The sequence below is a fragment of the Eriocheir sinensis genome, chromosome 23 (assembly GCF_024679095.1).
Source record: "Eriocheir sinensis breed Jianghai 21 chromosome 23, ASM2467909v1, whole genome shotgun sequence".
Taxonomy (NCBI): Eukaryota; Metazoa; Arthropoda; class Malacostraca; order Decapoda; family Varunidae; genus Eriocheir; species Eriocheir sinensis.
In genome coordinates, this window is record NC_066531.1 from 15,057,251 (window position 1) to 15,201,429 (window position 144,179).

General features: G+C 44.6%; 1 protein-coding gene across 4 annotated transcripts; it reads left to right on the forward strand.

The window, feature by feature from the left end:
• Positions 1 to 18,843: 18,843 nt before the first annotated feature.
• LOC127002501 (demethylmenaquinone methyltransferase-like) lies at positions 18,844 to 120,820 on the forward strand. 4 transcript variants are annotated; one of them, XM_050868520.1, is made up of 6 exons: positions 18,844 to 19,076; positions 112,391 to 112,542; positions 114,387 to 114,499; positions 115,118 to 115,210; positions 119,212 to 119,324; positions 119,683 to 120,820. In XM_050868520.1, the coding sequence occupies exons 1-6, from the start codon at positions 18,876 to 18,878 to the stop codon at positions 119,761 to 119,763; spliced, it is 753 nt and encodes a 250-aa protein (XP_050724477.1). In that variant the 5' UTR covers positions 18,844 to 18,875; the 3' UTR covers positions 119,764 to 120,820. The 4 variants fall into 4 exon arrangements, with proteins under 4 accessions (XP_050724477.1, XP_050724479.1, XP_050724476.1 ...); XM_050868522.1 differs by lacking the exons at positions 112,391 to 112,542; positions 114,387 to 114,499; positions 115,118 to 115,210; positions 119,212 to 119,324; positions 119,683 to 120,820 and adding exons at positions 19,311 to 19,462; positions 21,420 to 21,532; positions 59,225 to 59,317; positions 61,771 to 61,883; positions 62,242 to 63,162 and having other exon boundaries at positions 18,857 to 19,076; XM_050868519.1 differs by lacking the exons at positions 112,391 to 112,542; positions 114,387 to 114,499; positions 115,118 to 115,210; positions 119,212 to 119,324 and adding exons at positions 19,311 to 19,462; positions 21,420 to 21,532; positions 59,225 to 59,317; positions 61,771 to 61,883 and having other exon boundaries at positions 18,941 to 19,076; positions 119,683 to 120,816.
• Positions 120,821 to 144,179: the final 23,359 nt, after the last annotated feature.

The following is a 144,179-nucleotide window of genomic DNA, read 5'->3' on the forward strand; positions in this document are numbered from 1 at the left end:
AAGTTCCTTCTGCCCCAATCGGAAATGATAGCAAGGTCTGAGGTTAAGCGTTCTGCAGCCTCCAGTCTGGAGTTGTGTACTTCCTGTTTTGATGGTCTTCTATTGAAAGAAGTTGAATAATGCAGAGTGGAGTCGTCGGCATACGAGTGGACAGGACAGTTTGTTATGGAAAGAAGATCATTGGTGAATAACAGGAAGAGAGTGGGTGATAGGACAGAGCCCTGTGGAACGCCACTGTTGATAGGTTTAGGGGAAGAGCAGTGACCGTCTACCACCGCAGAGATAGAACGGCCGGAAAGGAAACTGGAGATAAAGGAACAGAGAGAGGGATAGAATCCGAAAGAGGGCAGTTTAGAAAGTAAAGACTGGTGCCAGACTCTATCGAAGGCTTTCGATATGTCTAGCGCAACAGAGAAAGTTTCACCGAAACTGCTAAGAGAGGATGACCAAGAGTCAGTTAAGAGAGTGTGAGGGACAGGGCCCAGGCATAGTTAGGTGAAGGGGGCGCCAGATCAAGTCCCTCGTTAGGCCCGGTATCCCTCAGCTTCCCTGGGTGCGTGGCGAGATAAACACTAGAGTGGCTTTTACATTTAATTGCCTCCTCAACACCCACACACCCGGGAGAAGTATAGTATTCCCGGGGTAGCGTCGCACAGCGTCAAGAGTCCCGGTTGGAGAGGGCCAGGGGCCACTGGCAGGGTGGTGACGCGGCGGCGAGACGGTGTCGGGACGTCGGAGTTGGAAGGGCCCAGGGGCCACAAGTAGGATGGAGATAAGGCAGCGATATGAAGCCACAACGTCCGATGAGGAGGAGAGCAATAACGGGGGCAGCAGACTGGCAGGGCTCGTGTCAGCCACAACCCCGCTCGGCGGTGAGCAGAATGGGAGGCCGGTAAAGGTGTTAACGTCGGCTGAGTCCCAGGGTAGTCTGTCTCACACCTCCACGCCGGTCCTCCACATCACGTTCCTTCGAACCCTTGGAGGTATGGAGCAGGGTTCGAAGCGCATTACCGCGGCCTTTGAGAGGATTAGCAGGGCTTGAAGTGCACCTTGCTGAGGTAAAACAAGGGTAAATAAGTAGTCTTCAGTCACAGAGAGCAAGAAGATCGCCAGTAGAACGCCCCTTGCGGAACCCATACTGGCGATCAGATAGAAGATTAGAAGTGGAAAGGTGCTTTTGAATCTTTCGGTTAAGGATTGATTCAAAAGCTTTAGATAGACATGAAAGTAAAGCTATAGGGCGGTAGTTTGAGGGATTGGAGCGGTCACCCTTCTTAGGCACAGGCTGTACAAAGGCATACTTCCAGCAGGAAGGAAAGATAGATGTTGATAGGCAGAGACGAAAGAGTTTGACCAGGCAGGGTGTCAGCACAGAAGCACAGTTTTTAAGGACAATAGGAGGCACTCCATCAGGTCCATAAGCCTTCTGAGAGTTGAGGCCATAGAGGGCATAGAAAACATCATTAGGAAGAATCTTAATAACAGGCATAAAGGAATCAGAGGGGGGATGAGTAGGAGGAATATGCCCAGAATCGTCCAAGGTGGAGTTCTTACAGAAAGTTTGAGCGAAGAGTTCAGCCTTAGGGACAGATGAGACGGCAGTGCTGCCGTCAGGGTTAAGAAGAGGAGGGAAAGAGGAAGAAGTGAAATTGGAAGAGATATTTTTGGCTAGATGCCAGAAGTCACGGGAAGAATTAGAAGAAGCAAGGTGTTGACATTTTCTATTTATAAAAGAAGTTTTGGTAAGTCGGGGAATAGATTTGGCACGATTCCGGGCTGAAATGTATAGATCAAAGTTAGTGGGAGTTCGAAGGCTCTGGAATCTTTTGTGAGCTGCCTCTCTATCTTTAATAGCACGAGAACAAGCGTGATTAAACCAAGGCTTTTTAGCATGAGGAGTAGAGAAAGTACGTGGAATGTATGCCTCCATTCCAGAGACAATCACCTCTGTAATGCGCAGAGCACACACAGAGGGGTCTCTCTCCTGGAAGCAGTACTCATTCCACGGGAAATCGGAAAAGTACATCCTCAGGTCGTCCCACCGAGCTGAAGCAAAATGCCAGAAGCATCGCCTCCTCGGTGGGTCCAGAGGATGTACAGGAGCGATAGGACAGGATACAGAAATAAGGTTATGATCGGAGGAGCCCAATGGAGAGAAGAGTTTGACAGAGTAAGCAGAAGGACTAGAGGTAAGGAAGAGGTCTAGAATGTTGGGCCTGTCTCCAAGACGGTCGGGAATACGAGTAGGGTGCTGAACCAACTGTTTTAGGTCGTTGAGGAGAGCAAAGTTGTAGGCTTGTTCACCAGGATGGTCAGTGAAAGAGGATGAAAGCCAAAGCTGGTGGTGAACATTGAAATCTCCCAAGATGGAGATTTCAGCGAAGGGAGAGTGGGTCATGATGCGCTCCACTTTAGAGTTCAAATAGTCGAAGAGTTTTACATAGTTAGTAGAGTTAGGTGAGAGATAAACAGCGCAGATGTATTTAGTAAAAGAATGCCAATGAAGTCTTAACCAGATGGTGGAAAATTCAGAAGAGTCAAGATCGAGGGCACGAGAGCAAGTGATGTCGTTGCGCACGTAGGCGCAACATTCAGCTTTGGATTGAAATTTAGGATAGAGATAGTAGGAGGGAACAGAGTAGAGACTGCTGTCAGTTGCCTCAGAAACCTGTGTTTCGGTGAGGAAGAGAAGTTGAGGTTTAGCGGAGGAGAGACGGTGTTCCACAGAAGGGAAATTGGAACGGAGACAGCGAATGTTGCAGATATTGATAAGGAGGAGGTTCGAGGAGTTATCAGGACACCTCTCAAATCGGCAGCCAGAAGGGAGTCCTCCTGGGGAATTTATGGTCCCCAGGGACTTCGAGGCAGTTATTATTTTCGCCATGTTGAATTTTGAATTTTGGGAAAACTTGTGTGTTTGTGAATGTAGTGTGGTGAAGAAAGAGAGAGGATCTGTCTTTAGAGAGCATGCTGAACTACTCTCTGGTGTTGATGAGATAAAAGGGAAGCGGTTAGTGAGGACATGGGAAGGGTCTCCTAGCTTCCCATATATCCTCACCGGGAGTAGCTCACGCCCGTTCGGTAGGTGTCTTCCTACCTACTCCTCTTTTTTAAAGGCTTTAAAAAGGTGAAAGCCTTATCAGGAGAATCCCGGGACACAGGCCCATTGAAAGCAAACAGGCCTTCATAATCGACCACAATGATGAAGCATCATTCGATAAAAAAGATATTTCGGTGACACTACTAGCTCCGAAAAACTTGTCTGGTTGTCTGCGAAAGTCGAACCAGTTTGTGTTCCCATGTGACTTGGGAAGATTCAATTTCTCGTAGGCCTGTTGATGGACACAAGTGCATTTTGATAAATTTTCAAAAGGATTTTTTATTCTTTTAAAAGGATGTATATGTACTATTGATACATAAAAAAAATGTGTACTATCCTCTTTTTTAAAGTCTTTAAAAAGGTGAAAGCCTTATCAGGAAAATATCAATTTTGTTTATGGTTAAAGGTAAATGACAGCTGCTCAAATGAACACTGACAGAGACAGGGTCACGTTACCAGGGAAGACCCCAGGTCGAAAAATCTAAAAAGTGGTTCATCTTACCCCACTTCCCCCTAACTAGGAGCTCCGAGCCCAAAAATATATTCAGTCCTCAGTCACACACACACACACACACACACACACACACACACACGTACAGTGTAATTCAAGCAAACATATCTAAATTGAAAATGCTCGTATCTCGCTTATTTCCAAAGTCAAGTTTTTTATTAACAATCAGCAGCGGACGGGAAAAAAATTGATAACCCGACGGGCCTGACGTGTGGGGTGGGCAGTGGAGAGAGAGAGAGAGAGAGAGAGAGAGAGAGAGAGAGAGAGAGAGAGAGAGAGAGAGAGAGAGAGCAAATCATCCGTCTACTGACCTGTATGTCCTCACTAAACTGAGGGAAATCACGAACGGTAGGTATAATAATTTATGAAGAGTAACGAGCCTCCATTATGGGAGGTAAGGGTTGCATACGACTTGCGCTACACTGTCGTGTCATCCTGACAAGATGTTGCATCACTTCCACTGTACCCCTCCACTAGTGGTGGCAGCGCTCCACACGTAGGCACGAAGCAAGCACTTAACGGGCATGAGTGATTCTTGTCTTTACACTTGTAATATTTGCTTTGTTTTGTGTATGCAGCTTAGCGTTTAAGGAAGTAATTGTTTTGAATCTTCGTAATCTTCATTTTCAAGAAAATAAAAATGTATAAGAAATGCATTGTAATTCTCAGACAACGACGTTGTTTGTTAACGCGCATCGGATCCGGGGACGAGTAGGTTTCATTGCTTGTTTCTCCAACAGAAGTTCAGTCATCTATAGGCGATGGAAAGTTTTCAGATTCCGCAATAATCAACTTTACTTTTTAACTCTTAGCGGGTGATATTTTCTCAAATAGTCTCCAGAGCAAATACCCTTCACTCATCGTTAATCAAGTCATACTGAGTATACTATTCTGAGGAGACCTCGGGTAACCTTGTCCCAGGGAGTCTACCCCAACGGCCGGTGGCAACACTGCAGGGTGGCGCACGGCTGCCTGAGGTGACGGAGCTCACGTATGAGGAGTCTGGCGGTAGTGGCGTGTGCCCTGTCATAAGTGTAACCATCACGTACCCTTTGAGGCTCCTAAATACTCTTCCGAACGCATGTGACCAGTTATTGTGTCGCGTGTAACCTAGATTGACGCAGCGACGGAGGGGCAGCCTGAGGGACCGAACACCTATTCCTGGCAAGTACTTCCGTGGGTTTCCTCGTAGCAGCACAAGAGGTTTGTACTGATGTTTCTGGAATAAGAAAGTGAAAGGATTGTATCATCTACAAGAGTACTTCCTTCCGTGTATAGTTATGTGAGCTCGTAAATTCCACCGTCGGTTACAACAGAAACGGCAAATCGTGTATACTGCCCTTTTCACCCCCCCTTTTCGTTGCTTTTTTACATAGCTCAAATGGCAATTAGCACTACCCCAGCTACCATCCCCTCCCTGTCTTTGGCTTTACAGTGCCTAAAGTCAGGGATCTCCATGACCAATAACCCAGGAAAACTACTGTTGTACAATCGTGGTACACAAGTGTTGACACACTGTCCACTGAGTTTCGTTCACCGGCCCTGACTTTAAAATATATACACCGCATGGAAAGAGGCTAATGTTCAGATATGTCACTACATATACACTCTCCATAATTTATTATATATGAATTTGTCAGTTGTGCACACTGATAACAAGTTTGTAATTTGTGGAGGAAAATGTCTCTTTTTACATTTCGTTCAAATTTAGTCAAGGACAGCTAAAGTTGTTTACAAGGCTATTATGCATTTGAATAAATGTTGTATTCATTCCTGCAACGTCCTCCCTAAGAAAATACGAAGAAAACATTGATAACTTGCACAAATATTCTGATATGATCTAAAAATATATAATGATGAAACCATTTAACTCTCGCTTGACAATGTTATGTAATGACGTCATCGACCATGCCAGCCGGCGCATTTAGGAAACTAGTAGGCTATTGTGAATTGAGTTGAATTACAAAGCTATTATTTTGCATTTAAGAATACTAAGCGATTCGTTTGCATTTATGAAACTAAGCCATTACTTTGCATTTACGAATACTAAGTTATTATTATGCATTTAAGAAAACTGCTATTATTTTGCAGTAACTTTTTTTGGTCAATTTACGGTTTCACCCAACCAACGATTTTCTCACGTGGTTCATGTTTTTCTGCTGATAGATGTAGAGAATTCCGTGATTTTGTTCCTCATTTCCGTCGCAAATGTCTACTTTTCGAGTTATGCCTCTTTTCGTTATGCCTATCCCCTTCCCTAAACGATCTTGGGGGACCTGTGGGAACACGGGGTTTTTGGGTGGGGGAGCATGAAATCGACTAATATGCATTTCAAATGAGGTCGAGAAATCAACAGAATCGCATTAGATCACCAGTGAAAAGGCATAGCCTACATTTGTTTTGGTTGGAGCGGGGAAGCGACCATTGTGATGTAAGCAGTGTTGCCAACGATCCGCTATGGGTGAACATCCCATCCTGATCTGCGCATGCGCGGACTTTGTTTACATACACAGGGCGGATTATTTTTGGCACGGTACCATGTCTTTTCTCGCTTACTTATTGTGATCTGTCCCACCCGAGTTTATATTTGTTTTTTTATGAAAGTAAATGATGACGTATGTTTTGAATTTGGAAAATGCGTGAAATATGAAAGTTGATTCCTGCACCTCTTGTATGTCAGCAAATGTGATAAATGAGATAACCTGCACCTCTTGTATGTCAGCAAATGTGATAAATGAGATAACCTGCACCCCTTGTATGTCGGTAAATGTGATAAATAAGATAACCTGCACCACTTGTAGGGGGAGGTGGGGCAAAATGGCATAGGTGGGTAATATGGACCACCCCGTTTTCTGTGTTTTTAGCTTCTGCCAGCTATTGATAATGATATGGACTTAGTCCTCGGCTCATTAGTCAGCTGCAACATCGGGGCAAGTTTGGACGCCGTCGTTTGTTTGTGTGTGAAAAATCCCAGAATATTTTATCACCAGCTGATCTATTGGTAAGGGTCTGATAAAATCGTGTTTATAGGAGTACTGTGACTCATAATTTCATGTGTTATTGCATGATTCTTTGGTATTACTCTGTGCATGAGTCTGACTACTGAAACATTTTTCTGCACCGCCATTGTTCCGCTGAGATTGTTGTTAACATTTTCATTACCCTTGGGGCAAAACGGCCCACTTAACAATAATAATTATTTTTTGCTGCTAACTAACTCACAACTTCAGTGAACAAAGATAAGGACAAAGTGTTCTCTGTTTCTTTTATATGAATATTAATTTTATGTTCAGTTCGTTTGTGAGTTCATGTTGTTCATGCTATTGAGCAAAATAACAATTATTTTTGTAATGCATTAAGAACTTTTATGTTGAGAAAGGTAATTTCACTTTCACTTGTGAGTAGTTTCATGAGAGTTCATTGGTGTTCATGCTATTGAGCCACAGATCATTTATTTTTGTAATGGAATAAGAACTTGATGTTCAGGAAGGTAATATCACTTTTCATTTGGAATTCATTGTTGTTCATGCTACTGAGCCTAAGAGCAATTGGTTTCTAATGGAATAAGAACTAGATTATTTTAGTTTTGTTAAGTAATCTTTCTAATGTGATTATCTGTCAAAACGTATGTTTGGCATGTTACCAAGCATTTCCATATGAGGGCCATTTTGCCCCATACGTGAGGTCCGTTTTGCCCCGACCGTAGTACAAAATGGTCCACTTGTGGCTATTTTATTTTTTTAATTCATGAGTAAAGGATCCAAAGTAGTTCTTCCAAAGAGAGTTTATTTTGTTTAATGATGAATAAAGATTGCAAAAACACCAGCTATCTCTGAATATACTACAAAATTAATGCAAAATCTGGAGTGAAACCTTAAGGGTGCCGTTTTGCCCCACTTTCCCCTGTGTCGGTAAATGTGATAAGTGAGATAACCTGCACCCCTTGTACGTCGGTAAATGTGATTGGTGAGATAAATAACCTGCACCCCTGTACGTCGGTAAATGTGATAAATGTGATAACCTATACCCCTTGTATGTCGGTAAATGTAATAAATGTAATAACCTATACCCCTTGTATGTCGGTAAATGTAATAAATGTGATAAACTATACCCCTTGTATGTCGGTAAATGTGATAAATGTGATAACCCTTGAATGTCATCCTGGAATTTGGCCATTCTCTCATAAAAACTAGCATGCTGTATTGCCGCCATCTTGCCTGGACAAACTAATATCAACACTCTGTGATAGTAAACATTGGGTTCTGCGCATGCGCAGATCAGGATCGGATAGACTAAAATACATTGATGAGATTTATCGCCACCCCGGGCTGCCCACAACATTTCCTCCCGTCACTCCAGAAACACAGGCCGAGGACCGCGAACTTGTTTTCCACTGGAATGCCTCAGATTTGCTACACTTTTTTGTGCTGTCTGTAGCGCCGGTAGGGTTTTTTGAGGGGCGTTGTAGACGGCCCCAGCCTGCTAGTGGCGCAAGCTAATTTTATTTATGGTGGCTGGCGTGATGTATGACTTGCTTGGCCCATGCTGCCTCCCGGTGCTCCTCTTGACCGAAGTTGCTAAAGTTAAGGTTGATTGAAGATCCGGACAGCATGCCAAGTGCCTTCCCACCCCTCAACTTAGCCACAGCCTCTTTGACCTCAACCAGAGAGGATGAACTTTCGTCAATGGGTGGGTCAGCATCCACCACTTGTAACCCAGCAACTGGAAGCTGCCGACGTGGAGAGTCCACCATGTACAGCTGCTTAAAGTTCTCAGCCCAACGTGCCCTCTGCCCATTCATGTAAGACACGAGGCAGCCGTCAGCTGTTCGGATAGTGCTCACCTAATAAGAGTGAGACTTGGAGCGGAGCATCTTCACGGCTCGATAAGCAGGTCGGGGGTCATTCGCATTTAAATGGCCCTCGACTTCCTCAGCGAGACTCCTGACATACCTCTCCTTGTCTCTCCTCAGGAGAGCTCTAGTCCTACGCGACAGAGCCCTGTATTGGTCCCGCTTCCCAGCAAGTCTGGCAGCGCGACTCTCCTCAATATTATCCAACGTCTCCACCGAGGCAAAGGCACTCCTAGATCTCGGGCGCTCTCCAGTGCACTCCTCGGCATCTTGCAGAGTCTTACGTTTGAAGGTATTCCACAGTTCTACAGGGTCTTCCAGGGTGCTGAGCACATCGAACCGATTTGAGACCGTCACTGCATACTCCTGAGCACATGCCAGGTCCTTCAGCCTCTCGAGATGGAACACAGTAGTGTTCCATCTCGAGATTCTTTTTGACCTAACATGAAGCTTGATTGTTGCAACAACAAGCCTATGGTCAGTTGCAAAGAACGCAGCACTCCGGTAAACCCTGCAGTTCTGAAGGATCCTCCAACGAGTATTTACGAGAATGTGGTCGATCTCCTTAGCTACACCTCCGGCATCGCTATATCAAGTCCAGCGGTGGCTGAGTCGTCAGAGTAACGGCTCCGTGTTCAGGAGGACGCGAGTTCAATCGCCGCCCGGTGCCACCAAGCTGGGATTTTTCAGCCGCCGCCGAGTGGCTTAAAACTACCCACATGCTGTCCAGAAGACCACCTATCAACCCGGACTCTAGATTCTAGGATCAAAGATGAGCTCTGGGAGGGCAGCATGAGCCAATGCAAGATGGCGCCACTATAAACACTCGCCTGCGCCAGAACGGGCTGGGCCGACCATCAGGACCCACCGGAAAGAAGCCTTGGACCGACCATCAGGATCCACCGGGAAGAAGCCTACCGGCGCAATAGGCCGCAATGTAAAAAAAAAAAAAAAAAAAAAGCTCTGGTCTCTGGTACCAGGAACCCGCAATTATCAACTTTCTGGATTTAGCAAAATTCAGGAGGAGAGAGCTGTTGATGTTCCTGGTACATTTGCGGAAATGAGTTCCTGTACCCACTATGGTAAGCCTTCCCTCCAACCGGCAACGTCGCAGTAGTGCTACTCAAGTGTTGTTGTGAATAAACGATGTTCGTCGTGTTCGGCTGTGAGTGGCGGAGAGGTTCACTGCTATTCAGGAAGTGTAAGGGAGGCTTTATCCATAATTAAGAGGTGAAAATAAATGGAGCCTTTATCCATAATTAAGAGGTGAAAATAAATGTAGCATGTGTATGTAACACATGTTAAACCAATATATCACTACAAAATAATAACACCAGAGAAGACGAGGCGTATTATCTAGAGTCGAGACTTTGATGTTCCGCTCCTTCATCAGCATTCACGTGTGAACGTGTGCACTCTCTCTCTCTCTCTCTCTCTCTCTCTCTCTCTCTCTCTCTCTCTCTCTCTCTCTCTCTCTCTCTCTCTCTCTCTCTCTCTCTCTATGGAAATCCGATATAATTTTCTCACTTTCTAAGAAATCCGGCCACCTGTTTTTAACCAGTCTCTCACATACCTTCGCAACCACACTAGTGAGTGATACCGGTCTGTAATTTAATGGGTCCGCTCTCTTGCCTCCCTTAAACATCGGTACCGTACTATGTTTGCTCTCTTCCAATCTTGTGGTACCTTTTCTTCACTCAGAGAGGCACTCATTATGGAGTGCAGTTTCTCTGCAAGTTGATCACTACATTCTTTCAAGATCCACCCTGATACTCCATCCGGCCCCGTCGCCTTTCTTACATCCAATTTGTTCAAACTTTCTTTGACCTCCTGCACCGTTAACTGAATCTCTTGCATAACCCTTCCTTTTTCTTGGCCCGGGGGTTGTACAAATTCTTCTTTTGTAAAATTCTATGGAAACTGTTATTCATCACCTCTGCCATCTTTGCTGGGTCCTCATATGTAGTTTCATCCATTTTCAGTTTATCGATTTTTTCTCTGTTCTTTAATTTGCCGTTCACACGTCAATCAAATAGTTTGGGTAGGTCTTTTCACTTGTCGATTATATCTTTTTCATATTTCCTTTTTTCTTATCTTCTAATCTTTGTATATTCATTCCTTGCTTGTTTGAAATCGTTCCACGAGTTAATTCTTCTTCGTCTCCTCCATCCCTTCCAAGCTTCCTCTTTTCTCTTTCTAATTATCTCGGATCTCTTGTTAAACCACTCCTTTTTACCAACATCCTTTTTGGTTACCTTGGGGACATATCTATTTTCGGCTTCCTTGTATAGCTTTAAAAACTCCTCCCACTTATCCTGTGTACTCTTGGCTTTGTACAGCCCACTCCAATTTGCATTTTCAAAAAAGGTTCTCATGCTAACAAAGTCACAGTAGTTGCTTCTCCCAATTTTGTGATTTTCTTTTCGGTCAATCGTTTTCTTTTCTGATACTTCAAATTCCACAACCTCATGGTCACTCTTCGCTATTGGACAATCTACGTTAAGATTTTCTATTATTTCCGGCGCCTTACTAAATATATACCAGGTCTAGTCTTGATGCCTCGCCTTCTTTCCCGAATCTGGTATGTTCCTTGATCCACTGAGTCAGCACATGTTCCACTGCCAGTTGCAGGAGTCTTCCTCCCCACGACTCGTCTGCTCCCTGCGTCTCCCAATCCTCCCATTCCACCTCCATGCAGTTGAAATCACCCATTATAAGTATTCTCTCACACGCCCTCAATATTTCATCCTTGCAACTCACCGTCTCTTGTATCATTTGTTTATATTCTCGCAACCCCATACGCTTGTTCATGGGGGCACATACCCTACTACATAATGCCTCCTTCTTCCTTCAGCACCCACAATTTTCACTCTCAACACCTCTATCAAGCCTTCACCCTCAAGTACCACCTCCACCCTAATGCCTTTTTTAACCATTAACATCACACCTCCTCCCTGTTTAATCTTTCTGTTTCTCCTCCATATGTTGTTTGCACCTTCTCCAATCCCCACCACCTCAATTGAGTCACAACTTAGTTTCCGTCAGCCTCACAATATCAGGTTCTTTGTCTCTCAAATAGTCGTTAATTCTATCTACGATGAAACTATTCCATTAATATTCGTATATGTCACTTTCCACCCTTCCTTCTTTTCTGTTAGTTTTATTCCCTTCTTCCTCTCGACCCTATGAACTATTTTCTCACTTTCATATCCATTACTCTCCAAAAAAAACTCCCTCTTCTCTTCTTGCGATCTCTTCTCATGTAAATCACGAACCTCACCTCTAAAGGCGGCTTTACACTTGGCAATTCGCGGCTGGCAATACAGGCGCGGCAGCATTTTTGGTATGGGTCTGGGTCTGGGGGCTCTTCTCGCGGCAAGTTCTCTGCAGCTGAGCGTGTCCGTCTTGTATTGCCGACTGGCGTCCGGGTAAACAACATGTCGGCGCCAATAAAACAAGAAATGACAGATGCAGATAACAAGATTTGGAGCCGGGAGGCCGAGGTGGCATTGCTGGAGGAAAGTGAGACAGCATCGACACTTGTGGGACCAACAAGATAAGCTCTACAAGAAGCAGAGGCTGCGCAAAACAACTTTTGAGAGAGTGGCAGCAACATTGCGGGAAATGTTTATCTCTTAGCGATATATCGAAGGAGGTATAAGGAACGGTTATTTCCGTGTATTATATAATCACACTATGTAATGCCTGGGGGTTGGGATGGCATGTTCCTCCCTTCTCCTTTGTTGTTAAATGCAACAATAAACAATCAATCAATCAATCAATACTACTTATGATAAAACTCGTTTACTTAAAGTATTTCTACAATATTAGGCTGATGGACCAAACTCATTGTGGTTTTAAGATATGGTAGTAGCCTTTTGGGGTGTCTGGGGTGAATTCATGCCCTTGCATTTACTAGCAGTTTACGTCTTGATGCTCCCGGCGGCTCCTCCCACGTGTGAAGGTACTTTCTCCCGAGAGCACCCAGCCGGTCTAGCCGGGAATTGCCACGTGTAAAGTGTGTGTGTGTGTGTGTGTGTGTGTGTGTGTGTGTGTAATTCACCACGACCTGATCACGCGTTGGTCTCGTAATCGCCAGCAGCAGGTACCCTCCCGACATGAGCAAGTGTTCTTTATCGTCGATCTATGGGTACTGCCAGGACCTCACACACCACACTCCCCATCCCCTTTGCTCAATAGTCCGTGGGCCACCCTCACAAAATAGCTCTAGAAAACAAGTTTCGTCGGGCATATGTCCGCATTGAAATTTTTCACTTGTAATAGGTTGCAGCAATGTTCTCAACACTTTATCCGTAGAGCTTAACCAAAAATACTTGCACATTAACATACAGTGAAAATTCATACATCGGCTTCTTGGTATGTATAAAATAGTATTCCCCACACGTTAAGTGATAGGAAAAGCAACTCTAAACACTTTTTCATCTATGGCAATTTGTGTTTAACGCCTTCGTTTTAAAGTTACAGGATGTTTAAATACGAAAATTGATCAATTTCCAGCCTTTGGTCCTGATCTGAAAATAACGGTAGAGACATCAGGATGGTTGCAAATTACTCTAAAATACAAGACAAACAATTTATATTCAGACAACATTGGGCTAATGTTAACTATTTGACCTATAAAAACAGTCATAGTTATGCATGCTGTCATGAAAATACCATTTGCATCGTATTTTTGCTTAAACAAGTTGTACAGCCTAAACAGTTGCCATTAGACAAAGACTGTCTTAATGTAATTTGTTTGTCTTGTAAAGTAGAGTAATTTGCAACCATCCTGAAGTCTCTACCATGATATTCAGATCAGGAACAAAGGTTGGATTCCAGTTAATTACAGGATGTTTAAATAAGAAAAATTCATTGGAATCCAGTCATTGTTCCTAATCTGAATATCATGGTAGGGACTTCAGGATGGTTGCAAATTACTCTACTTTACAAGACAAACAAATTACATTAAGACAGTCTTTGTCTAATGGCAACTGTTTAGGCTGTACAACTTGTTTAAGCAAAAATACGATGCAAATGGTATTTTCATGACAGCATGCATAACTGACTGTTTTTATAGGTCAAATAGTTAACATTAGCCCAATGTTGTCTGAATATAAATTGTTTGTCTTGTATTTTAGAGTAATTTGCAACCATCCTGATGTCTCTACCTTTATTTTCAGATCAGGACCAAAGGCTGGATCAATTTTCGTATTTAAGCATCCTGTAACTTTAAAACGAAGGCGTTAAACACAAATTGCCATAGATGAAAAAGTGCTTAGAGTTGCTTTTCCTATCACTTAACGTGTAGGAATACTATTTTATACATACCAAAGTTTTATATATTATTATTTCGTAAACGTGCACATATAACTGGTTAAGCTCCTTGAGACTAGCTTCTATGCAATATTACGAAAGTGTACGATATCTGATGGTGGCCCACGGACTAATAGGTAACATTACGTCAATGTGATCCTAAGAAAAGATTTACTACAAAAATTTATCCTGTATTATCTCCTTTTGACATTACAGTTGACAGTACAGAAACCCTGCCAATGTATTGCACATAATAATAAAGTCAACATACCTTGATAAACATGCCCATTTGGCAACATACCATTCCAAATTATCTCACTCTTCACTGGTTTTCCAACTGGTCTTCTTACAACAGCCTCCAGTTTCCATGCTCTTGTAAGTCCATGTCCCTCCTCCCTTGTCACATGTAAATACCTAGGCCTATACTAAATAGCAGAGTCGGTCCACTTTCTGGATGGTACACTACTGTTATTGTCATTATTTCTTCCATCTGTTCGAGAAATTATCTTGCATATATTCGAAAATGGACATCTGCATACTGTATTTCTTATATATGCTTCATAAATGTATTCAAACTTAAGCTACTGCTGTGGCACCACTTCCAACTTCCCATGCACAGGATAATCAGCACCCAAACCTCCACTGCAGCAGCTATATAGCTACTGTAGGTGTATTCCAGTATCTCACCTCACTTTAGGGACCGTTTCTATTCAATTCATTTCGATACCTGCTCCTTGAAGCTCCCACCAGGGGATGGCCACGGCAGAGGAGCTTCCATCTCTCACTATCTTGACACTCCCTTCTTGCCTGCTCAAGGTTTCTCACGGATCCTTCACCTCTATCTCTGACATACTCCGGCCCCCTATCCCTCCATTTCACTGGCGGTTTTCCTCTAAAATTCTCTCCTCTATCTCACCATATAACCCTCCTGGTCATTTAACCCTCTTCCATTCACTCCATGTGGCCAAACCACTTCAAAGTCTGTCATTTCACTTCTTCTACCACTCCACACTTCTTCCCACACCCTCACGACACATTCCAAAACGCTCATACACACTCTCATTATACACTTCATCCATTCTACTTACACCACATGCACTCATCAAATAATCCATTTCCACTGCCTGCACTCTGGACCTCTGACTTTCATTCCAGGCCCATGTTTCGCTTGCATATGTGAGGGTTGGTACTTTTACTGTATTTCTCAAGTCCCTCTTTACCGCCATGCTCACACTTCTACCCTTCATGATACGTTCCAAAGACCCTACCACCTTCCTTCCTTGCAGTGCCCTTTCTCTTGTCTCTCCTTCTGTACCACCATGCTTACACATAACTGATCCCAGGTACTTAAATTCATTAACCTCCTCCATTTCCTCATCATTCAAAGTTATTTTACATTCTTTTTCACATTCAATACCCACTCTATATGGGCATACAAAATCCACACCCTCACTTCTACTCCACTCACAAACCATCACTTTACTTTTGTTGACATTTACTTTCAATTTTCTCTTTTTACATACACTATCAAAGACACTAACCAATTTTTGTAAGTCACTCGTTTTCTGCAATGAGCACTGTGTCATCAGCAAATAAAATAGAATTCAGCACCCACTTCCTTCCCTCATTGTACATTTTTACTCCAACTTCCCCAACTTTGCCCTTCACTTCTCTCATAACACCATCCATATAAATATTGAACAACCATGGAGACATTGCACAAACCTAACTAAAAAACAATTTTATATCAAAATGTTCACTTGTTTCTTCATTAATTCTGACACATGCAGATGCCGCCTCATAGAATGACTATTGCACTAAACAGTTTCCTCCCACATCATATACCTTAAGACTTCCCAACCGACTGTGTCATAAGCTTTATCCAAATCCATGAAGGCAGCGTATATTTTTTTCTTTTAATTTTTTTCTATTACCATCCTGAAGGAAAATATTTTTCCAAACATCCTTTTCCCTTTCTGAAGCCACCTTGTTCTTCACTGATTTTCTCCTCTGTAAGTCGTTGAACCCTCTGTTATGACTTTTCCGTTTACCTTTCCGGGTACACTCAACAGACTTATACCTCTATAGATCCCACAGTCCCCTCTCCTGTCCTTCCCTTTGTGAACTGGAACAATGATGGCTTTTGTCCAGTCTGCTGGCCGTTCCTCTTAGTATCATATTGGTCTTCTCCATATTTAAGCAATCTTCTGTGCTCTACATTCCATCCCCATCATCTAGCTGTTGAATTTCTTCCTCCGCTCTCTGATGTTATTTCTTTGAACATGTTCAGGCAGTTACAGCAACCACAGAGACTAGTACAGTGGAGAGAGTTCTTTTTACAAGTACATCTCTGTACAGTGCAGCCAGTTTTACACTTGCACTGTACAAATTCAGTTACCTCTCTTGGCATAGCTGTCAAAGTCATCCACTTGATCTTAAGCTTGCCGTTCTCTAATAGCCAGCCATGATGTTCAGGTGTTGGAGCATTTATGCATTTCTGAAGACAACGTCGATATAGTGCTGCTTGATAACATGCTCGCAAACAGTGACAATGAAGACTGTCTTGAGTAGGAGGGAGATAAACTGTACCACATATTTTCTTCTGATAGACTTGTAGCCTGACCTTATCAATGTTTTTTTCTGAGTGAAATCCATATAGATGGCATGTGAAGTGTTCAAAGTCATTTTGTAGCTCTTCCGATGGTAACCAATCCAAACCAAGTTTTGAGAAGGATGACCTGAATGCTGGATTTTTTCTGAACACAGTCAAGGCTGATGCTTTTCCCTTTCCTTTAAAAGAGCTGACACTATCACACCCAGTGAAGCAGTGGAATCCAAGAAGGGCATCACATATATCTCTACTGTAAACTGCTTTTACTTTATCAATATTGTACATAAAACCACTTTGACTGGAAGTTTGAATAAAACACTGGCAGCAATGTTATAAGCACAGGCAATGGCAAGCACAAAACATCTGTATCTGGGCTAAGGATAACTACTGGTGTGTTATGACAGGACTCGGTGGCATGTTTTGCATGTAGCAGCAGTCTGGTATCTGCCTCCTGGTGGTCACACTGAAGATCTGTTAGTGGATGTGTACTAAGTTTTCCACTGTCTTCCTTGATTATATGACAATCAGTACCATGTGCAAAAATAAGTGTTAAATTTCCTAACTGAAATTCCATGTCTTGCCACTGCTGAAGCAGATATTTAATGAATGCCTCTTTGTTCTTTCCTGAGGCTAGATACTGATTCCAGTTCTTGGGGACTTTCTGCTTGGCGCTTCTAAGATGGAATGTCTGCACTCCAACACTCTTCATACGGCGGACCTGTTCAAGACTTTTTATTGAGATCTCTGGATATGAATCCCAAACAACATCTACTCTGTTGACATTTACATGCTTAGCTTGTATGTTTATTTTTACATTTGTTGTACTTGACATGAGACCGAATGTGCATCAGGCACCTGCCCACCTTGCTGGCGGCGGCGGGAGTCAACCAAGACACTCACCTGTGCCTTCCTGAGGAAGACGGGCCAGCTACAACGTAAGTCCAGCTGCACTGCTGCAGCTTGCCTCTTCTTCTTCAGTGTCTAGGAACTAGTCAGGCCATGAAACCATGGCCTCTGGAGCCCAAGAAGTACAGTTTGCTGAAGATCTGGTCTGGTGAGCGCTGAGGTGACCCATGGGTGGGAGCTTGCACCTTGACAAGTCGTCTTCTTCTTGGTGGTTGTGAGGGCTGTAAAGGTCTGTTAGACCTTATTCACCCTGGTGAAGTCCTGTGAGGTGCTCACAGACGTTGTAGCTGGCCCGTCTTCCTCAGGAAGGCACAGGTGAGTGTCTTGGTTGACTCCCGCCGCCGCCAGCAAGGTGGGCAGGTGCCTGATGCACATTCGGTCTCATGTCAAGTACAACAAATGTAAAAATAAACATACAAGTAATTTGTTCTAACAAATTCCCAAAGTCGCAAGGCCATTTCAAAATTATATGGATTATATTTACTAACATTACGGTCTTCTGTCTTCTTAAAAAACGAGAATAGTCCCGTGAGTCGAAATATTCATCAGAACGAACAGGCAAGGCGTTTGTTTACAGTTAATATTAAAACCTTATTAGAATAGGTACGTAAATATTTTTTTGTATAAATAAAACTACATATATTTGACATACTTTATTTGTGCTTTTTTATTCAATTCAATATTCATTAAAGCATTAAAAAAAAAAAAATATTGAATTTAAGTTAGTCAGCCATAAAAGTACATTTTCTTTGGCGCTTTTAAGCATTAGAGAATACCACAAGTTTTTGTGGAATACTATCCTATTCATATAAAAAAATAGATTTTAATATGCTATTATTTCGTAAACGTGCAAGTAAAACTAGTTAAGCTCCTCGAAACTAGCTTCTATGTAATAAAACCTATTATATCCTGAAGAAAACGAGCGCTGCGGAATGATGCCCGACGAAAGTGTATGATATTCCAGGGTGGCCCATGGACTACAAGGGGGGATAGTAACCACTCCTAGTCAACGGAAAGAATCCGGCCTGAGCGGGCTCAAACTGCCGCCCTGTCAGACCGTGAAGCCTGTGTGTGTGTGTGTGTGTGTGTGTGTGTGTGTGTGTGTGTAGTTCATTCATAACACCCTGATCACGAGTCTCTCTCTCTCTCTCTCTCTCTCTCTCTCACACACACACACAGAGAGAGAGAGAGAGAGAGAGAGAGAGAGAGAGAGAGAGAGAGAGAGAGAGAGAGAGAGAGAGAGAGAGAGAGAGAGAGTGAGCAACTTCAGCTGGCCGTGCAATAAGCCGGAGAGCCTTACTGCACCCACACCTCACTATCACCTGTCATCCTCGTCCATGTAGCTGTCCAGTCTACTCAAACCAAGCTACCGTCGCTGCACTAACTATGTGATTGCTTAGTCTATTCCATTCCAGAGAGAGAGAGAGAGAGAGAGAGAGAGAGAGAGAGAGAGAGAGAGAGAGAGAGGCGGGCCACACTTGCCATGGAGGTGGGCGGAGCTTGAGAGCCAGCCGGCAAATCAGCGAGGAGTGCGGCGCGGGGCTAGAAAACCGTACCTACCTTCGTAAATATATAAAGGATGTATAAAGGAATTGTACTGTACTGTAGTCATGCCCTGCCTGTGATTCTTCTGTCTCTTCCCTGCTGCAGGATAATGTCTGAGGGCGGCAGTCGGGGCGACATGGCAATGAGGGTGATCGCGAAAGTCCACAGGCCGGGGGTCACGCCGGAGGAGATGGCGGCCGGCTACGACGAGTGGTCCGAGAACTACGAGGAGATGGTGAGAGAGAGAGAGAGAGAGAGAGAGAGAGAGAGAGAGAGAGAGAGAGAGAGAGAGAGAGAGAGAGAGAGAGAGAGAGAGAGATGCCTTCGGTACCAAGTGCCTACGCAGAATCATGGGGTATCGCTGGAATGATTTTGCGTTAAACCGGCGACTACTCCTTGAGGTCCGGGAGTGAAGTGATGCGGCCCCTGGGGTACCCACCTGTAATCACCCGCTTCCCCGTCCCCTTAGATGATCTGGAAAGGCGGGTACCGTGGCCCCGCCATCACGCTGGAGGAGGCGCTGCGTTGGGTACCCCCGGAGCGGCGAGCTAAGGCCAGGGTGCTGGACGTGGCCGCTGGGACGGGCTGCGTGGGCCGCGAACTCCACCGGGAAGGCTTCAGGTGGGTGCCGCAGACAGGGGGTTGTCCGGTCACCATACTTAAATATCCTCCAGTCCACTCCCTCATGCCTGCTAGTGCCTCAGCCTCAACACGAGTCCAACGCCAAGAGATGAAGATGATGTGTTGGAAATTACAGCTGCTTGTGTAAAGGCAGGGCCGCTGGGTGGGAACTGGGAGCGGGCAGGAGCGGCATTACTATAGTCCATCAACTCTAACTTAAAATTGAGCCCTGTGACTTGGCCCGGCGAAACCCCCATTGTTTACAGATCTAGCGATGACCTGCGCATGACGTTTTGTCTCACTGTTAGTCTGTACGTTATCTATTTATGGAATTTACATACATTCATAATACGACTGCGTGGTGTTATGAATGGCTTGGGATTAGAGGGACTGATTGATTGATTGATATAGAGTTTCTTTCATGGCGCCGCAACATCTTGGTCATATGGCACCGGAGTAATAAAATGGAAGGCAAATAATTAGAATAATTTAAGGGTGATAAAAGTTATTAGGAAGATAGTTTTGAAATGGTCCATTCAGATATAGCACTAGTTTAAAATATAATAAAATGTTTATTAAAAATGCATTAGTGAAATACAAAGAACTTTCCATAAAGAGACCCTACAAGAGATGGAGGATGCCCATCTCCTGCAGATATCCCATGACGTCATGTCCAGGGGTGAACGCCTTTTCACCCAGCATTAGGGAAAGGGAAAAATTCCCATGTATATCACGACACCGGGAGAGGTACTGCTCTCGCAGATCCCGCAGACTGGGGCACTCGACCTGGGATTAGAGGGAAAGACAACGACTCAGTAAACCTTCCATATCACTTGGCAACGTGGCTCATGCAACTTTGCCGCCTGACGGACCTTGGCAACAGGCGCCAGGCCGCACCATTCAACGTTACGCCACAATGGACAAATGAAGTAGATCTCACTCTTGCGCCCTGCGCAGCCATGCAGAGAGAGAGAGAGAGAGAGAGAGAGAGAGAGAGAGAGAGAGAGAGAGAGAGAGAGAGAGAGAGATAGCCACCCTCTCTGAGGAGGGTAATGGAGTGATGTGGCACCAGCGCGGTCTCGTGGGTAATCCTTGTGTCGCGCCCAAGGGCTCAAGTTAAAATCGATAGGCTATACTATGTTAGGAATTAGGCCAGTTAACCGGGGGACTAGACAAATTAACTATTTCCCTTATGGAACTAGTCTCGGGCCGAGAGTTCAAGCCAACTATGAGTATCGTCCGAGCTCAAATAAGCCTTCGATGGTACTTGAATACTTCGGTGATCGGCTCCCAAACCGAGACAGAATTAACTTATTCACTGCCTGAAGACTAACCACATTTACAATGAAAGGAATAACAATAGTGAAGTGTTTCCTTTCATGAAATAATAACTAATTGTTCTTGCTGAATTAAAATTAAAGAGCAAGGATAATTTAACCTATGGAAACAGAGAGGAAAGCCACGCCACCTGGCGAGAGAAATAAAAAAATATCGCTTCAGACCCACGTGGTTGGTTTTCTCTCACTCCACCACCGGCCTTCACAAAGTAAAGACCAAGGCACTGCAGCCCACCCATTAACTCGGACGCAGTGTGCCTTCTATTAACTGACTGAGGGATACTACACCCGGCAACGAGACTTCAGAGACAACAATATCTTTTGAAACCCGCTTCTCAGCTAAGTGCCCCCAGCAGTTATTTGAGACAGATAGATTTTACTACACGGATCCGGTAGGATTATTATTTGTTCGGCTGTCTGGAGTTGCTTGTTGGATACCTTCACCACCTAATAGCTGGTAAGCACTTGTTTGTTTGGGATTGTCTGACGGGTGTGTTATTCACTTTGCGAGTGACCTAACTGTTGGGTAGGGTAAATTTACTGATTCCCAACAACTACTACTACTGCTATAACTTCTACTACTACTACTACTACTACAACTACTACAGCCACTCCCACAGGCACATAGACGCTGTGGACCCGTCGGAGGGCATGATGAAGCAGCGGGAGACTGGCATCTATACCAACGACTTCCTGGAGTTTTTCGGCAGCGGACACTCCACCGTGCCCAAAGGTATTAGTAGTTTTTTTTTTTTTTTACATCAAAGGACACGGTTCAAGGGCAACAAGAAGAGTACAAAAAAAAAAGCCTGCTACTCGCCGCTCCCATAAAAGATAAAAGTAAAGAGTAGCCAAAATAGAGGTCAATTTCGAGAGGAGAGGTGTCTTGATACACTTCTTGAAATATGTCAAGTCATAGACAGGGGGAAATACAGACGAAGGAAGGTTGTTCCAGAGTTTACCTCTTGCATAAGGGGTTTGGATAGTATAGGGATGAGCATGAGTAGAAAGTCGTGTGCAGCGGGACCGCGGGAGGGAGGGAGGCATGCAGTTAGCAAGTTCAGAAGAGCAGTCATCATGAAGATATCGATAGAAGATAGAAAAAGAGGCAACATAGCGGCGGAATTTAATTAAGAGGTAGAAGGTTGTCAGTAAGAGGAGGAGAACTGATGAGACGAAGAGCCTTAGACTCCACTCTGTCCAGGAGAGTTGTGTGAGTGGAATTATTGTTATTGTTGTTGTTTCATATGTAAAGATTAATATACGTATTTTTCTTTTACATATCTCTCTCTCTCTCTCTCTCTCTCTCTCTCTCTCTCTCTCTCTCTCTCAGACACATACGACCGGGTGGTCACCGCGTGGGGGCTGGGCGAAGGTCACATCTCACAGCGTGGCCTCGACGACAGGGTGCGCGTCGCAAAGAACGGTGAGTGAGTATGTGAGCTTGCGTGCGTGCGTGCGTGAGTGAGTGAGTGTGAGTGTGAAAGTGTTTTTACAAAAAAGGAGACAGCTCAATGGCACAAAAAAAAAAAAACAATAATATAAAAAAAAAGCCCGCTACTCGCTGCTCCTGAGAAAAAGAAAATCAAAAGAGGTGGCCGAAAGAGAGGTCAATTTCGGGAGGAGAGGTGTCCTGATACCCTCCTCTTGAATGAGTTCAAGTCGTAGGCAGGAGGAAATACAGATGAAGGAAGATTGTTCCAGAGTTTACCAGCGTGAGGGATGAAAGAGTGAAGATGCTGGTTAAATCTTGCACAAGGGGTTTGGACAGTATAGGGATGAGCATAAGTAGAAAGTCGTGTGCAGCAGGGCCGCGGAGGCATTCAGTTAGCAAGTTCAGAAGAGCAGTCAGCGTGAAAATAGCGATAGAAGATAAAAAGAGAGGCAACATCGCGACGGAATTTAAGAGGTAGAAAACTATCAGTTGGAAGAGGAGAGCTGATGAGACGAAGAGCCTTAGACTTCACGCTGTCCAGAAAAGCTGTGTGAGTGGAGCACCCTCCCCCCCACACGTGAAATGCATACTCCATACGAGGGCGGACAAGGCCCCTGTATATGGAGGACACGATACAGAACGCCCAACCTCGAGGAAGCTGATTTAGCGAGAGTGGAAATATGAAGTTTCCAGTTGAGATTTTGAGTTAAGAATAGACCGAGGATATTTAGTGTTGAAGAAGGTGACAGCTGAGTGTTGTTGAAGAATAGCGGATAGGTGTTTGGAAGATTGTGTCGAGTTGATAGGTGGGGAAATTGAGTTTTTGAGGCATTGAAGGACACAAGGTTTCTTCTACCCCAATCGGAAATGATTGCAAGGTGTGAGGTTAAGGGTTCTGCAGCCTCCAGTCTGGAGTCGTGTACTTCCTATTGGGATGGGCTTCTATTGAAAGAAGTTGAATAATGCAGAGTGGAGTCGTCGGCGTATGAGTGGACAGGACAGTTTGTTATTGAAAGAAGATCATTGATGAATAACAAGAAGAGAGTGGCTGATAGGACAGAGCCCTGTGGAACACAACTGTTGATAGGTTTAGGGGAAGAACAGTGACCGTCTACCACCGCAGAGATACAACGGCCGGAAAGGAAACTGGAGATAAAGGAACAGAGAGAGGGATATAATCTGAAAGAGGGCAGTTTAGAAAGCAAAGACTTGTGCCAGACTCTATCGAAGGCTTTCGATATGTCTAGCGCAACTGGGAAAGTTTCACCGAAATGGCTAAAAGAGGATGACCAAGAGTCAGTTAAGAGAGCAAGAAGATCGCCAGTAGAACGTCCATTGCGGAACCCATACTGGCGATCAGATAGAAGGTTGGAAGTGGAAAGGTGCTTTTGAATCTTCCGGTTAAGGATTGATTCAAAACCTTTACATATACATGAAAGTAAAGCTATAGGGCGGTAGTTTGTGTGATTGGAACGGTCACCCTTCTTAGGCACAGGCTGTACAAAGGCATACTTCCAGCAGGAAGGATAGGTAGATATTGATAGGCAGAGACGAAAGAGTTTGACCAGGCAGGGTGTCAGCACGGAAGCATAGTTTTTAAGGACAATAGGAGACTCCATCAGGTCCATAAGCCTTCTGAGAGTTGAGGCCAGAGAGGGCATAGAAAACATCATTTGGAAGAATCTTAATAACGGGCATAAAGAAGTCAGAGGAATATGCCCAGAATTCCTATTAGCTCTCTCCGCCAACCCATTAGCAGCTGGGTGGTAAACTGTGATGAAGGATTGCGTGATGTTAAACTGAGCGCATATTTCGCTCAATACTGAGTTCCTAAACTCGGTGCCATTGTCACTCAAAAGAATTAGAGGAGACGAATGTGGACACAACACGTGAGTCACGAGGGCATGGGCCACGCGTGTGGCTGTCTTGTCCTTGAGAGGCGCTAGAACTAGAAACCTAGAGAACTGGTCGACGCATACCAATAAGTAGCGCGAACCATGTTGGCTCTGGGGGAGCTGTAATAAGTCTATATTAACAACATCCCATGGCGCCTCTGGTACTGGGTATTGCAACATAGGTGCTGGCCCTTTGACGGACCCCTTGTGCTTAGCACAAACGACGCAATGTGCGACATGTTTTTCTACATCAACCCGTAATGTGGGCCAGTAGAATTTTCGTCTGGTGACAGATAGCGTCTTGTCTCTTCCTGGGTGACCCGCAATGGGTGTGTTATGGACCAGCTTAAGCGTCACGGGGACGTATATGTCTGGGATGACCAGTTGGTCTATAGGTACCGGTTTGGTTGGCCATGACCTACAAAGGAGGTTGTCCTCTGATAGGAAGAATTGTGAAAAGTTACTGGCAATTCAGGAAGATTTGATTCGTCTCCCGACTCGAGGGCGTAAATTAACCTCTTCCACACAGGGTGGTCTCGCTGAGCAGTGTAGCTCAGATGAAGTGAAGTTGTGGATGACCTCTGGGGTGGTAATCGCGCCTATCGGAATATTCCGAGATAAGGCATCTGCGACCACATTTGTTTTCCCGGTGATGTATTTTATCTCCGGATTGTATGCTTGGATTGTTAAGAACCATCTTGCCAGACGACCGTGTAGGTTTATTCCCTTGAAAAGATCAGTTATGGTCGCGTGGTCCGTATACACCACAATTTTGTACCCCATCACTATGTCACGAAAATGCTTCAGAGCCCACACAATGGCAAGAGCCTCTAGGTGGGTAACAGAATAGTTCTTTTCCGGAGCTGTAAGTACTCGACTGGCGAACGCTATCACATGCTTTTTGCCGGACTTATCTGTTTGCATCAGAGCGGCTCCTAGTCCACTAGCCGAAGCGTCGGTACAAAGCTGAAAGGGGTCCTTGAAATCCGGAAAGACAAGGACCGGAGCCTGTGTAAGCGCTTTCTTTAAATCCTCAAAACTCGTTTGTTGAGCTGGGAGGCACTGAAATGGTACGTCTTTCGCGCGTGCTGCGAAGTCCATTATGAAAGGCCGGTAATAACCTGCGACGCCCAAGAAAGACCGTACCTTGTCCGCAGACGTTGGCTGAGGGAACTCGGCAATAGCCTTTATTTTGTCGTCCACTGTGTGGATGCCGAATTCGTCTACGACATGCCCCAAGAACTTGATCCGAGGCTTTAAGAATTCACATTAGGTGAGTTTGAGCTTTAATCCGACCTCTTGAAGTCTGTGTAGGACTGCTTTTAGTGTTGCCATGTGTGCATGCACGTCTTTACTTGCTATAATGATGTCGTCTAAATACACATAAATAGTTGCCCAGCAAGTCACCAAAAATACTGTTCATTGTCCTTTGGAAGGTCAAGGGAGCTCCTTTGAGCCCGAACGGAATCATCGTCCACTCATAGTGTCCATGAGGTGTGCTGAAAGTCGTTATTTCACGGGACTCAAATCCATAGGCAGTTGCCAGTAGCCACTGACCAGATCTAGACTCGTAAAGACTTTATTTCCTCTACCGAGACACATCAGAAGATCTCTAAGAACGGGAAACGGAAAATGATCATCCACGGTCGCGTTGTTCACACGCCGGAAATCAATCACAGGACGATAAGAACCGTCTTTCTTTGGAACCAGAAACAAGGGTGAATTCCACGGGGAGTTCGATTCTTTGATGACACCTTGTTCTAACATATCAGATATAAGTTGCTGCACTACTTCCCTCTGACTGTGGGGGAGCTTGTATGCATTGATATATACAGGATTGGTATTGGATTTTAACTTAATGTGATTGTGTTCAGCACACTGCGTAACTCCAAGCGGCTCGTCTGGTAGAGCAAGCGCCCCCCTATAATGTTCCAGCAGCCGGACTAAGGTTGGCTTAATTTCGGAATTGTGTGCAACTTTTAGGAATGCACCTAAATTAGCTGTGTCTTGTTCGGGAGAAGCCTGAGACGCCGAGGTTATGCCTGAAACTTGGGCTGAAGGGTATGCAGCTGGTTCCGGGGCTACATTTTTCCCATACACTAGACACTGGCATAATCTAACCCCGTGTTTTAAGGATACAGGGGATCCTGACGTGTTTATTACCAATGCCTCTGCAATACCTCCCTCTTTGACTATCGCGAGAGTTACCTCCACCGTCACCCGGTGTATGTGTGGTGCTCCGTCGATGCACACATCACTGCCCGTTGGAGGGGCGTTAGGTAACCGGATTTTAACAAGTTTTGCAGCACGATCCGGAACTACTTGAGGACCTTCTACGACTGCCGTTACTGCCCGCCACAAGTCTGTAATGTTTTCGTGTGGTTTGACCGTAAGAGGTGACACTTGGGCGGTGGGAGACCCTGAGTCTGTGGTGGGTTGGTCATTTTCCCCCTCTGAGGGCGGGATTACAGGTGACATAGGCGATGGATTTACCATCCCCTGTATGCGTCGTCCTTGATACACGATCGCGTTGCTTTCAGGGTTTATGGTTATGTGCAGGTCTTTCATGGCGTTTAATCCTAAGATCCCATCCACAGGTAAGGCAAACCTGCTAGATACATAAAAGAAATCTCGAAAGGAACATACCTTTTCATGTAAGCTGACTGTTAGTGGTACTCGCCCAAGGATTCCCAAAGTGGTGCCTGTCACGCCTACCACATTCAGGTCGTTCTCTTGGAGCGGCCAATTTCCCCCTCTCGCCTGTCGTGTCAGTGACCTGTAAGCGGAGTCTGAGATTACATCGACTGTTGTACCTGTGTCTACCGCTAAGGTGAGTGAAATTATGCCCACCTTGCAAGGGAGGGCAATTATGCTTGTCCGTCCCAAGGCGGCAGTGACTGAGTCAAGTTGCTCCCAATTAGTATCGTCCTTATGGGATACTTGGATGTACGCCTTGGGGCTGTCACAAAGTCATGCCTTTTTATTCGAGAAGAGGAGGAGGTGGTTTACTGTCCGCCGAGGACTTGTTCTTCTGTTCCTCCTTGGCCTTTTGTATTGCATAACAACTGTCTGAATCATGAAAACAATTCCCGTGGACATGGCAAAAGGCAGCCTTCCGCTGATGGTTTGGCCTAGGGTTCCTGTGTGATGAGTGATGGCCACCCCTGTAACCTCCTGATCTCCTATCAGATCCCTGTCTTGAGTGTGTTGAGTCCCTACGTTTCGCGAAGCAAGAATTCTCGGAGTGTCCTGAACGTTTGCAAAAACTACAGGTGAGAGATGCCTTACTTTGTGCCTGCAATGCTGCTGCCGTTGCGAGGGGTTGATGGTGAGTGTGTTCTTGAACCTTGACTTCTAACTCTGAGACGAAGTCAACCAACTTCCCGCCCGGTTTGAAGGTCAAGGGAAGGGCAGAACGGCGGTTCTTCTCTGAAATATGAAATAAGTAAAAAAGCAACTCGAAGACTGTCTTCACCTAGTGTTTTTGCATACTGCCCCCTGAGAGCCATTGCGCGTCTTCTAGACTTTTGACACAATTAACCGCCAGCTGATTTGCCTCAGTCATGGCGTCCCAAATCGGCTTTGTTGAGGTTTTTTTTTGGAGGGGCTCAACCGTGTGTGTGATCTGTCTAACGAAGCTTGCTTTACTCCCGCCTCCGAAGATTTTTATGAAATTCCTTTTAAAAATCTCATAGTTTACTCCAATGTCCACCGAAGCAAACGCTGAGGACTGCATCAAATTTAGTGCCCGAGAGCCTGGTAATAACTCGGACCGAATGAATGCAATTTTATCATGATCTTCCGTAATGGAGGAATTTACGATGGCAGACTCACATAGATCTAGGAACTGTCGCCGAATAATCTGACTCGCTGCCGGAGAACTGTCGAAAACTGGCGTGAGTTGGAATGACCCGAATCGGTGGAGGGGGGGGTGGGGGTGGGGGGGAGGTGGATTGGTAGGCATTGTGACCGGTTGAGTGGGGGTTAAGTATCCCGAAGAACCCGGAGGTGAAGGGTCCCTGTTTGGAATTGAGGAATACTGAGTACCTGAACGTAAATTTACAACATTAAGATCATTGGTGCCTGAACCGTGTTCCACTTCCTCCTTACCTGAGGGACTCGTTAACTGTTTAAAGGTGTCACCGAGTTTAGCGAGAGTGTCTTTGTTCATATTATGGCTTAAATCAGTTACAATATATGAGCATATTTTAATTGCTGTAAATATTAACGTAACGCGTCTGAGTTAAAAGTTTGCGCCGTACCCCTAAAAACAAGAAGGGATGGTAAGCAAGGTGGCCGTTAGACGTAATAGAAAGTTAAGGTTATAATGTCAGGTTATAATGTAATGTTATAATGTTATAGTTATATGAAATAATGACCCAATAACGCAGCCGTTATTTGGTTAGGAGAAATAGGTGAGCATGCCCTTAAAGTGCGGGTTTCTCCCGAACGGCGAAGAGAAAACGGAGCAAGGGCACACTGAGGAAGTTTGAATTAGAGTAGGGAAATCACAGTTTTACCGCTAACAGACAACAAGAAGGATCAATACCGTATGCAAATGATCGTTACTCTCACAATTACGACTGATTAACAGTGTTAGATACACATAAATAAAAGAGTCGTGCCTCTGATGCAGTTTTGCTGAGTTTGCACTTGTGAAAATATTTGGAACAGGTACAATACCGAGAATATTCAGCTGACGTAGAGCTGGTGACGAAGGATGTCGTCGCTCATGGGGTACCTGGAGCCTTTGGAGTTGCGTTGGAAGACCTTGGCCGCGGCAGGAGCGCGTGGAAGGTTGACTGATGGCATGGAGACTGACCCCCGTAATGGCTGCTGGAAACTGCTGACGATATAGTCGGGCAGGTGCGTGGCAGGGCGGGCGCCGGAACACTGCTGCCAGACGTAGGACGGCTGCGATGCTCTTGTTATTTTGAGAGTTGTGGGGGCAGCGGTTGTAGATATGGCAACCTGGGTGTGTAACCTCTTGAGAAGGCGCCTTGTAGTAACGGTGGTGGGTACTGCTTGCAGTCACCGGGAGATGTCCGCGTTTGCCCTGGTTGACTGCTTGCCGGAAGAGGTTTGGGCCGATGCTCCCGGCAGCGGCGGTGTTGTTCAAAATGACGTCAGCGAAATAGCGGCCGCTCGGCACGGATGATCCACTCCGTCAGTCCATCGCTTATCATTTGTTGACAAACATATGGACAGCATTAACCACAACGACCTCCTTGTATATGTTATTTCAGGCTAAGTACTTATATTTCATATTCATGATATGGTGGATATGGCTTTAATTTTCATTCTGTGGAACACCATCTCTCCTCTCCTCTAAACCTCACCTTCTCTTCTCCTCACCGGGAAACACAGGTCTCTGAGGCTACTGACAGCAATCTCTACCTGTCTCCCTACCATCTCTATCCTAAATTTCCTTTCAACTAAAGCTGAATGTTGCGTCTACGTGCGCAACGACATCACTTGGCTCGTGCTCATTGACCTTGACTTCCCTTCTGAATTTTCCACCATCTGGCTAAGATCAATATATACTATTACCAATTACATCTGTGTTGTCATTCCCCACCCAATCCCATATCTAAGGTAAAGTTCTTTGACTACTTGAACTCTAAAGTGGGAGCACAACATCTTGACCCACTCTCCCTTCACTGATTCAATGTTCACCACCAGCTTTGGCTTTCATCCTCTTTCACTAGGACGGCCTGGTGAATAAGTCTACAATTTTGCCCTCCTCTAACGACTCTAGAGCAGTTGGTTCAGCACCCTACGTATTTCTGACCGCGTCTTGGAGACACGCCCAACATACTAAACCTCTCCTTTATACCTCTAACCCTTCTGCTTACTCTGTCAAACTGTTCTCTCCTGATTTGGGCTCCCTCTGATCAGTCGACCTTATTTATGTATCCTGTCCTGTCGCTCCAGTTCATCCTCTGGACCCACCAAAGCAGGGCGATGCCTTCTGGCATTTTGCCTCAAGTCGGTGGGACGTCCTGAGGATGTACTTCTTCTGATTCCGATGGAATTATTATCAAGCTTCAGGAGAGAGACCCTCTGTGTGTTCCCAGCGCATCACAGAGGTGATTGTCTCTGGAATTTGAGGGAGACATACATCCTACGTTATTTCTCTACTCCTCATGCTAAAAGTCTTGGTTTAACCATGCTTGTTCTCAAATATATGCCATTAAAGATAGACAGGCAGCTAAAAAGGTTCCAGAGCCTTCACACTCCTACTAATCACAAACTTTACATTTCAGTACGGAATCAAAGCCAAATCTATTCTCCAACTTACCAAACCTCTTTCATCAACAAAAAGAAATGTCAACACCTGTGATTTATCTATTTCTTCCCTTGCTTCACAGCACCTAATAGCCAAAAATATATCCACCAATTTACTCTCTTCCTCTTTCCCTCTTCTCAAATTCTTAACATACACGAAATGAGCACTGTCTCATTTCTATCTCTCTAGGCCTGAACTCCACTTCGTTTCCAAACATTCTGCGAAAACAACTCCACCCTGGACGATTCTGGGCATATTCCTCCTCCCTGCCCATACCCCCTCTGACTCTTTTTTTATGCCTGTTGTTAAGTTTCTTCATAATGATGTTTATATGCCCTGTCTAGCCTCAACTCTCAGAAGACTTATGGACCTGATGGAGTGCCTCTATTGTCCTTAAAAACTGTGCTTCCTGTGCTGTCACCCTTCCTGGTCAAAGTCTTTCGTCTCTGCCTATCAACATCTACCTTCCCTTCCTGCTGGAAGTATACCTTTGTACAAAGCCTCAGCCTAAGAAGGCAACACCGCTCCAATCCCTAAAACTACCGCCCTATAGCTTTACTTTCATGTCTATCTAAAGCTTTCGAAGCAACCCTTAACCGGAATATTCAAAAGCACCTTTACACTTCCAACCTTCTATCTGATCGCCGAGTATGGGTTTCCGCAAGGAGTATTCTACTGCCGATCTTCTTGCTCTCTTAACTGCTCTTGGTCATCCTCTCTTAGCCGTTTCGGTGAAACTTTCTCGGTTGCGCTAGACATATCAGAAATCCTTCGATGGAGAGTCTGGCACAGGTCTTCTTTCTAAACTACCCTCTTTCCCGGATTCTATCATGCTCTGTTCCCTTTATCTCCAGTTTTCCTTTCCGCTTCCGTTCTATCTCTGCTGTGGTAGACGGTCACTGTTCTTCCCTAAACCTATCAACAGTGGTGTTCCCTACAAGTCTCTGTCCTATCACTCACTCTTCCTGTTATTCATCAATGATCTTCTTTCCATAACAAACTGTCCTGTCCACTCATACGCCGACGACTCCCACTTTGCATTATTGGCCCAACTTCTTTCATTGAAGGAAGGCCATCCCAATAGGAAGTACACGACTCAGACTGGAGGCTGCAGAACGTAACTTAACCTCGAACTTTACTATCATTTTCGATTGGGTAGAAAGGAACCTTGTGTGTCCTTCAATGCCTCAAAAAACTCAATTTTCCACCTATCAGCTCGACACAATCTTTCAGACACCAATCCCTATTCATCAACAAGACTCAGCCGTCACTTTCTTCAACACTAGATATTCTCGGTCTATCCTTAACTCTAAATCTCAACTGGAAACTTCATTATCTCCTCTCTCGCTAAATCAAGCTTCCTCGAGGTTGGGCGTTCTGTTTCTTCTCCCCACACAGTTGCCATCCAACTATACAGGGGCCTTGGTCCGCCCTCATTATGGAGTGTGCATCTCACGTGTGTGTGGCAGGGGGCTCCACTCACAGCTCTTCTGGACTGAGTGGAGTCTAAAGCTCTTCGTCTCAGCTGCTCCTCCTCCTCCTACTGATAGTTTTTCTAACTTCATAAATTCCGTCGTGATGTTGCCTCTCTTTCTATCTTCTATCAATATTTTCACGCTGAATGCTCTTCTGAACTTGCTAACTGCATGCCTCCCCCCCTTCCGCGGCCCCGCTGCACACGACGTTCTACTCATGCTTTCCCTATGCAAGAGTTACCCCACCTCTAGACTCGTTCATCCCTCACGCTGGTCAACTTTGGTACAGCCTTCCTTCACCTGTATTTTCTCCTGCCTGGCGATTTGAACTCTTTCAGAGGAGGGTATCAGACACCCTCTTCTCCCGAAATTGACCACTCTTTCGGCCACCCTCTTTTTGATTCTTTTTAGGAGCAGCGAAAGTAGCGTTTTTTTTTTTATTATTGTTTCCTTTTTGTGTCTTTGAGCTGTCTCCTTTGTTGTAAAAAAGTGTTTTACGTTGTTCTGAAGGATGTTGTGCTTACCAACTTACAGGTAAGGAGAATCCTATTGGCTGTTGTGGAGCCATCTGGAGTAGTTTAAATTTCCTGGATTTCTCCTTGGCAGTGTGTCAGGAACAGTCCCATTAGAGATTGCTTTTCCCAATTGGTCCTGCTGCGAAGCCATGTGGCCCACTTGTTTTACCATCGAGTTTTTTCAAAAAGGTGACGTGAAAGTGACGGCTCATTGCCATGGACCTGACAGATGAAACCTGAATGAACTGGGTGGGCAAGAGGCTTTTCTCGACGACAAATCACCCCCAGATTTATTCCCAATATTTACAGTAGTCCATCACATCCAATGCCAAAGTACATTTCCGTCAGGAAATTATTTTCTATTACTCTTTTGCAGAACCAGTGGCAGGTTAATAATGCCTAGATATTCTGAACCTGGTTCAGCCTACTATAGCAATATGCTCTTCAATTACCTTTCTCCTATAGTCTCTATTTCCAATCTTCTCCGTAGTAAGAGTTTCTTTCCTTCCATCAAAGTAGATGCCTTACACAACTTATACTTTCCATGTGCATCCTTTGTCAAATGTTGTCCGTTTGATTGCCTCGATCTCCCGTACTTTGTTCCTATCTATGACTTTGGAAGGATCCTCTTTTGTAATAACCCTAAATCTTCAAGGATTGCACTAGATAGTAATGCAGCACCACGGTCAGACAGTCCAACCCAGTCACAAACCTCATGTGGTGGAAAGAAGAGAACAGACGTTTTGTTCTCTATTTTTTTCTTTTCATCTCTTCATTGTTGTCCCACAGCTCCACCTTCTTTGGTTTCTATGATGGAGCTGGTACTTGAAGGGTGTATTCATCTTCCGAGTCAGTCAAATTTGAGGACGAGGGTATCACTTTGAACAAGACATCCTGATGCTTGTAACTGGCTGATGGTCTTGCAGCATATTGATTTCTTCTTTCTTCTCTTTTCCTAATGGCTTCAGTTGTTCGTTTGTTCACTCCTCCAATGAACATTTTACGTTCATTATTTGGTCCTCTACAAATTCTTGTTCTATTTTGGGGACTTTCTTCTGTCGAGGACAGGCACAGTACTGGAATTCAGGCACCTGCAAGCTGTTACTTCAAATAATCTAGCAGCATGACTACTGTGATAGTTGTGATGACTACCCTCAGCTGTGATGACTGCTGTAATAGCTGCGAGCACTACATCAAGTCCTAGCCATCCTAGCTCCCAAAAACGTGGAATTGGGCAATATAAAGTAGACTCACGTCCGTCTGTATGTCCTTTATAGACTACCAAACAGTGATAGCTACAGACATAGGCTTTATATGTTTTTGAAGCGTACTATGCTCCCGAGTAATCATGGCACATAATATGAGGACATTAATATACAATTTTTTGAAGTTATTTAATAAAACTATCAAAAATGGTCCAAACGTTGGGTCCATCGGCGTTTTCTGCTGATGCCGGAGCGGCGGAGGTTGCGGACAAAGAGGGACTCAGCCGAGTTATGTTCAGTGCAAAAGAAAAACAATCCCCAAAACGACGTTTTCCAAAATTTCCGTTTCAAAAGGCTTTAATTTTCTTCCTTTTCACGTTGATTTCTTTGTTTTAAGAGTTATTTTCCGTTTCATTTTAACCCTTCATTTTCACATCGAATATTTAAATCCCTTTTCACAGTCATTTACGAATCCTCAGCTTCATCAAACCTCCAGCTACACCTAATGGTAAGGTCACATTTTATTTTGTTATTTTGGTTTAAATTACTACTTTAAGTATTTTATGTCAATTTAGTAATTTGCCAAAAGTTTTTTTTTTTTTTTGCCACACAATAGTATCAAATTTTGTTTAATTTCATTTTTTTTATATTTTCACCTATTTTATTATTAAAAATGGCAAAAGTAGTACCTATTATTTTTTTTTTTAAGTAAAATCATCAAAATTACTTTTTTTTTTTTTCCCTTTTGCATGTAGATTCATCCTTACCTCCACAATGCCTCCAGAACGTCCCTCCATTGGCAAATTAACTTCTCAGGCTCGCAGTAAGCGGCAAAGACGGGATGGAGAAACTGAGGCAGACCGTGCTCATCGTTTGGAGGCTCTCAGACTCTACAATTCTGAAGCAAGGGCATCACTGTCTGACCAGCAGAGACAAAACCGCCAAGAAGCGGATAGGTTGCACCACCAAAGAACCAGAGCAAGGGCAACAGATGAACAACGTGCAGACACAAGGCTGGAGAATGCAGATGCACATCGTCAAAGGAGAGCAGAAGAAACCTTGGAACAGCAAAGGTTACGCCTGGAAGCTGAACGTCAAAAGAGAGCAAATACAAAGGGCATCACCTGGTTCAAATGGGCCTTCTCCTATGCCATCAAGAAGGACTACAACAGCAGCCCAAAGGTCTGCATTGGCACGATGGCCACAGTTTGCTCCCCAGGCAGAGTCAAGAAGTGGCCAAGAGAAGCTCCAGGCATGTGCTGCACTGGAGGAAAGTCAAGTTGAGGCCCTTCAGGCACCGCCAGTGATCCTGCAGAAGCTGCTGACAGAGAACAGCCCACAAGCCAAAAACTTCAGAAGAAAGATCTGGAAGTACAATGCTGCCTTAATGATGACTTCCTTTGGTGCCACCAAGAAGCCCACTGCAAGGGTTCGTTACTACCTACAAGATCCAAGGCCAGTGCTACCACCGCATGGGCAGTCTACTCCCCCTAGAATATGAAGAGCCCAAGTTTGTCCATGTCTTCTTCATGGATGGTGATGACGAAACCAACAGACGCTGTACACTTAACCAGTCGGTCCAACACGACATCATCGAGGCTTGAGTGTCAACATTGCCTCCAGGGGGAAAGCGTCCAGAATATAGCCGCCGCACTACAGTGGAACAGACAGCGGAAGTGCCATGGGAAGACTTGGGAAAACTGCAGCAGGAGGACCGAGATCTGAGACCAATTATGGATTGGCTGGAGTCAATCGTCAACGCGACCTGGGTGGGGAAGTAATCTCGAGAAAGCCCTACCACCAAGAATTAATGGACTCAGTGGGACACTCTTCGGATGGGCAACGGGGTGTTGCAGCGACGCTGGGTCTCTCATGATGGTCTTGACCACTACTGGTCCACGGTGCTACCTATGAAGTCCCGGAAAGGAGTCTTGAAAGAAATGTACGACAGCATCACCAGCGGACACCTTGGGGTAAAGAAGACACTGAGTCGCCTGCGCCAAAGATTCTACTGGGTTGGCATGAGGAAGGACGTGGAAGAATGGTGTCACGCGTGTAAGGTGTGCTGTGCAAAGAAGGGCCCCAAGAAGCGTCACCGTGCCCCATTGCAACTATACCAGGTTGGAGCCCCAATGAACGGGTGGCAGTGGATATAGCAGGACCCTTGCCTCTGACGACGAACGGAAATAGGTACATCTGCGTCACAATGGATTACTTCACCAGTGGCCGGAAGCCCACGCCATCCCCTGACCAGGAAGCCACTACCATCGCTAAGATATTGGTGGAGGAGTTCTTCCGTCGCTTCGGTGTGCCTAACGAGCTCCATTCCGACCAGGGAAGGAATTTTGAGTCAACAGTCCTTGCTGGGTGTTGCAAGCCCTGGGTATCAAGAAGACCGGACCACCTCTGCACTCCCAGTCAGATGGAATGGTGGAGAGGTTTAATTGGACGTTGGGCCAGGAGTTGGCCAAGCAGTGCAACAATGATCAGTTTTCATGGGATCAGAAGCTGCCTGCGCTCCTCATGACCTACAGGTCTGCCGTCCACGAGACTACGGGTATTCACCGGCAAAGCTGATGTTTGGACGTGAGCTGCGATTGCCGGTGAACCTACTGACAGAAAGCCTCCTGGGAAAGCCTTCAAGGACGCCTCCAGATTTGCCCGTCAACTAGAGGAACGGCTGGAAGAGGTGCACCATCAAGTCCGTGGTGCCTTGAAGTTCTCCGGGAGGCCATGAAGTGCGGTTACAATATGAGGTGCCACGTTGACTTCAAGGAAGGAGACCAAGTCTGGTTTACAACCCGCAGAGGAAGAAAGGACAGTTTCGAAGTTACAGAACCCCTGGGAAGGCCCTTATACTGTGCTAGAACGCCTCTCCGACGTGACTTACCGAATCCGGAGAACGGAAAGGACCAAGCCGAACGTTGTCCACGTCAGCCGCCTGGCGGAGGTACCGCGGTCCGGGAAACTACACCTGGAACAACTACAGACACCCAGCAGCCGACGAAAACGGGACGTCCAGGACCAAGAGGAGGTCGACGACGACATAAGCCTTCTGGACCTTTTCAGCCGAGGGAGATAACCTCCCGGCTTCGGCAGATGTTCCAGGGACACCCCAAGAAGCGGACGACGACGAGGCGCACTAGGAGACAGACGCGCAGGAGGCAGCGAACAGAAGACAGAGACAACATGAGCGTCCACAGCGATACGACGATTATTATGTTTTTGATTAATTCTCTTATGTTTGAATATAGTTAAGTGCGTGATCGGGACGATCACAATTAGAAGGGGGATAGTGTTGTGCTGGAAGCTTTCCCGGCGTCCATGGGCCTCTAGAAGGCTCCGGGAGGAGCGAGCAGGGGCGGGGAGCAAGGCAAGCCGTCCGCCACAGGGCACTGACCAGACGCCAGGTGGGAAGTGTTGCCAACTCGCATATATTTTGCTACATGTTCTTGTATGATCTAAAATATACTGTAACATTCTAGGACTGTACTGTTCTGGATATATATAGGAGAAGAGGCGAGAGAGTCCAGTCCAGTCATAGTAAGCTAGTGGCCAGTGAAGAGTCGAGTGAAGTGTACTACTAAGGAAGAATATTAAACTACAGAAGTTGTGCGAAGTGTTTACATCTCCTCCCACGAGTCTTGTGACGGCGACACGGAACCCAAGTAATACGTCCGGCTTAACATCATCATCATGTAGAAGACATTCATTATCGCATTTGTAAATTGATTTCATGTAATCTGGTATATTTCTAACTACATTTATATTATAATATAATATAATATTATACAATATTATAATTTCACGGTCACACTACACACTAATGCGCGTCACTAACATCACCAGTGAATGCGCCACCGTGGTATAGTTGCCAGATATCGCCACCACGCTAAACATTCTGAAAACCGTGACACTACTCTCTATCGTCGACTGTACGTGGATGTTGTTTGTGTGCACGGTGTTCCTCAGACAGTTGTTACAGATCAAGGTTCAGAGTACGTTAATTCCGTGATGCAGGAGATAAATTAGAAGTTACCTGTGCGACACGCGAAAATAACGGCTTACCATACAAGTGAAATGGAATAATAAAGCGCGCAAATTATACCGTTGTTAACATTTTTGAGGACAATGGTTCTAGGAAATGTGTCCGTTTGGGAGATAATGTTACTTACTGCAGTCACCCTGGCCTATAATGCGCGTATCATCGCACCATAAAGGAGTCCCCTTTTATCGAGAGAGACAGAGAGGATTTTAGAGATCCTCGTATGCCCTACACTATGTTAGAGAAAAATATAAACCTCAACAGCCCTGGTATGATATTGACTCTATAAAGAGTGAAATGGCTGCAATTGCAAGGAGGGTTTATGATATTGACTCTATAAAGAGGAAATGGCTGCACTTGCAAGGAGGTTTATGATATTTACTCCTATAAAGAGGAAATAGTTGTAATTGCAAGGAGGTTTATGATATTGACCCTATAAAGAGGAAATGGCTGCAATTGCAAGGATTTATGATAGATGCCAGGTTTACACTGAAGAAGGTAGAGAAGAAATGGAAAAGTACTACAAAGCTACAAAATCAAAACTATCAGCGTTGGCGACAGAGTGTTTCAAACATACACCAAAAATAAAATAAAATAAAAGTTGCAACTTATTTTGATGGACCCTACAGGTAATAGAGAAGATCAGTGATATAGTGGTAAAAATAAGGAACCTCAGGACTAGTAACGTTTTAACGGTCCACACAGATAGAATAAGTCCTTCATGAAGACTGTATCGACGTGCAGCAGAGTCCAGCGGTTAGGCGAACATATACCTTTAAATCCAGAGACAGACACTGAAATATTTTCTGCATTGCTCAACTCTGAAATCACTGAAAAATTCTACCGAAAATGAAAACTCGTAGCGGAGGTGACTACTACTGATGACACATTAAATAATGTTCGTTCTACAACAGCAATAAACAGCTGATGCAGGCCCTACCTTATCAGGTTACTCCCAAACTTTCAAACCACCTCAGCATAGATAAAGCCTTTGCTCTTCCTCTACGGTACAAGAGTTGCCTAATGTAATGTCAAAACCAATACGATATAAAACAGGAATAATGTATAAAGATGAAAATGCAATGATTAAGCGGAAATATGACGAAATAGACCACAGATTGATTTGACTCTTTCGGTGTACAACTCAATAACACAACAGGAGTCCCCAACACGTGCTGGCCAAAGTTTCACACCAACATACTATCTATATTATAGTCCTCACAGACAGAGACTATAGTACCTTAGCCTCTGAAGATGTTTAGCTGCATTATATAAAGCACAGAATTTAACTGCTACTTTAGCTTGGAATGTTCTTCAAATGTCACCTGATTATTCAGCTGTAAAAGCAATAAAATACACACTCCTTAATTTTGAACATGAATTAAGTTCATTGTTGCATAATCTAATAAACGTTTTTGGCTATGTGATTAATATTAATACAAACAAGCTGCATGGTTATATGAATTATAAAAAAAAAAAAAAAAAAAAAACGTGAAATAATTATTTTTTTAAGGATCCTTGTCTAATATCTTATTTGGTACCGCGACCCAGGCTCAAGTTGATGATATTCATGGAAAAAATAGAGTACTAGAGTCATTAACTTAAAGAGAAAAATGTATATAGTTAAATGTTTATTATGGAAAACTCAACATCGTTAAGTAATATGCATGCCATGCAATCTGCCTTCAATAAACTATATTCAGCTGTAGATGTATTGAACCAGTCGTGCGCCAATTTTCTATAGACTTTGGCTTTAGGAAGAGAAAAAGCTCCTACAAGCATTTTTTGTATTTTGACTTAGCATTATGCTGACCAGGTATACAAGATTTAAAGTTGAGTCTGCAGGCTCCCCTGCAAACATACATAACTCCAACCATTATGTGAGACAAACAGTTGTTCAGTACATTAAAGGAAGCCTAGGTTCGGCCTCCAGGTCTTTTGTGCCTTGCAGTTCTTGATTTTTAGCTTTATAGGGATGTAATAACTGTCCTCCAGGACAACGGCTTTGCACGATTCTCGTAATTTCTGTCTCACCAAACCTTTACTAGGAGATCCGCCTGACACCTTTGATGTCTTTCGAATCTACTCCCTTCCATTTTCTGTGCAGAATAGCACTTACTTTCTTATGTATAGTGTTGATTCACGATATATTGCCTACAGTGAGAATAGGAAATATATTTTTGCTTTCTAGTATAGAACACAGTAACAAGAATAACCATATTTTAGTTTGTCCTCCCACAGGCCCCGTCTATGAGGCTAGTGACGCAGCCTCTTGTAAATCGGCTGCTTTCTTCAATCATGAGTCAGTGATCAACCTCTGCCACACAATAGTCTTGAAAACATTTACCCCTATGTTTATAAAAGGTCCTGGCTACTGGACCTATTCACTTGCCTCCCCCATCACTCTGACACTCACATGCCCCACCAGTCCTGTAAACAAACATACTGTCAGCTTGGCAGGTAATGGAATACTACTGACGCTTAGGCAAGGTTCTCTTCGTAGTGCTGAGTCCATCTCCCTACAGGAGCTAACAGATGGCTTGCAGCCCCTTAATTATGTGGTCGAGCCGGATCAGCCTTTCAACCAGCAATCCTTGGTGGATTGTCTTCGCCATTGTCGTGATCCGGGTTCTTCTGCTGGTGACGTCTGCCGTGGGTATTCCTATGTCCTGCGCTACGCAGAACACCGCCTACTTCCAGAATAGAGCCAATTGCAGACATTGAAAGGCGTATCTTCTCTCTCAACCAACACCTGAGATATCAGGGCGAGATCTTCCTGAAGGAAGTATGTCGGGACCCAGAAAACGAACAAACAACGAGGGTAATGGAAAACAGATACCCAGAGAGGAATGACAGATATACAACTGTGTAAACATCTGACAGGACAAACACTAACAAGAAGGGTGACATATATAATAATGTAAACATCTCATAGTACAAACGATAACAAAAAGGGAAACAACGACGGTCAAGGAAAACAGATACCCAGACTCAGATACAGAAAACAGATACCCAGTAGGCGTGGTCAGAAAGTGTGAACAGCCATTGAAAATACTCTGAACCTGTGACGTCATTCGTGGCGACATGTTATAAACCATTAGCTTAAGAAAAATCACTGTCTTAAGGTGAATCACGAATAAACAGGAGAAATAAAACAATACAACATAATGAGCAGGCCAATGGGTGTGACAGGAAGTATTGGCCACTGGTTATGTAAGAAAATTAAGGCGTGTCAGGATGTAAGTCCGCCTCAAGCAAGAAAAATGTGAACTAGAAATCAGTGGTATGGGCAGACCGAGCTTGGTTCTCGCCTCAAGCAGACTACTCACTCAGCTGAGAATGGCTGTTGTGATCTTAATCGTGAGAAGAAATTCGAGAATCTAAGGAAACCGACTGTATTGTCCTGGAGATTATAATGTAGGAGATGTGTAGTAGGATTGTAGGTGGAACAGGATCGTGATTATTTTATCGCGATATAAAGCAAAGGTAAAACCACTGGGTGTGGTATAATTTGGTGTTTCCGTGACTTGTAGTAGATTATACTATAGGAATGTATTATTAGGATTTTGTGAAGAGAGTACATAATGATTGTGATGTAAGCAGAGAAGCAGATAGATAAGTGGAACGACGAGTGTTATAATTATTGGCAACAATTGAGCACATATTGTAGTATTATGTTTAAGACATGTCGTTTGTCATATATTGCATCCATTGCTGAATATGCCAGTGTTATGATCGTCTGAGCATAGCATATTGCGTAAGGGAATTACTTTCATTTAATTTTAAATAAATTTATATTTTCTTTTTCCCTTGTTTATCCCCGAACACCAGTCTCCAATAACAACTTAAGCCGGATCACGCTACCAGGGATACGAGACGGTCATATATGGAGTAATTAATGAGTGATAAAATAATTGTTTTAACACAAGTTAATACAAATGAAATAAAATATAAAGATTAAATACAAGAAAAGAAGGGTCCAAAAGTGTGGCTGTGTCAGATACCTCTGTAATACAAGTAACTAGGAGCTCCGAGCCAACAAATATATTCAGTCCTCAGTCACACACACACACACACACACACACACACACACACACACACACACACACACACACACACACACACACACACGTACAGTGTAATTCAAGCAAACATTTCAAAATTGAAAATGCTCGTATCTCGCTTATTTCCAGAGTAAAGTTTTTTATTAACAATCAGCAGCGGACGGGAAAAAAAAAATGGATAACCCGACGGGCCTGACGTGTGGGCTGGGCAGTGGAGAGAGAGAGCAAATCATCCGTCTACTGACCTGTATGTCCTCACTAAACTGAGGGAAATCACGAACGGTAGGTATAATAATTTATGAAGAGTAACGAGCCGCCATTATGGGAGGTAAGGGTTGCATATGACTTGCGCTACACTGTCGTGTCATCCTGACAAGATGTTGCATCACTTCCACTGTACCCCTCCACTAGTGGTGGCAGCGCTCCACACGTAGGCACGAAGCAAGCACTTAACGAGCATAAGCAAATCTTGTGTTTACACTTGTAATATTTGCTTTGTTTTGTGTATGCAGCTCAGCGTTTTAAGGAAGTAATTGTTTTGAATCTTCGTAAACTTCAATTTCAAGAAAATAAAAATGTATAAAAAATGCATTGTAATTCTCAGACAACGACGTTGTTTGTTAACGCTCATCGGATCCGGGGACGAGTAGGTTTCATTGTTTGTTTCTCCAACAGAAGTTCAGTCATCTATAGGCGATGGAAAGGTTTCAGATTCCGCCATAATCAACTTTACTTTTTAACTCTTAGCGGGTGATATTTTCTCAAATAGTCTCCAGAGCAAATACCCTTCATTCATCGTTAATCAAGTCATACTGAGTATACTATTCTGAGGAGACCTCGGGTAACCTTGTCCCAGGGAATCTACCCCAACGGCCGGTGGCAATACTGCAGGGTGGCGCACGGCTGCCTGAGGTGACGGAGCTCACATATGAGGAGTCCGGTGGTATAAGGCTGTTCACTTAACTCTGAGCCGTGGAGCCGAGCCTCATTTGTAACGAGGCCGCTGATTGGCTGGCTGGCTCTCTGCTCACCCTGTGTTGAAAGGCTGCATAATGAATGCTCGCGTGGCACATGTCTATGTTTTATTCGTTATATCTTGTCTCATACATAACAGACCATTTTTGTTGGTACCGTTGCACTCAGCAGTGAATGCAGAAGCTTCGATACTCAGGGAAAAACTATTACTAAACAATAATAAAGGTTTTAGCGAGTTGAAGCGGAAATTTTCTTGCGATATCTTTTATAGCACTGTTTATTTATTATCATTTCCTGTGTAAATATTTAAAGGAATGCTGTTATAAACGATTGCGTTTCATAAAAGAATGTCTCCTGAACGGAATGCAATCATCAAATTATAGTTAGATGATAATATAAGCGGATTACTGAATTATTTATGAGCATGTGTCACTCGCCGGGAAGAGGGAGCAGCGAGGCAGCACGACACAAGGCTGTGTAGGGAGGTGAGGACGGGGGTAAGGAGGCGCTGATTATTGGCGGCCTCTCTCACTCACCGTGTTGAGAGGCAGTGTATAATGGTATATGTTTATGTTTTATTCGTTATATCTTGTCTCATGTACGTGACAGATAATTTCTGTTGGTACCTTTAGACTCGGCAATGAATGGGAACTTTCGATACTCAGGAAAAAGATAGCAATAAGCAACTATAAAGAAATTTTGGCGAGTTGAAGTGAAAGCTTTCTTCCGATATCTTTATAACGCTGTTTATTTATCATCATTTCCTGAATAAATATTCAAAGGTATGCTGCTATAAACTATTGCATTTCATTGAGGGATGTCTCCTGAACGCAATACAATTGTCAACTTATAGTTAGAAGGTAATGTAAGAATTACAAAATAATTTATGGGAAGGTATGACTCGCGGGAAAGGGCGAGCGGCGGAGTGCCCGGCCAGGCAACAGACTCATGCTGCAGGTGAGGGGAGGGGAGGCTCAGGCAGTGAAGACAGCACAGCAGTGAGGGGGGAAAGCAGAAAATATATAGGCCGGGTGTCCTGCATGCATTATTTATTATTTTACTTACTTGATTTTACTTATAGATACGATGCATCCTTTGGCACAACATGAAAGTAATGGTGCTAATCTGACGATTATTGACACTGGATTGATAGTTTTTCCTGTGGAACATATAGGTTATATAGCTACATGAAATAAAATCACGCCATGAACACTTTTATTTCTTTTCTTAAATGCCTGGACGGTGTGGTATTGTGAGTAAAACAAAAAAATGTGTAATATAGCCTACCTTTAACAGTGAAATTAGAAAATGCATTAAACATTGTCATGTCCCGCGTTTATGAATTGCTACTTCTCTCTCTCTCTCTCTCTCTCTCTCTCTCTCTCTCTCTCTCTCTCTCTCTCTCTCTCTCTCTCTCTCTCTCAGAAGTAGCATTTCCTAAACGCGGGACATGACATGCTTTGAGGCATTTTCTAATTTCACGGTTCAAGGTAGGCTATATTACATATATTTAATATATGCATGAAATGCAATAGTTTATAGCAGCATACCTTTGAATATTTATTCAGGAAATGATGATAAATAAACAGCGTTATAAAGATATCGAAGAAAGCTTCACTCAACTCGCCAAAATTTCTTTATAGTTGCTTATTGCTATCTTTTTCCTGAGTATCGAAAGTTCCCCATTCATTGCCGAGTCTAAAGGTACCAACAGAAATTATCTGTCACGTACATGAGACAAGATATAACGAATAAAACATAAACATATACCATTATACACTGCTCTCAACACGGTGAGTGAGAGAGGCCGCCAGCCAATCAGCGCTCTCCTTACCCCTGTCCTCACCTCCCTACACAGCCTTGTGTCGTGCTGCCTGCTGCTCCCTCTTCCCGGCGAGTGACACATGCTCATAAATACTTCAGTAATCCGCTTATATTATCATCTAACTATAATTTGATGATTGCATTCCGTTCAGGAGACATTCATTTATGAAACGCAATCGTTTATAACAGCATTCCTTTAAATATTTACACAGGAAATGATAATAAATAAACAGTGTTATAAAGATATCGCAAGAAAATTTCCGCTTCAACTCGCTAAAACTTCTTTATTATTGCTTAGTAATAGTTTTTCACTGAGTATCAAGCTTCTGCATTCACTGCTGAGTGCAACGGTACCAACAAAAATGGTCTGTTATGTATGAGACAAGATATAACGAATAAAACATAGACATGTGCCACGCGAGCATTCATTATGCAGCCTTTCAACACAGGGTGAACGAGAGAGCCAGCCAGCCAATCAGCGGCCTCGTTACAAATGAGGCTCGGCTCCACGGCTCAGAGTTAAGTGAACAGCCTTTTTTTTTTTTTTTTTGGGGCGTGGCCTGCCATAAGTGTAACCATCACGTACCCTTTGAGGCTCCTAAATACTCTTCCGAACGCATGTGACCAGTTGTTGTGTCGCGTGTAACCCAGATTGACGCAGCGACGGAGGGGCAGCCTGAGGGACCGAACACCTATTCCTGGGAAGTACTTCCGTGGGTTGCCTCGTAGCAGCACAAGAGGTTTGTACTGATGTTTCAGGAATAAGAAAGTGAAAGGATTGCATCACCTACAAGAGTACTTCCTTCCGTGTATAGTTATGTGAGCTCGTAAATTCCATCGTCGGTTACAACATAAACGGCAAATCGTGTATACTGCCCCTTTTCTCTCCCCACCCCCTTTTCGCTGCTTTTTTTACGTTGCACAAATGGCAATTAGTACTACCCCAACTACCATCCCCTCCCTGTCTTTGGCTTTACAGTGCCTAAAGTCAGAGAACTCCATGACCAATAACCCAGGAAAACTACTGTTGTACAATCGTGGTACACAAGTGTTGACACACTGTCCACTCGGTTTCGTTCACCGGCCCTGACTTTAAAATATATACATCGCATGGAAAGAGGCTAATGTTCAGATATGTCACTACATATACACTCTCCATAAGTTATTAGATATGAATCTGTCAGTTGTGCACACTGATAACAAGTTTGTAATTTGTGGACGAAAATGTCTCTTTTACATTTCGTTCAAATTTAGTCAAGGACAGCTAAAGTTGTTTACAACGCTATTACGCATCTGAATGTATGTTGTACTCATTTCTGCAACGTCGTCCCTAAGAAAATACGAAGAAAACATTGATAACGTGCACAAATATTATGATATAATATAAAAAATATATAATGATGTCACCATTTAACTCTCGCTAGACAATGTTATGCAATTACGTCGCCATCGACCATGCCAGCCGGCGCATTTAGGAAACTAGTAGGCTATTATGAATTGAATATAATTACAAAGCTATTATTTTGCATTTAAGAATACTAAGCGATTTGTTTGCATTTATGAAACTATACTATTACTTTGCATTTACGAATACTAAGCTATTATTATGCATTTAAGAAAACTAGGCTATTATTTTGCAGTAACTTTTTTTTCTTAACATAAATTAATCTCTCTCTCTCTCTCTCTCTCTCTCTCTCTCTCTCTCTCTCTCTCTCTCTCTCTCTCTCTCTCTCTCTCTCTCTCTCTCTCTCTCTCTCTCTCTCTCTCACACACACACACACACACACACACACCAGAATGAACACTGACGACCAAAGCCAAGCAAGTATTTAGCTTATGGAATGCAGAAAATCTTATTACAGAGCGTGCACTGGTGGAAACAAGAGGATTCATAACATTTCTTTTTAAAAAAACATAATCGTCGTGCAGTTGACGCTCACAGTTTCGTAACAAAAATCCTTAAATAATATCTCTTTCACACCCACACACACTCTTTGACCCTTACACACACACACGCACACACACACACACATACGTCACATATAACTCAAATGTAGCTCTGCTGGATAGTTGCCGTCTTTCGCTGGCGGCGTCCGAAACATTTTGGAAACTGTGTCAACACTTGCGTCCCACGACTGTACCTTCAAAGTATGTATAAAACACTTCGATGACGTGACGAAAGCTATCATAATTATTACCGTGGAGAAAATGTCTCTTTTCGGGTACGGCGGCTGCGCGGGGGTGGTGAAGGTGAGCTCCTAACAAGGCAGATCAATATTGTTTAATTTATTAGACACATAATTATATAACGCAGGGTTGTTTGATTTAAATCAAGTTGATTTAAATCACTGATTTAAATTTAAGGATTTTTTTTAATCATTGATGTAAATCGACTTTAATTATGATACTCTTTTCAAATGTCATTGATTTAAATTTTGACCGTATTACCAGGGCAACAATATACTACGGAAAAACTAATTAAGAAAACACTAACTTTGATATCAATATTTTCTCTATCATTAACTTCACTGATTTCCATGAGCTTGTTAGTTCATTATATATATATATATATATATATATATATATATATATATATATATATATATATATATATATATATATATATATATATATATATATATATATTCAATCAGCTACATATAAGAACATAGGAACACAAGAACGTAGGAGTCTGCAAGAGGCCTGTAGGCCTGTACAAGGCAGCTCTATTGAACCTAAGCTCCTGTGTATCTAACCCCACCTAATTTCGCTGTCCATGAATTTATTTAATCTATTTTTGAATGTGACAGTTGTATTGGCAGTCACCACATGACTGCTAAGCCTATTCCACTCATCCACCACTCTGTTAGTAAACCAATTTTTGCCTATGTCCCTGTTGAATCTCAATGTATCCAGTTTAAGCCCATTACTTCGTGTCCTACCCGGTTCTCTTACCAACAACACCTTATGAATATCCCCCTTATTAAAGCCCTTCATCCATTTATAAACCTCGATCAAGTCTCCACGCACCCTTCGCCTTTCTAGAGAATGCAAGTTTAACTGTTTGAGTCTTTCCTCGTATGGCAAGTTTCTCAACCCCTGAATCATCTTAGTCATCCTCCTCTGCACCGATTCTAACATTTTGATATCCATTCTATAGTAAGGTGACCAGAACTGAACCGCATAGTCAAGATGAGGTCTAACTAATGCTAAATATAGTTTGAGGAAGACGTCGGCGCTTCTGTTGCTTACGCTTCTTGAAATAAATCCCAGTACCCTATTTGCTCGATTTCTAGCTTGAATGCATTGTGTCCTTGGACACTAAGACCCCTAAATCCCTCTCGCACCCAGACCTGCTTGTGGGAGCGTCATTTAAGCAATAGTTATGTGAGGGGTTGTTGAACTCCATTTGCCATTTATCCGCCCTGTCATACAATGTTTAGTTCATCCTGGAGAATACTAGCGTCCTGATCCGACTCAATTACTCTACCGAACTTGGTATCATCATATGGCCGGAGTACGTAGGAAGACACCTACCGAACGGGCGCAAGCCACTCCCGATGAGATATATATGGGAGGTGAGAAGGGAGCTGAAGCCCTACAAAGACCCTTCCATGTCCTCACTAACCGTTTCCCTATTGTCTAAACAACACCGGAGAGTAGTTCAGCTTGCTCTCTAAAGACAGATCCTCTCTCTATCCACACCACACTACATTGACACAACATATACACCTTTTCCCAAAATTCAAATTTCAAAATGGCGCACCTACATCAAGCCTCGGAGTCCCCGCCTTGGGGGGGTGGGTGCTAAATGCCCCCAGGAGGACTCCCCTTCTGGCTGCCGACCCGAGAGGTGTCTTGATGACTCCTCGAACCTCTTTCTTCTCAATTTCTGCAACATTCGCGGTCTCCGTTCTAATTTTTATTCTGTGGAACATCATCTTTCCTCCTCTAAACCTCACCTTCTCTTCCTTACCGAAACACAGGTTTCTGAGGCTACTGACAGCAATCTCTATTCTGTTCCCTCCTACTATCTCTATCCTAAATTTCAATCCCAAGCTGGATGTTGCGCCTACGTGCGCAACGACATCACTTGCTCTCGTGCCCACAACCTTGACTCTTCTGAATTTTCTACCATCTGGCTAAAACTTCATTGTCATTCTATTACTAAATACATATGTGCTGTTTATCTCTCAAGTAACTATACTTAGTGTGAAAAAATCTTTTACTATTTGAATTCTAATGTGGAGGACATCTTGACCCACTTTCCTTCCTGAAATCTCCATCCTAGGAGATTTCAATGTTCACCACCAGCTTTGGCTTTCATCCTCTTTCACTGACCAGCCTGGTGAACAAGCCTACAACTTTGCTATCCTCAACGACCTAGAGCAGCTGGTCCAGCACCCTACACGTATTCCCGACCGTCCCGGAGACCGGCCCAACATTCTAGACCTCTTCCTTACCTCAACCCTTTTGGTTATTCTGACAAACTGTTCTCTCCGTTGGGCTCCTCCGATCACAATCTTATTTCTGCATCCTGTCCTATCGCTCCTGTACACCCTCTGGACCCACCGAAGAGGCGATGCTTCTGGCATTTTGCTTCATCTCGGTGGGACGACCTGAGGATGTACTTTTCCGATTTCCCATGGAATGATTATTGCTTCCAGGATAGAGACCCCTCTGTGTGTGCTCTGCGCATCACAGAAGTGATTGTCTCTGGAATGGAGGCATACATTCCTCGTTCTTTCTCTACTCCTCACGCTAAAAAGCCTTGGTTTATTCACGCTTGTTCTCGTGCGGTCAATGATAGAGAGGCAGCTCACAAAAGGTACCAGAGCCTTCAAACTAATGATAATTATGAACTTCACATTTCATTAATAGAAAATGCCAAAACCTTGCTTTCTCTAACTCTTCCCGTGACCTCTGGCATCTAGCCAAAAACATCCCCTCCAACTTCACTTCTTCATCTTTCCCTCCACTCCTCAGTCCTGACGGCAACACTGCCGTCTCATCTATCTCTAAGGCTGAACTCTTCTCTCAAACTTTTTCTAAAAACTCCACTCTGGACGATTCTGGGCATATTCCTCCTACTCATCCACCCTCTGACACCTCTGTGCCTGTTATAAAGATTCTTCAAAATAATGTTTTCTATGCCCTCTCTGGCCTCAATCCTCAGAAGGCTTATGGAGCTGATGGAGTGCCTCCTATTGTCCTTAAAAACTGTGCCTCTGCGCTGTCACCCTGCCTGGTCAAACTCTTTCGCCTTTGCCTGTCAACATCTACCTTTCCTTCCTGCTGGAAGTATGCCTTCATACAGCCTGTGCCTAAGAAGGGTGACGGTTCCAATCCTTCAAACTACCGTCCTATAGCTTTACTTTCTTGTTTATTTAAAGCTTTGAATCAATCTCAACCGGAAGATTCAAAAGCACCTTTCCACTTCTGACCTTCTATCTGATCTCCAGTATGGGTTCCGCAAGGCATTCTACTGCCGATCTTCTTGCTCTCTTAACTGACTCTTGGTCATCCTCTCTTAGCCGTTTCAGTGAAACTTTCTCGGTTGCGCTAGACATATCGAAACCCTTCGATAGAGTCTGGCACAGGTCTTTGCTTTCTAAACTACCCTCTTTCGGATTCTATCCTCTCTCTGTTCCTTTATCTCCAGTTTCCTTTCCGGCCGTTCTATCTCTGCTGTGGTAGACGGTCACTGTTCTTCCCCTAAATATATTAACAGTGGTGTCCCACGGAGTTCTGTCCTATGTCCCACTCTCTTTCTGTTGTTCATTGATGATCTTCTTTCCAAAACGAACTGTCCTGTCCATTCCTACACCGATGATTCCACTCTGCATTACTCAACTTCTTTAATAGAATACCCACCCTACAAGAACTTAACGACTCAAGGCTGGAGGCTGCAGAACGCTCAGCCTCAGACCTTACTATAATTTCCGATTGGGGGAAGAGGAACCTGTTGTCCTTCAACGTCTCAAAAACACATTTTCTCCACCTATCCACTCGATACAATCTTCCAAACAACTATCCCCTATTCTTTGACAACACCCAGCTATCACCTTCCTCAACACTAAACATCCTCGGTCTATCCTTAACTCAAAATCTCAACTGGAAACTTCATATCTCATCTCTTACTAAATCAGCTTCCTCGAGGCTGGGCGTTCTGTACCGTCTCCGCCAGTTCTTCTCCCCCGCACAGTTGCTGTCCATATACAGGGGCCTTGTCCGCCCTCGTATGGAATATGCATCTCATGTGTGGGGCTCCACCATACAGCTCTTCTGGACAGAGTGGAGGCTAAGGCTCTTCGTCTCATCAGCTCTCCTCCTCATACTTATAGTCTTCTACCTCTTAAATTCCGCCATGATGTTGCCTCTCTTTCTATCTGCTATCGATATTTCCACTCTGACTGCTCTTCTGAAATTGCTAACTGCATGCCTCCTCCTCCCGCGGCCTCCTGCACATGACTTTCTACTAATGCTCATCCATATAATGTCCAATCCACTTATGCAAGACTTAACCACCATCTTAACTCTTTCATCACTCAAGCTGGTAAACTCTGGAACAATCTTCCTTCATATGTCTTTCCTCCTGCTTACGACTTGAACTCTTTCAAGAGGAGGGTATAAGGACATCTCTCCTCCCGAATTTGACCTTGGTTTTGGACACCTCTTTATATATTTCTTAGGAGCAGCGAGTAGCGGACTTTTTTATTATTGTTTTCTTTTTGTGTGCCCTTGAGCTGCCTCCTTTGTTGTAAAAAAAAAAAACTTACTGACATCACTACTAATTCCTGTATCTAAGTCACTGATATAAATAATAAACAAAAGTAGACCTAATACCGAACCTTGTGGGACCCCACCCGTAACACATCCCCAGTGAGATCTTTTTACCATTGATTTGCACTCTTTGCTTCCTATTGCTAAGCCACGCCTTGACCCAGTTCAAACATGGTTCGTCTAGTGTCCTGGAGCAGAACAAGACATTGACCGTCTCTCTCCATATCTTGCTGAGGCATGGTGATGGTTTCAAACGTAGATTAAAACATCAACCCCACTTTCTTTTATGTTACCAATTGTTTGATCATGAACCAGAACATCGAAAGTGTGCAGTGCAACCAAGCGTTAGCAACTTCAGTTTATTTCCTTTTAATTGTTTTCTCATCTTGTTGACAATGGCTGCATTAGATGCTTGAGTCTCTCCACATATAGCAAGTTTCTCACCCCTTGAATCTTTTTTTATGCCTTCATGGTCTAGTGGGTAGCTACGTATCCGTTGGCCCGGGTTCGAATCCCGGCTTGGGCAGTCAGTGTGCTCACCCAGCTATTCATCCTTCTTTCTTTTCGGGCTGGTCGATAAATGGGTAGCCTGCCTGAGGAAGCTCTCTCTCTCTCTCTCTCTCTCTCTCTCTCTCTCTCTCTCTCTCTCTCTCTCTCTCTCTCTCTCCATGACAAATAAGTAGTTAAGGAAAACCTTCATCTGTATTAAGCAACACTAAGATGTGATAGTGGCTGTGAGTGAAAATAGTTATACATCATTCATTATACAAACACCTCCCAAGTCCGGCCTTCAAGAAAAAGACGAAAACAAGTAATCCGGCAAACTGGCTCTTCCTCGCACGCTCTCCTGCTCGGAAACGAACTCCTCCATTAAGGCTGCCGGTATGTGTCTTGAGGCTGAGCCTCTTTCACACTGGATGACTTATTTGTAATGATTGGCGGCCGCCCAAGGCGGTTTGCGAGGTTATTTTGAGTCCGTCGTGATTAATGCGGTAACGTGTGTGTGTTCCCGGGTTAGTGTTAGGTCCCGTATTTTACCTGTCCGCGAAGAAAGTCGAGTGTCCGCCATTATCTGCGATATCCCGAGCCTAATGACGTACGTACATTATTCAGAAGTCTCGACACACCTGAATGACGATTACAGATGTTATCGAGTGCTTGATTAATTACATAGGTATTAGTAATTTTAACGATAGTATTTATAGAAGAGAAGTAAGATTGGTACAAAATGTCATTGAAAGATTACTAGGTAACTACAGATGACTGAATGAATCAGCAAGTTTGAGGGTCGTATTTATTATATCATAATTTCAAGACCCTCCTTTTAAGGGTAACGAACGCGGGCGGCAAAGTTTGTGGATCCTTCTTTCTTGTATTTAATTCTTACATTTTATTTTATTTGCATCAGCTTGTATTAAAATAACTCTTTCATCACTCATTAATTACTCCATAAATGATATCACCGTCTCGTATCCCTGGGAGAGTGATCTGGCTGAAGTTGTTATTAGAGACTGGTGTTCCGAGATAATCAAGGGAAAAAGAAAATATACATTTATTTAAAATTAAATGAAAGTAATTGCCTTACGCAATATTATATGCTCAGACGATCATAACACTGGCATATTCAGCAATGGATACAACATATGACAAACGACATGTCTAAAACATAATACTACAATATGTGCTCAGGTGTTGCCAATCATAATAACACTCGTCATTCCACAAGCAGTGGTTTGTTTCTCTCTGGTTACATCACAATAATTAAGTACTCTCCTCAAATCCTAATAACACATTCTTATAGTATTATCTACTACAATTTCACGGAAGCACCAAATTATACCACACCCAGCGGTTTCTACCTTTGCTTTACATCGCAATAAAATAATCACAATCCTGTCCCACTCACAATCCTACTACACATCTCCTACATTATAATCTCCAGGACAATACAGTCGGTTTTCCTTAGATTCTCGAATTTCTACTCACGATTAAGATCACAACAGCCATTATCAGCTGAGTGAGTAGCAGGTCTGCTTGAGGCGAGAACCAAGCTCGGTCTGGTCTTACTACTGATTTCTAGGTCACATTTTTTCTTTGCTTGAGGCGGAACTACATTCTTGACACGCTTTAATTTTCAACATAACCAGTAGCCAATACTTCCTGTCAACAAACATTGGCTCGCTCATTATATTGTATTGTTTACTTATCCTGCTATTCGTGATTCACTCTTATGACGCTCCCACAGTGACTTATCTGTTTAGTTATTCGCTTATAGCATGTCGTCACGACTGAAGTCACATGTTTAAAGTCTTTTGAATGGTTTTCCACACTTTCTGACCACGCCTACTGGGTACCGTATCTGTTTTCTGTATGTGGGTCTTGGTATTTTCCGTAACCTCCTTGTTATTTTTAGTGCTTATCAGATGTTTACGACTTTGTATATCTGACTAATTGCTTTCCTTCCTGTCTAGGTTTAGATTCGCGACAAGTTATTTTTATAGTATTTGCTATAGGGAAGCTGTTGACGTGTTTTCCTAGTTCGTCACGTGACCTAGGCGCGGGCGGGTCACGATGACTCAGCCTGTTCGTTGCCCAGGCGACGAGCGTAGTGATGCCAAGGCGTGCATTTTCGTGCGGGTCGCCCACTGTGTTTTACCTGCGTTTACGCACTTTCAGGAGTCACCACTCCACTCTCTGCAGGTGCACAGTAGTGTGTGCATTATTGTAGCTTGTACGCCTCTGCTGTGAGGATGTTGGGCTATTGTCTTTGTGCTTCCCGCCATGGGGCTGTTGCCGCCCGCGGCCTGGCTGGGCGGCCTGTGTTGCTAGCTCGCGATTGTTGCTTTCCTCTTCGTGTCTGTACGTAGCTTGCTCCGCTGTTTATATTGCGGTGCCATGCACTTGCAAGTTATAGCTGCGCGTCAGAGAAGTGTAACGATATCTGCCTATGGCAGTATTGCTCAGAGTGCTGTCAGCACCCTCTGTTGTATTTTTCCTCGCCAGCAGCGTTTTGCATCTCGGCCGGGCGAGTTGGGGCCCGTCAGGTCACTCACCGCGGCTCGGGGCTGACTTCTCCCCCTGACCGCCGTCTGGTGAGGTCACTGGGCGACGTTCTCTACTCGCCTACCTCTTGGCACCACGCGGTTTTCCTCCTGCTGGAGTGGGGATCCTGGGCTTCGCCACTTCGGGATACAGCCCACACCGGGTCTCAGTTTGGGTGTGTCGAGTCCGCGGCGGCCTCTTTCTGAAAGCCGCATCTACCGCCGACATCACGCGCCTGATGAGAGGACCCACGGCAGGAAGGACAAGCTGCAGCCACCTCGAGCAAGGCTGTGCAACGAGCCTCTACTCTTCTTCCTCCGCACTAAGTTAAGTAGCTAGTTGTTAGTGTAGCCAGGGCACGTTAGTCTTGTGCGAGCACGAGAAACGCTAGGCTCAGCTGGGTGTGTATGTGAGATTTGTCCGTGTCTTGTTCCTTTATGTAATAAAGTCTGTGCATAGTTGTACACGAGCTTTATCAGTAACCCTTTTGCCTGTGCGTATGTGCCTTCCAGCCCCATAAGGAGAGTAAATAAGAACCCCACGGGAGATTTGAGCAGGTAAGTCGTGTTAGTACTCCCTAGTCAGGGTGTGTACACCGTCGTGTCTCCTGGCGTGCCGCGGGAATCAACCCTTGTCGGCTAGCTACCTCCTTGTGAGCACACTCCTGTTATTAATCTTATTTTACCCCGTGACACTTCCCTCTCCTATCATATTTACAATACTTGTCTCCATATCTCCCTCCGGTATTTGCCTCTGATTGGGGTCACTATTAATTAATTGTGCTGTTATGGTCTTCTGGGTCCCGACAAGTGACTTGAATGGTACGTGTCGGGCCTAATAGGTTGAAGGATTTTAACATATTTCTTTTAAATGGAATTTTCATAAAAGTAAGACATTTTAGAGCTTACAACTATTTTTATGTCGGATTAAAAGAAAAATGGTTAACATGGCGACTATTTTTTTTTTTTACGTCGCGGGCTATTGCGCCGGTAGGCTTCTTCCCGGTGGGGCCTGATGGTCTGCCCAAGGCTTCTTCCCGGTGGGGCCTGATGGTCGGCCCAGCCCGTTCTCGCGCAGGCGAGTGTTTATAGTGGCGCCATCTTGCATTGGCTCATGCTGCCCTCCCGAAGCTCATAATCGCCACCAGCAGGTACCCTCCCGACATGAGCAAGTGCTCTTTATCGTCGATCTCTGGGTACTGCCAGGACTTCACACACCACACACCCCATCCCCTTTGCTCAAGGGGGGATAGTAACCACTCCTAGTCAACGGAAAGAATTCGCCCTGAGCGGGCTCGAACTGCCGCCCTGTCAGACCGTGAAGCCTGGCAGAGTGTGTGTGTGTGTGTGTGTGTGTGTGTGTGTGTGTGTGTAATTCATTCATCACAGCCTGATCACGAGTCTCTCTCTCTCTCACACACACACACACACACACACTGACACAGAGAGAGAGAGAGAGAGAGAGAGAGAGAGAGAGAGAGAGAGAGAGAGAGAGAGAGAGCAACATCAACTGGCCGTGCAATAAGCTGGGGAGCCTTACTGCACCCACACCTCACTATCACCTGTCATCCTCGTCCATGTAGCTATCCAGTCTACTCTTAAACCAAGCTATCGTCCCTGCACTAACTATGTAATTGCTTCGTCTATTTCATTCCAGAGAGAGAGAGAGAGAGAGAGAGAGAGAGAGAGAGAGAGAGAGAGAGAGAGGCGGGCCATGCCTGTCATGGAGGTGGGCGGAGCTTGAGAGCCAGCCGGCGAGTCAGCGAGGAGTGCGGCGCGGGCTAGAAAACCGTACCTACCTTCGTAAATATATAAAGGCTGTATAAAGGAATTATACTGTACTGTAGTCATGCCCTGCCTGTGATTCTCCCGTCTCTTCCCTGCTGCAGGATAATGTCTGAGGGCGGCAGTCAGGGCGACGTGGCAATGAGGGTGGACGCGAACGTCAACAGGGGGGGGGTCACGACGGTTGAGATGGCGGCCGGCTAAGACGAGTGGTGCGAGAACTACGAGGAGATGGTGAGAGAGAGAGAGAGAGAGAGAGAGAGAGAGAGAGAGAGAGAGAGAGAGAGAGAGAGAGAGAGATGCAGTCTGTACCAAGTGCCTATGAAGAATCAAGTGGTATCGCTCGAATGATTTTTCGTTAAAACCGAGACTACACCGAGAGGTGCGGGAGTGAAGTGATGCGGCCCCTGGGGTACGCACCTGTAATCATCTGCTTCCCCGTCCCCTTAGATGATCTGGAAAGGCGGGTACCATGGCCCCGCCATCACGTTGGAGGAGGCGCTGCGTTGGGTACCCCTGGAGCGGCGAGCCAAGGCCAGGGTGCTGGACGTGGCCGCCGGGACGGGGTGTGTGGGCCGCGAACTCCACCGGGAAGGCTTCAGGTGGGTGCCGCAGGGCCGCAGACAGGGGGATGTCCGGTCACCATACTTAAATATCCTCCAGTCCACTGCCTCCTGCCTGCCAGTGCCTCAGCCTCAACACGACTCCAACCCCAAGAGATGAAGATGATGTGTTGGAAATTACAGCAGCTTGTGTAGAGGCAGGGCCGCTGGGTGGGAACTGGGAGCGGGCAGGAGCGGCATTACTATACTCCATCAACTCTAACTTAAAATTGAGCCCTGTGGCTTAGCCCGGGGAAACCCCATTTGTTTACAGATCTAGCGATGACCTGCGCATGGCATTATGTCTCACTGTTAGTCTGTACGTTATCTATTTTTGAATATATATATATATATATATATATATATATATATATATATATATATATATATATATATATATATATATATATATATATATATATATATATATATATATATATATATATATATATATATATATATATATATATATATATATATATATATATATATATATATATATATATATATATATATATATATATATATATATATATATATATATATATATATATATATATATATATATATATATATATATATATATATATATATATATATATATATATATATATATATATATTCATAATACGATTGCGTGGTGTTATGAATGGCTTGGGATTAGAGGGGAAGACAACGACTCAGTAAACCTTCCATATCACTTGGCAACGTGGCTCATGCAACGTTGCATCCTGACGGACCTTGGCAACAGGCGCCAGGCCGCACCATTCAGCGTTACGCCACAATGGACAATCAAGTAGATCTCACTCGCGCCCTGCGCAGCCATGCAAAAGAGAGAGAGAGAGAGAGAGAGAGAGAGAGAGAGAGAGAGAGAGAGAGAGAGAGAGAGAGAGAGAGGTAGCCACCCTCTCTGAGGAGAGTAATGGAGTGATGTGGCACCAGCGCGGTCTCGTGGCGAATCCTTGTGTCACGCCCAAGGGCTCAAGTTAAAATCGATAGACTATACTATGTTAGGAATTAGGCCAGTTAACCGTGGGACTAGACAAATTAACTATTTCCCTTATGTAACTAGTCTCGCCGAGAGCTCGTTAACTATGAGTATCGCCTGAGCTCAACTAAGCCTTGATGGTACTTAAATACTTCGGTCATCGGCTCCCAAACCGAGACAGAATCAACTTATTCACTGCCTGAAGACTAACTACATTTACCATGAAAGGAAAAACAATAGTGAAGTGTTTTCATGAAATAATAACTAATTGTCCTTGCTGAATTATAATTAAAGAGCAAGGATAATTTAACCGATGGAAACAGAGAGGAAAGCCACGCCATCTGGCGAGAGAAATTCAAAACATCGCTTCAGACCCACGTGGTTGGTTTTCGCTCACTCCACCACCGGCCTTCACAAAGTAAAGACCAAGGCACTGCAGCCCACCCATTAAATCGGACGCAGTGTGCCTTCTATTACCTGACTGAGGGATACTAAACCCGGCAACGAGACTTCAGAGACAACAATATCTTTTGAAACCCGCTTCTCAGCTAAGTGCCCCCAGCAGTTATTTGAGACAGATAGATTTTACTACACGGATCCGGTAGGATTATTATTTGTTCGGCTGTCTGGAGTTGCTTGTTGGATACCTTCACCACCTAAAAGCTGGTAAGCACTTGTTTCTTTGGGATTGTCTGACGGGTGTGTTATTCACTTTGCGAGTGACCTAACTGTTGGGTAGGGTAAATTTACTGATTCCCAACAACTACTACTACTGCTATAACTTCTACTACTGCTACTACTACAGCCACTCCCACAGGCACATAGACGCTGTGGACCCGTCGGAGGGCATGATGAAGCAGCGGGAGACTGGCATCTATACCAACGACTTCCTGGAGTTTATCGGCAGCGGACACTCCACCGTGCCCAAGGGTATTTGTAATTTTTTTTTACATCAAAGGACACGGCTCAAGGGCAACTAAAAGAGTACAAAAAAAAAAGCCCGCTACCCGCCGCTCCCATGAAAGATAAAAGTAAAGAGTAGCCAAAATAGAGGTCAATTTCGAGTGGAGAGGTGTCTTCATACACTCTTCTTGAAATAAATCAAGTCATAGGCAGGAGGAAATACAGACGAAGGAAGGTTGTTCCAGAGTTTACCTCTTGCATAAGGGATTTGGATAGTATAGGGATGAGCTTGAGTAGAAAGTCGTGTGCAGCGGGGCCGCGGGAGGGAGGGAGGAATGCAGTTAGGAAGTTCAGAAGAGCAGTCATCATGAACATATCGTTAGAGGACAGAGAGAGTCAACATTGCGGCGGAGTTTAGGAGGTAGAAGATTGTCAGTAAGAGGAGGAGAATTGATGAGACGAAGAAACTTAGACTCCATTCTGTCCAGGAGAGCTGTGTGAGTGGAATTATTGTTGTTGTTTCATATTTAAAGATTAATATACGTATTTTTCTTCTACATCTCTCTCTCTCTCTCTCTCTCTCTCTCTCTCTCTCTCTCAGACACATACGACCTGGTGGTCATCTCGGGCGGTATGGGCGAAGGTCACATCCCAGTCAGTGGCCTCGACGACCTGGTGCGCGTCGCAAAGAATGGTGAGTGAGTGAGTGAGTGTTTTTACAACAAAGGAGACAGCTCAAGGGCACAAAGAAAGAAAACTAATATAAAAAAAAGCCCGCTACTTGCTGCTCCTACAAAAAAAATCAAAAGAGGTGGCCGAAAGAGGGGTCAATTTCGGGAGGAGAGGTGTCTTGATACTCTCCTCTCCTGATACTCTCCTCTTGAAAGAGTTCAAGTCGTAGGCAGGAGGAAATACAGATGAAGGAAAATTTTTGCAGAGTTTACCAGCGTGAGGGATGAAAGAGTGAAGATGTTGGTTAACTCTTGCATACGGGGTTTGGACAGTATAGGGATGAGCATGCGTAGAAAGTCGTGTGCAGCGGGGTCGCGGGAAGGGGGGAGGCATGCAGTTAACAAGTTCAGAAGAGCAGTCAGCGTGAAAATAGCGATATAAAATTGAAAGAGGCAACATCGCGACGGAATTTAAGAGGTAGAAGACTATCAGTTGGAGGAGGAGAGCTGATGTGACGAAGAGCCTTAGACTCCACTCTGTCCAGAAGAGCTGTGTGAGTGGAGCCCCCCCACACGTGAGATGCATATTCCATACGAGGGCGGACAAGGCCCCAGTACATGGATAGCAACAGTGCGGGGGATAAGAATTGGAGGAGACGATACAGAACGCCAAACCTCGATGAAGCTGATTTAGCGAGAGAGGAGATATGAAGTTTCCAGTTTAGATTTTGAGTTAAGAATAGACCGATAATATTTAGTGTTGAAGAAGGTAACAGCTGATTGTTTTATAAGAATAGGGTATAGGAGTTTGGGAGATTGTGTCCAGTTGATAGGTGGATAAATTGAGTTTTTGAGGCATTTAAGGACACCAGGTTCACTTTACCCCAATCAGAAATGATCGCAAGGTCTGAGGTTAAGCGTTCTGCAGACTCCAGTCTGGAGTCGTGTACCTCCTGTTGGGATGGCCTTCTATTGGAAGAAGTTGAATAATGCAGAGTGGAGACGTCGGCGTATGAGTGGACAGGACAGTTTGGTATGGAAAGATCATTGATGAATAGAAAGAAGAGAGTGGGTGATAGGACAGAGCCCTGTGGAACACCACTGTTGTTAGGTTTAGGGGAAGAGCAGTGACCGTCTACCACCGCAGAGAGAGAACGGCCGGAAAGGAAACTGGAGATAAGGGAACAGAGAGAGGGATATAATCCAAAAGAGGGCAGTTTAGAAAGCAAAGACTTGTACCAGAGTCTATCGAAGGTTTTCGATATGTCTAGCGCAACTGAGAAAGTTTCACCGAAACGGCTAACAGAGGATGACCAAGAGTCAGTTACGAGAGCAAGAAGATCGCCAGTGGAACGCCCCTTGCGGAATCCATACTGGCGATCAGATAGAAGGTTATAAGTGGAAAGGTGCTTTTGAATCTTTCGGTTAAGGATTGATTCAAAAGCTTTAGATAGACAGGAAAGTAAAACTACAGGGCTATAGTTTGAGGGATTGGAACGAGCATACTGCCAGTAGATGTAGATGATGATAGGTAGAGACGAAAGAGTTTTACCAGGCAGGGTGTCAGCATGGAAGCACAGTTTTTAAGGACAATAGGAAGCACTCCATCAGGTCCATATGCCTTCTGAGAGTTGAGGCCAGAGAGGGCATAGAAGACATAATTATGTATAATCTTAATAACAGACAAAAAGGAGTCAGAGGGGGTATGAGTAGGAGGAATATGCCCAGAATCGTCCAGGGTGGAGTTCTTACAGAAAGTCTGAGCGAAGAGTTCAGCCTTAGAGATAGATGAGACGGCAGTGCTCCCGTAAGGGTTAAGGAGATAAGGGAAAGAGGAAGAAGTGAAAGTGGTGGAGATCTTATTGGCTAAGTGCCAGAAGACACGGGAAGAATTAGAAAAAAAGCAAGGTGTTGACATTTTCTATTGATGAAAAGAGGTTTTGGTAAGTCGGAGAATAGATTTGGCACGATTCCGGGCTGAAATGTAAAGTTCATGGTTAGTAGGAGTGCGAAGGCTCTGGTGAGTGTGTGTGTGTGTGTGTGTGTGTGTGTTTTGCAAGGTCCGCTGAGTGGGTGAAGGCGCTGGAAGCTGGACCCTCAGTTTAGATAGTCGTGCGAGGACCCGTAGGTTAGCACTGTTCCTGGGCGTGCCGATCTTCCGCCACGACTATTTCCCAAGGCCACTGAGAAGATTCACCGGGTTTTCATGGGTGGTTTTCCCGTTGAAGATCGTGACAGACGTGTAGAACCATCACTATAGGATCGCAAAACAGTTCATGATAATCCCAGCAACTTTTACGAGAGGCTTTTCAAACAGGCGAACTTAGGCGCCGTTTAGGATGGGAAAGAGCCTACATAGAGACTTCAGATTTGCCTGGAGTAAACCTTGAGGTGGTCTTCCTAGGGTAGGCTAGATGACGCGCCCCCTAGCGTATGCCCCAATGATTAACTGATTTCCTCCTCTCCGGCACTCCAGGAGGCTTCGTGATCATCGTGATGCGCCATGAGTACCTACAGACCGTGCCTTCCTACAAGGACAAGCTGGAGCCTTACATGGACCAGCTGGAGGCGGACGGGAAGTGGAAGAAGGTAGGGAGCACCGTTGCCAGATTATCGTACTCAGAGCATAGTATTTACCGTTTTTTGACACCCAACTATTGCCAAGAAACATCAGGAATTCACTATTTTAACGACAGATATAAATGAATCTAGTTATTGAGCCCCAGGAGACAGTTTTGGGGTCGGAAGTTGGTAAATATATAAGAGGCTGAGTACAACTATCTGGCAACATTGGTACAAGAAAACATTTACTCTAATCAAGGTTTCTGTCTGGCGGGGCTGTTCACTGTATGGGCGCCTGTCACGACACTCTGGTATAAGGAGATGGTCAGGAGCTGGCCAGGGGGAGAAAGTCACGTATTTGAAATGATGGTCATAATTCCTTCAGGTGGAGCGGCGCATCGTCCCAAACTATTTCTGTGACAAGGAGGGTCTCGTCTTCGTCTTCCGGATCACTAAGCCTGAGTGAGGAGGAAGAGGAGGGAAAGGAAAGGAGAGAGATGAGGAGGAGGAGTTATAGTGGTGCTGTGCCAAGGCCGTCTCTGTGTAACAGCCTTGGCTCTCGTCGCGGCTCCCGAGACTGAGGTGTGAATTATCGTGGTATCATGGCGTCTACGATGTTATATGATAGTCTACGCATAGGGCACATTTGTCAGTATTAATCATATTATTGAAATTGATGCAAAAATCTGTTTTAGGTTACAAGGCTGAGGCTGCAGAATCCTTAACCTCAGACCTTGCTATCATCTCCGATTGGGATAAAAGGAACCTTCTGTCCTTCAATACCTCAAAACCCTAATTTATCCACCTATCAACTCGACACAGTCTTCGAAACAACTATCCCCTATTCTTCAACTACACTCAGCTGTCACCTTATAATTATTCAAAACTAAATATCCTCGGTCTGTCCTTAACTCGAAATCTTAACTGGAAACTTCTCATCTCTTCTCTCACTAAATCAGCTTCCTCGAGGTTGGGCGTTCTGTATCGTCTCCTCCAGTTCTTCTCCCCCGCACAGCTGCTATCCATATACAGGGGCCTTGTCCGCCCTCGTATGGGATATGCATCGCACGTGTGGGGGGCTCCACCCACACAGCTCTTCTCTATCTTTCGGCCACTCCTCTGTTGTAAAAAAAAAAATAAGATCGCTGATTATGTAGCTGTATGTGTGTGTGCATGTGTAATGGCAAGTTGCCAGAGCACGATAACGAAGACCTCAGACTCATGTGCTGCGACTATAGTATACGTTTAGGAATGCTTGGTCTGGGTCTTGGGGTCTTGATGATGTACAGACATGTATATATATATAATAAACGGGTGCCTACTTCCTCTCAGAATCATGTTAATCTTTGTTTGTTTCTCAAGTTAATTTAAGTGATTACTCTTCCTAATTTTAAATGTGTCTGCTGTTCCTAATTTATAATGCGTCTGCTGTTCCTAATTTATAATGCGTCTGCTGTTCCTAATTTATAATGCGTCTTCTGTTCCTAATTTATAATGTATCTGCTGTTCCTAATTTATAATGTGTCTGCTGTTCCTAATTTATAATGCGTCTGCTGTTCCTAATTTATAATGTATCTGCTGTTCCTAATTTATAATGCGTCTGCTGTTCCTAATGTATAATGCGTCTGCTGTTCCTAATGTATAATGTGTCTGCTGTTCCTAATTTATAATGCGTCTGCTGTTCCTAATGTATAATGCGTCTGCTGTTCCTAATGTATAATGTGTCTGCTGTTCCTAATTTTAAAAGCGTCTGTTGTTCCTAATTTTAAAAGCATCAGCTGTAGCCCTACGTGGCGCAATGCAGAGGAAGTTAACTTAATCTGAAAGTAAAGTGAAATGATCAGAAAGTAAAGTTAAGTAACAGAGCAGTGAAGTATATGTGGCAGTGAGCATGTGGAAGGATGAGATGGAACGAGAGAACAAAGATTAAGGAAAAGAATAAAACTCGCTCCCATCCTCCCTCCTCCATACTTCCTTCCTCGAACAGAGTCGTCCGCCACTGGAACAGCCTCCCCGCAGAAGTAGTCAGTGCGGAAACGATCAACTCCATTTCCACTGACAGTTACTTTACTGCGTCGGGAGTGAACTGAACGTATCCGAGAGTAGCAGAAATGCTTTAATCCTTTCCACAGGTCACTTAAGGTTCTTAGTTCTTTTCTTTTCTTCTTCTATTATGAGATCATAACCATCATCATAATTTCGTTTAACGTCCGTTTTCACTCTTCCTGAGAGGTTGGACGCTTTATGGGTCTCCTCTATTCTGCTCTGTCTTCTGCCTGATGCTCATCCAATCCCATCACTGCCAAGTCTTCCTGTATACACCTTCTCCACGTTTTCCTAGGTCTACCACCTGGTCTCCTTCCTTTACTTTCAATCTCTTCAAAACTCCCAGCACTGTATCCTCCCCTGCTTTTCACATGTCCAAACTATAGGAGTCTCCTTTCTGAGCACTGTTTCCAGGTTCTCTACTCCACATCTGTTAGCAACATTTAGCTGCACTGGGCACCCTGTCTTGCCAATCTCTCCACAACTCCCAGCACTGTATCCTCCCCTGCTCCCTTCACATGTCCAAACCATCGGAGTCTTTCCCATCGGAAGGAGTTTCTTTTCAAACCGAGTCATCCGTCACTGGAACAATCTTCCTTCAGAAGTAAAATCGAATACTATCAACTCCTTCAAATATAGATTCGACCGTCACTTCGCTGCGTCGGGAGTAAGCTGAATATTGAGGTGCTTTCATCTACTCCTCAATATCGAGGTGCTTTCATCTACTCCTTAATATCAAGGTGCTTTCATCTGCTCGTCAGTGTCGAGCTGCTTTCATCTGCTCCCCAGGCCCCAAGTGGCTGTCGACCAGATTAAATCACCAAAGCGGGCAACCTCGTAATGAGCTAATAGGCTTTCTGTTGCCTGCATTTCCATGTAACCATGTTTCTGAGGTGGTGGCGGAGTGGTTAGCGTGCCGGCCCCGCATTCGGAGCATTGATGATGATGAGGGTTCGAATCCGCCGCTAACCACCTGGGATTTTTCAGTCACCGCCGAGGGGCCTAAGACTACCCACATGCTGTCCTGAAGACTACCCACCAACCCGGGCTCTAGAAGAAGCTATGCAAGTGAAATCAAGAATGATCTCCGGGGGGCAGCATGAGCCAATAATAATTGCAGCACTATAAGCAATTGTCTGCGCCATTACGGGCTCGGGCCCACCATCAGGCCCCTAATAAAAAAAGCCTGCCGGCGCTTTAGGTCACATGTAAAAAAGGAAAAAATAAACTGTTTCCAGGTCCTCTACTCCACATCTGTAAGCTACATCTGCACCGGACACCCTATCTTTCCATTCTCTCCACAACTCCCAGCACTGTATCCTCCCCTGCTCTCTTTACATGTCCAAACCATCGGAGTCTTTCCCTTCTGAGCACTGTTTCCATGCAGGTCCTTTACTCCACATCTGTTAGCTACATCTGCACTGGATCGACACCCTTCTATTATGAGATAAATTTCTCTCCCGCCCCCTCCCTCCCTCCCTCCTTCCTTCCTTCCTCGAATTGAGTCGTCCGCAACTGTAACAGCCTTCCTGCAAGAGTGGTTAGCGCATACTGTGTGATTTTCAATTAATACAAGAAACATGTGTGCAATATTCATGCAGTGGAGGAAATGATCAGACTCGTAATATGATAACAGAAAACAGTAAAGGAAGGAATATTAATTTAGTGCATGAAACCAATTATAATAATTTTCCACAGCTATAGGTTGTTTTTTTCTTCTTGTTTTAATAGTTTTCTTCTTCTATATGAGAGAGAGAGAGAATAATGATAATAATAATAATAATAATAATAATAATAATAATAATTACAATAACAAACATGAGAAGTGTGATAAAGGAGAAGAGAGGAAGAAGAGAAAAGAAAAAGAAGGAGAAAGGAGAGAATTGCAGAAGAATAAAGAAGAGGAAAGAAGGAATAGAGGAAACAGAAGGAAGGGAGATATAAATAATGGAGATATATAACAATAGAGCGGGTCAAAGTGGGACGGTGGGGGGGGGGGGCGGTACTCGGCTCACCTCAAAACAAAAAAACGTGAATGAGTAAGATTAAGGGAGGTGAGGGAGAGAATGTAAGGGAGTAGGGAGGTGGGAACTGGGAAGGGAGGAGAGAGGAAAAGAAAGGAGAGGGAGAGAAAGAGTAAGGGAGGAGAGAAGATGGAAGAGAAGAGAAGGGAGGGGAGAGGGAGAGAAAGAAGGGGATGGAGTCAAAGGGAGGAGAGAGAGAATAAGGGAGGAAAGGAGGGGATGGAGGGAGGTAAGGAGTAAGGGAGGTGATAAGAGGGAGAGAGGGTGGCAAAGGAAGGTGAGGGAGAGAAAAATAAGGGAGGAAAGGAGGATGGAGGAAAAGGAAGGAGGTGAGGAAATGAGATAAGGCGAGGTTCCCACTATTCCGTTTTGACCGATCAGTCGACGTTAATAATGACCTCAAAATGACGTCAGCGAAATAGCGGCCGCTCGGCACGGATGATCCACTCCGTCAGTCCATCGCTCATCATTTGTTGACAAACATATGGACAGCATTAACCACAACGACCTCTTGTATATGTTATTTTCTAGCTAAGTACTTATATTTCATATTCATGATATGTAGGATACTAATTTCCATTCTGTGGAGCACCATCTCTCCTCCTCTAAACCTCACCTTCTCTTCCTCACCGAAACATAGGTCTCTCAGGATACTGAGAGCAATCTCTACTCTGTTCCCTTCTACTATCTCTATCCTAAATTTCAATCCAAAGCTGAATGTTGCGTCTACGTGCGCAACGACATCACTTGCTCTCGTGCCTACGACCTTGACTCTTCTGAATTTTCCACCATCTGGCTTAGACTTCATTGTCATACTATTACTAACTACATATGTGCTGTTTATCTCTCATCCAACTCTGCTATCTAAGTAAAATTCTTTGACTACTTGAACTCTAAAGTGGAGCACATCTTGACCCACTCTCCCTTCACTGATTCAATGTTCACCACCAGCTTTGGCTTTCATCCTCTTTCACTGACCAGCCTGGTGAATAAGTCTAAAACTTTGCCCTCCTCAACGACCTAGAGCAGTTGGTTCAGCACCCTACACGTATTTCCGACCGTCTTGGAGACACGCCCAACATACTAAACCTCTTCCTTACCTCTAACCCTTCTGCTTACTCTGTCAAACTGTTCTCTCCGTTGGGCTCCTCCGATCACGACCTTATTTATGTATCCTGTCCTGTCGCTCCTGTTCATCATCTGGACCCACCAAAGAGGCGATGCTTCTGGCATTTTGCCTCAGCTCGGTGGGACGTCCTGAGGATGTACTTTTCCGATTTCCCGTGGAATTATTACTGCTTCCAGGAGAGAGACCCCTCTGTGTGTGCCCAGCGCATCACAGAGGTGATTGTCTCTGGAATTGAGGCATACATCCTACGTTCTTTCTCTACTCCTCATGCTAAAAAGTCTTGGTTTAACCATGCTTGTTCTCGTGCTATTAAAGATAGATAGGCAGCTCACAAAAGGTTCCAGAGCCTTCGCACTCCTACTAATCACAAACTTTACATTGCAGCCCGGAATCGTGCCAAATCTATTCTCCAACTTACCAAAACCTCTTTCATCAACAGAAAATGTCAACACCTTGCTTTATCTATTTCTTCCCTTGCTTGTGGCACCTAGCCAAAAATATCTCCAGTATGGGTTCCGCAAGGGGCATTCTACTTCCGATCTTCTTGCTCTCTTAACTGACTCTTGGTCATCCTCTCTTAGCCGTTTCGATGAAACTTTCTCGGTTGCGCTAGACATATCGAAAGCCTTCGATAGAGTCTGGAACAGGTCTTTGCTTTCTAAACTACCCTCTTTCGGATTCTATCCCTCTCTCTGTTCCTTTATCTCCAGTTTCCTTTCCGCCCGTTTTATCTCTGCTTTGGTAGACGGTCACTGTTCTTCCCCTAAACCTATCAACAGTGGTGTTCCACAAGTCTCTGTCCTATCACTCACTCTCTTCCTGTTATTCATCAATGATCTTCTTTCCACCTTTCCCCCCCCACCCCACCCCCTTTTCGTTGCTTTTTTACGTTGCTCAAATGGCAATTAGCACTACCCCAACTACCATACCCTCCCTGTCTTTGGCTTTACAGTGCCTAATGTCAGAGAACTCCATGACCAATAACCCAGGAAAACTACTGTTGTACAATCGTGGTACACAAGTGTTGACACACTGTCCACTGGGTTTCGTTCACCGGCCCTGACTTTAAAATATATACACCGCATGGAAAGAGGCTAATGTTCAGATATGTCACTACATAATACACTCTCCATAAGTTATTAGATATGAATCTGTCAGTTGTGCACACTGATAACAAGTTTGTAATTTGTGGACGAAAATGTCTCTTTTACATTTCGTTCAAATTTAGTCAAGGACAGCTAAAGTTGTTTACAACGCTATTACGCATTTGAATGTATGTTGCACTCATTTCTGCAACGTCGTCCCTAAGAAAATGCGAAGAAAACATTGATAACGTGCACAAATATTATGATATAATAAAAAAATATCTAATGATGTCACCATTTAACTCTCGCTTGACAATGTTATGCAATTACGTCGTCATCGACCATGCCAGCCGGCGCATTTAGGAAACTAGTAGGCTATTATGAATTGAATTGAATTACAAAGCTATTATTTTGCATTTAAGAATACTAAGCGATTCGTTTGCATTTATTAAACTATACTGTTACTTTGCATTTACGAATACTAAGCTATTATTACGCATTTAAGAAAACTAGGCTATTATTTTGCAATAACTTTTTTTCTTAACATAAATTAATCTCTCTCTCTCTCTCTCTCTCTCTCTCTCTCTCTCTCTCACACACACACACACACCATAATGAACACTGACGACCAAAGCCAAGCAAGTATTTAGCTTATGGAATGCAGAAAATCTTATTACAGAGCGTGCACTGGTGGAAACAAGAGGATTCATAACATATTTTTTTAAAAAACATAATCGTCGTGCAGTTGACGCTCACAGTTTCGTAACAAAAATCCTTAAATAATATATCTTTCACACCCACACACACTCTTTGTCCCTTACACACACACACACACACACACACACACACACACACACACCACATATAACTCAAATGTAGCTCTGCTGGATAGTTGCCGTCTTTCGCTGGCGGCGTCCGAAACATTTTGGAAACTGTGTCAACACTTGCGTCCCACGACTGTACCTTCAAAGTATGTATAAAACACTTCGATGACGTGACGAAAGCTATCATAATTATTACCGTGGAGTAAATGTCTCTTTTCGGGCACGGCGGCTGCGCGGGGGTGGTGAAGGTGAGCTCCTAACAAGGCAGATCAATATTGTTTAATTTATTAGACACATAACTATATAACGCAGGGTTGTTTAATTTAAATCAAGTTGATTTAAATCACTGATTTAAATTTAAGGATTTTTTTTTAATCATTGACGTAAATCGACTTAAATTATGATATTCTTTTCAAATGTCATTGATTTAAATCTTGACCGTATTACCAGGGCAACAATATACTACGGAAAAATTAATTAAGAAAACACTAACATTGATATCAATATTTTCCCTATCATTAACTTCACTGATTTCCATGAGCTTGTTAGTTCATTATATATATATATATATATATATATATATATATATATATATATATATATATATATATATATATATATATATATATATATATATATATATATATAAGAACACAAGAACGTAGGAGTCTGCAAGAGGCCTGTAGGCCTGTACAAGGCAGCTCTATTGAACCTAAGCTCCTGTGTATCTAACCCCACCTAATTTCGCTGTTCATGAATTTATTTAATCTATTTTTTAATGTGACAGTTGTATTGGCACTCACCACATGACTGCTAAGCCTATTCCACTCATCCACCACTCTGTTAGCAAACCAATTTTTGCCTATGTCCCTGTTGAATCTGAATGTATCCAGTTTAAACCCATTACTTCGTGTCCTACCCGGTTCTCTTACCAACAACACCTTATGAATATCCCCCTTATTAAAGCCCTTCATCCATTTATAAACCTCGATCATGTCTCCACGCACCCTTCGCCTTTCTAGAGAATGCAAGTTTAACTGTTTGAGTCTTTCCTCGTATGGCAAGTTTCTCAACCCCTGAATCATCTTAGTCATCCTCCTCTGCACCGATTCTAACATTTTGATATCCATTCTATAGTAAGGTGACCAGAACTGAACCGCAGTCAAGATGAGGTTTAACTAATGCTAAAAATAGTTTGAGGAAGACTTCGGCGCTTCTGTTGCTTACGCTTCTTGAAATAAATCCCAGTACCCTATTTGCTTGATTTCTAGCTTGAATGCATTGTGTCCTTGGACGGAGATCAGAGCTCACTAAGACCCCTAAATCCCTCTCGCACCCAGACCTGCTTGTGGGAGCGTCATTTAAGCAATAGTTATGTGAGGGGTTGTTGAACTCCATTTGCCATTTATCCGCCCTGTCATACAATGTTAAGTTCATCCTGAAGAATACTAGCGTCCTGATCCGACTCAATTATTCTACCGATCTTGGTATCATCATATGGCCGGAGTAGGTAGGAAAACACCTACCGAACGGGCGCAAGCCACTCACGGTGAGGTATATATGGAGGTGAGAAGGAGCTGAAGCCTCCAAAGACCATGTCCTCACTAACCGTTTCCCTATTGTCTCAACAACACCGGAGAGTAGTTCAGCATGCTTTCTAAAGACAGATCCTCTCTCTATCCACACCACACTACATTGACACAACATATACACCTTTTCCCAAAATTCAAATTTCAAAATGGCGCACCTACATCAAACCTCGGAGTCCCCGCCTGGGGGGCACAATGCCCCCAGGAGGACTCCTTCTGGCTGCCGACCCGAGAGGTGTCTTGATGACTCCTCGAACCTCTTTCTTCTCAATTTCTGCAACATTCGCGGTCTCCGTTCTAATTTTTATTCTGTGGAACATCATCTCTCCTCCTCTAAACCTCACCTTCTCTTCCTTACCGAAACACAGGTTTCTGAGGCTACTGACAGCAATCTCTACTCTGTTCCTCCTACTATCTCTATCCTAAATTTCAATCCAGCTGGATGTTGCGCCTACATGCACAACGACATCACTTGCTCTCGTGCCCACAACCTTGACTCTTCTGAATTTTCTACCATATGGCTAAGACTTCATTGTCATTCTATTACTAAATACATATGTGCTGTTTATCTCTCACCTAACTCTACTAACTATGTAAAATTCTTTGACTATTTGAGTTCTAAAGTGGAGGACATCTTGACCCACTCTCCCTTCGCTGAAATCTCCATCCTAGGAGATTTCAATGTTCACCACCAGCTTTGGCTTTCATCCTCTTTCACTGACCAGCCTGGTGAACAAACCTACAACTTTGTTATCCTCAACGACCTAGAGCAGTTGGTCCAGCACCCTACACGTATTCCCGACCGTCTTGGAGATCGGCCCAACATTCTAGACCTCTTCCTTACCTCAAACCCTTCTGCTTATTCTGTCAAACTGTTCTCTCCGTTGGGCTCCTCCGATCACAATCTTATTTCTGCATCCTGTCCTATCGCTCCTGTACACCCTCTGGACCCACCGAAGAGGCGATGCTTCTGGCATTTTGCTTCATCTCGGTGGGACGACCTGAGGATGTACTTTTCCGATTTCCCGTGTAATGAATATTGATTCCAGGATAGTGACAACTCTGTGTGTTCTCAGCGCATCACAAAGTTGATTGTCTATGGAATGGAGGCATACATTCCTCGTTCTTTCTCTACCTCACGCTAAAAGCCTTGGTTTAATCACGCTTGTTCTCGTGTTGTTGCCTTTGCGCCGGTAGGCTTCTTCCAGGAGGGCCTGATGGTCGGCCCAGCCTGTTCTGGCGCAGGCGAGTGTTTATAGTGGCGCCATCTTGCATTGGCTCATGCTGCCCCCCGGAACTCGTTCTTGATTCGCTTGGACGGCTTCCTCTAGAGTCCGGGTTGATGGGTGGTCTTCAGGACAGCATGTGGGTAGTTTTAAGCCATTTGGCGGTGACTGAAAAATCCGAGTGGTAGCGTGGGGATGTACTTTTCCGATTTCCCGTGGATGATTATTGCTTCCAGGATAGAGACCCCTCTGTGTATGTGCAGCGCATCACAGAGGTGATTGTCTCTGGAATGGAGGCATACATTCCTCGTTCTTTCTACTCCTCACGCTAAAAAGCCTTGGTTTAATCACGCTTGTTCTCGTGCTGTCAATGATAGAGAGGCAGCTCACAAAAGGTTTTTCTGGCCGGAATCATGCCAAATCTATTCTCCGACTAACCCAAAACTCTTTCATTAATAGAAAATACCAAAACCTTGCCTTCTCTAACTCTTCCCGTGACTTCTGGCATCTAGCCAAAAACATCTCCTCCAACTTAACTTCTTCATCTTTGCCTTCAAACTAATGCTAATTATGAACTTCACATTTCTGGCCGGAATCATGCCAAATCTATTCTCCGACTAACCAAAAACTCTTTCATTAATAGAAAATGCCAAAACCTTGCTTTCTAACTCTTCCTGTGACTTCTGGCATCTAGCCAAAAACATCTCCTCCAACTTCACTTCTTCATCTTTGCCTCCACTCCTCAGTCCTGACGGCAACACTGCCGTCTCATCTATCTCTAAGGCTGAACTCTTCTCTCAAACTTTTTCTAAAAACTCCACTCTGGACGATTCTGGGCATATTCCTCCTACTCATCCACCCTCTGACTTCTTTGTGCCTGTTATAAAGATTCTTCAAAATGATGTTTTCTATGCCCTCTCTGGCCTCAATCCTCAGAAGGTTATGGACCTGATGGAGTGCCTCCTATTGTCCTTAAAAACTGTGCCTCTGCGCTGTCACCCTGCCTGGTCAAACTATTTCGCCTTTGCCTGTTAACATCTACCTTTCCTTCCTGCTGGAAGTGTGCCTTCATACAGCCTGTGCCTAAGGAGGGTGACGGTTCCAATCCCTCAAACTACCGTCCTATAGCTTTACTTTCTTGTTTATCTAAAGCTTTTGAATCAATCCTTAACCGGAAGATTCAAAACCACCTTTCCACTTCTGACCTTCTATCTGATCTCCAGTATGGGTTCCGCAAGGGGCATTCTACTTCCGATCTTCTTGCTCTCTTAACTGACTCTTGGTCATCCTCTCTTAGCCGTTTCAGTGAAACTTTCTCGGTTGCGCTAGACATATCGAAAGCCTTCGATAGAGTTTGGCACAGGTCTTTGCTTTCTAAACTACCCTCTTTCGGATTCTATCCCTCTCTCTGTTCCTTTATCTCCAGTTTCCTTTCCGGCCGTTCTATCTCTGCTGTGGTAGACGGTCACTGTTCTTCCCCTAAAGCTATTAACAGTGGTGTCCCACAGGGTTCTGTCCTATGTCCCACTCTCTTTCTGTTGTTCATTGGTGATCTTCTTTCCAAAACGAACTGTCCTATCCATTCCTACGCCGATGATTCCACTCTGCATTACTCAACTTCTTTTAATAGAAGACCCACCCTACAGGAACTTAACGACTCAAGGCTGGAGGCTGCAGAACGCTCAGCCTCAGACCTTACTATAATTTCCGATTGGGGCAAGAGGAACCTGGTGGAGAAACACAGTTTCTCCACCTATCCACTCGATACAATCTTCCAAACAACTATCCCCTATTCTTTGACAACACCCAGCTATCACCTTCCTCAACACTAAACAACCTCAGTCTATCCTTAACTCAAAATCTCAACTGGAAACTTCATATCTCATCTCTTACTAAATCAGCTTCCTCGAGGCTGGGCGGTCTGTACCGTCTCCGCCAGTTCTTCTCCCCCGCACAGTTGCTGTCCATATACAGGGGCCTTGTCCGCCCTCGTATGGAATATGCATCTCATGTGTGGGGGGGCTCCACTCATACAGCTCTTCTGGACAGAGTGGAGGCTAAGGCTCTTCGTCTCATCAGCTCTCCTCCTCATACGTCTTATAGTCTTCTACCTCTTAAATTCCGCCGCGATGTTGCCTCTCTTTCTATCTATCGATATTTCCACTCTGACTGCTCTTCTGAACTTGCTAACTGCATGCCTCCCTCCCTCCCGCGGCCCCGCTGCACACGACTTTCTACTCATGCTCATCCATATACTGTCCAAACCCCTTATGCAAGAGTTAACCAGCATCTTCACTCTTTCATCCCTCAAGCTGGTAAACTCTGGAACAATCTTCCTTCATATGTATTTCATCCTGCTTACGACTTGAACTCTTTCAAGAGGAGGGTATCAGGACATCTCTCCGAATTTGACCTTGCTTTTGGACACCTCTTTATTTATTTCTTAGGAGCAGCGAGTAGCGGACTTTTTTATTATTGTTTTTTTGTGTGCCCTTGAGCTGCCTCCTTGTTGTAAAAAACAAAAAAAAACTTACTGACATCACTACTAATTCCTGTATCTAAGTCACTGATATAAATAATAAACAAAAGTAGACCTAATACTGAACCTTGTGGGACCCCACCTGTAACACATCCCCAGTGAGATCTTTACCATTGATTTGCACTCTTTGCTTCCTATTGCTAAGCCACGCCTTGACCCAGTTCAAACATGGTTCGTCTAGTGTCCTGAGCAGAACAAGACATTGACCGTCTCTTCCATATCTTGTTGAGGCAGGGTGATGGTTTCAAACGTATTTTATAACATGAACCACATTTTCTTTTATGTTACCAATTGTCCGATCATAAGCCAGAACATCTAAAGTGTGTGCAGTGCAACCAAGCGTTAGCAACTTCAGTTTATTTCCTTTTAATTGTTTTCTCATCTTGTTGACAATGGCTGCATTAGATGCTTGAGTCTCTCCACATATAGCAAGTTTCTCACCCCTTGAATCTTTTTTTATGCCTCCATAGTCTAGTGGTTAGCTACGAATCCGCGGGCCCGGGTTCGAATCCCGGCTTGGGCAGTCAGTGTGCTCACCCAGCTATTCATCCTTCTTTCTTTTCGGGCTGGTCGATAAATGGGTAGCCTGCATGAGGAAGTTTCTCTCTCTCTCTGACAAATAAGTATATAAGGAAAACCTTCATATGTATTAAGCAACACTAAGATGTGATAGTGGCTGTGAGTGAAAATAGTTATACATCATTCATTATACAAATACCTCCCAAGTCCGGCCTTCAAGAAAAGACGAAAACAAGTAATCCGGCAACTGGCTCTTCCTCGCACGCTCTCCTGCTCGAAAACGAACTCTCCATTAAGGCTGCTGGTATGTGTCTTGGAGGCTGAGCCTCTTTCACACTGGATGACTTATTTGTAATGATTTGGCCGCCCAAGGCGGTTGCGAGGCTATTTTGAGTCCGTCGTGTGATTAATGCGGTAACGTGTGTGTTCCCGGTTAGTGTTAGGTCCCGTATTTTACATGTCCGAGAAGAAAGTCAAGTGTCCGCCATTAGCTGCGTTATCCCGAGCCTAATGACGTACGTACGTTATTCAGAAGTCTCGACACACCTGAATGTCGATTACAGATGTTATCGAGTGCTTGATTGATTATATAGGTATTAGTAATTTTAACGGATATTATTTATAGAAGAGAAGAAAGATTGGTACAAAATGTCATTGAAAGATTACTAGGTAACTACAGATGACTGAATGAATCAGCAAGTTTGGAGGGTCGTATTTATTATATCATAATTTCAAGACACTCCTTTTAAGGGTAACGAACGCGGCAAAGTTTAGGATCCTTCTTTCTTGTATTTAATTTTACTTTTTTTTTTTATTTGCATCAGCTTTTTTTATTTTTTTATTTGCATCAGCTTGTATTAAAACAACTCTTTTATCACTCATTAATAACTCCATAAATGATCTCACCGTCTCGTATCCCTGGGAGAGTGATCTGGTTGAAGTTGTTATTGGAGACTGGTGTGCGGGGCTAAACACTGGAAAAAGAAAATATACATTTATTTAAAATTAAATGAAAGTAATTGCCTTACGCAATATTATATGCTCAGACGTTCATAACACTGGCTTATTCAGCAATGGATGCAACATTTGACAAACGACATGTCTTAAACATAATACTACAATATGTGCTCAGTTGTTGCCAATAATAATAACACTCGTCATTCCACAAGCAGTGGTTTGTTTCTCTGGTTACATCACAGTAATTAAGTACTCTCCTCAAATCCTAATAACACATTCCTATAGTATAATCTACAACAATTTCACGGAAGCACCAAATTATACCACACCCAGCGGTTTCTACCTTTGCTTTATATAGCAATAAATGATCACAATCCTGTCCCACTCACAATCCTACTACACATCTCCTCACATTATAATCTCCAGGACAATACAGTCGGTTTCCTTAGATTCTCGAATTTCTACTCACGATTAAGATCACAACAGCCATTCTCAGCTGAGTGAGTAGCAGGTCTGCTTGAGGCGAGAACCAAGCTCGGTCTGGTCTTACTACTGATTTCTAGGTCACATTTTTTCTTTGCTTAAGGCGGAACTACATTCTTGACACGCTTTAATTTTCACATAACCAGTAGCCAATACTTCCTGTCAACAAACATTGGCTCGCTCATTATGTTGTATTGTTTACTTCTCCTGCTATTCGTGATTCACTCTTATGACGCTCCCACAGTGACTTATCTGTTCAGTTATTCGCTTATAGCATGTCGTCACGACTGAGGTCACATGTTCAAAGTCTTTTGAATGGTTTTCCACATTTTCTGACCACACCTACTGGGTACCGTATCTGTTTTCTGTATGTGGGTCTTGGTATTTTCCGTAACCTCCCTTGTTAGTGTTAGTGCTTATCAGATGTTTACGACTTTGTATATCTGACTAATTGCTTTCCTTCCTGTCGCGGTTTAGATTCGCGACAAGTTATTTTATAGTATTTGCTATAGGGAAGCTGTTGACGCGTTTTCCTAGTTCGTCACGTGACCCAGGCGCGGGGCGGGTCACGATGACTCAACCTGTTCGTTGCCTAGGCGACGAGCGTAGTGATGCCAAGGGGTGCATTTTCGTGCGGGTCGCCCGCTGTGTTTTACCTGCGTTTACGCACTTTCAGGAGTCACCACTCCACTCTCTGCAGGTGCACAGTAGTGTGCATTACTGTAGCTTGTACGCCTCTGCTGTGACGATGTTGGGCTATTGTCTTTGTGCTTCCCGCCATGGGGCTGTTGCCGCCCGCGGCCTGGCTGGGCGGCCTGTGTTGCTAGCTCGCGATTGTTGCTTTCCTCTTCGTGTCTGTACGTAGCTTGCTCCGCTGTTTATATTGCGGTGCCATGCATTTGCAAGTTATAGCTGCGCGTCAGGGAAGTGTAACGATATCTGCCTATGGCAGTATTGCTCAGAGTGCTGTCAGCAACCTCTGTTGTATTTTTCCGCGCCAGCAGCGTTTTGCATCTCGGCCGGGCGAGTTGGGGCCCGTCAGGTCATTCGCCGCGGCTCGGGGCTGACTTCTCCCCCTGACCGCCGTCTGGTGAGGTCACGGGGCGACGTTCCTCTACTCTCGCCTACCTCTTGGCACCACGCGGTTTTCCTCCTGCTGGAGTGAGGGGATCCTGGGCTTCGCCACTTCGGGATACAGCCCACACCGGGTCTCAATTTGGGTGTGTCGAGTCCGCGGCGGCCTCTTCCTGAAAGCCGCACCTACCGCCGACATCACGCGCCAGATGAGAGGACCCACGGAAGGAAGGACAAGCTGCAGCAACCTCGAGCAAGGCTGTGCAACGAGCCTCTTCTCCCTCCACACCAAGTTAAGTAGCTAGTTGTTAGTGTAGCCAGGGCAGGTTAGTCTTGTGCGAGCACGAGAAACGCTAGGCTCAGCTGGGTGTGTATGTGAGATTTGTCCGTGTCTTGTTCCTTTATGTAATAAAGTCTGTGCATAGTTGTACACGAGCTTTATCAGTAACCCTTTTGCCTGTGCGTATGTGCCTTCCAGCCCCATAAGGAGAGTAAATAAGAACCCCACGGGAGATTTGAGCAGGTACGTCGTGTTAGTACTCCCTAGTCAGGGTGTGTACACCGTTGTGTCTCCTGGTGTGTGCGGAATCAACCTTGTCGGCTAGCGACCTCCTGTGAGCACACTCCTGTTATTAATCTTATTTTACCCCGTGACACTTCCCTCTCCTAACATATTTACAATACTTGTCTCCATATCTCCTCCGGTATTTGCCTCTGATTGGGGTCACTATTAATTCATTGTGCTGTTATGGTTTCTGGGTCCTGACAAGTGACTTGAATGGTACGTGTCGGGCCTAATAGGCTGAAGGATTTTAACATATTTTAAATGGAATTTTCATAAAAGTAAGACATTTTAGAGCTTACAACTATTTTTATGTCGGATTAAAAGAAAAATGGTTGTCATGGCGACTATTTTTTTTTTTTTACGTCGCGGCCTATTGTGCCGGTAGGCTTCTTCCCGGTGGGGCCTGATGGTCTGCCCAAGGCTTCTTCCCGGTGGGGCCTGATGGTCTGCCCAAGGCTTCTTCCCGGTGGGGCCTGATGGTCGGCCCAGCCTGTTCTGGCGCAGGCGAGTGTTCATAGAAGCGCCATCTTGCATTGGCTCATGCTGCCCTACCGGAACTCATAATCGCCAGCAGCAGGTACCTCCCGACATGAGCAAGTGCTCTTTATCGTCGATCTATGGGTACTGCCAGGACCTCACACACCACACACCCCATCCCCTTTGCTCAAGGGGGGATAGTAACCACTCCTAGTCAACGGAAAGAATCCGCCCTGAGCGGGCTCGAACTGCCGCCCTGTCAGACCGTGAAGCCTGGCAGTGTGTGTGTGTGTGTGTGTGTGTGTGTGTGTGTGTGTGTGTGTGTGTGTAGTTCATTCATCACAGCCTGATCTCTCTCCCTCACACACACACACACACACACACACACACACACAGAGAGAGAGAGAGAGAGAGAGAGAGAGAGAGAGAGAGAGAGAGAGAGAGAGAGAGAGAGAGAGAGAGAGCAACTTCAGCTGGCCGTGCAATAAGCCGGAGAGCCTTACTGCACCCACACCTCACTATCACCTGTCATCCTCGTCCATGTAGCTATCCAGTCTACTCTTAAACCAAGCTATCGTCCCTGCACTAACTATGTAATTGCTTCGTCTATTTCATTCCAGAGAGAGAGAGAGAGAGAGAGAGAGAGAGAGAGAGAGAGAGAGAGAGAGAGAGAGGCGGGCCATACCTGTCATGGAGGTGGGCGGAGCTTGAGAGCCAGCCGGCGAGTCAGCGAGGAGTGCGGCGCGGGCTAGAAAACCGTACCTACCTTTGTAAATATATAAAGGATGTATAAAGGAATTGTTCAACAGTGGAACGCCAGCACTCCTCGGGCGAGCAGCTGGGGGGTCCTTCTGCGGCGGCGTGGTTGACCCGCCTGGTTATCCTCGCTTAGGGCCCCACCGCGGCAGTCAAGTCGACCGTTCGGCTGCTCGCCCGTGCACCGCTACGGGTGTCTACTGGGCGCCTGCCCGGAGAGCCCGTGCCTCCGTCGCTGCTCGCCGGCTGTTACCCGTGGCTGTGGCGGCGGCGGGGGCGTCCCTACCCCCGCCGGGACTTGACTTTCCCGCTCCCCCTTACAGGGCCGCCTTTTGGCCAAAGGCCCTGTCCCCATTATGGGGTAAATCAGTAGAAGAAGAAGGAATTGTACTGTTCTGTAGTCATGCCCTGCCTGTGATTCTCCCGTCTCTTCCCTGCTGCAGGATAATGTCTGAAGGCGGCAGTCGGGGCGACGTGGCAATGAGGGTGGACGCGAACGTCCACAGGCCGGGGATCACGCCGGAGGAGATGGCGGCCGGCTACGACGAGTGGTCCGAGAACTACGAGGAGATGGAGAGAGAGAGAGAGAGAGAGAGAGAGAGAGAGAGAGAGAGAGAGAGAGAGAGAGAGAGAGAGAGAGAGAGAGATGCCTTCGGTACCAAGTGCCTATGCAGAATCATGGGGTATCGCCGGAATGATTTTGCGTTAAACCGGCGACTACCCGTGAGGTCCGAGTGAAGTGATGCGGCCCCTGGGGTACGCACCTGTAATCATCTGCTTCCTGTCCCCTTAGATGATCTGGAAAGGCGGGTACCGTGGCCCCGCCATCACGTTGGAGGAGGCGCTGCGTTGGGTACTCTGGAGCGGCGAGCCAAGGCCAGGGTGCTGGACGTGGCTGCCGGGACGGGGGTGTGGGCGAACTCCACCGGGAAGGCTTCAGGTGGGTGCCGCAGGCCGCAGACAGGGGATGTCCGGTCACCATACTTAAATATCCTCCAGTCCACTGCCTCCTGCCTGCCAGTGCCTCAGCCTCAACACGAGTCCAACCCCAAGAGATGAAGATGATGTGTTGGAAATTACAGCAGCTTGTGTAGAGGCAGGGCCGCTGGGTGGGAACTGGGAGCGGGCAGGAGCGGCATTACTATAGTCCATCAACTCTAACTTAAAATTGAGCCCCCATTGTTTACAGATCTAGCGATGACCTACGCATGGCATTATGTCTCACTGTTAGTCTGTACGTTATCTATTTTTGGAATATATATATATATATATATATATATATATATATATATATATATATATATATATATATATATATATATATATATATATTCATAATACGACTGCGTGGTGTTATGAATGGCTTGGGATTAGAGGGAAAGAAAACGACCTGTAAACCTTCCATATCACTTGGCAACGTGGCTCATGCAACGGTGCCGCCTGACGGACCTTGGCAACAGGCGCCCGGCCGCACCATTCAGCGTTACGCCACAATGGACAAATCAAGTAGATCTCACTCTCGCGCCCTGCGCAGCCATGCAAAGAGAGAGAGAGAGAGAGAGAGAGAGAGAGAGAGAGAGAGAGAGAGAGAGAGAGAGAGAGGGGTAGCCACCCACTCTGACGAGAGTAATGGAGTGAGGTGGCACCAGCGCGGTCTCGTGGGAATCTTGTGTCGCGCCCACGGGCTCAAGTTAAAATCGATAGACTATACTATGTTAGGAATTAGGCCAGTTAACCTGGGATTAGACAAATTAAATATTTTCCTTATGGAACTAGTCTCGCCGAGAGTTCAAGCCAAATATGAGTATCGCCTGAGCTCAAATAAGCCTTGGATGGTACTTAAATACTTCGGTCATCGGCTCCCAAACCGAGACAGAATCAACTTATTCACTGCCTGAAGACTAACCACATTTACCATGAAAGGAAAAACAATAGTGAAGTGTTTCCTTTCATGAAATAATAACTAATTGTCCTTGCTGAATTATAATTAAAGAGCAAGGATAATTTAACCGATGGAAACAGAGAGGAAAGCCACGCCATCTGGCGAGAGAAATTCAAAACATCGCTTCAGACCCACGTGGTTGGTTTTCTCTCACTCCACCACCGGCCTTCACAAAGTAAAGACCAAGGCACTGCAGCCCACCCATTAACTCGGACGCAGTGTGCCTTCTATTACCTGACTGAGGGATATTACACCCGGCAACGAGACTTCAGAGACAACAATATCTTTTGAAACCCGCTTCTCAGCTAAGTGCCCCCAGCAGTTATTTGAGACAGATAGATTTTACTACACGGATTCGGTAGGATTATTATTTGTTCGGCTGTCTGGAGGTGCTTGTTGGATACCTTCACCACCTAATAGCTGGTAAGCACTTGTTTGTTTGGGATTGTCTGTGCGAGACCTAACTGTTGGGTAGGGTAAATTTACTGATTCCCAACAACTTCTACTACTGCTATAACTTCTACTACTACTACAGCCACTCCCACAGGCACATAGACGCTGTGGACCCGTCGGAGGGCATGATGAAGCAGCGGGAGACTGGCATCTATAACAATGACTTCCTGGAGTTTATCGGCAGCGGACACTCCACCGTGCCCAAAGGTATTAGTAGTTTTTTTTTTTACATCAAAGGACACGGCTCAAGGACAACAAAAAGAGTACACAAAAGAAAGCCTGCTACTCGCCGCTCCCATAAAAGATAAAAATAAAGAGTAGCCAAAAGAGAGGTCAAAGTCAAGAGGAGAGGTGTCTTGATACACTCTTCTTGAAATAAGTCAAGTCATAGGCAGGAGGAAATACAGACGAAGGAAGGCCGTTCCAGAATTTACCTCTTGCATAAGGGTTTTGGATAGTATAGGGATGAGCATGAGTAGAAAGTCGCGTGCAGCGGGTCCGCGGGAGGGAGGGAGGCATGCAGTTAGCAAGTTCAGAAGAGCAGTTATCATGAAGATATCGATAGAAGATAGAAAAAGAGGCAACATAGCGGCGGAATTTAAGAGGTAGAAGGTTATCAGTAAGAGGAGGAGAGCTGATGAGACGAGGAGCCTTAGACTCCACTCTGTCCAGGAGAGCTGTGTGAGTGGAATTATTGTTATTGTTGTTGTTTCATATGTAAAGATTAATATACGTATTTTTCTTCTACATCTCTCTCTCTCTCTCCCTTTTTCTCTCTCTCTGACACATACGACCTGGTGGTCACCTCGGGCCCACTCAGTGGCCTCGACGACCTGGTGCGCGTCGCAAAGAACGGTGAGAGAGAGAGAGAGAGAGAGAGAGAGAGAGAGAGAGAGAGAGAGAGAGAGAGAGAGAGAGAGCCCGTTGGACGCGGAACCAGCAACGGAATAAAGAGGACTGGCGTCTCAAATCCAGAGGCAGGACGCCAGCATCCACGAGGAGGCTGGGTATCGGTGAAGACCGGAATGCACCAGTAGCCAAGCGAACCCCGGCTTGATGTACTGTACACGCATAGGTGAGCCTCCTTGGCGGAGGAGTATACCTCGCAGCCATATTCCAACTTGGAAAGGATGAGTGTTCTGTGGAGGAGGAGTAGCGTGTCCTTGTCTGCACCCCAAGAGTTATGAGGTAAAACACGAAGGAGGGACAGGGCTTTCTGACAAGCCGCCTTAACGTAACGTAAATGAGGCACCCAGGTTAGGCGGCTATCAAATAAAACACCGAGGTAACGAGTCGTCTCTACACAGGACAGTCGCCTATTACCAAGATATAAGTCAGGGTCCGGATGAACGCCTCGAAGACGACAGAAATGCATAGCTACTGTCTTTGAGGACGAAAATCGAAAGCCGCGCGTATTTGCCCAATTGGAGACTCTATTAATAGTCAGTTGCAGTTTTCGTTCAATCAACAACATCCTTGCCGCAGAAAACGAAATGGATAAATCGTCTACATATAAGGAGCTATGAACTCCATCAGGCAGGGCACCAACGACTCCATTAATAGCCACAGCAAATAGCGCAACACTGAGAATACTTCCCTGTGGTACACCATCCTCAAGTGGACAAACCTCGGAAAGAGTACTCCCCACTCTAACCCGTAAAAGACGATGAGATAAAAACTCCTGAATAAAAACAGGGAGACGGCCACGAAGACCAAACTCAAACAGGTTAAGTACTGTCAGCACGAGCATAAAGCTGAATGACAAAAATGATTGCAACCTTGTGGCAGAGCTGGTTGCAAATATAAGATGCACATTAGCAATGCTGGCAAACACGGAGTGGTAGGTAATTTTATGAACTGAAAATTACACTAACTCATATTGGGTCATGACATAGACTCTGTATCCTTGACGGATGTCGGCGGAACCGCTTCTAAATATTAGGCGGCAACTCTCAAAACAAAATTAAGGCGTCCCGACTTTATTTTTTTTACCTAGCCTAACCAAATTTTGCATGTAGCCCCCCCACTGGTAATGCGCATGGACCCATGAAGTCACATTTTCATTTCAGTTCGTTTTAGTATCAATAACAAATATAAAACATTTAAGCACCGCTAAAACACGACACTAACATCCCTTCTGCCCACTCAGTCTCTGCTTTTTAAAGCCACTGTTGCTTGAGAGAGAGAGAGAGAGAGAGAGAGAGAGAGAGAGAGAGAGAGAGAGAGAGAGAGAGAGAGAGAGAGAATTACTTCGCTTAAGAAAAAAGTTACTGCAAAATAAGCCTAGTATTCTTAAATACAAAATAATAACTTAGTATTCGTAAATGCAACATAATAACCTAGTTTTATAAATGCAAAATAATCACGTAGTATTCTTAAATGCAAAAAAATAGCCTAGTTTTCCTAAATGGAAAATAATAATTTAGTATTCCTAAATGCAAAATAATAGCCTTGATTCCTAAATGCAAAATAATAGCTTAGTATTCCTAAATGCAAAACAGCCTAGATTTCTAAGAGCCCAGGAGCATTAGTGTTGAACCGGGAAAAAAATGTAGAAAGCTGATTTTTTCAGGAAATCTATCTAGTAACATGGTACAAAGTCCCCTAAAATCCAGGCTGTGGAAAATTCACAATCCAAGATGACCGCTGATGAGTCGACCAGACACCAGAAAGACACTAAAAATGTAATAACTTTGTTACTATTCATCAGAGAGAGATTATTTTGGGGTCTAACCCCATGTTTTTGTGGGCAAGGAGTGTAAATGTACTGTCTGAAATTCAATCCTAGCATTAATTTCAAAATAACCATTGCTGTCTCAAGAAATTATTTTGCCAAATTGCAGAACTTCCATAAGTAATCTGGTTCACAAAAAGGGCACAAGATTAAATTAACGAAATCCAATTTCAGTAGGATGCTAACCGCTACAAACTGTGAAACATACAATACATAGAAAGGCATATCCATACAGCATATATATCAAGAAGCAAATAATACAACAAAGAAACCATTGGTCCAGTCTGGCAGGTACCAAATGTGAGTACATTTATGTCATAATATTTACAACACAATTCTAGTTTCAACCTCATCTGAATCTATGGATTGGTTGTTGTTACATGTCCTCCCAATACACGAGGAACACATCTCAGTGTAAACAGCCCAGCTCTATAACAACTGCATTTTTCCACATCCTATTATGCACCCACATGAGATCATTCTGCAACACCCGATCAGGTGCCACAGGTTGGTCTGTTGCAACTGGAAGCAACCTTCCATCTTGTACTTTCCATCCCCATTCAGTAGGTTCCAGCTCATTTCCGGACCACTGCTGCACTGCTGGCAGGCCTGATATGAATGATATTTGGTGGCAGCTGATGTTGGTGGCAGGCTCTAAGTTGACTCCACTTGAGTACACAGATTTTCTACCAACCTGCCTCATGTACAGTACATACCGAAGCATATCCAGAGAGGTGGACTGAACTGCCCCATACAGTTTTAGCAAAAATTGTTCTCCAACTCTTGCCACCTCTTCATGACTTGATGAAGGCTGATGAAACACATCCAACATTCCCCATTCGTTCCTGCCTTCAATAATGGACACTGCCTTCATCTTACCTACATCGTATAAGGCTGAAACAGTATCACAGCCTGTTATAGCATGTAGGAACAAGAGATTGGTTTTAAGGTTGGGACTGATGGCCTATTGAATAGCATGTATGCTGTAAACTGATGGATCACGTTCAAACATCATGAAAATGTTCATATCTCTAGTTGCCTGGGCAGTGAGCATCACCAGCAAATCAGTATCCTTCCCAACAACTACAACTGGTCGTTCATGGTCACCAGCTGCTGCAGTCAGTGATGTGGCTACAACGATATGATCTGCATCTGCAGTGCTCTGCTAACAGTTCACACCATTAGACTTAATTTTTTCATGAGTATACCAATCAACCGCTGCTTGTTCTTACTGTTTGCCAGGTATGACGTTTGGGAGGTGGTAGGCACCATGTCCACCTCAAATATAATACCTGCAGATGCATTCTGGACTGCTCTCCTGTGTTGTTCTAATGCTTTTGTTGATATGGTGCAATCGTATCCATCAAATATGATTGCTGAGCCCCTTCCATAATAATTAAGAACATGTGTCACATAGGTGTCACACACCTTTCCATATGTAGCGTCACATGACCAAGTTACACTGTGTAAGAGGTGGCCACCATCAATAATGAATTGTAAGTTCTCGGGAATCTGTAACTGGCCATTCACCTTTGACTTCAGCATAATGGCAAGGACACTTTGATGTTTTGCGCATCATCCCATGATGAAAAAGGGAGGAGGTGGGTCCCAAATTCATAACAAAGGAAATCCCGCATTTCATTATGATGCTTCATAATACATGTCACACGCATGAAAAGAACGGCTGCGTTGACTTCCACACTCTGTCCTCTTATAGAAACTTGAGATCTAGCGCTGCTGATTGACAAAACCCTGTCTTTTCGCTTCATTTTCTGATCAGCATAGTTGTGTCCTGTCATTGCTTCTGCTCCAGCTTTCCCCACTGTGTATGATTCATCAGCATTTGCTGCAGTATTAGCAACTTCACCAGTAGAAATACAGACAAGAGATTCATACCCTTGATATGAGAACGGGGAATGTGTAGAAAGCCAATTAATGAAAGTTTCACAATCCTGACTGTCACGTGCTGTTCTGGATGGACGTAAATCAGCATGCTGGTCTGATGTGCTGTTATGAACACCAATGAAGTTTTCCAGTGCATTGCAGATAGGAACACATTTTGGAGTTACAAAGACCCATTTGGTCACAGTGCTATCAGTTATTCCCCTACCACGAGCCAGTTCACCAGATGTCTTCAATAATCTCATGAGTTCTTGCTCAATTATTTGGTCTGTAAAATTCCCATTCCAAAATGTATCACTTCTCCGTATTGTGAAGTAACCATGCTTGGGGAAATTTAGAAATTCAGTTTCACCCATGATTTCAGGTAGCCTCTTCATTGAGTCAAGATACAAACGTGATGATTTAGCATAAGCAGTATGGCCTGCTGCATGGAATATCGGGATCATTTACTCACATCATGAAGATGCAAATGCCAGTCTTATGTGCGCTCTGCTCTGATAAAGAGCATAATTACTTGCACCTGCTTTAAATACTGGATCCATAACTTGCCTGTACGACTTTGTCTAGCAGCATCTGCCATGAGATCATGTAAAATGTGAGTCAGCTGCTGAACTACCTCTTCATTCATAATGCTACTCATGTCACACTCCCTGGCAAGGAGCATTATTTGAACAGAGAAAAACTGACTGATATCCATTCCACTCAGACAACCTGGTGTCTGTAGTAAGATCCTCACAAGAGCAGCTGCTGTGAGTAAATGGGCACGAAGAGCTCTTGCATATGCATGCCCTGTCACCATATGATCCACTGTGTTTGGCGCATAGACTGTCTGCCACAGACTCTCCAAACCACTACCGCCCATTATGTAGCCAATAGATCCCATGAATGACATCAGAAGGTGAAGCTCACCAAGCCTGACTATTGTGTTCTTGAGCTCAGGGGAGGCCTTAACAGCTTTGATATACAGTGGCTGGTCAAATGTCACAAGACACTTTCCCAAAAATGGTTGATGGCTGAGATGGAGCTTGCATAGACTTCACAATCTCTTGACGGGAAACGGGGCGCGGGGCCGATTCGCAGGGGGCCGATTTTCAAAAATTTAAAATTTAAATATTTTCAAAACCAAAGCAGCTAGCGACCTGAAACTAAAACAGGCACCTCCCTTAGGCATATATGAGTCTCCATGAGCAGCGGTATCAAAAAATTCAAAGTCGTTCACTAATAAAATCCAGATTCATTGTTTTTATATAAGTATAACAAAACTTAAAAAGGCTATAAAATCCTCAGATTTTACGCTAGATGCACAAACATCACCAAATGCAGAGATAATCACTATATTTTCAGAATCAATAGCAATATTTAGCATATCTTATAAGTTTTGCCCGAAATAGCTACTTATTTTTTTTTATTTAGTGCAATTTTTTACGTAAGTTTTTAACATCTAATAAATCACTTAATTTTCACATTAGAAACTTAATACTTGAGGAAAGCATGCAGAAACATCTTAATTTTACTCAACAAAAGCAAAATATTCATTTTTCTATATACAATCACAACTTATTTTGGTTGAATTCCGATGTCACTATTGCCGCAGCACGTCTTGCCGGCTATCTGGCCCTCGTCCCTGAACAATCACTTTAGCCTTTTGGCCTATGACTTGTGGGCCCCGGTCAGTTTCCCTGACTTGTACACGTCCCTGTTCCTCGCCGTCTCCTTCCTGCCCTCCTCGATACTGCTCCTCTTCCTGCCGGTCGGCTGCTTCAAGGCCTTGTTCTTCCTCGCTTCTGAGGTCACGTCCTTGGAGAAATTAGCACTGAAATAGTTGAAGAGGGACCTGCTGATGTGCGGCAAGATGGTGTTGGCCAGGCTGTGCCCTCCTGGCACCTGTACCCTGCAAGGTCGGGTCTGAGGCCGCCAGGAACCCAGGAGGTGCCTGAACCTGTCCCTGTGGCGCATGGCAAGGGAGAGGAACCTCAACCTGCGCTCCTTCTGTCCTCCCTGCACATCAGGGAGTCCCACAGCGACATCCCGAAGGACGCCATGTGGGCCATTGGGAGATGGCCGCTTCCAGGACCGCCCGGCCTGTCTCCAGCTCTCCCCTGTCGACCAGCTCGACCAGGGCGTCGAACATCACAGAGGGCGGGTCGCCCCTCAGCTCCACGGTAATCTTCATCTCCTCCTGCTGGGCAAGCTCCTGCTTGCAGCACTCGGCCACAGAGGAGTTGGCCTGGACCTTCCTGGCCAGGTAGCTGGCGAAGTTGCTGACCGCGGCGAGGAGCAACTCGTCCGTCGGCGGGTCCGGCTGGTCGTCGGCCAGCCCCTGCAAGCTGGGCCAAGATCACCTCGTCGTCCTCCTTCTCCTCTGCCTTCGCCCGGTCCAGGTCGGCCTGCACGTCCCCGGGGAAGAACCCGACGAGCTTCAGCAAATGCAGGCGCTGGGCCAACCTGTTGCTCACCATGAAGTTCTGCACGCTGTGTTCTTCTTGTATCGTCCTCTGGATCCTTGCAGTTGTGGGGAAGGGTACAGAGACGATGAATAACTGTAGGTCCTTTACTTGAGAGTAAACAGAGGCAGGACAGCGATAATCCTTACAGAGGGAAGTGCCCAGGCTGACTGCGTGCCTAAGGCGAGTTAGGCGACGCGGAACTGAGCTGAGTTGCCATGTAGGCACCAACTAAACGTACATTTCTTGTTTCCTAATACGCAAAACTGTGGACTTCACTATCCTACAGTTATCATTCATTTTACGTAAAGATTTCAACCTAAAGTTACGCAAATTTGCCATTTTTACACAACGTTTTCAAAGTGCACGCATGGTGCTATTTTATATAAGTTACCTTGAATCCTCGACCAAATCACTCTAGAGACACTCCTGCCTGCTTGTATGCACTAAAACTTGAAGATTTCGTCCTGTTTCCACTTAAATTCGGAGTAAGAACGCAGAGTGTGTTTGAGTTGTCGCAGTGAAGGTCGCCATAACAATCGGCCCCTTACGCGAAGCCAGCGCCAAGACTGAAGAGATTTCGTCAACTAGTTGTGAAGTCTATGGAGCTTGGTGAATGGAAGAATTTCATCTTGCTTTATGATTATTGTCCCTGTGACTGCCACCTGCATGAATCCACTTTAGGAAGGACACTCTGCTGCAGGAATAGCTTGGGAAAACTAGCAAACTATATACTATCCAGAGATTTAGCCAGGTTCAACAGGGCTGGGAGTGGTTGAGGGGTTCAGGTGGTCAATTATGACTGACTTCAGTCCTGCAGATTTAGGTTTTTGTATGGCTTTTATGGGCACATGACTGAACTGTCCCATCTGCACTACAGATCTGATACTGGTGGATCTTTGTAGCAGAGATGAAACCTGATATGTTGTTGCTGGGTTACACATGCAATGCCACCCATGGTATGCCACGTGGCATGACATGTTAGAGTGCGAACATTTATATCTACATTGTCAAAAATAAAATTGACTAGATCTCCAGAAAGGTAAAAACTGTTCTCCTTTTGGTAAAAGGGCATCATATAGTCTTTGAACCTCCCTGTAGTTATCTGCAAAAGATAAACTACCGAGAAGATCAATGAGTTCACGTGACTCCAGTTTTCATTAATATACACAGATATTCCTAGCAAAATTGGTGATATGAATGAACGAGGTCTGACAGCAGATATTATACTATGGGCAATAGCAGTGCGACGTCTTTTCTGCTACTGCTCTGTCATTTGATTTAGTCTTGATTATCACTTCTAGGAGACGCCTTAAGCCCCAAATACACTGCTGAATATTGGCCACGAACTTGACGCCGAATCAGTTCAGAAAAATTCGGCGACCGGTTCGCCGACATGACCAAGATTCTTATAGTTCGTGACCATTCGGCGACATGTCGGCGAATGCTCAAGACACCTGGGACAGTTCGGAGACATGTCGCCGACTATTCGGCGTCCATGTCGCCGAGCCCAAAATCTGAAATGTTAACGTTTTTTTTTTGTCGCGGAATAACTGGCGACAAGTAACCGAATTTTGTTAGCATTCCCCCGAAGTGTAGGCGAAATGTAGGGGACAATTATCCGACAGTGCCCAGATTTCTGACAGCTGATCATCTGATGACCATGTGGCATACAAGAGCACGGGAATCTGCGCCACTGCATGGACTACTACAACACCTGGGAGCAGTGGCCTGACAGGACAGAATTGTATGAGTAAATACCATGTGTGGTAATATGTGTAGTAATATGTATGATAGTATGTGTAATAAAATGTATAAATGTGACTTGTTTTTGTTTTACTCTCCTACAAATATTTTAGAATGAATGAATGTTTACGTAATATCAGTAAACAAACCAGTAACTGAAACAATAAATAAATCTAAATAACTGAAAATGAAACAAAGGTTAAATAATAGCAGAATAATGATATTAATAAATAAATAAAGTAATAAATAAATATATATATATATATATATATATATATATATATATATATAGAGAGAGAGAGAGAGAGAGAGAGAGAGAGAGAGAGAGAGAGAGAGAGAGAGAGAGAGAGAGAGAGAGAGAGAGAGAGAGAGAGAGAATCAATCGATAGATAGATAGATAGATAGACCCCGTGTACACTCTCCACCGCGACCCGTTTGCCGTGTCGTGATTTATCTGCCGAATATTCGGGGATATGTCCTCGAATAGTCTTGGCCATTCGGCGACATGTCGGAGACATGTCTCGAATAGTCGGCGACATGTCGGCGACAAATTTGCCAATAAAATTTAAAATTCAACGGTCAAAATTCGGCGACAACTCGCCGAACACCGCGAATCGGACGCCGAATTGTCTGCAACATGTCGGCGACAATTCGGCGTCCATTTTGCATTCGTGCACATTCGGCGAACGCGACTTTTCATGCAACATGAAACTTTAGCCCCAAATACACTTCCGAATTTTGGCTCACGAATGTGCGCGAGTATGCAAGTCATCCAGTGTCGCGAACAAGTTCGGCATCTTTCTTGCCTGTTCTCGGCCGTTCGGGGACATGTCTGCGTCCACCACGCGACTTTTGACAGTTGGTCACGACCGCCACGAAAGTTTCATGTTACATGCAAAAATTTTACAGCAAAAGATGTTTCTTCCACTGAAAAGTAAAATATTGGAAGCTGAGAATATCGTCAATTACTCTGGTATGTATTAGTCTTACTTTTGTTGCAAATTGCTGGTGATTAGTTTAGTATTTGATAATTCTTCTGTCCATGTTTTCGATGGTAACGGTTTGTATTAACATATTTACAAACGATTCATTCAAAATGGCCGCTGAGGGGTAAGATGAACCTTTAAGTTTGGGGACAGATGAACCATCAGCTCATCTTACCCATCATGTGTGAATGATTATTTTTAATCCTCATTGTAATCTGTTTGATATCAGATGCCGCGAAATTACATCAGAAAAACGGGCCGGGCCCCTTTACCCCTCGATGTGATGAAAAGGGCCTCCGCTGCATTCGACGATGGAAAAAAGAAGAAAGAAAGAAAAGAAAAGGGCCACAAAAATACTGACTGATACGCCAGTCCGGGATGAAGTAGCAGCAGAGAGAGAAGAAAAATAGGCCGCCATGGCGAATAAAGAAATTGTGAAGAATTTGTTTGGTAAGAGACAGAAGTCAAGACAGACAGCATCTATAATGCCACTTCGGATGATGATAGTGAGGACGATGTATGCGAGACCATAGATTCACTTACACAAGACTCTGATGACGATATATCGGATGACGAGTTAATGGAAGGCGGTTTCGTGGTAGTGAACATTCATAGCATGAAGGGAACCACACAAAGATATATCGCAAGAGTCGACGTAATCGACGGTGATGAAATCGAGGGAGTTTTCATTTGTTTTTGTTTTTTGTTTTTTTTACAACAAAGGAGGCAGCTCAAGGGCACACACAAAAAAAGAAAACAATAATAAAAAAAAAAGCCCGCTAATCGCTGCTCCCATAAAAGAGTCCGAAGAGGTGGCCAAAACCAAGGTCAAATTCGGGAGGAGAGGTGTCCTGATACCCTCCTCTTGAAAGAGTTCATGTCATAGGCAGAATAGTCCGGCAGATATGGCAAATATTTGAGGGATTTGTGCGTTCTATGATACAAGCAAGAAATTTGGCACACAGTTAGGACATGGCATAATTAAAATTTCTGGACAGGGCCATCGTGAAATATCGGTTTTGTCTCAGAATATGATGGCGGCCATTTTGAAAAAGGCCGCCATCGGTTACTATTTTCGCCAATATTTCAGGTTCTAAACAACCTAGGACCTTGGTTTTGTGCAAAAGGCAAATACTATGTTTTCAAGGTCAGGAATCCAATGGAACTATTTACACATGGCAAATTTTACTTCTTATAGCCATACAAGCAAATACAGGCAATTTAGTGAGGTTAGGTGCTGGTTTGGTCAATGTCTTCTACATGTAATACATCCATTGAAGTATTTCAGTGAATCAGAAATGTCAGTTGTGTGAACATAATCCACCACAGTGGCAAAGTGGCAGTGCACTGCAGTGCCGCTGCCTTTCAACACATTTGCACTGTCTTCTGCATCCTTTTTGCATCCACAGCGTAGGAGCTCACAGGTACCTTTTGACTGCTTCTGGCAGAGTGGTCCAGCAACGTCCCATCCACCTGTGTCTTCTTGTTCCACCCCCAGTCACCTGGTGATGGACTTAGGCTGCAACCATCATCTGTGCCTCAGCAGGCCTGGTTTGGTAGGGCAGCTCTCTTGTGTGCTGGATTAGGAGCTGCTTCAGTTGGGGATTCCATCAATGGTTCTACCTTTCTGGGTGAACAACTGCTTATGCATTGGTTGGACTGAGTCCTGGCCATTAGTGCGGTCATAGAGTGAGCACCCAAATCGCCCTTCCAGTGTGTTTAATTTGAGTCATTCATAGAAATTGGGTAAGGCCATGTGCAGAAGGCGTGGTACGCCACTGCTACCACGCGGCCCTAAGTCGTCTTTTTTGCCCTGGCCCACCAAAATGACATACTACCGTTCAGTGGAAGTGAACATTGCAAGGATACCGGCCCTTGAATTGAGTGCCTTCGCTATCCTCGTGAGCTGCCAAATGCCGGAAGCTCTTCCTGTAACAATCAAAGGCAACCCACAGTTCATCGATGTTGAGGCGCCAATGTTGTTACTGCCAGGCATAAGCACATCCAAGTCAACTGCGCGTACTGACACCTTCCCAGCCTTCTTTCACAGCACTTTCATACGCAGTAAGATAGTGGGTCAGCTCTCCTCGTGCGGCATTTCAGCAAGACCCGGATACTTCGGCCGAGTACAGATGACTTGCGCATGATGTGTGCTGATGATTCGGTTTCTGAGTCAGTGTCATTGCCGTCACATTCTTGTCGTGTTGAAGGAGAACAGTTCCACTTTGTTCGCTTCGATGCGGGAGAAATCGTTGCCAGTTTCCGGAACTGCATTGGATGGCCGACGTCTGCGCACCCCTTTCCTCTTCTGTTGGGTGTGTTTCAGCCTTCAGACTTCAGAACATATTTGCCCCATTACAACATCCACTCTGTTTACATGCTGTGCTGACGATGTATGTGGAAAACCCAAGCCGTATAGTCCGCAAATGTCTTTGGTGGCACCCAGGTTGCAGGCTGTTCACAATAGCAGCCCCATCGGGCGATGCTGATCTACATTGCTGTTGGTGTACCTTTCCGATAGGAACCAGGTCTCTTTCCAAGCAGCTTCCACTAAGCCGACTTTGGTGCTGGTGCCCGCCTGTTACGCCGAGTTGCGATGAAAGCTGGTGGACACGCTCTGGTTTATGCTTTAAAAATCTCGTCCAGATCTCCATCACGTATTGTGCTGCGATGTACAGCGCTCTGGAGAAGAGAGAACAATCGTTCTTCATGGATAGAGCTGTTGTTGGGACCTGGCCTTTCACGGATTAAAGGCCGACTGAACACCAGAGGCAAGTTGTTCCTTCGATGGGGATTCGTGATGTCTTGGTCTGGCTGACCAGGCGTTTCACTGACATAGGCTTCCATACGGTCCTGGCCTAGTTTCTCAATCTGGTTCGATAGTGTCGATGACAGCTGCATCTGCGTTCTCGCTGTCCAGCAATTAAAAGATCGCTGCTGTTCTCACAGAAAGGATTGCCTATGTCTTCATGGCACCACAGGAGCTTTGACATCTCAAAAAGTTTACCTGCATGTTCATCTGCCGTGGTGTCGGTGTCTGCTCTTCTCTTCTCAGTAGAGTGCCTGAACCTCCTGAATCAAACGCCATTCAGGACCTGACACCATCCATCGCCGTAGAGCTGATGGATTCTCTGTCGCTTCCACAGCACCACCGCTCACTCTTTCACTGTGGCACACCTGTTCAGGCCTGGTCGATGGCGATAGCAGAGAACTCAGTACGTCTTCACGACAAAGTTTCCTTCAGAAATTGGGCATGGACCGGATGAGCAACCTCAGTGCAATCATGTCGCAGATGGTGGACTGGTATCTGCCTGGCATAGGGTGTCTCCTTAACGCAAAGAACCAAGGCACGATCTTGGCTTGTAGCATCTACGTAGAGTAAGAAGTCAGCCTTCACTGCTCGCACGAAGATCATCACCTCTAGTTTCAGGAAGCAGGATGAGTGACCAAGTGTGTTTGGGGATGCAAGTGCAGCTCTGTCGAGCACCCGTCTTCAAGGGACAGCGGATGGGCTCTTTCATCCAGGTGTCATGGAGTATCTGCATAGAAGCTTTCTGGGCAGAGAAGAGAGGAGTATTGGCGGTCACTTGATGAGAGTACTTACGTGTCACGTAAGCCAGAGGAATTCAGCAGTCCCAGAGCCAAATTCCAGTTTTACTGAGATAATTTAACCACCTGCTTCTCCAGGAGGTCATCAGAGAGTCTTGAGTGCTGCCATCTTCATCGTGAAGCCCACCGAACATCGCTAACGACTGGGGTTATTAAAATAATACGTATTTTTATGAACTTATCCCATCATCATGATAATCAATCATTTCTGCCAAATGCAGTTTAGCATCATTGATTCCTCGTCCTGAAAATGTAGTATTAGCCACCAAAATCAGGTTTGGGTGAAGCTGAACTCAGATATTATGCAAAATAGTAATCGGTGGCGGCCACATGGAAAAAGTTTGGCTGACATTGTTATGGGACAACCACATATTCATATCCCGTATCCTCCATAGGCATAGTCCAACTGTGCTAAATTGGCATGCTTCATCATAAAGGACACACACCTCTCAGCCATCTGCTGGACGAAGGAAATACAGATGAAGAAGATTGTCTCCAGAGTTACCAGCGTGAGGGGATGAAAAAGAGTGAAGATGCTGGTTAACCTCCACAAGGGGTTTGGACAGCATAGGATGAGCATGAGTAGAAAGTCGGGCAGCGGGGCCATGAGGGGGGGGTATGTAGTTAGCAAGTTCGAGAAGAGCAGCCATGTGGAAATATCGATAGAACATAGAAAGAGAGGCAACATCGCGGGCGAAATTTAAGAGGTAGAAGACTATCAGTAGGAGGAGGAGAGCTGATGAGACGAAGAGCTTCCTATTCCACTCTGTCTAGAGGAGCTGTGTGGGTGGAGCCCCCACACATGAGATGCATACCTGATACGAGGGAGTGACAAGGCCGGGAAGAAGAACTGGCGAGACGATACAGAACGCCCAACCTGAGAAGCTGATTAAAGGGGGGAAAGAGAGATATGTGAAGTTTCCAGTTGAGATTTTGAGTTTAGGATAGACTGTATGTTTAGTGCTGAAGAAGGTGACAGCTGAGTGCCAATGAAGAATAGGGATAGGTGTCGAAGACAGTCGAGTTGATAGGTGAGAATTGCTTTTGAGGTTGAAGGACAATAAAGTTCTTCTGCCCCCACCGGAAATGATAGCAAGGTCTGAGAAGAAGCAACTTGGCAGCCTAGTCTGGAGTTGTGGCATTTCCTGTTTTGATGGCCCTATTGAAAGAAGTTGGAATAATGCAGAGTGGAGTCGTCGGCATACGAGTGACAGATAGCTAGCAGGAAAGAAGATCATTGTGAATAACAATAGAAGAGAGTGGAGAGAGGGACAGAGCCCTGCCACTGCTGATAGGTTTAGAAGAGCAGTGACCGTCTACCAATGCAGAGCAGAACGGGCCGGAAAGAAACCGAGATAAAGGAACAGAGAGAGGGACAGAACTGAAAAGAGGTAAGGAAGCCAGAAAGTAAAGACTGTGCCAGACTTATCGAAGGCTTTCATATGTCTATGTAACAGAGAAAGTTTCACTGAAACTGCTAAGAGAGGATGACCAGAGTCAGTTAAGAGAGTGTGAGGGACAGGCCCAGGCGTAGTTAGTGAGACGCTGATCAAGTTCCTGTTAGGCCCATCCCCAGCTCTAAGTGCAAGAGATAAACACTAGAGTGGCTTTTTACATTTGACTGCCTCCTCAACACTTGCTACACCTGGGAGAAGTATAGTATTCCTGGGGTAGCGTCGCATGCTGTCAAGAGTCCCGGGTTGGAGAGGCTAGGCCACTGGCAAGGTGGTGACGCAGGCGAGATGGCAAGCCGAGACGTTTGAGTTGAAGGCCTAGGGCCACAAGTAGATGGAGATAGCGCGGCATGATATGAAGCCAACGTCCGGATGAGGAGGAGAGCAACAATTGGGGGCAGCAGACTGGAAGAAAATGTAAGTCAGCTACAACTCCTTCGCCTTTATGGTGAGCAGAATGGGAGGCCGGTAAGGCAGCATCGCCGGTTGAATCAGGGTAGTTCGTCTCACACCTCCACGCCGGTCTCCATTACGACAGTTCCTTCTGAACCCTGAGGTATGGAGCAGGGTTCGGAAGCGCATTATCAGGCGGTTTTGAGATTAGTAGGGCTTGCACTTGCTGAGGTAAAACAAGGGCAACAAGTAGCCTCTCCTCACAGAGCAAGAAGATCGCTAGTAGAACGCCCCTGGCGGAACCCATACAGGCGATCAGATAGAAGATTAGAAGTGGAAAGGTGCTTTTGAATCTTCCGGTTTAGGATTGATTCAAAAGCTTTAGATAGACAGCTATTGGGCGATAGTTTTAGGGATTGGAGCGGTGTGCCTTCTTAGGCACAGGCTGTACAAAGGCATACTTCCAGCAGGAAGGAAAGATAGATGTTGATAGGCAGAGACGAAAGAGTTTGACCAGGCAGGGTGTCAGCACAAAAGCACAGTTTTTAAGGACAATAGGAGGCACTCCATCAGGTCCATAAGCCTTCTGAGAGTTGAGGCCATAGAGGGCATAGAAAACATCATGAGGAAGAATCTTAATAACAGGCATAAAGGAATCAGAGGGAGGATGAGTAGGAGGAATATGCCCAGAATCGTCCAAGGTGGAGTTCTTACAGAAAGTTTGAGCGAAGAGTTCAGCCTTAGAGACAGATGAGACGGCAGTGCTGCCGTCAGGGTTAAGGAGAGGAGGGAAAGAGGAAGAAGTGAAATTGGAAGAGATATTTTTGGCTAGATGCCAGAAGTCACGGGAAGAATTAGAAGAAGCAAGGTGTTGATATTTTCTATTTATAAAAGAATTTTTGGTAAGTCGGAGAATAGATTTGGCACGATTCCTGGCTGAAATGTATAGATCAACGTTAGTGGGAGTTCAAAGGCTCTGGAATCTTTTGTGAGCTGCCTCTCTATCTTTAATAGCACGAGAACAAGCGTGATTAAACCAAGGCTTTTTAGCATGAGGAGTAGAGAAAGTACGTGGAATGTATGCCTCCATTCCAGAGACAATCACCTCTGTGATGCGCAGAGCACACACAGAGGGGTCGCTCTCCTGGAAACAGTAATCATTCCACGGGAAATCGGAAAAGTACATCCTCAGGTCGTCCCACCGAGCTGAAGCAAAATGCCAGAAGCATCGCCTCCTCGGTGGGTCCAGAGGATGTACAGGAGCGATAGGACAGGATACAGAAATAAGGTTATGATCGGAGGACCCCAATGGAGATAAGAGTTTGACAGAGTAAGCAGAAGGACTAGAGGTAAGGAAGAGGTCTAGAATGTTGGGCCTCTCTCCAAGACGGTCGGGAATACGAGTAGGGTGCTGAACCAACTGCTCTAGGTCGTTGAGGAGAGCAAAGTTGTAGGCTTGTTCACCAGGCTGGTCAGTGAAAGAGGATGAAAGCCAAAGCTGGTGGTGAACATTGAAATCTCCCAAGATGGAGATTTCAGCGAAGGGAGAGTGGGTCATGATGCGCTCCACTTTAGAGTTCAAATAGTCGAAGAGTTTTACATAGTTAGTAGAGTTAGGTGAGAGATAAACAGCACAGATGTATTTAGTAATAGAATGACAATGAAGTCTTAGCCAGATGGTGGAAAATTCAGAAGAGTCAAGGTCGTGGGCACGAGAGCAAGTGATGTCGTTGCGTACGTAGGCGCAACATCCAGCTTTGGCTTGAAATTTAGGATAGAGATACTAGGAGGGAACAGAGTAGAGGTTGCTGTCAGTAGCCTCAGAAACCTGTGTTTCGGTGAGGAAGAGAAGGTGAGGTTTAGAGGAGGAGAGATGGTGTTCCACAGAATGAAAATTAGAACGGAGACCGCGAATGTTGCAGAAATTGATAAGGAGGAGGTTCGAGGAGTTATCAGGACACCTCTCAAATCAGCAGCCAGAAGGGGAGTCCTCCCTTGGGGAATTTATGGTCCCCCCCCCCCCCCCAGGCGGGGACTTCGAGGGAGTTATTATTTTCGCCATGTTGAATTTTGAATTTTGGGAAAACTTATGTGTGTTGTGTGAATGTAGTGTGGTGTAGAAAGAGAGAGGAACTGTCTTTAGAGAGCATGCTGAACTGCTCTCTGGTGTTGATGAGACAAAAGGGAAACGGTTAGTGAGGACATGGGAAGGGTCTTTGAAGGGCTTCAGCACCCTCCTCGCTTCCCATATATCCTCACCGGGAGTAGCTCACGCCCGTTCGGTAGGTGTCTTCCTACCTACTCCTCTTTTTTAAAGGTTTTAAAAAGGTGAAAGCCTTATCAGGAGAATCCCGGGACACAGGCCCATTGAAAGCAAACAAGCCTTCATAATCGACCACAATGATGAAGCGAAAGTCGAACCAGTTTGTGTTCCCATGTGACTTGGGAAAATTCAATTTCTCGTAGGCCTGTTGATGGACATAAGTGCATTTTGCTAAATTTTCAAAAGGATTTTTGATTCTTTTAAAAGGATGTATATGTACTATTGATACATAAAAAATGTGTACTATCCTCTTTTTTAAAGGCTTTAAAAAGGTGAAAGCCTTATCAGGAGAATATCAATATTGTTTATGGTTAAAGGTAAATGACAGCTGCTCAAATGAACACTGACAGAGACAGGGTCACGTTACCAGGGAAGACCCCAGGTCGAAAAATCTAAAAAGTGGTTCATCTTACCCCACTTCCCCCTAACTAGGAGCTCCGAGCCAAAAAATATATTCAGTCCTCAGTCACATACACACACACACACACACACACACGTACAGTGTAATTCAAGCAAACATATCTAAATTGAAAATGACCGTATCTCGCTTATTTCCAAAGTCAAGTTTTTTATTAACAATCAGCAGCGGACGGGAAAAAAAAAAGATAACCCGACGGGCCTGACGTGTGGGGTGGGCAGTGGAGAGAGAGAGAGAGAGAGAGAGAGAGAGAGAGAGAGAGAGCAAATCATCCGTCTACTGACCTGTATGTCCTCACTAAACTGAGGGAAATCACGAACGGTAGGTATAATAATTTATGAAGAGTAACGAGCCTCCATTATGGGAGGTAAGGGTTGCATATGACTTGCGCTACACTGTCATCCAGACAATATGTTGCATCACTTCCACTGTACCCCTCCACTAGTGGTGGCAGCGCTCCACACGTAGGCACGAAGCAAGCACTTAACGAGCATAAGTAAATCTTGTGTTTACACTTGTAATATTTGCTTTGTTTTGTGTATGCAGCTCAGCGTTTTAAGGAAGTAATTGTTTTGAATCTTCGTAATCTTCATTTTCAAGAAAATAAAAATGTAAAAGAAATGCATTGTAATTCTCAGACAACGACGTTGTTTGTTAACGCGCATCGGATCCGGGGACGAGTAGGTTTCGTTGCTTGTTTCTCCAACAGAAGTTCAGTCATCTATAGGCGATGGAAAGTTTTCAGATTCCGCCATAATCAACTTTACTTTTTAACTCTTAGTGGGTGATATTTTCTCAAATAGTCTCCAAAGCAAATACCCTTCACTCATCGTTAATCAAGTCATACTGAGTATACTATTCTGAGGAGACCTCGGGTAACCTTGTCCCAGGGAATCTTCCCCAACGGCCGGTGGCAACACTGTAGGGTGGCGCACGGCTGCCTGAGGTGACGGAGCTCACATATGAGGAGTCCGGCGGTAGTGGCGCGTGGCCTGTCATAAGTGTAACCATCACGTACCCTTTGAGGCTCCTAAATACTCTTCCGAACGCATGTGACCAGTTGTTGTGTCGCGTGTAACCTAGATTGACGCAGCGACGGAGTGGCAGCCTGAGGGACCGAACACCGATTCCTGGCAAGTACTTCCGTGGGTTGCCTCGTAGCAGCACAAGAGGTTTGTACTGATGTTTCTGGAATAAGAAAGTGAAAGGATTGTATCATCTACAAGAGTACTTCCTTCCGTGTATAGTTATGTGAGCTCGTAAATTCCACCGTCGGTTACAACAGAAACGGCAAATCGTGTATACTGCCCCTTTTCACCCCCCTCCCCTTTTCGTTGCTTTTTTACATAGCTCAAATGGCAATTAGCACTACCCCAGCTACCATCCCCTCCCTGTCTTTGGCTTTACAGTGTCTAAAGTCAGGGATCTCCATGACCAGTAACCCAGGAAAACTACTGTTGTACAATCGTGCTACACAAGTGTTGACACACTGTCCACTGAGTTTCGTTCACCGGCCCTGACTTTAAAATATATACACCGCATGGAAAGAGGCTAATGTTCAGATATGTCACTACATAATTTATTATATATGTATTTGTCAGTTGTGCACACTGATAACAAGTTTGTAATTTGTGGAGGAAAATGTCTCTTTTTACATTTCGTTCAAATTTAGTCAAGGACAGCTAAAGTTGTTTACAAGGCTGTTATGCATTTGAATAAATGTTGTATTCATTCCTGCAGCGTCCTCCCTAAGAAAATACGACGAAAACATTGATAACTTGCACAAATATTCTGATATGATCTAAAAATATATAATGATGAAACCATTTAACTCTCGCTTGACAATGTTATGTAATGACGTCATCGACCATGCCAGCCGGCGCATTTAGGAAACTAGTAGGCTATTGTGAATTGAATTGAATTACAAAGCTATCATTTTGCATTTAAGAATACTAAGCGATTCGTTTGCATTTATGAAACTAAGCCATTACATTGCATTTACGAATACTAAGTTATTATTATGCATTTAAGAAAACTGCTATTATTTTGCAGTAACTTTTTTGGGTCAATTTACGGTTTCACCCAACCAACGTTGGAGCGGGGAAGCGGCCATTGTGATGTAAGCAGTGTTGCCAACGATCCGCTATGGGTCAACATCCCATCCTGATCTGCGCATGCTCGGACTTTGTTTACATACACAGGGTGGATTATTTTCGGCACGGTACCATGTCTTTTCTCGCTTACTTATTGTGATCTGTCCCACCCGAGTTTATATATTTTTTTTTTTTTATGAAAGTAAATGATGATGTATGTTTTGAATTTGTAAAATGCGTGAAATATGAAAGTTGATTCCTGCACCTCTTGTATGTCAGCAAATGTGATAAATGAGATAACCTGCACCTCTTGTATGTCGGTAAATGTGATAAATAAGATAACCTGCACCACTTATAGGGGGAGGTGGGGCAAAATGGCATAGGTGGGTAATATGGACCACCCCGTTTTCTGTGTTTTTAGCTTCTGCCTGCTATTAATAATGATATGGACTTACTCCTCGGCTCATTAGTCAGCTGCAACATCGGGGTAAGTTTGGACGCCGTCGTTTGTTTGTGTGTGAAAAATCCAAGAATATCTATTGGTAAGGGTCTGATAAAATCGTGTTTGTAGGAGTACTGTGACTCATAATTTCATGTGTTATTGCATGATTCTTTGGTATTACTCTGTGCATGAGTCTGACTACTGAAACATTTTTCTGCACCGCCATTGTTCCGCTGAGATTGTTGTTAACATTTTCATTGCCCTTGGGGCAAAACGGCCCACTTAACAATAATAATTATTTTTTGCTGCTAACTAACTCACAACTTCACTGAACAAAGATAAGGACAAAGTGTTCTCTGTTTATTTCATATGAATATTAATTTTATGTTCAGGAAGGTAATGTCACTTTTCGTTTGTGAGTTCATGTTGTTCTTGCTATTGAGCAAAATAACAATTATTTTTGTAATGCATTAAGAACTTTTATGTTCAGAAAGGTAATTTCACTTTCACTTGTGAGTAGTTTCATGAGAGTTCATTGGTGTTCATGCTATTGAGCCACAGATCATTTATTTTTGTAATGGAATAAGAACTTGATGCTCAGGAAGGTAATATCACTTTTCATTTCGAATTCATTGTTGTTCATGCTACTGAGCCTAAGAGCAATTGTTTTCTAATGGAATAAGAACTAGATTATTTTAGTTTTGTTAAGTAATCTTTCTAATGTGATTCTCTGTCAAAACGTATGTTTGGCATGTTACCAAGCATTTCCATATGAGGGCCATTTTGCCCCATACGTGAGGTCCGTTTTGCCCCGACCGTTGTACAAAATGGTCCACTTGTGGCTATTTTATTTTTTTAATTCATGAGTAAAGGATCCAAAGTAGTTCTTCCAAAGAGAGTTTATTTTGTTTAATGATGAATAAAGATTGCAAAAACACCAGCTATCTCTGAATATACTACAAAATTGATGCAAAATCTGGAGTGAAACCTTAACCCTAGAACTGTAACGCTCAATTTGACTGACGTTAAAGGAAACGTGGGTCCGCTGGGACCCACTACGAAATAATACAAAATATATACAAATAAGCTTGTTTATTGACCTGCAGATGTCAATGTAAAAAAAATAAGCATTCTTGAGCTTTTTTACATAGGTTTTGTCAGAGTTGATCCATATTTATATTTTTTTTATAAAAAATAAGAAAACTTTTGTGAAAAATCATAGGTTACACTTGAAAATCATATATAAAAAAAACTCTGACAGAAAAAATATAAAAGAACTGTAATTCTTCCTTCTTGAATGTTTGAAGTTCAAGAAAATGGGTGTCAACTTCCTTTAAGTCACCAGAGATGATGTGCCTGGAACAAATGAAAATGACCGATTATCTATACGTTATCTAGGGTATATTATTATGTATAAAGTCACATGTACACATGGTACATGTATATAAGTGTGTATTTTGTCAGGAGAGAGAGAGAGAGAGAGAGATTAGTCAGAAATGCTTTATTACCTGTTACTCCTGGCAGCTTGAGCAATAGATTTTGTAGTGCCTTGGACAGACATTGCTGTTGCATCTTTCACACACAGTCTTGCATTTGCTGGCAGTCTTCCAAGGGCAGAGCTTGCACCTCTTCTTGCCAGGTGCAGGGGGGAGTGGGTGTGTTAGCTCGACCACGTTGAAGCAACTAGTAATTGTGGCCACCAATGACCTGCTGAGTGAAGGGGTTTCCAGTCTTTGCATGGCCCATGGCTTTGCCATGTCATGAGCAAGTTGATGCATGAAGAGCCTTCGGGTTTTGTCTTCACGACTGATTGCCTTCCCTGACAGCTTGTACAAGATGAAGGCGTTTACTACTGCAATATTTAGGATACCAAAGAACATGCACACTGGCCACCTGCGTGTCTTCCTGCTGGTAGAATAGTGGGCACACATTTGGTCCAGGACGTCCACGCCACCCTTTGTTTTGTTGTAGAATTGAATGATTGCTGGTTTCCCCGTGTCATTTATTTCTGGCCTTTCATGTTTAGATGACATGAGCAGTACAACTTTGTTCTTTTTAGGTTTGTAGGAAAGCAGTACGGCATTCTCCTGGAAGAGGAAGGCACTGGTGTTCACTGGACGGTCCTTCCTCTTTTCAAGCATTACATTTGGCACATATCCTTTTTTTCTCATTGTCCCAACCATTGTAGTGTTGCGGGCATAAAGTTCCTTGAGCAAAGGCAATGATGTGAACCAATTATCCATAGTAAGGTTCCGTTCTGCATCCAGGTATGGTTCCATCAATGTCATTGTAACTTTCATTGCAAGGGTACCTGGACGTTCTCGAGTATTCCCACTTTTGCCCTGGTATGTCATGGCATTGCACATGTAGTATGTTTTTGAATCACAAGCCATGATAATTTTGATGCCATACTTTGAGGGTTTATTGGGTATATACATCTTGAAAGGGCAGTTTCCTCTAAATGCCAACAACTGTTCATCGATCGTCATGGTATCTCCTGGTGTGTAGTGTTTTTTGCAGTTTTCTACAAATTTCTGAAACATATCTCCGAATAACAGAGTAAACTTGGTGGCGGGTTCCCTTTCTCTCCGTGTTCTTACGTCATCGAATGTGAGACACCGTAAAAGGTAATTGAATCTTTGCTCATTCATGGTAGCCCTGTACAGTGGTGCTCCATGCTGGTGGCTAAACATTTCTTGAGTAGTGCGATGGTTGTCGTGTTTGGCGCCAGCTTGAATGATGATTCCAATTAGTGCTTTCAATTCACAGATGGATATCTCGCTTGTTGTTTGCGTCTTTTTAGCATGGCGTGGGCCTTTTTCTTTTATGTAAATATTGACACACCGAACAATGTCATTCAACATTTCTTCATCAAGAAACAGGCTGAAGAAATCCATCGGTGTTGATGCTGATCTTGCTAATGGTGTTGCGAGTCCAGGTGTGTACTGTGTTGGCTGCTGTTGTGGTGCTGAACATCGGGTTGACCGTAGTGGTGTTCTTGACCAGTAAGTTTTATCTGGAGCACGACGTTCATTTTCCTTCACTTGAGATATGTATTGTGCAGCTGGGTTGGTCATACAATCATTTTCCTGGGTGACGTTCGCCGTATGGTCCTGGATGGCACTGGTCGTAGCATGATCCTGGGTGGCGCTGACCGTGGGGCCCTGCTGGATGGCACTGGCTGAAGGGTACTGGTTGATGTAGTCTTCTTCAGTGTATGAGTCTTTATCAGTGTCAGACTGTGGTGGTGGCTGAAAGTCAGAATCTGAGTCGATGGTACTAGGCTCAGAATCAAAGTCAAGATCTAAGTCAGAATCAGGATGAAAGTCAGAGTCATCAGACATTTCATGAGCTCTTTTTTTGGGCAGTGGGGTGGACATCCTAGGCATTAGTTTACGTTTAGCATGATGAGATGCTGTGCGGATGCCTGAAGGGCCAGCAACAGGTGACATGTAGCCTATTACAGAGTCTTGCTTTTTTTTCTGTGGGGTCACAGTATACGTCATTGTTTCATCCACGTCAATTACGACGTTTGGTACATCCTCATCCAACTCAGCTGAGAGGGATGGAGGCGGGGCATCAAGAGGGCCTCCACCAGCTGTGTTTGTCTCTTCGGTGGCAAGAACAGGGTCAATGGTGACATCATCAAACAAATCTACTACGGTTTCCTCTGCTTAAATATTGGAGATGGATTCATCGCTCAGTCCAACTTGACGTGGCATCTTTTCTTATTTATGTTTCATACCTGTAAAAAAATAACAATAAAAAGGACTAGTCGCATATAGATGACAAAAAAAAAACTTTTCATAAAAGTTTCATAGCCTACTAATCATTTAAACCTTTATAGTCACTATGGCCTGAATTATCGTAAACAGAGGCACTATAATGATAACTTTTTATGTAAAGAGTGACGTGAATCCCACGAACGGAATTCGTGGGTCCGTGTGGAGTCACTGAACCTACCAATGTGTCTTAACTAGCATGTGGAGGGCGAAGCGCAACCTCACAGCTCCAATACTAAGAGCCAACTGAGTTCACGAGGGCCAACTGAGTTCACGAGGGCCCACTGTTCCAACGATGCCATTGCCACGAAAAAAGAGCGGGAATATTAAAATCAAATCAGTGTGGGTCCGCGCGGACCCAGCGATACAGTTCTAGGGTTAAGGGTTCCGTTTTGCCCCACCTTCCCCTATGTCGGTAAATGTGATAAGTGAGATGACCTGCACCCCTTGTACGTCGGTAAATGTGATTGGTGAGATAACCTGCACCCCCTGTACGTCGGTAAATGTAATAAATGTGATAACCTATACCCCTTGTATGTCGGTAAATGTAATAAATGTGATAACCTATACCCCTTGTATGTCGGTAAATGTAATAACCTATACCCCTTGTATGTCGGTAAATGTAATAAATGTGTTAACCTATACCCCTTGTATGTCGGTAAATGTGATAAATGTGATAACCTATACCCCTTGTATGTCGGTAAATGTGATAAATGTGATAACCTATACCCCTTGTATGTCGGTAAATGTAATAAATGTGATAACCTATACCCCTTGTATGTCGGTAAATGTAATAAATGTAATAACCTATACCCCTTGTATGTCGGTAAATGTGATAAATGTGATAACCTATACCCCTTGTATGTCGGTAAATGTAATAACTGTGATAACCTATACCCCTTGTATGTCGGTAAATGTGATAAATGTGATAACCCTTGAATGTCATCCTGGAATTTGGCCATTCTCTCATAAAAAACTAGCATGCTGTATCGCCGCCATCTTGCCTGGACAAACTAATATCAACACTCTGTGATAGTAAACATTGGGTTCTGCGCATGCGCAGATCAGGATCGGATAGACTAAAATACATTGATGAGATTTATCGCCACGCCGGGCTGCCCACAACATTTCCTCCCGTCACTCCAGAAACACAGGCCGAGGACCGCGAACTTGTTTTCCTCTGGAATGCCTCAGATTTGCTACACTTTTTTGTGCTGTCTGTAGCGCCGGTAGGGTTTTTTGAGGGGCGTTATAGACGGCCCCAGCCTGTTAGTGGCGCAAGCTAATTTTATTTATGGTGGCTGGCGTGATGTATGACTTGCTTGGCCCATGCTGCCTCCCGGTGCTCCTCTTGACCGAAGTTGCTGAAGTTAAGGTTGATTGAAGATCCGGACAGCATGCAAGTGCCTTCCACCCTCAACTTAGCCACAGCCTCTTTGACCTCAACCAGAGAGGATGAACTTTCGTCAATGGGTGGGTCAGCATCCACCACTTGTAACCCAGCAACTGGAAGCTGCCGACGTGGAGAGTCCACCATGTACAGCTGCTCAAAGTTCTCAGCCCAACGTGCCCTCTGCCCATTCATGTTAGACACGAGGCAGCCGTCAGCTGTTCGGATAGTGCTCACCTAATAAGAGGGAGACTTGGAGCGGAGCATCTTCACGGCTCGATAAGCAGGTCGGGGGTCATTCGCATTTAAATGGCCCTCGACTTCCTCAGCGAGACTCCTGACATACCTCTCCTTGTCTCTCCTCAGGAGAGCTCTAGTCCTACGCGACAGAGCCCTGTATTGGTCCCGCTTCCCAGCAAGTCTGGCAGCGCGACTCTCCTCAATATTATCCAACGTCTCCACCGAGGCAAAGGCACTCCTAGATCTCGGGCGCTCTCCAGTGCACTCCTCGGCATCTTGCAGACTCTTACGTTTGAAGGTATTCCACAGTTCTACAGGGTCTTCCAGGGTGCTGAGCACATCGAACCGATTTGAGACCGTCACTGCATACTCCTGAGCACATGCCAGGTCCTTCAGCCTCTCGAGATGGAACACAGTAGTGTTGCATCTCGAGATTCTTTTTGACCTAACATGAAGCTTGAGTGTTGCAACAACAAGCCTATGGTCAGTTGCAAAGAACGCAGCACTCCGGTAAACCCTGCAGTTCTGAAGGATCCCCCAACGATTATTTACGAGAATGTGGTCGATCTCCTTAACTACACCTCCGGCATCGCTATATCAAGTCCAGCGGTGCAGCTCTGGTCTCTGGTACCAGGAACCCGCAATTCTCAACTTTCTGGATTTTGCAAAATTCAGGAGGAGAGAGCTGTTGATGTTCCTGGTACATTTGCGGAAATGAGTTCCTGTACCCACTGTGGTAAGCCTTCCCTCCAACCGGCAACGTCGCAGTAGTGCTACTCAATTGTTGTTGTGAATAAACGATGTTCGTCGTGTTCGGCTGTGAGTGGCGGAGAGGTTCACTGCTATTCAGGAAGTGTAAGGGAGGCTATATCCATAATTAAGAGGTGAAAATAAATGTAGCATGTGTATGTAACACATGTTAAACCAAGATATCACTACAAAATAATAACACCAGAGATAAGACGAGGCGTATTATCTAGAGTCGAGACTTTGATGTTCCGCTCCTTCATCAGCATTCACGTGTGAACGTGTGCACTCTCTCTCTCTCTCTCTCTCTCTCTCTCTCTCTCTCTCTCTCTCTCTCTCTCTCTCTCTCTCTCTCTCTCTCTCTCTCGATGGAAATCCGATATAATTTTCTCACTTTCTAAGAAATCCGGCCACCTGTTTTTAACCAGTCTCTCACATACCTTCGCAACCACACTAGTGAGTGATACCGGTCTGTAATTTAATGGGTCCGCTCTCTTGCCTCCCTTAAAAATCGGTACCGTACTATGTTTGCTCTCTTCCAATCTTGTGGTACCTTTTCTTCACTCAGAGAGGCACTCATTATAGAGTGCAATTTCTCTGCAAGCTGATCACTACATTCTTTCAAGATCCACCCTGATACTCCATCCGGCCCCGTCGCCTTTCTTACATCCAATTTGTTCAAACTTTCTTTGACCTCCTGCACCGTTAACTGAATCTCTTGCATAACCCATATTGCATATCTCCCGGGGGTTGTACAAATTCTTCTTTTGTAAAATTCTATGGAAGCTGTTATTCATCACCTCTGCCATCTTTGCTGGGTACTCATATGTGGTTTCATCCATTTTCAGTTTATCGATTTTTTCTCTGTTCTTTAATTTGCCGTTCACACGTCTATGAAATAGTTTGGGTAGGTCTTTTCACTTGTCGATTATATCTTTTTCATATTTCCTTTTTTCTTCTCTTCTAATCTTTGTATATTCATTCCTTGCTTGTTTGAAATCGTTCCACGAGTTCATTCTTCTTCGTCTCCTCCATCTCTTCCAAGCTTCCTCTTTTCTCTTTCTAACTATCTCGCATCTCTTGTTAAACCACTCCTTTTTACCAACATCCTTTTTGGTTACCTTGGGGACATATCTATTTTCGGTTTCCTTGTATAGCTTTAAAAACGCCTCCCACTTATCCTGTGTACTCTTGGCTTTGAACAGCCCACTCCAATTTGCATTTTCAAAAAAGGTTCTCATGCTAACAAAGTCACAGTAGTTGCTTCTCCCAATTTTGTGATTTTCTTTTCGGTCAATCGTTTTCTTTTCTGATACTTCAAATTCCACAACCTCATGGTCACTCTTCGCTATTGGACAATCTACGTTAAGATTTTCTATTATTTCCGGCGCCTTACTAAATATATACCAGGTCTAGTCTTGATGCCTCGCCTTCTTTCCCGAATCTGGTATGTTCCTTGATCCACTGAGTCAGCACATGTTCCACTGCCAGTTGCAGTAGTCTTCCTCCCCACGACTCGTCTGCTCCCTGCGTCTCCCAATCCTCCCATTCCACCTCCATGCAGTTGAAATCACCCATTATAATTATTCTCTCACACGCCCTCAATATTTCATCCTTGCAACTCACCGTCTCTTGTATCATACCCCATACGCTTGTTCATGGGGGCACATACCTTACTACATAATGCCTCCTTCTTCCTTCAGCACCCACAAATTTCACTCTCAACACCTCTGTCAAGCCTTCACCCTCAATTACCACCTCCACCCTAATGCCTTTTTTAACCATTAACATCACACCTCCTCCCTGTTTTATCTTTCTGTCTCTCCTCCATATGTTGTTTGCACCTTCTCCAATCCCCACCACCTCAATTGAGTTACAACTTAGTTTCCGTCAGCCTCACAATATCAGGTTCTTTGTCTCTCAAATAGTCGTTAATTATATCTACGATGAAACTATTCCACTAATATTCGTATATGTCACTTTCCACCCTTCCTTCTTTTCTGTTAGTTTTATTCCCTTCTTCCTCTCGACCATATGAACTATTTTCTCACTTTCATATCCATTACTCTCCAAAAAAAAACTACCTCTTCTCTTCTTGCGATCTCTTCTCATTTAAATCACGAACCTCACCTCTAAAGGCGGCTTTACACTTGGCAATTCGCGGCTGGCAATACAGGCGCGGCAGCATTTTTGGTATGGGTCTGGGTCTGGGAGCTCTTCTCGCGGCAAGTTCTCTGCAGCTGAGCGTGTCCGTCTTGTATTGCCGACTGGCGGCCGGGTAAACAACATGTCGGCGCCAATAAAACAAGAAATGACAGATGCAGATAACAAGATTTGGAGCCGGGAGGCCGAAGTGGCATTGCTAGAGGAAAGTGAGACAGCATCGACACTTGTGGGACCAACAAGATAAGCTCTACAAGAAGCAGAGTCTGCGCAAAACAACTTTTGAGAGAGTGGCAGCAACATTGCGGGAAATGTTTATCTCTTAGCGAGATATCGAAGGAGGTATAAGGAACGGTTATTTTCGTGTATTATATAATCACACTATGTAATGCCTGGGGGTTGGGATGGCATGTTCCTCCCTTCTCCTTTGTTGTTAAATACAACAATAAACAATCAATCAATCAATCAATACTACTTATGATAAAACTCGTTTACTTAAAGTATTTCTACAATATTAGGCTTATATACCAAACTCATTGTGGTTTTAAGATATGGTAGTAGCCTTTTGGGGTGTCTGGGGTGAATTCATGCCCTTGCATTTACTAGCAGTTTACTTCTTGATGCTCCCGGCGGCTCCTCCCACGTGTGAAGGTACTTTCTCCCGAGAGCACCCAGCCGGTCTAGCCGCTAGATCGTCGCGGCTGTATTGCCGGCCAGGAATTGCCACGTGTAAAGTGTGCGTGTGTGTGTGTGTGTGTGTAATTCACCACGACCTGATCACGCGTTGGTCTAGTAATCGCCAGCAGCAGGTACCCTCCCGACATGAACAAGTGTTCTTTATCGTCGATCTATGGGTACTGCCAGGACCTCACACACCACACACCATCCCCTTTGCTCAAGGGGGGATAGTAACCACTCCTAGTCAACGGAAAGAATCCGGCCTGAGCGGGCTCAAACTGCCGTCCTGTCAGACCGTGAAGCCTGGGAGTGTGTGTGTGTGTGTGTGTGTGTGTGTGTGTGTGTGTGTGTGTGTGTGTGTGTGTGTGTGTGTGTGTGTGTGTAGTTCATTCATAACACCCTGATCACGAGTCTCTCTCTCTCTCTCTCTCTCTCTCTCTCTCTCTCTCTCTCTCTCTCTCTCTCTCTCACACACACACACACACACAGAGAGAGAGAGAGAGAGAGAGAGAGAGAGAGAGAGAGAGAGAGAGAGAGAGAGAGAGAGAGCAACGTCAGCTGGCCGTGCAATAAGCCGGAGAGCCTTACTGCACTCACACCTCACTATCACCTGTCATCCTCGTCCATGTAGCTATCCAGTCTATTCTTAAACCAAGCAATCGTCCCTGCACTAACTATGTGATTGCTTAGTCTATTCCATTCCAGAGAGAGAGAGAGAGAGAGAGAGAGAGAGAGAGAGAGAGAGAGAGAGAGAGAGAGAGAGAGAGAGGCGGGCCACACTTGCCATGGAGGTGGGCGGAGCTTGAGAGCCAGCCGGCAAATCAGCGAGGAGAGCGGCGCGGGGCTAGAAAACTGTACCTACCTTCGTAAATATATAAAGGATGTATAAAGGAATTGTACTGTACTGTATTCATGCCCTGCCTGTAATTCTTCTGTCTCTTCCCTGCTGCAGGATAATGTCTGAGGGCGGCAGTCGGGGCGACGTGGCAATGAGGGTGATCGCGAAAGTCCACAGGCCGGGGGTCACGCCGGAGGAGATGGCGGCCGGCTACGACGAGTGGTCCGAGAACTACGAGGAGATGGTGAGAGAGAGAGAGAGAGAGAGAGAGAGAGAGAGAGAGAGAGAGAGAGAGAGAGAGAGAGAGAGAGAGATGCCTTCGGTACCAAGTGCCTACGCAGAATCATGGGGTATCGCTGGAATGATTTTGCGTTAAACCGGCGACTACTCCTTGAGGTCCGGGAGTGAAGTGATGCGGCCCCTGGGGTACCCACCTGTAATCACCCGCTTCCCCGTCCCCTTAGATGATCTGGAAAGGCGGGTACCGTGGCCCCGCCATCACGCTGGAGGAGGCGCTGCGTTGGGTACCCCCGGAGCGGCGAGCTAAGGCCAGGGTGCTGGACGTGGCCGCTGGGACGGGCTGCGTGGGCCGCGAACTCCACCGGGAAGGCTTCAGGTGGGTGCCGCAGACAGGGGGTTGTCCGGTCACCATACTTAAATATCCTCCAGTCCACTCCCTCATGCCTGCTAGTGCCTCAGCCTCAACACGAGTCCAACGCCAAGAGATGAAGATGATGCCTGTGGCTTGGCCCGGGGAAACCCCCATTGTTTACAGATCTAGCGATGACCTGCGCATGACGTTTTGTCTCACTGTTAGTCTGTACGTTATCTATTTATGGAATTTACATACATTCATAATACGACTGCGTGGTGTTATGAATGGCTTGGGATTAGAGGGATTGATTGATTGATTGATATAGAGTTTCTTTCATGGCGCCGCAACATCTTGGTCATATGGCACCGGAGTAATAAAATGGAAGGCAAATAATTAAAATAATCTAAGGGTGATAAAAGTTATTAGGAAGATAGTTTTGAAATGGTCCTTTCAGATATAGCACTAGTTTAAAATATAATAAAATGTTTATTAAAAATGCATTAGTGAAATACAAAGAACTTTCTATGAAGAGACCCTACAAGAGATGGAGGATGCCCATCTCCTGCAGATACCCCATGACGTCATGTCCAGGGGTGAACGCCTTTTCACCCAGCATTAGGGAAAGGGAAAAATTCCCATCTACATCACGACACCGGGAGAGGTACTGCTCTCGCAGATCCCGCAGACTGGGGCACTCGACCTGGGATTAGAGGGAAAGACAACGACTCAGTAAACCTTCCATATCACTTGGCAACGTGGCTCATGCAACGTTGCCGCCTGACGGACCTTGGCAACAGGCGCCAGGGCGCACCATTCAACGTTACGCCACAATGGACAAATGAAGTAGATCTCACTCTTGCGCCCTGCGCAGCCATGCAGAGAGAGAGAGAGAGAGAGAGAGAGAGAGAGAGAGAGAGAGAGAGAGAGAGAGAGAGATAGCCACCCTCTCTGAGGAGAGTAATGGAGTGATGTGGCACCAGCGCGGTCTCGTGGGTAATCCTTGTGTCGCGCCCAAGGGGTCAAGTTAAAATCGATAGACTATACTATGTTAGGAATTAGGCCAGTTAACCGGGGGACTAGACAAATTAACTATTTCCCTTATGGAACTAGTCTAGGGCCGAGAGTTCAAGCCAACTATGAGTATCGTCTGAGCTCAAATAAGCCTTCGATGGTACTTGAATACTTCGGTGATCGGCTCCCAAACCGAGACAGAATCAACTTATTCACTGCCTGAAGACTAACCACATTTACCATGAAAGGAATAACAATAGTGAAGTGTTTCCTTTCATGAAATAATAACTAATTGTTCTTGCTGAATTAAAATTAAAGAGCAAGGATAATTTAACCTATGGAAACAGAGAGGAAAGCCACGCCACCTGGCGAGAGAAATAAAAAAATATCGCTTCAGACCCAAGTGGTTGGTTTTCTCTCACTCCACCACCGGCCTTCACAAAGTAAAGACCAAGGCACTGCAGCCCACCCATTAACTCGGACGCAGTGTACCTTCTATTAACTGACTGAGGGATACTATACCCGTCAACGAGACTTCAGAGACAACAATATCTTTTGAAACCCGCTTCTCAGCTAAGTGCCCCCAGCAGTTATTGGAGACAGATAGATTTTACTACACGTATCCGGTAGGATTATTATTTGTTCGGCTGTCTGGAGTTGCTTGTTGGATACCTTCACCACCTAATAGCTGGTAAGCACTTGTTTGTTTGGGATTGTCTGACGGGTGTGTTATTCACTTTGCGAGTGACCTAACTGTTGGGTAGGGTAAATTTACTGATTCCCAACAACTACTACTACTGCTATAAATTCTACTACTACTACTACTACTACAACTACTACAGCCACTCCCACAGGCACATAGACGCTGTGGACCCGTCGGAGGGCATGATGAAGCAGCGGGAGACTGGCATCTATACCAACGACTTCCTGGAGTTTTTCGGCAGCGGACACTCCACCGTGCCCAAAGGTATTAGTAGTTTTTTTTTTTTTTTTACATCAAAGGACACGGTTCAAGGGCAAAAAAAGAGTACAAAAAAAAGCCTGCTACTCGCCGTTCCCATAAAAGATAAAAGTAACGAGTAGACAAAATAGAGGTCAATTTCGAGAGGAGAGGTGTCTTGATACACTTCTTGAAATATGTCAAGTCATAGACAGGGGGAAATACAGACGAAGGAAGGTTGTTCCAGAGTTTACCTCTTGCATAAGGGTTTTGGATAGTATAGGGATGAGCATGAGTAGAAAGTCGTGTGCAGCGGGACCGCGGGAGGGAGGGAGGCATGCAGTTAGCAAGTTCAGAAGAGCAGTCATCATGAAGATATCGATAAAAGATAGAAAAAGAGGCAACATAGCGGCGGAATTTAATTAAGAGGTAGAAGGTTGTCAGTAAGAGGATGAAAACTGATGAGACGAAGAGCCTTAGACTCCACTCTGTCCAGGAGAGTTGTGTGAGTGGAATTATTGTTATTGTTGTTGTTTCATATGTAAAGATTAATATACGTATTTTTCTTTTACATCTCTCTCTCTCTCTCTCTCTCTCTCTCTCTCTCTCTCTCTCTCTCTCTCTCTCTCTCTCTCTCTCTCTCAGACACATACGACCTGGTGGTCACCTCGGGCGGTATGGGAGAAGGTCACATCTCACACAGTGGCCTCGACGACGTTGTGCGCGTTGCAAAGAACGGTGAGTGAGTAAGTGAGCCTGCGTGCGTGCGTGCGTGCGTGCGTGCGTGAGTGAGTGTGAGTGTGAAAGTGTTTTTACAAAAAAGGAGACAGCTCAATGGCACAAAAAAAAACAATAATATAAAAAAAAGCCCGCTACTCGCTGCTCCTGAGAAAAAGAAAATCAAAAGAGGTGGCCGAAAGAGAGGTCAATTTCGGGAGGAGAGGTGTCCTGATACCCTCCTCTTGAATGAGTTCAAGTCGTAGGCAGGAGGAAATACAGATGAAGGAAGATTGTTCCAGAGTTTACCAGCGTGAGGGATGAAAGAGTAAAGATGCTGTTTAAATCTTGCGCAAGGGGTTTGGACAGTATAGGGATGAGCATAAGTAGAAAGTCGTGTGCAGCAGGGCCGCGGAAGCATTCAGTTAGCAAGTTCAGAAGAGCAGTCAGCGTGAAAATAGCGATAGAAGATAAAAAGAGAGGCAACATCGCGACGGAATTTAAGAGGTAGAAAACTATCAGTTGGAAGAGGAGAGCTGATGAGACGAAGAGCCTTAGACTTCACTCTGTCCAGAAAAGCTGTGTGAGTGGAGCACCCTCCCCCCCACACGTGATATGCTTACTCCATACGAGGGCGGACAAGGCCCCTGTATATGGAGGAGACGATACAGAACGCCCAACCTCGAGGAAGCTGATTTAGCGAGAGTGGAAATATGAAGTTTCCAGTTGAGATTTTGAGTTAAGAATAGACCGAGGATATTTAGTGTTGAAGAAGGTGACAGCTGAGTGTTCTTGAAGAATAGCGGATAGGTGTTTGTAAGATTGTGTCGAGTTGATAGGTGGGGAAATTGAGTTTTTGAGGCATTGAAGGACACAAGGTTTCTTCTACCCCAATCGGAAATGATTGCAAGGTGTGAGGTTAAGGGTTCTGCAGCCTCCAGTCTGGAGTCGTGTACTTTCTGTTGGGATGGGCTTCTATTGAAAGAAGTTGAATAATGCAGAGTGGAGTCGTAGGCGTATGAGTGGACAGGACAGTTTGTTATTGAAAGAAGATCATTGATGAATAACAAGAAGAGAGTGGCTGATAGGACAGAGCCCTGTGGAACACAACTGTTGATAGGTTTAGGGGAAGAACAGTGACCGTCTACCACCGCAGAGATACAACGGCCGGAAAGGAAACTGGAGATAAAGGAACAGAGAGAGGAATAGAATCTGAAAGAGGGCAGTTTAGAAAGCAAAGACTTGTGCCAGACTCTATCGAAGGCTTTCGATATGTCTAGCGCAACTGAGAAAGTTTCACCGAAATGGCTAAAAAAGGATGACCAAGAGTCAGTTAAGAGAGCAAGAAGATCGCCAGTAGAACGTCCATTGCGGAACCCATACTGGCGATCAGATAGAAGGTTGGAAGTGGAAAGGTGCTTTTGAATCTTCCGGTTAAGGATTGATTCAAAACCTTTACACATACATGAAAGTAAAGCTATAGGGCGGTAGTTTGTGTGATTGGAACGGTCACCCTTCTTAGGCACAGGCTGTACAAAGGCATACTTCCAGCAGGAAGGATAGGTAGATATTGATAGGCAGAGACGAAAGAGTTTGACCAGGCAGGGTGTCAGCACGGAAGCATAGTTTTTAAGGACAATAGGAGACTCCATCAGGTCCATAAGCCTTCTGAGAGTTGAGGCCAGAGAGGGCATAGAAAACATCATTTGGAAGAATCTTAATAACGGGCATAAAGGAGTCAGAGGAGGGCGGGGTGAGTAGGAGGAATATGCCCAGAATCGTCCAGGGTGGAGTTCTTACAGAAAGTTTGAGCCTTAGAGACAGATGAGACGACAGTGCTGCCGTCAGGGTTAAGGAAAGGAGGGAAAGAGTAAGAAGTGAAATTGGAGGAGACATTTTTGGCTAGATGCCAGAAGTCACGAGAAGAATTAGAAGAAGCAAGGTGTTGACATTTTCTGTTGATTAAAGCAGTTTTGGTAAGTCAGAGAATAGATTTGGCCCAATTCCGGGCTGAAATTTAAAAGCCATAGTTAGCGAGAGTTCGAAGGCTCTGGAACTTTTTGTGAGCTGCCTCTCTATCTTTAATAGCACGAGAACAAGCACGATTAAACCAAGGATTTTTAGTATGAGGAGTAAAAAAAGAACATGGAATGTATGCCTCCATTCAAGAGACAATCACCTCTGAGATGCGCTGGGCACATACAGAGGGGTCTCTCTCCTGGAGGCAGTAATCATTCCACGGGAAATCGGAAAAGTACATCCTCAGGTTGTAACGGTGTAACGCTTGGTTGCGGGGACTTGCGGGCGTGAAGGGAAACTCTTGCTGTCTTAGAAGAAATATATTCTTACCCTAAGATACAGCGTAGCGTGGGTGAGAGAGACGAGACGCTAGGTGTGTGTCGTGCGAGCTCTCTCGAAGGAGTGACGAGTTACAGAGTGGAAAATAATGAAGTTACAATTGGTCACGTATGTCAAGGTGACCTCTAAGCTTGATGAAATGCTTTGTATACAAACTGAGATGGTAAACACTGACAGCTGACATTCCTACAAGGTGGCGTGATATATCTGTCGTGTTCTTTTTTCCATTGATATACTGCAATTACTATAACAAGGTCGTCCCACCGAGCTGAAGCAAAATGCCAGAAGCATCGCCTCTTCGGTGGGTCCAGAGGATGTACAGGAGCGATAGGACAGGAAACAGAAATAAGGTTATGGTCGGAGGAACCCAACGGAGATAACAGTTTGACAGAGTAAGCAAAAGGATTAGAGGTAAGGAAGAGGTCTAGAATGTTTGGCCTGTCTCCAAAACGGTCGGGAATACGTGTAGGGTGCTGAACCAACTGCTCTAGGTCGTTGAGGAGAGCAAAGTTGTAGGCTTGTTCACCAGGCTGGTCTGTGAAAGAGGATGAGAGCCAAAGCTGGTGGTGAACATTCAAATAAGAACATAAGAACATAAGAACGCAGGAGTCTGCAAGAGGCCGGTAGGCCTGTACGAGGCAGCTCCTTTGACCCTAAGCTCCCGTGTATCTAACCCCACCTAATCACCCATGATGGAGATTTCAGCGAAGGGGGAGTGAGTAAAGATGTGCTCCACTTTAGAATTCAAATAGTCAAAGAATTTTACATAGTTAGTAGAGTTAGGTGAGAGATAAACAGCACAGATGTATTTAGTAATAGAATGACAATGAAGTCTTAGCCAGATGGTGGAAAATTCAGAAGAGTCTAGGTCGTGGGCACGAGAGCAAGTGATGTTGCGCGCGTAGGCGCAACATCCAGCTTAGGATTAAAATTTAGGATAGAGATAGTAGGAGGGAACAGAGTAGAAGTTTCTGTCAGTAGCCTCAGTAACCTGTGTTTCGGTGAGGAAGAGAAAATAAGGTTTAGAGGAGGAGATATGGTGTTCCACAGTATGAAAATTAGAACGAAGACCACGAATGTTGCAGAAATTGGTAAGGAGGAGGTTCAAGGAGTTATCAGGACACCTCTCAAGTCGGCAGCCAGAAGGGGAATTTATGGTCCCCCCCCAGGCGGGGACTCCGAGACATTGTTATTTTTCGCCATTTTGAATTTTGAATTTTGTGAAAAGGTGTGTGTGTTGTGTGAATGTAGTGTGGTGTAGAAAGAGAGAGGAACTGTCTTTAGAGAGCATGCTGAACTGCTCTCTGGTGTTGATGAGACAAAAGGGAAACGGTTAGTGAGGACATGGTCTTTGGAGGGCTTCAGCACCATCCTCGCTTCCCATATATCCTCACCGAGAGTAGGTCACGCCCGTTCGGTAGGTGTCTTCCTACCTACTCCTACTATAGGATCGCAAAACAGTTCATGGTAATCCCAGCAACTTTTACGAGAGGCTTTTCAAACAGGCGAAGTTAGGCGCCGTTTAGGATGGGAAAGAGCCTACATAGAGACTTCAGATTTGCCTGGAGTAAACCTTGAGGCGGTCTCCCTAGGGTGGGCTAGACGACGCGCCCCCTAGCGTATGCTCCAATGATTAACTGATTTCCTCCTCTCCGGCACTCCAGGAGGCTTCGTGATCATCGTGATGCGCCATGAGTTCCTGCAGACCGTGCCTTCCTACAAGGACAAGCTGGAGCCTTACATGGACCAGCTGGAGGCGGACGGGAAGTGGAAGAAGGTAGGGAGCACCGTTGCCAGATTATCGTACTCAGAGCATAGTATTTACCGTTTTTTGACACCTAACTATTGCCAAGAAACATCAGGAATTCACTATTTTAACGATAGATATAAATGAATCTAGTTATTGAGCCCCATGAGACATATTTGAAGTCGGAAGTTGGTAAATATATAAGAGGCTGAGTACAACTATCTGGCAACGTTGGTACAAGAAAACATTTACTTTAATCAAGGTTTCTGTCTGGCGGGGCTGTTCACTGTATGGGCGCCTGTCACGACACTCTGGTATAAGGAGATGGTCAGGAGCTGGCCAGGGGGAGAAGGTCACGTATTTGAAATGATGGTCATAATTCCTTCAGGTGGAGCGGCGCATCGTCCCAAACTATTTCTGTGACAAGGAGGGTCTCGTCTTCGTCTTCCGCATCACTAAGCCTGAGTGAGGAGGAAAAGGAGGGAAGGGAAAGGAGAGAGATGAAGAGGAGGAGTTATAGTGGTGCTGTGCCAAGGCCGTCTCTATGTAACAGCCTTGGCTTTCGTCGCGGCACCCGAGACTGAGGTGTGAATTATCGTGCTCTGGCAACCTGGCGTCATGGCGTCTACGATGTTATATGATAGTCTACGCATAGGGCACATTTGTCAGTATTAATCATATTATTGAAATTGTCGTAAAAATATGTTTTAGTTTATAAGACTGAGGCTGCAGAATCCTTACCCTCAGACCTTGCTATCATCTCCGATTGTGATAAAAGGAACCTTTGGGTTTTTGTGTCCTTCAATGCCTCAAAAACCCAATTTATCCACCTTTCAACTCGACACAATCTTCCAAACACCTATCCCCTATTCTTCAACTACACTCAGCTGTCACCTTATAATTCTTCAGAACCAAATATCCTCGGTCTATCCTTAACTCAAAATCAAAAACTCAAAAACTGGAAACTTCTCATCTCTTCTCTCACTAAATCAGCTTCCTCGAGGTTGGGCGTTCTGTATCGTCTCCTCCAGTTCTTCTGCCCCGCACCGCTGCTATCCATATACAAGGGCCTTGTCCGCCCTCGTATGGAGTATGCATCGCACGTGTGGGGGGCTCCACCCACACAGCTCTTCTCTATCTTTCGGCCACTCCTCTGTTGTAAAAAAAAAAAATAAGGTCGCTGATTATGTAGCTGTATGTGTGTGTGCATGTGTAATGGCAAGTTGCCAGAACACGATAACGAAGACCTCAGACTCGTGTGCTGCGACTATAGTATACGTTTATGAATGCTTGGTCTGGGTCTTGGGGTCTTGATGATGTACAGACATGTATATATATAATAAACGGGTGCCTACTTCCCCTCAGAATCATGTTAATCTTTGTTTGTTTCTCAAGTTAATTTAAGTGATTACTCATCCTAATTTATAATGTGTCTGCTGTTCCTAATTTATAATGTGTCTGCTGTTCCTAATTTATAATGTGTCTGCTGTTCCTAATGTATAATGTGTCTGCTGTTCCTAATTTATAATGTGTCTGCTGTTCCTAATGTATAATGTGTCTGCTTTTCCTAATTTATAATGCGTCTGCTGTTCCTAATTTATAATGCGTCTGCTGTTCCTAATTCATAATGCGTCTGCTGTTCCTAATTTATAATGTGTCTGCTGTTCCTAATTTATAATGTGTCTGCTGTTCCTAATTTATAATGCGTCTGCTGTTCCTAATTTATAATGCGTCTGCTGTTCCTAATTTATAATGCGTCTGCTGTTCCTAATTTATAATGTGTCTGCTGTTCCTAATTTATAATGCGTCTGCTGTTCCTAATTTTAAAAGCGTCTGCTGTTCCTAATGTATAATGTGTCTGCTGTTCCTAATTTATAATGCGTCTGCTGTTCCTAATGTATAATGTGTCTGCTGTTCCTAATTTATTATGCGTCTGCTGTTCCTAATTTATAATGTGTCTGCTGTTCCTAATTTATAATGCGTCTGCTGTTCTTAATTTTAAAAGCGTCTGCTGTTCCTAATTTTAAAAGCGTCTGCTGTTCCTAATTTATAATGCGTCTGCTGTTCTTAATTTTAAAAGCGTCTGCTGTTCCTAATTTTAAAAGCGTCTGCTGTTCCTAATTTTAAAAGCGTCTGTTGTTCCTAATTTTAAAAGCGTCTGCTGTAGCCCTACGTGGCGCAATGCAGAGGAAACTAACTTATTTAATCTGAAAGTAAAGTGAAATGATCTGAAAGTAAAGTAACAGAGCAGTGAAGTATATGTGGCAGTGAGCATGTGGAAGGATGAGATGGAACGAGAGAACAAAGATTAAGGAAAAGAATAAAAACTCTCGCTCCCATCCCTCCCTCCTCCATACTTCCTTCCTCGAACAGAGTCGTCCGCCACTGGAACAGCCTCCCCGCAGAAGTAGTCAGTGCGGAAACGCGGAAACGATCAACTCCATTTCCACTGACACTAACTTTACTGCGTCGGGAGCGAACTGGACGTATCCGAGAGTAGCAGAAGTGCTTGAATCCTTTCCACAGGTCACTTAATGTTCTTAGTTCTTTTCTTTTCTTCTTCTATTATATATCATCATCATCATCAAAGAAAAAAGGAGAAAGGAGAGAATTACAGAATAATAAAGAAGAGGAAAGAAGGAATTGGGGAGACAGAAGGAATGGAAACGGAAATAATGGAAATATATAACAATAGAGCGGGTCAAGGGTGGACGGGGGGGAAGGATGGGGTTCTCGGCTCACCTCTAAACAAAACAACGTGACTGAGAAAGAGTAAGGGAGGAGAGGGAGAGAATGTAAGGAAAGAGGGAGGTGGGAACAGGGAAGGGAGGAGAGGAGGAAAAGGAAGGAGAGGGAGAGAAATAGTAAGGGAGGAGAGAAGATGGAAGAGAAGAGAGGGGAGAGGGAGAGAAAGGAGGGAATTAAGTGAAAGGGAGGAGAGAGAGAATATGGGAGGAAAGGAGGGGATGGAGGGAGGTAAGGAGTTAGGGAGGTGATAAGAGGGAGAGAGGGGTGTAAGTAAAGGAAGGTGAGGGAGAGAAAAAATAAGGAAGGAAAGGAGGGGATGGAGGGAATGGAAGGAGGTGAGGGAAATGAGTAAGGCGAGGTTCCCACTATTCCGTTTTGACGGATCCGTCGACGTTAATAATGACCTCAAAATGACGTCAGCGAAATAGCGGCCGCTCGGCACGGATGATCAACTCCGTCGGTCCATCGCTCATCATTTGTTGACAAACATATAGACAGCATTAACCACAATGACATCTTGTATATGTTATTTTGTAGCTAAGTACTTATATTTCATATTTTCATGATATGTAGGATACATAATTTTCATTCTGTGGAGCACCATCTCTCCTCCTCTAAACCTCACCTTCTCTTCCTCACCGAAACACAGGTCTCTGAGGCTACTGACAGCAATCTCTACTCTGTTCCCTCATACTATCTCTATCCTAAATTTCAATCCAAAGCTGGATGCTGCGTCTACGTGCGCAACGACATCACTTGCTCACGTGTCCACGACCTTGACTCTTCTGAATTTTCCACCATCTGGCTAAAACTTCATTGTCATACTATTACTAAATACATCTGTGCTGTTTATCTCTCACCCAACTCAATTAAGTATGTAAAATTCTTTGACTACTTGAACTCTAAAGTGGAGCACATCTTGACCCACTCTCCCTTCTCTGAAATCTCCATCTTGGGAGATTTCAATGTTCACCACCAGCTTTGGCTTTCATACTCTTTCACTGACCAGCCTGATGAACAAGCCTACGACTTTGCCCTCTTCAACGACCTAGAGCAGTTGGTTCAGCACCCTACACGTGTAGCCGGTAGCGAGTGTTCTACGTGCTAATTGGTTCGTGGATAGAGAAAGTCAATATCCGTCAGGCTTTTTTAGTGACATAAAAATCGTACAGGTCATAAGAACAAACAAAATACATAGAAAAGGTGTTTGTGTGTGTATGCGTGTGTATGGTGTAGATGACATATAAATGTTAGTGTGTGTAGTAAACAATATGTACGAGTTAACAAAAGGAGGACGAGGATAGACAGTGGAAGATAAACGAGTAACAAGAGAGACAAACTGAGACAGGCTGGGGTAGGTAGGAAGACACCTACCGAACGGGAGCAAGCCACTCCCGGTGAGGTATATGTGGGAAGTGAGAAGGGAGCTGAAGCCCTCCAAAGAACCTTCCCATGTCCTCACTAACTGTTTCCCTATTGTCTCACCAACACCAGAGAGTAGTTCAGCATGCTCTCTAAAGACATCTCCTCTCGCTATCCACACCACACTACATTCACACAATATATTCACCTTTTCCCAAAATTCAAATTTCAAAATGGCGCACCTTCACCTTGCCTCGGAGTCCCCGCTTGGGGGGGGACCACAAATTCCCCCAGGGAGGACTCCCCTTCTGACTGCCGACCCGGGAGGTGTTTTGATAACTCCTCAAACCTCTTTCTTCTCAATTTCTGCAACATTCGCGGTCTTCGTTCTAATTTTCATTCTGTGAAACACCATCTCTCTTCCTCTAAACCTCACCTTCTTTTCTTCACCCAAACACAGGTTTCTGAGGCTACTGACAGCAATCTCTACTCTGTTTCCTCCTACTATCTCTATCCTAAATTTCAATGCAAAGCTGGATGTTGCGCCTACGTGCGCAACGACATCACTTGCTCTCGTGCCCACAACCTTGATTCTTCAGAATTTTCCACCATCTGGTTAAGACTTCATTGTCATTCTATTATTAAACACATCTGTGCTGTTTATCTCTTACCTAACTCAACTAACTATGTAAAATTCTTTGAATACTTAAACCCTAAAGTTAGGGTAGGTGGTGGCTGAACTGGTAGCGTAGTGGGCCCACATTCACCGCGTGATGGACGACGCGGGTTCGAATCCCCACGCTACCTCGGATTTTTCAGTCACCGCCGAGTGGCTTAAAACTACCCACATGCTGTCCTGAAGACCACCCATCAACCCGGACTCTAGAGGAAGCCGTCCAAGCGAATCAAGAACGAGTTCCGGGGGGCAGCATGAGCCAATGCAAGATGGCGCCACTATAAACACTCGCCTGCGCCAGAACGGGCTGAGCTGACCATCAGGCCCCACCTGGAAGAAGCCTTGGGCCGACCATCAGGCCCCACCGGGAGGATGCCTACCGGCGCAATAGGCAGCAACGTAAAAAAAAAAAAAAAAAAAAAAAACATCTTGACCCACTCTCCCTTCGCTGAAATCCTAGGAGATTTCAGTGTTCACCACCAGCTTTGGCTGTCTTGGAGACAGGCCCAACATTCTAGACCTCTTCCTTACCTCTAACCCTTCTGCTTATGCTCGTGGGCTCCCCCGATCACAATCTTATTTCTGTATCCTGTCCTATCGCTCCTGTACACCCTCTGGACCAACCGAAGAGGCGATGTTTCAAGCATTTTTCTTCAACTCGGTGGGACGTCCTGAGGATGTACATTTTCCTATTTCCCGTGGAATGATTATTGCTTCCAGGATAGAAACCCCTCTGTGTGTGCTTAGCGCATCACAGAGGTGATTGTCTCTGGAATGGAGGCATACATTCCACGTACTTTCTCTACACATCACGCTAAAAAGCCTTGGTTTAATCACGCTTGTTCTCGTGGTGTCAATGATAGAGAGCCAGCTCACAAAAGGTACCAGAGCCTTCGAACTAATGCTAACCATGAACTTTACATTTCTGCCCGGAATCGTGCCAAATCTATTCTCCGACTAACCAAAAACTCTTTCCTTAATAGAAAATGCCAAAACCTTGCTTTCTCTAACTCTTCCCGTGACTTCTGGCATCTAGCCAAAAACATTTCCAACTTCACTTCTTCATCTTTCCCTCCACTCTTCAGTCCTGACGACAACACTGCCGTCTCATCTATCTCTAAGGCTGAACTCTTCTCTCAAACTTTTTCTAAAAACGCCACTCTGGACGATTCTGGGCATATTCCTCCTACTCATCACCCCTCTGACTCTTTTATGCCTGTTATAAAGATTCTTCAAAATTATGTTTTCCATGCCCTCTCTGGCCTCAATCCTCAGAAGGCTTATGGACCTGATGGAAAGCCTCCTATTGTCCTTAAAACTGTGCCTCCGTGCTGTCACCCTGCCTGGTCAAACTCTTTCGCCTCTGCCTGTTAACATCTACCTTTTCTTCCTGCTGGAAGTATGCCTTCATACAGCCTGTGCCTAAGAAGGGTGACCGTTCCAATCCTCAAACTACCGTCCTATAGCTTTATTTGTCTATCTAAAGCTTTTGAATCAATCCTTAACCGGAAGATTCAAAAGCACCTTTCAACTTTTGACCTTCTATCTGATCGCCAGTATGGGTTTCACAAGTGGCGTTCTACTGTGTTAGCCTTTTTTGTTACCAACTTTAAGTGGTTTGTGTTATGTGTCAATATTTAATAATTTTAAGGCGCGAACTGTTATCTCTCGTCAGGTCCGGTTTACCGTTGCCTGCGTTCTCCAGTTGATTGAAGTGGTTGAGACAACACAATAGCCTTTTAGTTAAGTGATGTGTGGCCGAGCGGTAGCCGTTATAAGTTCACTCTAGTTCACTTTAGTTCTCTCTCTCAGGTTAATACAAATATCAAATGTATTTTAACTATATTAACAGTTGTACTACATAAGGTTTACAGTTTACGTGAGCGAGACGCACGAAATCAGAGACAGCCACACCGCTGCAGGGCGCGGGGCGGCAGAGCACCGCTCGCCTGCCCGTCACCCGTCTTCTCTCCCTTCTCCGCGTTGTTCGCCCGTTTTATTTGCTTGTTGTTTGTCCGGAAGGGTGTGGGTTCCGGTTGATGACTGTTGATGAAAGTCATCATTTGCTGATCCTAGTGTCAGTTCATCACAGCTTCCCACGGTCAAAAGCACGACGTGTTGTTTGACATCCTGTTGTGCGACACCGACCGGGTGTCGCCACACGTACAGTCATACATACACATGTACATTATAATATACACATTACATCTGGTGATCTCCTTGCCTTCCTAACTGACTCTTGGTCATACTCTCTTAGCCGTTTCGGTGAAACCTTTGCTATTGCGCTGGACATGTCAAAAGCTTTTGATAGGGTCTGGCACAAATCTTTGCTTTCCAAACTACCCTCCTACGGTTTCCATCCTTCTCTCCGTACCTTTATCTCCAGCTTCATTTCTGATCGTTCTATTTCTGCTGTGGTAGACGGTCACTGTTCTTCCCCTAAACCTATTAACAGTGGTGTCCCACAGGGTTCTGTCCTATCTCCCACTCTATTCCTGTTGTTCATTGATGATCTTCTTTCCAAAACGAACTGTCCTATCCATTCTTACGCCGACGACTCCACTGTATTACTCAACTTCTTTTAATAGAAGACCCACCCTGCAGGAACGTAACGATTCAAGGCTGGAGGCAACAGAACGCTTAGCCTCAGACCTTACTATTATTTCCGATTGGGGCAAGAGGAACATGGTGGCCTTTAAAGCCTCAAAAACACAGTTTTTCCACCTATCCACTCGACACAATCTTCCAACCAACTATCCCCTATTCTTTGACAACACTCAGCAATCACCTTTTTTAACACTAAACATCTTCGGTCCATCCTTAACTCAAAATCTCAACTGGAAACATGATATCTCATCTCTTACTAAATCAGGTTCTTCGAGGCTGGGCGTTCTGTATCGTCTCCGCCAATTCTTCTCCCCCGCACAGTTGCTATCCATTTACAGGGGCCTTGTCCGCTCTCGTATGGAATATGCATCTCATGTGTAGGGGGGGAGGGCACTCACACAGCTCTCCTTGACAGAGTGGAGTCAAAGGCTCTTCGTCTCATCAGCTCTCCTCCTTATACCGATTGTCTTCTACCTCTCAAATTCCGCAGCCATGCTGCCTCTCTTTCTATTTTCTATCGATATTTTCATGCTGACTGCTCTTCTGAACTTCCTAACTGCATGCCTCCCCCCCTCCCGCGGCCCCGCTGCACACGACTTTCTACTCATGCTTATCCCTATACTGTCCAAACGCCTTATGCTAGAATCAACCAGCATCTTCACTCTTTCATTCCTCACGCTGGTAAACTCTGGAACCATCTTCCTTCATCTGCATTTCCTCCTGCCTACGACTTGAACTCTTTCAAAAGGAGGGTATCAGGACACCTCTCCTCCCGAAATTGACCTCTCTTTTTGGACACTCCTTTGACCTTTATTCAGGAGCAGTAAGTAGCGTTTTTTTTTTCTTTACGCCCTTGAACTGTCTCCTTAGGTGTAAAAACAAAAAAAACAAAAACATTAAAGACGCAACACGGACAACAAGGAGCGCGACGAGAGACAAGAACATCAATACATTCACTAATTGAGTCTGTGCTGCCACACCATTTTCCTTGTCTCACCGGAGGAGAGTACGCGATCGTTTCAACGGGGGCTTGCCAGAGATAACCCCCCCCAATGACGAGAAAGGAGGAACGAAATATTCCCTGATGCGGTGAGTCGAGCTGGGGTGAGTTTTGCGGTGAGGACAGCTACGGTGAGTCGAGCTGGAGTGAGTAGCGCAGTGAGAACAGCTACGGTGAGTCGAGCTGGAGTGAGTAGCGCAGTGAGAACAGCTACGGTGAGTCGAGCTGGAGTGAGTAGCGTAGTGAGGACAGCTAAGGTGAGTCGAGCTGGAGTGAGTAGCGCAGTGAGAACAGCTACGGAGAGCTGAGCTGGAGCGAGTAGCGCAGTGAGAACAGCTACGGTGAGTCGAGCTGGAGTGAGTAGCGCAGTGAGAACAGCTACGGTGAGTCGAGCTGGAGTGAGTAGCGCAGTGAGAACAGCTACGGTGAGTCGAGCTGAGGTGAGTTGAGTGGTTGGCTGTTTAATAGATCCTGGAAGGCTTGAATCCGCACTCCAAAATCGCGAACCACGTAGACGGGTCCTGAGCAAAAGAGTGGTGCTTTGATGGACACCGCTGTTGCAGAGGAAGTTGTCGTCGACAGGCATGGTGAAGTCGAACGGTGTGGAGATGGGCAAAAGGCACTGGCGTAGACGCGCCGGGGGCCACGGCAGTCCAAGAGAGCGTCGAGGGAACAGCGTGGGAAGGCCCTAGCTGCCAGCATGTGCCAGGGGCCACAGCAGGTTGAGGAGTGAGGGGTGCTAGCATGTGCCAGGGGCCGCGGCAGTCCGTGAGAGTAGAACGAACTGCGTGTACTATAGGCGCTGGCGCTTGCTAGGGGCCGCGGCAGTCCGTGAGTGAATCGAGCAGACTGCGTACTATAGGCGCTGTAACACAACACTGTACGCTTAGTAGGTAACACTGTGACACTAACTGTTGCTGGGGACTTGCTGCACTGAACTGTTGGAGACACAGCACTGTACGTAAGGATCCACAGGAGAGTAAGGTAATCCAAAAGGGCGGTGATAAATCCAGGGGGCAGCCAGTAATCCCAGTGGGGTGTTACACTGTGTATGCGTGTCTCTCTGAGTCTGTGTGGCGTATACACTGAGTATGTGCGGCACTGTGTGTCTCAGTAATGTGTCGAACTGTGTTTGAGTGTTCACTGAGTCTATGTAGTGTCACACGGTGTGTTTGTCTCAGTCGCCGGACCAGCGGGAGGGCAGGGAGAAGGAGGGGTGGGGGTGGGTGGGGGTGTGAGCGGTGGGAGGAGCACCCAGGGGCACAGAAGGTGCCTGAAGGGCGCAGAAGGGGCCTGGAGAGGGGGCATAGAGGATGCCTGGAGGAGGCGCTGAAGGTGCCTGGAGGAGGCGCGGAAGGTGCCTGGAGGAGGTGCTGAAGGCGCCTGGGGACGGGGCACAGAGGGTACCTGGAGGACGCGCAGAAGGCGCCTGGAGGAGGGCACATATGGTGCCTGGGGGAGGGCGGGGGAGAACCCTGAAGGTGGCAACTACGCCCACGGCTCAACCTCACGACCCCCAAGCTGAGGTGAGGTTTATTGCCCCAGGAGAGGATAGACTCATTTCAGACCCAGGTCCACCGCTCTGGGAGAGAGCACCCTTATAAGCGGCACCGGTTTACAAGCCGCCTTGAACCATAGGAACACTCCGGGGTCACCAATTGTAGGTGGTAACGAGTGTTCCGAGAGTTAATTGGTTCACGGATAGAGAAAGTCAATATCCGTCAGGGTTGTTTATTGACATAAAAATCGTACAGGTCATAAGGACAAACAAAACACATAGAAAAGATGTTTGTGTGTGTATGCGTGTGTATGTATGTTGTATGGTGTAGATGACATATAAATGTTAGTGTGTGTAGTAAACAATATGAGTTAACAATAGGAGGACGAAGACAGACAGTGGAAGATAAACGAGTAACAAGAGAGACAAACATTAAAGACGCAACACGGACAACAAGGAGCGCGACGAGAGACAAGAACATCAAAACATTCACTAATTGAGTCTGTGCTGCCACACCATTTTCCTTGTCTCACCGGAGGAGAGTACGCGACCGTTTCAGAGGTGGCTTGCTACACACGTATTCCCGACTGTCTTGGAGACCAGCCAAACATACTAGACATCTTCCTTACCTCTAACCCTTCTGCTTACTCTGTCAAACTGTTCTCTCCGTTGGGCTCCTCCGATCGCAACCTTTTTTCTGTATCCTGTCCTATTGCTCCTGTACATCATCTGGCCCCACCAAAGAGGCGATACTTCTAGCATTTTGCTTCAGTTCGGTGGCACGAGCTGAGGATGTACTTTTCCGATTTCCCGTGGAATGATTACTGCTTCCACGATAGAGACCCCTCTGTGTGTGCCCAGCGCATCAAAGATGTGAGTGTCTCTGGAATGGAGGTATACATTCCACGTACTTTCTCTACTCCCCATGCTAAAAAGCCTTGGTTTAATCACGCTTGTTCTCGTACTGTCAAAGATAGAGAGGCAGGTCACAAAAGGTACCAGAGCCTTCGAACACCCGCTAACCTTGATCTTTACATTTCCGCCCGGAATCGTGCCAATTCTATTCTTGGACTTAACAAAAACGCCATTATCCATAGCAAATGTCAACACCTCGCTTTCTCTAATTCTTCAAAAGAATTTTGGGCCTTGTCCGCCCTCATATGGAGTATACATCTCATGTGTGTGGGAGGGAGGTTCACTCACAAAACTCTCCTTAACAGAGTGGAGTCAAAGTCTCTTCGTCTCATCAGCTCTCCTCCTCACACTAATAGTCTTCTACCTCTCAAATTCCGCCGCCATGTTGCCTCTCTTTTTATCTTCTATCGATATTTTCATGCTGACAGACCCCCACCCCCCCCCCGCGGCCCCGCTGCACACGACTTTCTACTCATGCTCATCCCTATACTGTCCAAACCCCTTATGCAAGAGTCAACCAGCATCTTCACTCTTTCATCCCTCACGCTGGTAAACTCTGGAACAATCTTCCTTCATCTGTATTTCCTCCTGTCTAACGACTTCAACTCTTTCATGAGGGGGGTATCAGGACACCTCTCCTCCCGAAATTGACCTCTCTTTTTGGACACTCCTTTGACCTCTATTCAGGTGCAGTAACTAGCGGGCTTTTTTATATATATTTTTCTTTATGCCCTTGAACTGTCTCCTTGGCTGTAAAAAAAAAAAAAAAAAACTTAGCCAAAAATATCTCCTCCAGTTTCACTTCTTCCTCTTTCCCGCCTCTTCTTAACCCAGACAGCAGCACTGCCGTCTCATATATCTCTAAGGCTGAACTCTTCGCTCAAACTTTTGGACGATTCTGGGCATATTCCTCCTACTTATCCCCCCTCTGACTTCTTTATGCATGTTATTAAGATTCTTAGGAATGATGTTTTCTATGCCCTCTCTGGCCTCAACTCTCAGAAGGCTTATGGACCTTATGGAGTGCTTCCTATTGTCCTTAAAAACTGTACTACATGGTCAAACTCTTTCGTCTCTGCCTATCAACATCTGCCTTTCCTTTTTACTGGAAGTACGCTTTCGTACACCATGTGCCTAAGAAGGGTGACTGTTCCAATCCCTCAAACCACCGCCCTATAGCTTTACTTTCCTGTCTATCTAAAGCTTTTGAATCAATCCTTAACCGGAAGATTCACAAGCACCTTTCCAGTTCTAACCTTCTATCTGATCGCCAGTATGGGTTCCGCAAGGGGAGTTCTACTGGCGATCTTCTTGCTCTCTCAACTGATTCTTGGTCATCTTCTCTTAGCCGTTTCGGTAAAACTTTCTCAGTTGCGCTAGACATATCGAAAGCCTTCGATAAAGTCTGGCACAAGTCTTTGCTTTTTAAACTGCCCTCTTTCGGATTATATCCTTCTCTCTGTTCCTTTATCTCCAGTTTCCTTTCCGACCGTTCTATCTCTGCTGTGGTAGACGGTCACTGTTCTTTCCTTAAACCTATTAACAGTGGTGTTCCACAGGGCTCTGTCTTATCACCCATTCTCTTCCTGTTATTCATAAATGATATTTTTTTCCATAACAAACTGTCCTATCCACTCATACGCTGATGACTCCGCTCTGCATTATTCAATTTCTTTCAACAGAAGACCCTCTCAACAGGAATTACATGACTCCAGACTGGAGGCTGCAGAACGGTTAACCTCAAACCTTACTATTATTTCCGATTGGGCTAAAAGGAACCTTGTGTCCTTCAATGCCTCAAAAACCCAATTTCTCTACCTATCAACTCGACATAATCTTCTAAATACCTATCCCCTGTTTTTCGACATCACTCAGCTTTCACCATCTTGAATACTAAACATCCTCAGTCTAATCCTAACTCAAAATCTTAACTGGAAACTTCACATCTCCTCTCTCACTAAATCAGCTTCCTCGAGGTTGGGCGTTCTGTATCGTCTCCGCCAGTTCTTCTCCCCCGCACAGTTGCTATCCATATACAGGCGCCTTGTCCGCCCTCGTATGGAGTATGCATCTCACGTGTGGGGGGGGCTCCACTCAAACATTATTCTATGTATTTTGAACCCCATATATCTGCGTCTCAAACGGCTAGAAACGCACAAACGATTTTTTAAAAGTTAGTTTCTTGCGGGCGCAATGCGGGAGGGGGGGGCTGGTAGGGAGAGCGTAACACCCATGGGATTCGAGAGAGGGAAGAACCCTGTTAGCTAGGTCAGCCAAGTTAGGTTGGAGTAGTTTAAATTTATTCGACACCGCGGGGCGACGAAAATATGCCGTGCAGGAAGGGACATGACGGCGGTGGCCCACTACACGGGCCGGTGTTGCGAGAAATACCTCTTGGCAGAAATAAGTGTCACTGCTGTCCACCATGCATGCTCACTGGGGGAATACACAGCAGAAAAATCATTAATTTCCCTGGTTTTGTTCTAGTTTGTCCACTTGTGATCTTGGTGAGCGGGGAGTGAAATACAGAAACAGTGAGCAAGTTGAACCCCTCTGAGATATTTTGTGGTGGCGGCAACAGGTGATTTGTAAAATCGAGAAAAGCCTTGCCCACCCAGTTCATTGGTTCATCTGTCAGCTCCATGGCAATGTGCTGTCACTACGTCACCTTTATGAAAAAATCGATGGTAAAACAAGTGGGCCACATGGCTTCGCAGGACCAATTGGGAAAAGCAATCTCTAAAGGGACTGTTCCTGACACACTGTCAAGGAGAAATCCAGGAAACCTAAACCCCTCCAGATGGCTCACAACAGCCAATAGGATTCTCCGCCTGTGTGCTGGTACACAACATCCAACAGAACAACGTAAAACACTGGTACATTTTGTAATGGTTGCCTACACCCCGATGTGGTTCAAAATTCAAATGCAGCCCCAGGTTGAATTTGGACCAAAGCATCTGTTTCAGACATTGCACTTGCTTCAAACATTTGATGATGAAGTGAAGTGTGTGGTGTTACCTGTAATTCAGCGGAATGCTTTCTTTGAACACTCAGAGAACCTGTTGCTTGTAATTATTCAAGATGAGAGGGAGATATTGCGTAAGCTTGGATGGTGGCGTATCCTAAAAGCCATAAATGATCTCCAAGAAGGTGTACTGCAGTTCATAACTCCTGGCTGGGGAATTGTCCTAGACCCCGCTCAGTTCAACTCCTTAAGCGTGGCCTCTTTCACCATGATCCTCCCCTTAGAAGAGACATCCGTTTTTGGTCCCTATAAAAGGTTATAACGTCTCTCTCTTCCACTAGGTACCAGGACAGACCTTCAGAAATGGATTTCCTAATAATTCCTCGTCGCCCTCGCCTCTAGGTTCAGGTCCTCGCAGCTCAGGACTCTCACGCGTTTTCCCAGGTACACTACATTCACAACAGATGGACCTGCAGTGTCCTTAGCTTCCTCCCCAAAATCGCTAGCCAAGAATGAGCGCCTCGACCACTGTCTCCAACCAGTGGTCATACCAGTCTGGTGCCTGCAAAGCGAGCCTCACCCACTCTGCCCCGTGTCAGCCTTAAGGAACTACATAACAGATTCTACGGCGCACGAACAACATCACCTTTTCTGTGATCCCGCTTCAGCCCTCCCTCTGTCAATCAGGAGGATTGCAGGCCTCCTAAGGACCGTCATAGAGAAAGGAGATCCGGGACATGACCCGCGCGCTCACGATGTCCGAGGGGTAGCTGCCTCCCTGGCTTTCCTTAGGACCCATTCCCTGGACCGGGTCAAGGAGAGCGTCCAGTGGAGCACTGCTTCCTGTTCCTATCTCTCCGTCTGTGGACGACGCCCCCTGCGTTGCGTTAGGACTTCCCCCGTCGAGGGAGATGGAATAGGAAGAAATTTACCTTTTTTTTTTTACTCCTCGGCAGCAAGGTAAAAAATCCGGAGGGTGAAGGTGCACTCCTACCTCTTCCCTCCATGTATATATGTTCCTCTTTCTCCCTTGCGTTTTTTTTTTTTGTGCTACGCTATAGGTCGTTGTGCCTATTTTTGTTATCAAATGAAGTCTCACGACTACCTTGGAGATTTATTCTGCTGGTATTTCTCTCGGGTAACGGAGTGGATTACTTAACTTTGACACTACGGTAAGTCCGGGCGACCTCAGTCGGTTCTACACTTACCAACTTCTATACTCAAGTATGTACGTATATATATATATATATATATATATATATATATATATATATATATATATATATATATATATTTTTTTTTTTACATTGCGGTCTATTGCGCCGGTAGGCTTCTTCCCGGTGGATCCTGATGGTCGGTCGAAGGCTTCTTTCCGGTGGGTCCTGATGGTCCCGTTCTGGCGCAGACGAGTGTTTATATTGGCGCCATCTTGCATTGGCTCATGCTGCCCTCCCAGAGCTCATCTTTGATTCTAGAATCTAGAGTCCGGGTTGATAAGTGGTCTTCTGGACAGCATGTGGGTAGTTTTAAGCCACTCGGCGGCGGCTGAAAAATCACAGCTTGGTGGCACCGGGCGGGGATTGAACTCGCGTCCTCCTGAGCACGGGGCCGTTTCTCTGACGACTCAGCCACCGCCTCCCCAGAAATATATATATATATATATATATATATATATATATATATATATATATATATATATATATATATATATATATATATATATATATATATATATATATATATATATATATATATACATATCACTTGCTCTCGTGTCCACAACCTTGACTCTTCTGAATTTTCTACCATCTGGCTAAGACTTCATTGTCTTTCTATTACTAAATACATCTGTGCTATTTATCTCTCACCTAACTCTACCAACTATGTAAAATTCTTTGACTATTTGAATTCTAAAGTGGAGCACATCTTGACCCACTCTCCCTTCGCTGAAATCTTCATCCTAGGAAATTTCAATGTTCACCACCAGCTTTGGCTTTCATCCTCTTTCACTGACCATCCTGGTGAACAAGCGTACAACTTTGCTATCCTCAACGACCTAGAGCAGTTGGTCCAGCACCCTACTCATATTCCCTACCGTCTTGGAGACTGGCCCAACATTCTAGACCTCTTCCTTACCTTAAACCCTTCTGCTTATTCTGTCAAACTGTTCTCTCCGTTGTGCTCTTCCCATCACAATCTTATTTCTGCACCCTGTCCTATCGCTCCTGTACACCCTCTGGACCCACCGAAGAGGCGATGCTTCTGGCATTTTGCTTCAGCTCGGTGGGACGACCTGAGGATGTACTTTTTCGATTTCCCGTGGAATGATTATTGCTTCCAGGATAGAGACCCCTCTGTGTGTGCTCAGCGCATCACAGAGGTGATTGTCTCTGGAATGGAGGCATACATTCCTCGTTCTTTCTCTACTCCTCACGCTTAAAAGCCTTGGTTCAATCGCGCTTGTTCTCGTGCTGTCAGTGATAGAGAGGTAGCTCACAAAAGGTACCAGAGCCTTCAAACTAATGCTAATTATGAACTTTACATTTCTGCCCGAAATCGTGCCAAATCTATTCTCCAACTAACCAAAAATTCTTTCATTAATAGAAAATGCCAAAACCTTGCTTTCTCTAACTCTTCCCGTGACTTCTGGCATCTAGCCAAAAATATCTCCTCCAACTTCACTTCTTCATCTTTCCCTCCACTCCTCAGTCCTGACGGCAACACTGCCGTCTCATCTATCTCTAAGGCTAAACTCTTCTCTCAAACTTTTTCTAAAAACTCCACTCTGGATGATTCTGGGCAAATTCCTCCTACTCATCCCCCCTCTGACTCCTTTATGCCTGTTATAAAGATTCTTCAAAAGGATGTTTTCTATGCCCTCTCTGGCCTCAATCCTCAGAAGGCTTATGGACCTGATGGAGTGCCTCTTATTGTCCTTAAAAACTGTGCCTCCGTGCTGTCACCCTGCCTGGTCAAACTCTTAAAAACTCTTAAAAAAGCCAAAGTTGTACCACTACTTAAATCAGGCAGTAGATCCGATATTAAAAACTATAGACCTATTTCAGTACTTCCAGCATTTAGCAAGGTTTTTGAAAAAGTTATTACTTCCCGTCTTGTAATTTTTTTTAAAACAATAATCTACTCACAGACTACCAGCATGGGTTTAGGGCAGGTCGTTCCACAGAAATAGGTATTTTACAGTTCATATCTAATGTATATCAGTATCTAGAAAAGTAACATTATTTAATTGGAATATTTTTAGATTTATCTAAGGCATTCGATACACTGACTCACAAAATTTTATTGAGTAAGCTAAGTCACTATGGCGTTAGAGGTATTCCCTTAAAACTATTTGAAAGTTATTTAACCAATAGGTCACAAGCTGTATATTGCAACGTCACGTATTCTTCTTTTAGGGCAATCAACAAGGGTGTACCGCAGGGGTCAATATTAGGACCGATACTCTTTCTCATCTATATACACGACATTGTTAATGTAAGTTCTAAATTCAAATATACGATTTATGCTGACGATACAGATCTTTTATTAGATAATGTAAACATTAACGATCTTCATATAAATTTAGGTACAGAACTAGAAAAAAAAAATTATTGGACTAAAATTAATGAATTCTGAATATTGCAAAAACTAATTACATATTTTTTCAAAATCGTTCATTACAATATAACATTCCTCCTATAACCATAGAGGGAAACACATTAGACAGAGTAAATTTCACAAAATTTTTGGGTGTTTACATAGATGAGAATATGAATTGGAATCAACATATTTCATTAGTCACAAATAAATTAGCAAGGATGTGCGGTATTTTATACAGAGTCCGCAATAATCTCACACCTGAATCCCTCACTAGTATTTATTACACACTTTGTTATCCCCATCTCACCTATTGTGTATCAGTCTGGACCTGTAAGAAAATATCAGTAGCTCAAAATAAAAAAATTAGGTGTATATTCTATATGAGTAGGTTTGAGTCAACACGAAATATAATTAATACATATATTTTCTTAGTTTTCCAAATATTCATAAATATTTTTTATTGTTAAGCATTTACAAGTGCCTTACACAGTATTGTGGAGGTCAGCCTTTCAGACTGGTACACACATCATACAACATTCGAGGTAATGATATCAATCTCATATGTCCACAGTTCAGAACTTCTCTCTTTAAGCACAGTATATTATACTCAGGTCCCCAAATGTGGAATTCATTGCCTCTACATATTAAGACTATTCTCAATCATATAAATTTATCCATTTTTTTAAAATCTGTGAAAACTTATTTATATAATTGTCAAAGTAGTAATCAAATGTATTGTGTGGTATGAACTTAGTTTCACAAGTGTAATGTTCATTATTATTATTATTATTATTATTATTATTATTATTATTATTATTATAATTGATATTGATATTGTTATTCTCAGCAACATATTATTATAATTATTCTTATTGTTCTATACGTTAGTTAATAATATATTAGGTACCAATTTTGTGCCAATGTAAACATTAAATAAAATAATATAATTACATGTCTGTCGGGAAGCTTCGGCTTGACAGGCTGTGCCATTGCCATGTTTTAGGTTATGCTTATATATAACAATATTCTTATATTTTAAAGGCAATAAATATTTACTTACTTACTTACTTTCGACTCTGCCTGTCAACACCTACCGTTCATTCTTGCTGGAAGTATGCCTTTATACAGCCTGTGCCTAAGAAGGGTGACCGCTCCAATCCCTCAAACTACCGTCCTATAGCTTTACTTTCTTGTCTATCTAAAGCTTTTGAATCAATCCTTAACCGGAAGATTCAAAAGCACCTTTCCACTTCTGACCTATCTGATCGCCAGTATGGGTTCCGCAAGGGGTCTTTGAAAAGACTCCGCACTTTCTCATGCAGTTCTGTGATATCTGTCTTATTTGATTGAAAATAAGTGTTGAAAGAGGTAAACTTGGGTAGGACCTACTCCAAAAAGCAGTAGTACAGTTGGATGTAAGGATCATGCAAGCTTTTGAAGATCAGTTCAGCAGCACCTAGCTTTTCCGACAACCACTTGTCTGAAAAAACAACTTGAGAGCTTCCCATTGCTCTATAAGCCTCTGCACCACGGCGACTAATGATAGCCACCTAGTTTGTGATGGGTGGATAATCTTGTGTGGCTTCAGATGTAGAAATGTCATTCTATCATTTGTCCATCACTTTTCACGCATACTTTAAACACTTTTGACATCACAAGACACGTATGCAACGCTTACAAACCTGAAATTTGGCCGCAGTTTAAACGGCGTGTGGGATGTCGCAGCGGCCCGAGGCTCTGGTACAGGGAGTCAGGGATAGGACACGTTACGTTAACATCCGGATTTCCGACCCCGACTTCGAACCACCTTATTAACAAAATACAGCCAAAACATCGATTTATCATTCTTATATGTTATAATTTTATTATTCATGTAGCATATACTCCACCGCCTTCCATCCTTGGGGTATATCCCCAACGAAAAAAAAAAATTCCGTGTAATTATCGTATCGTATCGTACGGTTTGGTAAAATTATCGTACAAAACGTACGATTATTAAAAACACTATCATACATCGTACCAACGGTAAAATTATCATATATGTACGATAATTATCGTACGGTTGGCAACCCTGCCAGAAAGTCCTGCGGTGCATTTGTGTGAAATGATGGCAGTGAATTTGTACCAGACAGTCCAGCATTCGACATGGCGAATACTGGGATTCAGCCTGTCTTCCCAGTGGATGCAGAACAAGATTACGTGGACTACTTTTTGGCCTTCTTGGATGAAAGAGTAGTTCAGCGAATGTGTGAGGAAACCAATCGTCATTAAGAACAGTGCACATTTGACTCAGTGGGTTCTGCAAAAATGATTATATGGACCCCGCTTTCTGTACATGAGATGTATGTTTTCCTGGCGTTGATGTTGCTCATGCCTCACGTGCGAAAGCATAACCTAGATGACTACTGGGCTCACGATGACACCATTTACACTCCAGTCTTAGGAAAATATATGTCTAGGGACCGATTCAGGGCCATCTAAGCGGTTATCTCCACTTTGCTGATAATATGTACCCTTCAGACACCGACCCCCTTTTGAAAATCAGAGAGATAATGGACATCATCAAGGGGAAGTTCCTTGCTTTTTTTTCAAACCAATGCAAAAAGTGGTAATTGATGGGTCCCTTGTGTTATTCAGGGGGAGTCTTTCCTTCAATCAGTATATTCCTAGCAAGCGACACCGTTTTGGGATAAAAATGTTTGTGTTGTGCGACTGCGAAACGAGGTATATGTTGGACTTTGTCATATATACGGCAAGCGATGCTGACATCAAGAAGACTGACCCACTCGGCTTCACAGGTTCAGTTGTAAATGTACTACTGGAAAGATACTTTGGTGTTCAGTATACGGACAATTACTACACAGCTCTCACCAAGTGCCTGAAGGAGCATGGAGTGGGCACTATCGGCACCGTAAAACAAAACAGGAAACACTGGCCTGTGTTTCCTACGTCTCGTCGGGGAGGTGCAGCTCAAATAGTCTGGGAAGATGTTAGCAATTAGATGGCATGATAAAAAGCCCGTCAACATGCTTACTATCGAGCACGTGGGGCACTTGCAGGATTCTGGGAAAGTCAACTTCAAGACGGGTGAGGAGAAAATGAAGCCTGATGCAATCATTGACACCAATATCAACATGCGGTTGGTGGAGAAGTCCGACATGATGATTGGATTCATCGATTGTCTTAGAAAGGGCTGTAAATGGTACAAAAAGTATTTTCTCTACGTCATCGACATGTGTATGCTCAATGCATACATACTGTACATGACCCAGGTCGGTGAGCGACTTCAGCCTTCTCTGAGACAGTTCAGTCGGACTGTCATCACTCAGCTGCTTGAGAGGTTCGGCCAGGTGACTGCACAGGCTCCAAGACGACACTCGGATGCACTTCCTGACAGACTTGAGGCACGTGACTTCATGGATAGGCACTACAGAGTCCCTCCTCCTACTGGTACCAGGAAAGTGGGCGTGGGCCGTTGCTACGTGTGTAGTCACTCCACACGTAAGCCCAAAGTGAGGAAGAATACCAGCTACAAGTGTCATGAGGCGGTGGCTGAATGGTTAGCGTGACGGTCTCGCGTTCAGGAGCTCCAGAAGGGACGCGGGTTCGAATCCTGGCCGCCGCACAGCTGAGGTTTTTCAGTCACCGGCGAGTGGCCTAATACTACCCACACGCTGGCCTGAAGACCACCCATCAACCTGGGCTCTAGATGTATCCATATCGTCTACTTGTTCAATTTGAAGACAAATTGTCCGCATAGCCGAGCCATGTTAGGCACGGGAATTTTCCATATCACTCACGCATCACGTGACAAGGCCCCTGTATATGGATAGTAACTGTGCGGTGGGAAAAAAAAAATGGCGGAGACGATACAAAACGCCCAACCTCGAGGAAGCTGATTCAGTGATAGAAGAAATATGAAGTTTCCAGTTAAGATTTTGAGTTAAGGATAGACCGTGGATGTTTAGTGAAGAAGAATGTGACAGCTGAGAGTTGTCGAAGGATAGGGAATACGTGTTTGGAAGATTATGTCGTGTTGAAAGATGGGGAAATTGAGTTAAGAACATAAGAAGTTTAAGACATTGAAGCCCATCAGGTTCCTTATGCCCCAATCGGAAATAATAGCAAGGTCAGAGGTTAACCGTTCTGCAGCCTCCCGTCTAGAGTCTTGTAATTCCTGTTGGGAGGCTCTTCTGTTTAAAGAAGTTGAATAATGCAAAGTAGAGTCGTCGGCATATGAGTGGGTACGAGAGTTTGTTGTCTAAAGAAGATCATTGATGAATATGAGAAAGAAAGCAGGAGACAGGACAGAGACCTGCGGGACATCACTGTTGATAGGTTTAGGGGAAGAACAGTGTCCGTCCACAACTTCAGAGATAGAACAGCCGGAAAGGAAACTGGAAAAACTACAGAGAGAAGGATAGAATATGTAGGAGGGTAGTTTAGAAAGCAAAGAGTTGTGCCAGACTTTATCGAAAGCTTTCGATATATCTAGCGCAACTGAGAAAGTTTTCTCCGAAACGGCTAAGAGAGGATGACCAGGAGTCTTAAGAATGCAAGATCACCAGTAGAACGCCCAACTCCTGTGCACAACCCCTGACAGATGATGGAGTAATAAAGCAAGGGTAATCGACTTGGCAAGTCACATTATAGATCATCAGCCATGAAAATGAAACCCATGATCGCAGTTAAATCGCTGATTATGCAACACGTGGAATATGCATAGGTGTATCAATTATTTGCCTCATATACGTATACCTACCTACAGATGTCTTATAATCTATAGACCTTGACCCTTCTGCTTTTATCTCGAGCAGGAATGGAGTAGTGTAGCTCTTAGGAAATAAGAGGAAAATTAAATATTTTTATTCATTTCACATAGAATGTTATATACATTATTTCAAAGTCCTCTCTCATCAGACGAATTTCAACACTTCTCATCTCTAGCAACCCCTTGACCCCCCCCCCCCCTCTCTCTAGACTCCTGGTGATAAGACTGCCACCCACCCCACTCCGCCCAGCCATTCCTGTCGCTTGAAAGTAATCATTCGGTACTCGGTTTACTAGGTTTTGAAAAGTAATCAAAACCGAATTACGGTTTGTAGACAGTACTCGGTTCCCCATCACTACTGAAACGTTCTAAAGCGAGCTGAGGTTGCTCCGTGGACCGTGTGGCCAGAATCCAATTTTGTTTTATGAGGTATATTTAGAGTTGCCAACCAGGGTGTGTCAGGTCAGCCCCGACGAAGCTTCAACTTTTCTTTCAATTATCCTAAATTACCTGTGTTTCTCTGGGACTTGTAACAATAGGCGCATCTAACATCACCATAGCCGATCCATGATTCAGTATGTCTCCTAACTTATATAATTGTATTTCGTTATAATTATATAATTGTGTTTTCGTTATAATTGTATTTCGTAAAGAATCCTTATAACCAAAAAATAACTAAAATTATGAGTGTTCTTTTTCTTAAACAGAAAGGACATTGAATAAACAGAACAATAATATGAAAATATGTTCCTATTTTATACGACATCTGTGGGCCGAGGCAGCAGCGCACGCCATTTTACGGGTATCAGATAACTTCAATAAGCATATTTTTACTGCACAAAGCAGGTGATGTCACTTAGTGACTCGTGAGCTTTCATATTTATATATTTGTGTGTATTTCATGGAGGCATAACTTACATTACTGTTTTCAGTTTTACTAGTGACACGAATTTGTGACTTTATCACACTTGAATTTTACTCAGTTAAGTGAATCAGACACCACATAAATATTACCAGTGTGTGTATCAATGAATACAAAGATAAGCACATGCTTTGATTTTTTTTTACGACAAAGGAGACAGCTCAAGGGCACACAAAAAAAGGAAACTAATTAAAAAAGCCCGCTACTCGCTGCTGCCCCCCCCAAAAAAGAATCAAAAGAGGTGGCCGAAAGAGAGGTCAACTTCGGAAGGATACCCTCCTCTTGAAAAAGTTCAAGTCGTAGGCAGGAGGAAATACAGATGAAGGAAGATTGTTCCAGAGTTTACCAGCGTGAGAGATGAAAGAGTGAAGATGTTGGTTAACTCTTGCATAAGGGGTTTGGACAGTATAGGGATGAGCATGAGTAGAAAGTCGTGTGCAGCGGGGCCGCGGGAGGGGGGGAAGCATGCAGTTAGCAGGTTCAGAAGAGCAGTCAGCGTGGAGATAGCGATAGAAAATAGAAAGAGAGGCAACATCGCGACGGAATTGAAGAGGTAGAAGACTATCAGTAGGAGGAGGAGTGCTGATGAGACGAAGAGCCTTAGACTCCACTCTGTTTAAGTGCGAGTTAACTATAGTATGTATCGTGGATCATTTATAAAAATAAAAAAATCCGAATAGGCTATTCTTTAGCTCACTACCGTCGCTCGAGGCACAAAAAACAGTTACTCTGCCAAGTTTGTGCCCCACATTTGGCGATGTTAGGTGCACCTATTGCACGTCAATGCAATAAGTGATACTGTTGTTAATAGAAATGGATTGATCATTCTCGTTGTTTTATTTATTGGTAAACGAGAATATAAATGACCGATGCAAGGTTCTCCTCTTTAAAAATCTTTCCTGCATGAAAACCCTGCGAAATCAATCATAACTGAACTTTTTTTTTTAAATTCTGTTTGTATTACAATATTTGCTGAGTACCTGCTTTGGGTGTATCAGTCTCGCCTTTGACGTAATTTATCAAAAACATTAAAAAGTCAAGCATCTCGACAACCCGCCCTCCCCCTCAACACTAGGACGGCCAGGTGTTTGGGTCCGCTTCCAGCATGTTACACTCCGCCCTCAAATGACTGCTGCATTTTGTTTGGGGTGGTCCAAGACCTTGGGTCCAAGACCTTGTGCAGGACAATGGTGATGGCGTTTAAGGCCAGAGGTAGAGGGCGGAGTATCACACTGGAAGCTGAAGCCAGTGTACCCCAGATGTAGTGCCAGGGGCCTAAGCTAAGTTAATAAAGGAATTTAAATTGATCACAAGTAGGAGTATTGTAAGTGTTAAGCATCATCCAAGTGTCAAGTCTCCTCCTCTGGTCAGACTTCCATCCCCTCTCTCCCCCATGCACCTGCATCCCGAGTTGGTCATCATATAGCCCTACTTCCCCTTGCGCGTCCGGGGGTGGTTGGGCCCTAAATACCCCTCCCTCTCCGCTTGTATTTTTTTTTCTTTATCTCGCTACCACCTCCCTTGTGTCCCACCATGGACACAATGGACACCATGGACCTGCATCCCCCATTGGTCATAATACTCCCCTACTCAGCGAGACTTAACGGGGGACCGTCCGGCAGTGATTTTACGAAAAAATATGGAAAATAAGTTAAAGCCACTGAGAGATAATGTGGGCTGGACAATTCACCAGTGGCCGGTTTTGGAAAAAAATCTTTATTTAAAGGGCAAATTTAAAGGTACCGCGCACCCCCTGACTCACGTGAACGACAGCTGTTTTTTGTTTATACATCAATAGTTATGGTAAAATATTATTACACA

Coding starts and splice junctions, on each gene's coding strand:
- LOC127002501 (XM_050868520.1), top strand. CDS start 18,876: ATGTATAAAGGAATTGTACTGTACTGTAGTCATGCCCTGCCTGTGATT. Junction 19,077..112,390: donor CCGAGAACTACGAGGAGATG/GTGAGAGAGAGA, acceptor CCGTCCCCTTAG/ATGATCTGGAAAGGCGGGTA. Junction 119,325..119,682: donor CGGACGGGAAGTGGAAGAAG/GTAGGGAGCACC, acceptor TAATTCCTTCAG/GTGGAGCGGCGCATCGTCCC.